This window comes from Zeus faber (assembly GCF_960531495.2).
Source record: "Zeus faber genome assembly, chromosome: 11".
In the NCBI taxonomy this organism is placed as follows: domain Eukaryota; kingdom Metazoa; phylum Chordata; class Actinopteri; order Zeiformes; family Zeidae; genus Zeus; species Zeus faber.
Window position 1 is genome coordinate 1734672 of NC_137205.1, and position 144179 is coordinate 1878850.

Here is a 144179-nt window from a genome sequence, read left to right on the forward strand (position 1 = left end):
AGATTGAAAGATTGAAAGAAAGATTGAAAGATTGAAAGATTGAAATAAAGATTGAAAGTTTGAAAGAATGGTTGAAAGAGAGATTTAAAGAAAGATTTAAAGAAAGATTGAAAGACTGAAAGAAAGAATGAAAGAGAGATTTAAAGAAAGATTGAAAGTAAGAAAGATTGAAAGAAAGAATGAAAGAAAGATTGAAAGATTGCAAGAAAGAATGAAAGAAATATTGAAAGATTGAAATATTGAAAGAAAGAATGAAAGAAAGATTGAAAGTAAGAAAGAAAGATTGAAAGAAAGATTGAAAGAAAGATTGAAAGAAAGATTGAAAGATTGAAATAAAGATTGAAAGTTTGAAAGAAAGATTGAAAGAAAGATTTAAAGAAAGAAAGAAAGATTGAAAGAAAGATTGAAAGAAAGATTGAAACAAAGAATGAAACAAAGATTGAAATAAAGAATGAAAGAAAGATTGAAAGAAAGATTGAAAGAAAGAAAGATTGAAAGATTGAATGATTGAAAGAAAGACTGAAAGAAAGAATGACGGACAGAAAGATTGAAAGAAAGAATGAAAGAAAGATTGAAAAAAAGATTGAAAGACTGAAAGAAAGAATGAAAGAAACATTGAAAGATTAAACAATTGAAAGAAAGATTGCAAGAAAGATGGAAAGAATGAAAGATTGAAATAATGATTGAAAGTTTGAAAGAATGATTGAAAGAAAGATTTAAACAAAGAAAGATTACATTTACATTTACATTTAGTCATTTAGCAGACGCTTTTATCCAAAGCGACTTACAAGGGAGAATAACATTCAGCTACATTGCGACAGAGATTAGTGTAACAACAACATTGGTGTAACAATAAATACTGCAAGGTGGTGCTCAGTAATTGTAGATTAGGACAGGAGGTACTCACTGAAGAGCTGGGTCTTCAGGTGCTTCTTAAAGACAGAGAGGGAGGTCCCCGCTCTGGTCATTTTTGGCAGCTCGTTCCACCAACGTGGAACTACAAATGAGAATAGCCTGGATTGCCGTGGCTGTATGGCCGGCAGAGCCAGGCGACACTCATTAGACGAGGGCAGCATCCGGGGGGCAACATGTGCTCTTACAAGAGCATTTAAGTAGGCGGGAGCATTCCCAACAATCACTCTGTAGGCCAGCATAAGAGACTTGAACTTGATGCGGGCGGCTACAGGTTACCAGTGGAGTTCGATGAGCAGCGGAGTGACATGTGCCCTCTTTGGCTGGTGCGAAGCGGCAGGACCGGGAGACGGGGGCAACATGGTCCGAGAATGTCAGTTGGTCATCAATAATGACACCAAGATTCCTTGCAGCCTTGGTAGGAACAAGAGATAGAGAGTCGATTTTAATATCAATGTTGTGATAAATACCTTGTTTGGCCGGGAAGACCAGCAGTTCCGTTTTCGCCAGATTTAGTTGAAGATGATAATCCTTCATCCATGTGGATATGTCAGCGAGACAATCCGAGATCCGCGTCGAGACAGTAGGGTCGTCGGGCGGGAAGGACAGATAGAGTTGAGTATCATCCGCATAGCAGTGATATGAAAAGCCTTGTGAGCGGATGATCGGGCCCAGTGAGGTGGTGTATATGGCAAAGAGGAGGGGTCCTAGCACCGAGCCTTGGGGCACCCCTGTGGTGAGGTTGTGAGGCACAGACAGCTGGCCTCGCCATGTCACACTGAACGAGCGCCCAGTAAGGTAAGATTCGAACCAGGAAAGTGCACTGCCCGTTATGCCCATGCTTGAGAGTATGGACAGGAGTATGCAATGATTGACAGTGTCAAAAGCAGCTGATAAGTCTAGCAGAATGAGGACCGAGGATTTGGCAGCAGCTCTAGCAGTTTTTAAGGCCTCTGTCACAGACAACAGGGCTGTTTAAGTGGAGTGACCACTTTTGAAGCCAGATTGAAGTGTATCAAGAAGGTTGTTCCTTGACAGGTACTCTGTAACCTGTCTAGAGACCGCCCTCTCTAAGGTTTTGGAAAGGAATGGGAGGAGAGAGACCGGCCGATAGTTTCCTACTTGATTGGGATCGAGTGAGGGTTTTTTGAGCAGTGGTGCGACCCGAGCCGCTTTGAAAGCGGAAGGGAAAGTGCCGGAAGTTAGGGAAGAATTGATCACATGTGTGATTGCCGGGGTGATAGTCGGTGATATGGCTTGAAGGAGGTTGGATGGGATCGGATCTAGCGGACAGGTAGTAGGACGGCTACATGTTAGTAGTTTAGATACCTCACTTTCAGCGAGGGGGGCGAAACCAGGGAACGATGAGCCTAGGGCTGGAGAAGACAGGTTGTGAGTAAGTTGTTTAGTGAATTGGCTGCTGATGGCTGCCACTTTGTTAGTAAAAAAGGAGGCAAGGCAGTCAGCAGTGAGGTTAGTAGCTGGGGGAGGTGGTGGAGGGTAAAGCAGAGACTTGAAGGTGGTGAATAACGTACGTGTGTCTGTGGCACCGTTGATCCTATCGTTGAAGAAGGCCTTCTTGGCAGCAGTGATGCCGGAAGAGAAGGAGGACAGCAGTGTCTGGTAGCTAGCAAGATCCTCAGTTGTTTTGGATTTGTGCCATTTCCTCTCGGCTGCTCTGAGGTCAGTGCGCGTTGTCCGGAGGGTGTCAGTCAGCCAAGGGTGCGACTGGGTTGAACGAGCAGGTCTGGTGGATAGTGGACACAGGATATCCAGACATGAGCTCAAGGTGGAGCAGAGGGAGTCAGTGGCATCATTAACCTGCAGAGAGGAGAAAGTGCCATGGGGTGGAAGAGAAGAGGAGAGCACAGAGGAGAAGTGGGTGGGAGACAAGTTGCGGAGATTGCTGCGGATAGTAACCATGGGTGGGGAGGTGGGGGGTTGTTTTGGTAGCTGGACATTGAAGTGGATGAAGAAGTGGTCAGAGAGATGAAGAGGAGTGACCCATAGGTTGTCGGTGGTACAGCTCCGAGCAAGAATGAGATCAAGCTCTTTGCCAGCCTTGTGAGTCGGTGGAGTCGGGATCTGTCTTAGGTCGAACGAGCGAACCAAAGACAGGAAGTCAGCCGAGCTCGCACTGTCCAAGTGAATGTTCATGTCTCCGAGGACGAGCATGGGACACTCGTGCTCAGGGATTGATGACAGCAGGGTGTCAAGCTCATGTAGGAAGTCACCTAGTTGTCCTGGTGGATGGTAGATGACGACCACATAGGCTTTCACCGGAGCAGTCACCAAGACGGCGTGATATTCAAAGGAGGCAAAGTTGTTTAAAGGCAGCAGTGGATTAAATTTCCATGTGTTGGAAATTAGCAGGCCAGTCCCACCACCACGGCCAGATGGTCTGGATGTGTGGGAGAATGAGTAGTTAGTGGAGAGTGTAGCCGGGGTTGCGCTATCTTCCGGTTTAATCCATGTCTCAGTGAGAGCAAGGAGCTCTAAGGAGAGTTGGTTGGCATGACCAGAAATGAAGTCTGCCTTGTTAACTGCAGATCGACAATTCCCCAAGCCAACAGAGAAGGAGGTCTTTGCAGAAGATGTTTGCTGCAGGGACCTGAGGTTACCCGGATTGCATCGGCGTATGGTATAACGACGCTTTCTGGGTGACCTTGAAGTTGTAGGGATGCGGTAGTAGCACACTTTGTATGGAGTGAGAGAAAGAAGGCAGGTTTGCCTTGTTCGGTGTCCTTGCTTCGGTTGACGTGCAGAGGTAGACGTGCGTCTTTACACAGAGCGTCTTCACACAAGAGCGACTACAAATGGGCCAACGCTTGAAGGGCAGGACCATAAATAGGTGATAGAATACAGCTGCTCGTGTGATTAGGGTTGCACCTGGCTAAGAGCACGCCCACATAAGAGAGGACTTACCTGAATAGGGGGTGTGTCTGGAACACAAGCTTGTTGGCAGATCAGCAAATAGCAGTGAAATGTACAGAGTCAATCCAGTAGTCCAAGTTGCAATACTACAATACGAGCAGTGATACACTACACAGCAACCTCAGCACTAGAGCTCGACTCAGAGTTAGCTCGACTCAGATTGAAAGTAAGAAAGATTGAAAGAAATATTGAACGAAAGATTGAAAGAAAGGATGAAAGAAAGATTGGAAGAAAGATTTAAACAAAGAAAGATTGAAAGTAAGAAAGATTGAAAGAAATATTGAACGAAAGATTGAAAGAAAGGATGAAAGAAAGATTGAAAGAAAGATTGAAAAAAAGAAAGATTGAAAGAAAGATTGAACGACTGAAGAAAAGAATGAAAGAAAGATTGAAAGAAAGATTGAAAGAAAGAAATATTGAAGGAAAGATTGAAAGATTGAATGATTGAAAGAAAGACTGAAAGAAAGATTGACCGACAGAAAGATTGAAAGAAAGAATGAAAGAAAGATTGAAAGAAAGAATGAAAGAAAGATTGAAAGATTAAACAATTGAAAGAAAGATTGCAAGAAAGATTGAAAAAAGAAAGATTGAAAGAAAGATGGAAAGAAAGAAAGATTGAAAGAAATAACAAAAGAAAGATTGAAAGAAAGAATGAAAGAAAGATTGGAAGACTGAAAGAAAGAATGAAAGGCAGATTGAAAGAAAGATTGAAAGTAAGAAAAATTGAAAGAAAGAATGAAAGAAAGATTGAAAGATTGCAAGAAAGAATGAAAGAAATATTGAAAGATTGAAATATTGAAAGAAAGAATGAAAGAAAGATTGAAAGATTGAAAGAAAGATTGAAAGATTGAAATAAAGATTGAAAGTTTGAAAGAAAGATTGAAAGAAAGATTTAAAGAAAGAAAGAAAGATTGAAAGAAAGATTGAAAGAAAGATTGAAAGAAAGAAAGATTGAATAATTGAAAGAAAGACTGAAAGAAAGAATGACGGACAGAAAGATTGAAAGAAAGAATGAAAGAAAGATTGAAAGAAAGATTTAAACAAAGAAAGATTGAAAGTAAGAAAGATTGAAAGAAATATTGAACGAAAGATTGAAAGAAAGGATGAAAGAAAGATTGAAAGAAAGATTGAAAAAAAGGAAGATTGAAAGAAAGATTGAATGACTGAAGAAAAGAATGAAAGAAAGATTGAAAGAAAGATTGAAAGAAAGAAATATTGAAGGAAAGATTGAAAGATTGAATGATTGAAAGAAAGACTGAAAGAAAGATTGACCGACAGAAAGATTGAAAGAAAGAATGAAAGAAAGATTGAAAGAAAGAATGAAAGAAAGATTGAAAGATTAAACAATTGAAAGAAAGATTGCAAGAAAGATTGAAAAAAGAAAGATTGAAAGAAAGAATAAAAGAAAGATTGAAAGAAAGATGGAAAGAAAGAAAGATTGAAAGAAATAACAAAAGAAAGATTGAAAGAAAGAATGAAAGAAAGATTGAAAGACTGAAAGAAAGAATGAAAGGCAGATTGAAAGAAAGATTGAAAGTAAGAAAAATTGAAAGAAAGAATGAAAGAAAGATTGAAAGATTGCAAGAAAGAATGAAAGAAATATTGAAAGATTGAAATATTGAAAGAAAGAATGAAAGAAAGATTGAAAGATTGCAAGAAAGAATGAAAGAAATATTGAAAGATTGAAATATTGAAAGAAAGAATGAAAGAAAGATTGAAAGATTGAAAGAAAGATTGAAATATTGAAATAAAGATTGAAAGTTTGAAAGAAAGATTGAAAGAAAGATTTAAAGAAAGAAAGAAAGATTGAAAGAAAGATTGAAAGAAAGATTGAAAGAAAGAAAGATTGAAAGATTGAATAATTGAAAGAAAGACTGAAAGAAAGAATGACGGACAGAAAGATTGAAAGAAAGAATGAAAGAAAGATTGAAAAAAGATTGAAAGACTGAAAGAAAGAATGAAAGAAACATTGAAAGATTAAACAATTGAAAGAAAGATTGCAAGAAAGATGGAAAGAATGAAAGATTGAAATAATGATTAAAAGTTTGAAAGAAAGTTTGAAAGAAAGATTTAAACAAAGAAAGATTGAAAGTAAGAAAGATTGAAAGAAATGTTGAACGAAAGATTGAAAGAAAGGATGAAAGAAAGATTGAAAGAAAGATTGAAAAAAAGAAAGATTGAAAGAATGATTGAACGACTGAAGGAAAGAATGAAAGAAAGATTGAAAGAAAGATTGAAAGAAATAAATATTGAAGGAAAGATTGAAAGATTGAATGACTGAAAGAAAGACTGAAAGAAAGATTGACCGACAGAAAGATTGAAAGAAAGAATGAAAGAAAGATTGAAAGAAAGAATGAAAGAAAGATTGAAAGTTTGAAAGAAAGATTGAAAGAAAGATTTAAAGAAAGATTGAAAGACTGAAAGAAAGAATGAAAGGCAGATTGAAAGAAAGATTGAAAGTAAGAAAGATTGAAAGAAAGAATGAAAGAAAGATTGAAAGATTGCAAGAAAGAATGAAAGAAATATTGAAAGATTGAAATATTGAAAGAAAGAATGAAAGAAAGATTGAAAGATTGAAAGAAAGATTGAAAGTTTGAAAGAAAGATTGAAAGAAAGATTTAAAGAAAGAAAGAAAGATTGAAAGAAAGATTGACAGACAGAAAGATTGAAAGAAAGAATGAAAGAAAGATTGAAAGAAAGAATGAAAGAAAGATTGAAAGTTTGAAAGAAAGTTTGAAAGAAAGATTTAAAGAAAGATTGAAAGACTGAAAGAAAGAATGAAAGGCAGATTGAAAGAAAGATTGAAAGTAAGAAAGATTGAAAGAAAGAATGAAAGAAAGATTGAAAGATTGCAAGAAAGAATGAAAGAAATATTGAAAGATTGAAATATTGAAAGAAAGAATGAAAGAAAGATTGAAAGATTGAAAGAAAGATTGAAAGAAAGATTGAAAGATTGAAATAAAGATTGAAAGTTTGAAAGAAAGATTGAAAGAAAGATTTAAAGAAAGAAAGAAAGATTGAAAGAAAGATTGATAGAAAGATTGAAAGAAAGAATGAAACAAAGATTGAAATAAAGAATGAAAGAAAGATTGAAAGAAAGATTGAAAGAAAGAAAGATTGAAAGATTGAATGATTGAAAGAAAGACTGAAAGAAAGAATGACGGACAGAAAGATTGAAAGAAAGAATGAAAGAAAGATTGAAAAAAAGATTGAAAGACTGAAAGAAAGAATGAAAGAAACATTGAAAGATTAAACAATTGAAAGAAAGATTGCAAGAAAGATGGAAAGTAAGATTGAAAGAAATAAAGATTGAAAGAAATAACAAAAGAAAGATTGAAAGAAAAAATGAAAGATAGAAAAATTGAAAGTAAGAAAGATTGAAAGAATGAAAGAAAGATTGATAGAAAGATTGAAAGATTGAAATAAAGATTGAAAGTTTGAAAGAAAGATTGAAAGAAAGAAAGAAAGATTGAAAGAAAGATTGAAAGAAAGAATGAAACAAAGATTGAAATAAAGAATGAAAGAAAGATTGAAAGAAAGATTGAAAGAAAGAATGACGGACAGAAAGATTGAAAGAAAGAATGAAAGAAAGATTGAAAGATTGAAACATTGAAAGAAAGAATGAAAAAGATTGAAAGATTGAAAGAAAGATTTAAAGAAAGATTGAAAGACTGAAAGAAACAAAGATTGAAATAAAGAATGAAAGAAATATTGAAAGAAAGATTGAAAGAAAGAAAGATTGAATGATTGAATGATTGAAAGAAAGACTGAAAGAAAGAATGACGGACAGAAAGATTGAAAGAAAGAATGAAAGAAAGATTGAGAAAAAGATTGAAAGACTGAAAGAAAGAATGAAAGAAACATTGAAAGATTAAACAATTGAAAGAAAGATTGCAAGAAAGATGGAAAGCAAGATTGAAAGAAATAAAGATTGAAAGAAATAACAAAAGAAAGATTGAAAGAAATAATGAAAGATAGAAAAATTGAAAGTAAGAAAGATTGAAAGAATGAATGAAAGAAAGATTGAAAGATTGAAAGATTGAAATATTGAAAGAAAGATTGAATGTTTGAAAAAAGATTGAAAGTATTAAAGATCGAAAGAAATATTCAAAGAAAGATTGAAAGATTGAAAGAAAGAATGAAAGAACGATGAAAGAAAGAATGAATGAATGAAAGAAAGAATGAAAGATTAAACAATTGAAAGAAAGATTGCAAGAAAGATTGAAAAAAGAAATATTGAAAGAAAGAATGAAAGAAAGATTGAAAGAAAGTTGGAAAGAAAGATTGAAAGAAAGAAAGATTGAAAGAAATAATGAAAGAAAGATAGAACGATTGGAAGAAATATTGAAAGATAGAAAAATTGAAAGTAAGAAAGATTGAAAGAAAGAATGATAAAAAGATTGAAAGATTGAAAGAAAGAATGAAAGAAAGATTGAAAGATTGAAATATTGAAAGATAGAATGAAAGAAAGATTGAAAGATTGAAAGAAAGATTGAAAGATTGAATGATTGAAAGAAAGATTGAATGTTTGAAAGAAAGATTGAAAGAAAGATTTAAAGAAAGAAAGATTGAAAGAAATATTGAAAGAAAGATTGAAAGAAAGATGGAAAGAAAGAAAGATTGAAAGAAATAACAAAAGAAAGATTGAAAGAAAGAATGAAAGAAAGATTGAAAGACTGAAAGAAAGAATGAAAGGCAGATTGAAAGAAAGATTGAAAGTAAGAAAAATTGAAAGAAAGAATGAAAGAAAGATTGAAAGATTGCAAGAAAGAATGAAAGAAAGATTGAAAGATTGCAAGAAAGAATGAAAGAAATATTGAAAGATTGAAAGAAAGAATGAAAGAAAGATTGAAAGATTGAAAGAAAGATTGAAATATTGAAATAAAGATTGAAAGTTTGAAAGAAAGATTGAAAGAAAGAAAGAAAGATTGAAAGAAAGATTGAAAGAAAGATTGAAAGAAAGAAAGATTGAAAGATTGAATAATTGAAAGAAAGACTGAAAGAAAGAATGACGGACAGAAAGATTGAAAGAAAGAATGAAAGAAAGATTGAAAAAAGATTGAAAGACTGATAGAAAGAATGAAAGAAACATTGAAAGATTAAACAATTGAAAGAAAGATTGCAAGAAAGATGGAAAGAATGAAAGATTGAAATAATGATTAAAAGTTTGAAAGAAAGTTTGAAAGAAAGATTTAAACAAAGAAAGATTGTAAGTAAGAAAGATTGAAAGAAATGTTGAACGAAAGATTGAAAGAAAGGATGAAAGAAAGATTGAAAGAAAGATTGAAAAAAAGAAAGATTGAAAGAATGATTGAACGACTGAAGGAAAGAATGAAAGAAAGATTGAAAGAAAGATTGAAAGAAATAAATATTGAAGGAAAGATTGAAAGATTGAATGACTGAAAGAAAGACTGAAAGAAAGATTGACAGACAGAAAGATTGAAAGAAAGAATGAAAGAAAGATTGAAAGAAAGAATGAAAGAAAGATTGAAAGTTTGAAAGAAAGATTGAAAGAAAGATTTAAAGAAAGATTGAAAGACTGAAAGAAAGAATGAAAGGCAGATTGAAAGAAAGATTGAAAGTAAGAAAGATTGAAAGAAAGAATGAAAGAAAGATTGATAGATTGCAAGAAAGAATGAAAGAAATATTGAAAGATTGAAATATTGAAAGAAAGAATGAAAGAAAGATTGAAAGATTGAAAGATAGATTGAAAGTTTGAAAGAAAGATTGAAAGAAAGAAAGAAAGATTGAAAGAAAGATTGACAGACAGAAAGATTGAAAGAAAGAATGAAAGAAAGATTGAAAGAAAGAATGAAAGAAAGATTGAAAGTTTGAAAGAAAGTTTGAAAGAAAGATTTAAAGAAAGATTGAAAGACTGAAAGAAAGAATGAAAGGCAGATTGAAAGAAAGATTGATTGAAAGTAAGAAAGATTGAAAGAAAGAATGAAAGAAAGATTGAAAGATTGCAAGAAAGAATGAAAGAAATATTGAAAGATTGAAATATTGAAAGAAAGAATGAAAGAAAGATTGAAAGATTGAAAGAAAGATTGAAAGAAAGATTGAAAGATTGAAATAAAGATTGAAAGTTTGAAAGAAAGATTGAAAGAAAGATTTAAAGAAAGAAAGAAAGATTGAAAGAAAGATTGATAGAAAGATTGAAAGAAAGAATGAAACAAAGATTGAAATAAAGAATGAAAGAAAGATTGAAAGAAAGATTGAAAGAAAGAAAGATTGAAAGATTGAATGATTGAAAGAAAGACTGAAAGAAAGAATGACGGACAGAAAGATTGAAAGAAAGAATGAAAGAAAGATTGAAAAAAAGATTGAAAGACTGAAAGAAAGAATGAAAGAAACATTGAAAGATTAAACAATTGAACGAAAGATTGCAAGAAAGATGGAAAGTAAGATTGAAAGAAATAAAGATTGAAAGAAATAACAAAAGAAAGATTGAAAGAAAAAATGAAAGATAGAAAAATTGAAAGTAAGAAATATTGAAAGAATGAAAGAAAGATTGATAGAAAGATTGAAAGATTGAAATAAAGATTGAAAGTTTGAAAGAAAGATTGAAAGAAAGATTGAAAGAAAGAAAGAAAGATTGAAAGAAAGATTGAAAGAAAGAATGAAACAAAGATTGAAATAAAGAATGAAAGAAAGATTGAAAGAAAGATTGAAAGAAAGAATGACGGACAGAAAGATTGAAAGAAAGAATGAAAGAAAGATTGAAAAAAAGATTGAAAGACTGAAAGAAAGAATGAAAGAAACATTGAAAGATTAAACAATTGAAAGAAAGATTGCAAGAAAGATGGAAAGCAAGATTGAAAGAAATAAAGATTGAAAGAAATAACAAAAGAAAGATTGAAAGAAATAATGAAAGATAGAAAAATTGAAAGTAAGAAAGATTGAAAGAATGAATGAAAGAAAGATTGAAAGATTGAAATATTGAAAGAAAGATTGAATGTTTGAAAAAAGATTGAAAGTATTAAAGATCGAAAGAAATATTCAAAGAAAGATTGAAAGATTGAAAGAAAGAATGAAAGAACGATTGAAAGAAAGAATGAATGAATGAATGAAAGAATGAAAGATTAAACAATTGAAAGAAAGATTGCAAGAAAGATTGAAAAAAGAAATATTGAAAGAAAGAATGAAAGAAAGATTGAAAGAAAGTTGGAAAGAAAGATTGAAAGAAAGAAAGATTGAAAGAAATAATGAAAGAAAGATAGAACGATTGGAAGAAATATTGAAAGATAGAAAAATTGAAAGTAAGAAAGATTGAAAGAAAGAATGATAAAAAGATTGAAAGATTGAAAGAAAGAATGAAAGAAAGATTGAAAGATTGAAATATTGAAAGATAGAATGAAAGAAAGATTGAAAGATTGAAAGAAAGATTGAAAGAAAGATTGAAAGATTGAAAGATTGAAAGAAAGATTGAATGTTTGAAAGAAAGATTTAAAGAAAGAAAGATTGAAAGAAAGATTGAAAGATTAAAAGATTGAAATAATGATTGAAAGTTTGAAAGAAAGATTGAAAGAACGATTTAAAGAAAGAAAGATTGAAAGAAATATTGAAAGAAAGATTGAAAGATTGAAAGAAAGATTGAAAGAAAGAATGAAAGAAAGATTGAAAGATAGATTGAAAAAAAGAAAGATTGAAAGAAAGATTGAAAGACTGAAGGAAAGAATAAAAGAAAGATTGAAAGAAAGATTGAAAGAAAGATTGAAAGAAAGAAAGATTGAAAGAAAGATTGAAAGATTGAAAGAAAGAATGAAAAATTGAAAGAAAGAATGAAAGAACGATTGAAAGAAAGAATGAAAGAATGAAAGAAAGATTGAAAGATTGAAAGAAATATTGAAAGAAAGAGAGAATGAAAGATTGAAAGATTGAAAGAAAGATTGAAAGTAATAAAGATTGAAAGTAAAAATGAAAGAAAAATTGAAAGATTGAAAGATTGAAAGAAAGATTGAAAGAAAGATTTAAAGAAAGATTGAAAGACTGAAGGAAAGAATGAATAAAAGAATTAAAGAAAGATTGAAAGATTTATTGATTGAAAGAAAGAATGAAAGAAAGATTGAAAGATCTAAAGAACGATTGAAAGAAAGATTGAAAGATTGAAAGATTGAAATAAAGATTGAAAGTTTGAAAGAAAGATTGAAAGAAAGATTTAAAGAAAGAAAGATTGAAAGAAATATTGAAAGAAAGATTGAAAGAAATAACAAAAGAAAGATTGAAAGAAAGAATGAAAGAAAGATTGAACGATTGGAAGAAATATTGAAAGAAAGATAGATTGAAAGTAAGATAGATTGAAAGAAAGAATGAAAGAAAAAATGAAAGATTTAAAGAAAGAATGAAAGAAAGATTGAAAGATTGAAACATTGAAAGAAAGAATGAAAAAGATTGAAAGATTGAAAGAAAGATTTAAAGAAAGATTGAAAGACTGAAAGAAACAAAGATTGAAATAAAGAATGAAAGAAATATTGAAAGAAAGATTGAAAGAAAGAAAGATTGAATGATTGAATGATTGAAAGAAAGGCTGAAAGAAAGAATGACGGACAGAAAGATTGAAAGAAAGAATGAAAGAAAGATTGAGAAAAAGATTGAAAGACTGAAAGAAAGAATGAAAGAAACATTGAAAGATTAAACAATTGAAAGAAAGATTGCAAGAAAAATGGAAAAAATGAAAGATTGAAATAATAATTGAAAGTTTGAAAGAAAGATTGAAAGAAAGATTTAAAGAAAGAAAGATTTAAAGAAATATTGAAAGAAAGATTGAAAGATTGAAAGAAAGATTGAAAGAAAGATTGAAAGAATGAAAGAAAGAATGAATAAAAGAATTAAAGAAAGATTGAAAGATTGATTGAAAGAAAGAATGAAAGAAAGATTGAAAGATCTAAAGAACGATTGAAAGAAAGATTGAAAGATTGAAAGATTGAAATAAAGATTGAAAGTTTGAAAGAAAGATTGAAAGAAAGATTTAAAGAAAGAAAGATTGAAAGAAATATTGAAAGAAAGATTGAAAGAAATAACAAAAGAAAGATTGAAAGAAAGAATGAAAGAAAGATTGAACGATTGGAAGAAATATTGAAAGAAAGATAGATTGAAAGTAAGATAGATTGAAAGAAAGAATGAAAGAAAGAATGAAAGATTTAAAGAAAGAATGAAAGAAAGATTGAAAGATTGAAACATTGAAAGAAAGAATGAAAAAGATTGAAAGATTGAAAGAAAGATTTAAAGAAAGATTGAAAGACTGAAAGAAACAAAGATTGAAATAAAGAATGAAAGAAATATTGAAAGAAAGATTGAAAGAAAGAAAGATTGAATGATTGAATGATTGAAAGAAAGACTGAAAGAAAGAATGACGGACAGAAAGATTGAAAGAAAGAATGAAAGAAAGATTGAGAAAAAGATTGAAAGACTGAAAGAAAGAATGAAAGAAACATTGAAAGATTAAACAATTGAAAGAAAGATTGCAAGAAAAATGGAAAGAATGAAAGATTGAAATAATAATTGAAAGTTTGAAAGAAAGATTGAAAGAAAGATCTAAAGAAAGAAAGATTGAAAGAAATATTGAAAGAAAGATTGAAAGAAATAACAAAAGAAAGATTGAAAGAAAGAATGAAAGAAAGATTGAACGATTGGAAGAAATATTGAAAGAAAGATAGATTGAAAGTAAGATAGATTGAAAGAAAGAATGAAAGAAAGATTGAAAGATTTAAAGAAAGAATGAAAGAAAGATTGAAAGATTGAAATATTGAAAAAAAGAATGAAAGAAAGATTGAAAGATTGAAAGAAAGATTGAAAGAAAGATTTAAAGAAAGATTGAAAGACTGAAAGAAACAAAGATTGAATTAAAGAATGAAAGAAAGATTGAAAGAAAGAAAGATTGAATGATTGAATGATTGAAAGAAAGACTGAAAGAAAGAATGACGGACAGAAAGATTGAAAGAAAGAATGAAAGAAAGATTGAAAAAAAGATTGAAAGACTGAAAGAAAGAATGAAAGAAACATTGAAAGATTAAACAATTGAAAGAAAGATTGCAAGAAAAATGGAAAGAATGAAAGATTGAAATAATGATTGAAAGTTTGAAAGAAAGTTTGAAAGAGAGATTTAAACAAAGAAAGATTGAAAGTAAGAAAGATAGAAAGAATGAATGAAAGAAATATTGAAATATTGAAAGAAAGATTGAATGTTTGAAAAAAGATTGAAAGTATTAAAGATCGAAAGAAATATTTAAAGAAAGATTGAAAGATTGAAAGAAAGAATGAAAGATTAAACAATTGAAAGAAAGATTGGAAGAAAGATTGAAAGAAAGTTGGAAAGAAAGATTGAAAGAAAGAAAGATTGAAACAAATAATGAAAGAAAGATTGAACGATTGGAAGAAATATTGAAAGATAGAAAAATTGAAAGTAAGAAAGAATGAAAGCAAGATTGAAAGATTGAAAGAAAGAAAGATTGAAAGATAGATTGAAAAAAAGATTGAAAGACTGAAAGAAAGAATGAAAGAAAGATTAAAAGATAGATGAAAGAAAGATTTATAGAAAGAAAGATTGAAAGAAATAACAAAAGAAAGATTGAAAGATTGGAAGAAATATTGAAAGATAGAAAAATTGAAAGTAAGAAAGATTGAAAGAAAGAATGAAAGAAAGATTGAAAGATTGAAAGAAAGAATGAAAGAAAGATTGAAAGATTGAAATATTGAAAGATAGAATGAGAGAAAGATTGAAAGATTGAAAGAAAGATTGAAAGAAAGATTGAAAGATTGAAAGAAAGATTGAATGTTTGAAAGAAAGATTGAAAGAAAGATTTAAAGAAAGAAAGATTGAAAGAAATATTGAAAGAAAGATTGAAAGATTGAAAGAAAGATTGAAAGATTGAAATAATGATTGAAAGTTTGAAAGAAAGATTTAAAGAAAGAAAGATTGAAAGTAAGAAAGATTGAAATAAATATTGAAAGAAAGATTGAAAGATTGAAAGAAAGATTGAAAGAAAGAATGAAAGAAAGATTGAAAGAAAGATTGAAAAAAAGAAAGATTGAAAGAAAGATTGAAAGACTGAAGGAAAGAATGAAAGAAAGATTGAAAGAAAGATTGAAAGAAAGATTGAAAGAAAGAAAGAATGAAAGAAAGATTGAAAGAAAGAATGAAAAATTGAAAGAAGGAATGAAAGAACGATTGAAAGAAAGAATGAAAGAAAGATTGAAAGATTGAAAGAAATATTGAAAGAAAGAGAGAATGAAAGTAAGAAAGATTGAAAGAAAGATTGAAAGTAATAAAGATTGAAAGAAAGAATGAAAGAAAAATTGAAAGATTGATAGATTGAAAGAAAGATTGAAAGAAAGATATAAAGAAAGATTGAAAGACTGAAAGAAAGAATGAATAAAAGAATTAAAGAAAGATTGAAAGATTGAAAGAAAGATTGAAAGAAAGAAAGATTATAGAAAGAATGAAAGAAAGATTGAAAAAAGAAAGAAAGATTGAAAGAAATATTGAAAGAATGAAAGAAAGATTGAAAAAAGATTGAAAAAAAGAAAAATTGAAAGAAAGATTGAAAGAAATATTGAAAGACTGAAGGAAAGAATGAATGAAAGATGGAAAGAAAGATTGAATGAAAGAAAGATTGAAAGTAAGAAAGATTGAAAGAAATATTGAAAGAAAGATTGAAAGATTGAAAGAAAGAATGAAAGAAAGATTGAAAGATTGAAAGATTGAAAGATTGAAAGAAAGAATGAAAGAAAGAGTGAAAGATTGAAAGAAAAATTGAAAGAAAGATTGAAAGATTGAAAGATTGAAAGAAAGATTGAAAGTTTGAAAGAAATATTGAAAGACTGAAAGAAAGATTGCAAGAAAGATTGAAAAAAGAAAGAAAGATTGAAAGATTCAATGAAAGAAAGATTGAAAGATTAAAAGAAAGAATGAAAGAAAGATTGAAAAATTGAAAGATTGAAAGAAAGACTAAAAGAAAGAAAGAACGATTGAAAGAAAGATTGAAAGAAAGATTGAAAGAAAGAAAGATTGTAAGAAAGAATGAAAGAAAGAAAGAAAGAAAGATTGAAAGAAAGATTGAAAGACTGAAAGAAAGAATGAAAGAAAGATTGAAAGTTTGAAAGAAAGAATGAAAGAATTAAAGAAAGATTGAAAGAAATATTGAAAGAAAGAATGAAAGAAAGATTGAAAGATTAAACAATTGAAAGAAAGATTGCAAGAAGGATTGAAAAAAGAAAGATTGAAAGAAATAATAAAAGAAAGATTGAACGATTGGAAGAAATATTGAAAGATAGAAAAATTGAAAGTAAGAAAGATTGAAAGAAATAATGAAAGAAAGATTGAAAGATTGAAAGAAAGAATGAAAGAAAGATTGAAAGATTGAAATATTGAAAGATAGAATGAAAGAAAGATTGAAAGATTGAAAGAAAGATTGAAAGATTGAAAGATTGAAAGAAAGATTGAATGTTTGAAAGAAAGATTGAAAGAAAGATTGAAAGAAAGAAAGATTGAAAGAAATAATGAAAGAAAGATTGAACGATTGGAAGAAATATTGAAAGATAAAAAAATTGAAAGTAAGAAAGATTGAAAGAAATAATGAAAGAAAGATTGAAAGATTGAAAGAAAGAATGAAAGAAAGATTGAAAGATTGAAATATTGAAAGATAGATTGAAAGAAAGATTGAAAGATTGAAAGAAAGATTGAAAGAAAGATTGAAAGATTGAAAGATTGAAAGAAAGATTGAATGTTTGAAAGAAAGATTGAATGTTTGAAAGAAAGATTGAAAGAAAGATTGAAAGAAAGAAAGATTGAAAGAAAGAATGAAAGAAAGATTGAAAGATAGATGGAAAGAAAGATTGAAAGAAAGAAACATTGAAAGAATAACAAAAGAAAGATTGAAAGATTGGAAGAAATATTGAAAGATAGAAAAATTGAAAGAAAGAAAGATTGAAAAAAAGAATTAAAGAAAGATTGAAAGATTGAAAGAAAGAATGAAAGAAAGATTGAAAGATTGAAATATTGAAAGAAAGATTGAAAGATTGAAATAAAGATTGAAAGTTTGAAAGAAAGATTGAAAGAAAGATTTAAAGAAAGAAAGATTGAAAGAAATATTGAAAGAAAGATTGAAAGATTGAAAGAAAGATTGAAAGAAAGAATGAAAGAAAGATTGAACGATTGAAATATTGAAATAAAGAATGAAAGTTTGAAAGAAAGATTGAAAGAAAGTTTTAAAGAAAGAAAGATTGAAAGTAAAAAAGATTGAAAGAAATATTGAAAGAAAGATTGAAAAATTGAAAGATTGAAAGAAAGACTAAAAGAAAGAAAGAACGATTGAAAGAAAGATTGAAAGAAAGAAAGATTGAAAGTCATATAAATTGAAAGAAAGAATGAAAGAAAGATTGAACGATTAAAAGAAAGATTGAAAGAAAGAAAGATTGAAAGAAAGAATGAAAGACAGATTGAAAGAAAGAATGAAAGAAAGATTGAAAGAAAGAATGAAAGAATGAAAAAAAGATTTAAAGATTGAAAGAAATATTGAAAGTAATAAAAATTTAAAGAAAGAATGAAAGAAAGATTGAAAGTAAGAAAGATTGAAAGAAAGATTGAAAGAACGATTGATAGAAAGATTGAAAGATTGAAAGATTGAAAGAAAGATTGAAAAAAAGAATAAAAGAAAGATTGAAATAATGAAAGAAAGATTGAAAGAAATAATGAAAGAAGGAATGAAAGAATGAAAGAAAGATTGAAAGAAATATTGAAAGTAAGAAAGATTGAAAAAAAGAATGAAAGAAAGATTGAAAGAAAGATTGAAAGAAGGAATGAAAGCATGAAAGAAAGATTGAAAGATTGAAAGAAATATTGAAAGAAAGAACGATTGAAAGATTGAAAGAAAGAATGAAAGATTGAAAGAAAGATTGAAAGATTGAAAGAAAGATTGAAAAAATGAAAGATTGAAAGAAAGAATAAAAGAAAGATTGAAAGATTGAAAGAAAGAATGAAAGAAAGATTAAAGGAAGGAATGAAAGAATGAAAGAAAGATTGAAAGATTGAAAGAAATATTGAAAGGAAGAAAGATTGAAAGTAAGAAAGATTGAAAGATTAAAAAAAAGAATAAAAGAAAGATTGAAAGATTGAAAAAAAGATTGAACGAAATAATGAAAGAAAGATTGAAAGAAATAATGAAAGAAGGAATGAAAGAATGAAAGAAAGATTGAAAGAAATATTGAACGTAAGAAAGATTGAAAAAAAGAATGAATAAAAGATTGAAAGAAAGATTGAAAAAAAGAAAGATTTAAAGAAATATTGAAAGAAAAATTTAAACAAAGATTGAAAGACTGAAAGAAAGATTGAATGAAAGAATGAAAGAAAGATTGAAAGAAAGATTGAAAGAAAGAACGATTGAAAGTCATAAATTGAAAGAAAGAATGAAAGAAGATTGAAAGATTAAATGATTGAAAGAAAGATTGAAAGAAATAATGAAAGAAAGATTGAAAGAAATAATGGAAGAAGTAATGAAAGAATGAAAGAAAGATTGAAAGAAAGATGGAAAAAAGAAAGATTGAAAGAAATATTGAAAGAAAAATTTAAAGAAAGATTGAAAGATTGAAAGAAAGATTGAAAAAAAGAATAAAAGAAAGATTGAAAGATTGAAAGAAAGATTGAAATAAATAATGAAAGAAAGATTAAAGGAAGGAATGAAAGAATGAAAGAAAGAAAGATTGAAAGATTGAAAAAAAGATTGAAAGAAATAATGAAAGAAAGATTGAAAGAAATAATGAAAGAAGGAATGAAAGAATGAAAGAAAGATTGAAAGAAATATTGAAAGTAAGAAAGATTGAAAAAAAGAATGAAAGAAAGATTGAAAGAAAGATTGAAAAAAAGAAAGATTTGAAGAAATATTGAAAGAAAAATTTAAACAAAGATTGAAAGAAAGAATGAAAGAAAGAATGAAAGAATGAAAAAAAGATTTAAAGAATGAAAGAAAGATTGAAAGAAAGATTGAAAGAAAGAAAGATTGAAAGTCATTTAAATAGAAAGAAAGAATGAAAGAAAGATTGAACGATTGAAAGAAAGATTGAAATAAAGAAAGATTGAAAGAAAGGATGAAAGACAGATTGAAAGAAAGAATGAAAGAAAGATTGAAAGAAAGAATGAAAGAATGAAAAAAAGATATAAAGATTGAAAGAAATATTGAAAGAAAGAAAGATTGAAAGTAATAAAAATTGAAAGAAAGACTGAAAGAAAGATTGAAAGTAAGAAAGATTGAAAGAAAGATTGAAAGAAAGATTGATAGAAAGATTGAAAGATTGAAAGATTGAAAGAAAGATTGAAAAAAAGAATAAAAGAAAGATTGAAAGATTGAAAAAAAGATTGAACGAAATAATGAAAGAAAGATTGAAAGAAATAATGAAAGATTGAAAGAAAGAATGAAAGAAAGATTGAAAGAAAGAAAGATTGAAAGACAGATTAAAAGAAAGAATGAAAGAAAGATTGAAAGAAAGAATGAAAGAATGAAAAAAAGATTTAAAGATTGAAAGAAGTATTGAAAGAAAGAAAGATTGAAAGTAATAAAAATTGAAAGAAAGACTGAAAGAAAGATTGAAAGTAAGAAAGATTGAAAAAAAGATTGAAAAGAAAGATTGATAGAAAGATTGAAAGATTGAAAGAAAGATTGAAAAAAACAATAAAAGAAAGATTGAAAGATTGAAAGAAAGATTGAAATAAATAATGAAAGAAAGATTAAAGGAAGGAATGAAAGAATGAAAGAAAGATTGAAAGATTGAAAGAAATATTGAAAGAAAGAAAAATTGAAAGTAAGAAAGATTGAAAGATTGAAATAAAGAATAAAAGAAAGATTGAAAGATTGAAAAAAAGATTGAAAGAAATAATGAAAGAAAGATTGAAAGAAATAATGAAAGAAGGAATGAAAGAATGAAAGAAAGATTGAAAGAAATATTGAAAGTAAGAAAGATTGAAAAAAAGAATGAAAGAAAGATTGAAAGAAAGATTGAAAAAAAGAAAGATTTAAAGAAATATTGAAAGAAAAATTTAAACAAAGATTGAAAGACTGAAAGAAAGATTGAAAGAAAGAATGAAAGAATGAAAGAAAGATTGAAAGAAAGATTGAAAGAAAGAAAGATTGAAAGTCATATAAATTGAAAGAAAGAATGAAAGAAAGATTGAACGATTGAAAGAAAGAAAGATTGAAAGAAAGAATGAAAGACAGATTGAAAGAAAGAATGAAAGAAAGATTGAAAGAAAGAATGAAAGAATGAAAAAAAGATTTAAAGATTGAAAGAAATATTGAAAGTAATAAAAATTTAAAGAAAGAATTAAAGAAAGATTGAAAGTAAGAATGAAAGAAAGATTAAAGGAAGGAATGAAAGAATGAAAGAAAGATTGAAAGATTGAAAGAAATATTGAAAGGAAGAAAGATTGAAAGTAAGAAAGATTGAAAGATTAAAAAAAAGAATAAAAGAAAGATTGAAAGATTGAAAAAAAGATTGAACGAAATAATGAAAGAAAGATTGAAAGAAATAATGAAAGAAGGAATGAAAGAATGAAAGAAAGATTGAAAGAAATATTGAACGTAAGAAAGATTGAAAAAAAGAATGAATAAAAGATTGAAAGAAAGATTGAAAAAAAGAAAGATTTAAAGAAATATTGAAAGAAAAATTTAAACAAAGATTGAAAGACTGAAAGAAAGATTGAAAGAAAGAATGAAAGAATGAAAGAAAGATTGAAAGAAAGAAAGATTGAAAGTCATATAAATTGAAAGAAAGAATGAAAGAAAGATTGAAAGATTAAATGATTGAAAGAAAGATTGAAAGAAAGATTGAAAAAAAGAAAGATTTGAAGAAATATTGAAAGAAAAATTTAAACAAAGATTGAAAGACTGAAAGAAAGATTGAAAGAAAGAATGAAAGAAAGATTGAAAGAAAGATTGAAAGAAAGAAAGATTGAAAGTCATATAAATTGAAAGAAAGAATGAAAGAAAGATTGAAAGAAAGAATGAAAGAAATATTGAAAGAAAGAATGAAAAAAAGATTTAAAGAATGAAAGAAAGATTGAAAGAAAGATTGAAAGAAAGAAAGATTGAAAGTCATTTAAATAGAAAGAAAGAATGAAAGAAAGATTGAACGATTGAAAGAAAGATTGAAATAAAGAAAGATTGAAAGAAAGAATGAAAAAAATATATAAAGATTGAAAGAAATATTGAAAGAAAGAAAGATTGAAAGTAATAAAAATTGAAAGAAAAACTGAAAGAAAGATTGAAAGAAAGAAAGATTGAAAGAAAGATTGAAAGAAAGATTGATAGAAAGATTGAAAGATTGAAAGATTGAAAGAAAGATTGAAAAAAAGAATAAAAGAAAGATTGAAAGAAAGATTGAAATAAATAATGAAAGAAAGATTAAAGGAAGGAATGAAAGAATGAAAGAAAGATTGAAAGATTGAATGAAATATTGAAAGAAAGAAAGATTGAAAGTAAGAAAGATTGAAAGATTAAAAAAAAGAATAAAAGAAAGATTGAAAGATTGAAAAAAATATTGAACGAAATAATGAAAGAAAGATTGAAAGAAATAATGAAAGATTGAAAGAAAGAATGAAAGAATGAAAGAAAGATTGAAAGAAAGAAAGATTGAAAGAAAGAATGAAAGACCGATTGAAAGAAAGAATGAAAGAAAGATTGAAAGAAAGAATGAAAGAATGAAAAAAAGATTTAAAGATTGAAAGAAGTATTGAAAGAAAGAAAGATTGAAAGTAATAAAAATTGAAAGAAAGACTGAAAGAAAGATTGAAAGTAAGAAAGATTGAAAAAAAGATTGAAAAGAAAGATTGATAGAAAGATTGAAAGAAAGATTGAAAAAAACAATAAAAGAAAGATTGAAAGATTGAGAGAAAGATTGAAATAAATAATGAAAGAAAGATTAAAGGAAGGAATGAAAGAATGAAAGAAAGATTGAAAGATTGAAAGAAATATTGAAAGAAAGAAAAATTGAAAGTAAGAAAGATTGAAATAAAGAATAAAAGAAAGATTGAAAGATTGAAAAAAAGATTGAAAGAAATAATGAAAGAAGGAATGAAAGAATGAAAGAAAGATTGAAAGAAATATTGAAAGTAAGAAAGATTGAAAAAAAGAATGAAAGAAAGATTGAAAGAAAGATTGAAAAAAAGAAAGATTTAAAGAAATATTGAAAGAAAAATTTAAACAAAGATTGAAAGACTGAAAGAAAGATTGAAAGAAAGAATGAAAGAATGAAAGAAAGATTGAAAGAAAGATTGAAAGAAAGAAAGATTGAAAGTCATATTAATTGAAAGAAAGAATGAAAGAAAGATTGAACGATTGAAAGAAAGATTGAAAGAAAGAAAGATTGAAAGAAAGAATGAAAGACAGATTGAAAGAAAGAATGAAAGAAAGATTGAAAGAAAGAATGAAAGAATGAAAAAAAGATTTAAAGATTGAAAGAAATATTGAAAGAAAGAAAGATTGAAAGTAATAAAAATTTAAAGAAAGAATGAAAGAAAGATTGAAAGTAAGAAAGATTGAGAGAAAGATTGAAAGAAAGATTGATAGAAAGATTGAAAGATTGAAAGAAAGATTGAAAAAAAGAATAAAAGAAAGATTGAAAGATTGAAAAAAAGATTGAAAGAAATAATGAAAGAAAGATTGAAAGAAATAATGAAAGAAGGAATGAAAGAATGAAAGAAAGATTGAAAGAAATATTGAAAGTAAGAAAGATTGAAAAAAAGAATGAAAGAAAGATTGAAAGAAAGATTGAAAAAAAGAAAGATTTAAAGAAATATTGAAAGAAAAATTTAAACAAAGATTGAAAGACTGAAAGAAAGATTGAAAGAAAGAATGAAAGAAAGATTGAAAGAAAGATTGAAAGAAAGAAAGATTGAAAGTCATATAAATTGAAAGAAAGAATGAAAGAAAGATTGAACGATTGAAAGAAAGATTGAAAGAAAGAAAGATTGAAAGAAAGAATGAAAGACAGATTGAAAGAAAGAATGAAAGAAAGATTGAAAGAAAGAATGAAAGAATGAAAAAAAGATTTAAAGATTGAAAGAAATATTGAAAGTAATAAAAATTTAAAGAAAGAATTAAAGAAAGATTGAAAGTAAGAAAGATTGAAAGAAAGATTGAAAGAAAGAATGAAAGAAAGATTAAAGGAAGGAATGAAAGAATGAAAGAAAGATTGAAAGATTGAAAGAAATATTGAAAGGAAGAAAGATTGAAAGTAAGAAAGATTGAAAGATTAAAAAAAAGAATAAAAGAAAGATTGAAAGATTGAAAAAAAGATTGAATGAAATAATGAAAGAAAGATTGAAAGAAATAATGAAAGAAGGAATGAAAGAATGAAAGAAAGATTGAAAGAAATATTGAACGTAAGAAAGATTGAAATAAAGAATGAATAAAAGATTGAAAGAAAGATTGAAAAAAAGAAAGATTTAAAGAAATATTGAAAGAAAAATTTAAACAAAGATTGAAAGACTGAAAGAAAGATTGAAAGAAAGAATGAAAGAATGAAAGAAAGAAAGATTGAAAGTCATATAAATTGAAAGAAAGAATGAAAGAAAGATTGAAAGATTAAATGATTGAAAGAAAGATTGAAAGAAATAATGAAAGAAAGATTGAAAGAAATAATGGAAGAAGGAATGAAAGAATGAAAGAAAGATTGAAAGAAATACTGAAAGTAAGAAAGATTGAAAAAAAGAATGAAAGAAAGATTGAAAGAAAGATGGAAAAAAAGAAAGATTGAAAGAAATATTGAAAGAAAAATTTAAAGAAAGATTGAAAGATTGAAAGATTGAAAGAAAGATTGAAAAAAAGAATAAAAGAAAGATTGAAAGATTGAAAGAAAGATTGAAATAAATAATGAAAGAAAGATAAAAGGAAGGAATGAAAGAATGAATGAAAGATTGAAAGATTGAAAGAAATATTGAAAGAAAGAAAGATTGAAAGTAAGAAAGATTGAAAGATTGAAAAAAAGATTGTTAGAAATAATGAAAGAAAGATTGAAAGAAATAATGAAAGAAGGAATGAAAGAATGAAAGAAAGATTGAAAGAAATATTGAAAGTAAGAAAGATTGAAAAAAAGAATGAAAGAAAGATTGAAAGAAAGATTGAAAGAAGGAATGAAAGAATGAAAGAAAGATTGAAAGATTGAAAGAAATATTGAAAGAAAGAACGATTGAAAGATTGAAAGAAAGAATGAAAGATTGAAAGAAAGATTGAAAGATTGAAAGATTGAAAGAAAGAATAAAAGAAAGATTGAAAGAACGATTGAAAGATTGAAAGAAAGAATGAAAGAAAGATTAAAGGAAGGAATGAAAGAATGAAAGAAAGATTGAAAGATTGAAAGAAATATTGAAAGGAAGAAAGATTGAAAGTAAGAAAGATTGAAAGATTAAAAAAAAGAATAAAAGAAAGATTGAAAGATTGAAAAAAAGATTGAACGAAATAATGAAAGAAAGATTGAAAGAAATAATGAAAGAAGGAATGAAAGAATGAAAGAAAGATTGAAAGAAATATTGAACGTAAGAAAGATTGAAAAAAAGAATGAATAAAAGATTGAAAGAAAGATTGAAAAAAAGAAAGATTTAAAGAAATATTGAAAGAAAAATTTAAACAAAGATTGAAAGACTGAAAGAAAGATTGAAAGAAAGAATGAAAGAATGAAAGAAAGATTGAAAGAAAGATTGAAAGAAAGAACGATTGAAAGTCATATAAATTGAAAGAAAGAATGAAAGAAAGATTGAAAGATTAAATGATTGAAAGAAAGATTGAAAGAAATAATGAAAGAAAGATTGAAAGAAATAATGGAAGAAGTAATGAAAGAATGAAAGAAAGATTGAAAGAAATACTGAAAGTAAGAAAGATTGAAAAAAAGAATGAAAGAAAGATTGAAAGAAAGATGGAAAAAAGAAAGATTGAAAGAAATATTGAAAGAAAAATTTAAAGAAAGATTGAAAGATTGAAAGAAAGGATGAAAAAAAGAATAAAAGAAAGATTGAAAGATTGAAAGAAAGATTGAAATAAATAATGAAAGAAAGATTAAAGGAAGGAATGAAAGAATGAAAGAAAGAAAGATTGAAAGATTGAAAAAAAGATTGAAAGAAATAATGAAAGAAAGATTGAAAGAAATAATGAAAGAAGGAAAGAAAGATTGAAAGAAATATTGAAAGTAAGAAAGATTGAAAAAAAGAATGAAAGAAAGATTGAAAGAAAGATTGAAAAAAAGAAAGATTTGAAGAAATATTGAAAGAAAAATTTAAACAAAGATTGAAAGACTGAAAGAAAGATTGAAAGAAAGAATGAAAGAAAGATTGAAAGAAAGATTGAAAGAAAGAAAGATTGAAAGTCATATAAATTGAAAGAAAGAATGAAAGAAAGATTGAAAGAAAGAATGAAAGAAATATTGAAAGAAAGAATGAAAAAAAGATTTAAAGAATGAAAGAAAGATTGAAAGAAAGATTGAAAGAAAGAAAGATTGAAAGTCATTTAAATAGAAAGAAAGAATGAAAGAAAGATTGAACGATTGAAAGAAAGATTGAAAGAAAGAATGAAAGAATGAAAAAAAGATATAAAGATTGAAAGAAATATTGAAAGAAAGAAAGATTGAAAGTAATAAAAATTGAAAGAAAAACTGAAAGAAAGATTGAAAGTAAGAAAGATTGAAAGAAAGATTGAAAGAAAGATTGATAGAAAGATTGAAAGATTGAAAGATTGAAAGAAAGATTGAAAAAAAGAATAAAAGAAAGATTGAAAGAAAGATTGAAATAAATAATGAAAGAAAGATTAAAGTAAGGAATGAAAGAATGAAAGAAAGATTGAAAGATTGAATGAAATATTGAAAGAAAGAAAGATTGAAAGTAAGAAAGATTGAAAGATTAAAAAAAAGAATAAAAGAAAGATTGAAAGATTGAAAAAAAGATTGAACGAAATAATGAAAGAAAGATTGAAAGAAATAATGAAAGATTGAAAGAAAGAATGAAAGAATGAAAGAAAGATTGAAAGAAAGAAAGATTGAAAGAAAGAATGAAAGACCGATTGAAAGAAAGAATGAAAGAAAGATTGAAAGAAAGAATGAAAGAATGAAAAAAAGATTTAAAGATTGAAAGAAGTATTGAAAGAAAGAAAGATTGAAAGTAATAAAAATTGAAAGAAAGACTGAAAGAAAGATTGAAAGTAAGAAAGATTGAAAAAAAGATTGAAAAGAAAGATTGATAGAAAGATTGAAAGATTGAAAGATTGAAAGAAAGATTGAAAAAAACAATAAAAGAAAGATTGAAAGATTGAAAGAAAGATTGAAATAAATAATGAAAGAAAGATTAAAGGAAGGAATGAAAGAATGAAAGAAAGATTGAAAGATTGAAAGAAATATTGAAAGAAAGAAAAATTGAAAGTAAGAAAGATTGAAAGATTGAAATAAAGAATAAAAGAAAGATTGAAAGATTGAAAAAAAGATTGAAAGAAATAATGAAAGAAAGATTGAAAGAAATAATGAAAGAAGGAATGAAAGAATGAAAGAAAGATTGAAAGAAATATTGAAAGTAAGAAAGATTGAAAAAAAGAATGAAAGAAAGATTGAAAGAAAGATTGAAAAAAAGAAAGATTTAAAGAAAAATTTAAACAAAGATTGAAAGACTGAAAGAAAGATTGAAAGAAAGAATGAAAGAATGAAAGAATGAAAGAAAGATTGAAAGAAAGATTGAAAGAAAGAAAGATTGAAAGTCATATAAATTTAAAGAAAGAATGAAAGAAAGATTGAACGATTGAAAGAAAGATTGAAAGAAAGAATGAAAGACAGATTGAAAGAAAGAATGAAAGAAAGATTGAAAGAAAGAATGAAAGAATGAAAAAAAGATTTAAAGATTGAAAGAAATATTGAAAGAAAGAAAGATTGAAAGTAATAAAAATTTAAAGAAAGAATGAAAGAAAGATTGAAAGAAAGATTGAAAGAAAGATTGATAGAAAGATTGAAAGAAAGATTGAAAAAAAGAATAAAAGAAAGATTGAAAGATTGAAAAAAAGATTGAAAGAAATAATGAAAGAAAGATTGAAAGAAATAATGAAAGAAGGAATGAAAGAATGAAAGAAAGATTGAAAGAAATATTGAAAGTAAGAAAGATTGAAAAAAAGAATGAAAGAAAGATTGAAAGAAAGATTGAAAAAAAGAAAGATTTAAAGAAAAATTGAAAGAAAAATTTAAACAAAGATTGAAAGACTGAAAGAAAGATTGAAAGAAAGAATGAAAGAATGAAAGAATGAAAGAAAGATTGAAAGAAAGATTGAAAGAAAGATTGAACGATTGAAAGAAAGAAAGATTGAAAGAAAGAATGAAAGACAGATTGAAAGAAAGAATGAAAGAAAGATTGAAAGAAAGAATGAAAGAATGAAAAAAAGATTTAAAGATTGAAAGAAATATTGAAAGTAATAAAAATTTAAAGAAAGAATGAAAGAAAGATTGAAAGTAAGAAAGATTGAAAGAAAGATTGAAAGAACGATTGATAGAAAGATTGAAAGATTGAAAGAAAGATTGAAAAAAAGAATAAAAGAAAGATTGAAAGAATGAAAGAAAGATTGAAATTAATAATGAAAGAAAGATTGAAAGAAGGAATGAAAGAATGAAAGAAAGATTGAAAGATTAAAAGAAATATTGAAAGAAAGAACGATTGAAAGATTGAAAGAAAGAATGAAAGATTGAAAGAAAGATTGAAAGATTGAAAGAAAGATTGAAAAAATGAAAGATTGAAAGAAAGAATAAAAACAAGATTGAAAGAACGATTGAAAGATTGAAAGAAAGAATGACAGAAAGATTAAAGAAAGGAATGAAAGAATGAAAGAAAGATTGAAAGATTGAAAGAAATTTTGAAAGGAAGAAAGATTGAAAGTAAGAAAGATTGAAAGATTAAAAAAAAGAATAAAAGAAAGATTGAAAGATTGAAAAAAAGATTGAACGAAATAATGAAAGAAAGATTGAAAGAAATAATGAAAGAAGGAATGAAAGAATGAAAGAAAGATTGAAAGAAATATTTAAAGTAAGAAAGATTGAAAAAAAGAATGAATAAAAGATTGAAAGAAAGATTGAAAAAAAGAAAGATTTAAAGAAATATTGAAAGAAAAATTTAAACAAAGATTGAAAGACTGAAAGAAAGATTGAAAGAAAGAATGAAAGAATGAAAGAAAGATTGAAAGAAAGATTGAAAGAAAGAAAGATTGAAAGTCATATAAATTGAAAGAAAGATTGAAAGATTAAATGATTGAAAGAAAGATTGAAAGAAATAATGAAAGAAAGATTGAAAGAAATAATGGAAGAAGGAATGAAAGATTGAAAGAAATACTGAAAGTAAGAAAGATTGAAAAAAAGAATGAAAGAAAGATTGAAAGAAAGATGGAAAAAAAGAAAGATTGAAAGAAAAATTTAAAGAAAGATTGAAAGATTGAAAGATTGAAAGAAAGATTGAAAAAAAGAATAAAAGAAAGATTGAAAGATTGAAAGAAAGATTGAAATAAATAATGAAAGAAAGATTAAAGGAAGGAATGAAAGAATGAATGAAAGATTGAAAGAAATATTGAAAGAAAGAAAGATTGAAAGTAAGAAAGATTGAAAGATTGAAAAAAAGATTGTTAGAAATAATGAAAGAAAGATTGAAAGAAATAATGAAAGAAGGAATGAAAGAATGAAAGAAAGATTGAAAGAAATATTGAAAGTAAGAAAGATTGAAAAAAAGAATGAAAGAAAGATTGAAAGAAAGATTGAAAGAATGAAAGAAAGATTGAAAGATTGAAAGAAATATTGAAAGAAAGAACGATTGAAAGATTGAAAGAAAGAATGAAAGATTGAAAGAAAGATTGAAAGAAAGATTGAAAAAATGAAAGATTGAAAGAAAGAATAAAAGAAAGATTGAAAGAACGATTGAAAGATTGAAAGAAAGAATGATAGAAAGATTAAAGGAAGGAATGAAAGAATGAAAGAAAGATTGAAAGATTGAAAGAAATATTGAAAGGAAGAAAGATTGAAAGTAAGAAAGATTGAAAGATTAAAAAAAAGAATAAAAGAAAGATTGAAAGATTGAAAAAAAGATTGAACGAAATAATGAAAGAAAGATTGAAAGAAATAATGAAAGAAGGAATGAAAGAATGTAAGAAAGATTGAAAGAAATATTGAAAGTAAGAAAGATTGAAAAAAAGAATGAATAAAAGATTGAAAGAAAGATTGAAAAAAAGAAAGATTTAAAGAAATATTGAAAGAAAAATTTAAACAAAGATTGAAAGACTGAAAGAAAGATTGAAAGAAAGAATGAAAGAATGAAAGAATGAAAGAAAGATTGAAAGAAAGATTGAAAGAAAGAAAGATTGAAAGTCATATAAATTGAAAGAAAGAATGAAAGAAAGATTGAAAGATTAAATGATTGAAAGAAAGATTGAAAGAAATAATGAAAGAAATAATGGAAGAAGGAATGAAAGAATGAAAGAAAGATTGAAAGAAATACTGAAAGTAAGAAAGATTGAAAAAAAGAATGAAAGAAAGATTGAAAGAAAGATGGAAAAAAAGAAAGATTGAAAGAAATATTGAAAGAAAAATTTAAAGAAAGATTGAAAGATTGAAAGAAAGATTGAAAAAAAGAATGAAAGAAAGATTAAAAGATTGAAAGAAAGATTGAAATAAATATTGAAAGAAAGATTAAAGGAAGGAATGAAAGAATGAAAGAAAGATTGAAAGAAAGAAAGATTGAAAGAAAGAATGAAAGACAGATTGAAAGAAAGAATGAAAGAATGAAAGAATGAAAGAAAGATTGAAAGAAAGATTGAAAGAAAGAAAGATTGAAAGTCATATAAATTTAAAGAAAGAATGAAAGAAAGATTGAACGATTGAAAGAAAGATTGAAAGAAAGAATGAAAGACAGATTGAAAGAAAGAATGAAAGAAAGATTGAAAGAAAGAATGAAAGAATGAAAAAAAGATTTAAAGATTGAAAGAAATATTGAAAGAAAGAAAGATTGAAAGTAATAAAAATTTAAAGAAAGAATGAAAGAAAGATTGAAAGAAAGATTGAAAGAAAGATTGATAGAAAGATTGAAAGAAAGATTGAAAAAAAGAATAAAAGAAAGATTGAAAGATTGAAAAAAAGATTGAAAGAAATAATGAAAGAAAGATTGAAAGAAATAATGAAAGAAGGAATGAAAGAATGAAAGAAAGATTGAAAGAAATATTGAAAGTAAGAAAGATTGAAAAAAAGAATGAAAGAAAGATTGAAAGAAAGATTGAAAAAAAGAAAGATTTAAAGAAAAATTGAAAGAAAAATTTAAACAAAGATTGAAAGACTGAAAGAAAGATTGAAAGAAAGAATGAAAGAATGAAAGAATGAAAGAAAGATTGAAAGAAAGATTGAAAGAAAGATTGAACGATTGAAAGAAAGAAAGATTGAAAGAAAGAATGAAAGACAGATTGAAAGAAAGAATGAAAGAAAGATTGAAAGAAAGAATGAAAGAATGAAAAAAAGATTTAAAGATTGAAAGAAATATTGAAAGTAATAAAAATTTAAAGAAAGAATGAAAGAAAGATTGAAAGTAAGAAAGATTGAAAGAAAGATTGAAAGAACGATTGATAGAAAGATTGAAAGATTGAAAGAAAGATTGAAAAAAAGAATAAAAGAAAGATTGAAAGAATGAAAGAAAGATTGAAATTAATAATGAAAGAAAGATTGAAAGAAGGAATGAAAGAATGAAAGAAAGATTGAAAGATTGAAAGAAATATTGAAAGAAAGAACGATTGAAAGATTGAAAGAAAGAATGAAAGATTGAAAGAAAGATTGAAAGATTGAAAGAAAGATTGAAAAAATGAAAGATTGAAAGAAAGAATAAAAACAAGATTGAAAGAACGATTGAAAGATTGAAAGAAAGAATGACAGAAAGATTAAAGAAAGGAATGAAAGAATGAAAGAAAGATTGAAAGATTGAAAGAAATTTTGAAAGGAAGAAAGATTGAAAGTAAGAAAGATTGAAAGATTAAAAAAAAGAATAAAAGAAAGATTGAAAGATTGAAAAAAAGATTGAACGAAATAATGAAAGAAAGATTGAAAGAAATAATGAAAGAAGGAATGAAAGAATGAAAGAAAGATTGAAAGAAATATTTAAAGTAAGAAAGATTGAAAAAAAGAATGAATAAAAGATTGAAAGAAAGATTGAAAAAAAGAAAGATTTAAAGAAATATTGAAAGAAAAATTTAAACAAAGATTGAAAGACTGAAAGAAAGATTGAAAGAAATAATGAAAGAATGAAAGAAAGATTGAAAGAAAGATTGAAAGAAAGAAAGATTGAAAGTCATATAAATTGAAAGAAAGATTGAAAGATTAAATGATTGAAAGAAAGATTGAAAGAAATAATGAAAGAAAGATTGAAAGAAATAATGGAAGAAGGAATGAAAGATTGAAAGAAATACTGAAAGTAAGAAAGATTGAAAAAAAGAATGAAAGAAAGATTGAAAGAAAGATGGAAAAAAAGAAAGATTGAAAGAAAAATTTAAAGAAAGATTGAAAGATTGAAAGATTGAAAGAAAGATTGAAAAAAAGAATAAAAGAAAGATTGAAAGATTGAAAGAAAGATTGAAATAAATAATGAAAGAAAGATTAAAGGAAGGAATGAAAGAATGAATGAAAGATTGAAAGAAATATTGAAAGAAAGAAAGATTGAAAGTAAGAAAGATTGAAAGATTGAAAAAAAGATTGTTAGAAATAATGAAAGAAAGATTGAAAGAAATAATGAAAGAAGGAATGAAAGAATGAAAGAAAGATTGAAAGAAATATTGAAAGTAAGAAAGATTGAAAAAAAGAATGAAAGAAAGATTGAAAGAAAGATTGAAAGAATGAAAGAAAGATTGAAAGATTGAAAGAAATATTGAAAGAAAGAACGATTGAAAGATTGAAAGAAAGAATGAAAGATTGAAAGAAAGATTGAAAGAAAGATTGAAAAAATGAAAGATTGAAAGAAAGAATAAAAGAAAGATTGAAAGAACGATTGAAAGAATGATAGAAAGATTAAAGGAAGGAATGAAAGAATGAAAGAAAGATTGAAAGATTGAAAGAAATATTGAAAGGAAGAAAGATTGAAAGTAAGAAAGATTGAAAGATTAAAAAAAAGAATAAAAGAAAGATTGAAAGATTGAAAAAAAGATTGAACGAAATAATGAAAGAAAGATTGAAAGAAATAATGAAAGAAGGAATGAAAGAATGTAAGAAAGATTGAAAGAAATATTGAAAGTAAGAAAGATTGAAAAAAAGAATGAATAAAAGATTGAAAGAAAGATTGAAAAAAAGAAAGATTTAAAGAAATATTGAAAGAAAAATTTAAACAAAGATTGAAAGACTGAAAGAAAGATTGAAAGAAAGAATGAAAGAATGAAAGAATGAAAGAAAGATTGAAAGAAAGATTGAAAGAAAGAAAGATTGAAAGTCATATAAATTGAAAGAAAGAATGAAAGAAAGATTGAAAGATTAAATGATTGAAAGAAAGATTGAAAGAAATAATGAAAGAAATAATGGAAGAAGGAATGAAAGAATGAAAGAAAGATTGAAAGAAATACTGAAAGTAAGAAAGATTGAAAAAAAGAATGAAAGAAAGATTGAAAGAAAGATGGAAAAAAAGAAAGATTGAAAGAAATATTGAAAGAAAAATTTAAAGAAAGATTGAAAGATTGAAAGAAAGATTGAAAAAAAGAATGAAAGAAAGATTAAAAGATTGAAAGAAAGATTGAAATAAATATTGAAAGAAAGATTAAAGGAAGGAATGAAAGAATGAAAGAAAGATTGAAAGAAAGAATGAAAGACAGATTGAAAGAAAGAATGAAAGAAAGATTGAAAGAAAGAATGAAAGAATGAAAAAAAGATTTAAAGATTGAAAGAAATATTGAACGAAAGAAAGATTGAAAGTAATAAAAATTTAAAGAAAGAATGAAAGAAAGATTGAAAGTAAGAAAGATTGAAAGAAAGATTGATAGAAAGATTGAAAGAAAGATTAAAAAAAAGAATAAAAGAAAGATTGAAAGAATGAAAGAAAGATTGAAAGAAAGAATGAAAGACAGATTGAAAGAAAGAATGAAAGAAAGATTGAAAGAAAGAATGAAAGAATGAAAAAAAGATTTAAAGATTGAAAGAAATATTGAAAGTAATAAAAATTTAAAGAAAGAATGAAAGAAAGATTGAAAGTAAGAAAGATTGAAAGAAAGATTGAAAGAACGATTGATAGAAAGATTGAAAGATTGAAAGAAAGATTGAAAAAAAGAATAAAAGAAAGATTGAAAGAATGAAAGAAAGATTGAAATTAATAATGAAAGAAAGATTGAAAGAAGGAATGAAAGAATGAAAGAAAGATTGAAAGATTGAAAGAAATATTGAAAGAAAGAACGATTGAAAGATTGAAAGAAAGAATGAAAGATTGAAAGAAAGATTGAAAGATTGAAAGAAAGATTGAAAAAATGAAAGATTGAAAGAAAGAATAAAAACAAGATTGAAAGAACGATTGAAAGATTGAAAGAAAGAATGACAGAAAGATTAAAGAAAGGAATGAAAGAATGAAAGAAAGATTGAAAGATTGAAAGAAATTTTGAAAGGAAGAAAGATTGAAAGTAAGAAAGATTGAAAGATTAAAAAAAAGAATAAAAGAAAGATTGAAAGATTGAAAAAAAGATTGAACGAAATAATGAAAGAAAGATTGAAAGAAATAATGAAAGAAGGAATGAAAGAATGAAAGAAAGATTGAAAGAAATATTTAAAGTAAGAAAGATTGAAAAAAAGAATGAATAAAAGATTGAAAGAAAGATTGAAAAAAAGAAAGATTTAAAGAAATATTGAAAGAAAAATTTAAACAAAGATTGAAAGACTGAAAGAAAGATTGAAAGAAAGAATGAAAGAATGAAAGAAAGATTGAAAGAAAGATTGAAAGAAAGAAAGATTGAAAGTCATATAAATTGAAAGAAAGATTGAAAGATTAAATGATTGAAAGAAAGATTGAAAGAAATAATGAAAGAAAGATTGAAAGAAATAATGGAAGAAGGAATGAAAGATTGAAAGAAATACTGAAAGTAAGAAAGATTGAAAAAAAGAATGAAAGAAAGATTGAAAGAAAGATGGAAAAAAAGAAAGATTGAAAGAAAAATTTAAAGAAAGATTGAAAGATTGAAAGATTGAAAGAAAGATTGAAAAAAAGAATAAAAGAAAGATTGAAAGATTGAAAGAAAGATTGAAATAAATAATGAAAGAAAGATTAAAGGAAGGAATGAAAGAATGAATGAAAGATTGAAAGAAATATTGAAAGAAAGAAAGATTGAAAGTAAGAAAGATTGAAAGATTGAAAAAAAGATTGTTAGAAATAATGAAAGAAAGATTGAAAGAAATAATGAAAGAAGGAATGAAAGAATGAAAGAAAGATTGAAAGAAATATTGAAAGTAAGAAAGATTGAAAAAAAGAATGAAAGAAAGATTGAAAGAAAGATTGAAAGAATGAAAGAAAGATTGAAAGATTGAAAGAAATATTGAAAGAAAGAACGATTGAAAGATTGAAAGAAAGAATGAAAGATTGAAAGAAAGATTGAAAGAAAGATTGAAAGAAAGAATAAAAGAAAGATTGAAAGAACGATTGAAAGATTGAAAGAAAGAATGATAGAAAGATTAAAGGAAGGAATGAAAGAATGAAAGAAAGATTGAAAGATTGAAAGAAATATTGAAAGGAAGAAAGATTGAAAGTAAGAAAGATTGAAAGATTAAAAAAAAGAATAAAAGAAAGATTGAAAGATTGAAAAAAAGATTGAACGAAATAATGAAAGAAAGATTGAAAGAAATAATGAAAGAAGGAATGAAAGAATGTAAGAAAGATTGAAAGAAATATTGAAAGTAAGAAAGATTGAAAAAAAGAATGAATAAAAGATTGAAAGAAAGATTGAAAAAAAGAAAGATTTAAAGAAATATTGAAAGAAAAATTTAAACAAAGATTGAAAGACTGAAAGAAAGATTGAAAGAAAGAATGAAAGAATGAAAGAATGAAAGAAAGATTGAAAGAAAGATTGAAAGAAAGAAAGATTGAAAGTCATATAAATTGAAAGAAAGAATGAAAGAAAGATTGAAAGATTAAATGATTGAAAGAAAGATTGAAAGAAATAATGAAAGAAATAATGGAAGAAGGAATGAAAGAATGAAAGAAAGATTGAAAGAAATACTGAAAGTAAGAAAGATTGAAAAAAAGAATGAAAGAAAGATTGAAAGAAAGATGGAAAAAAAGAAAGATTGAAAGAAATATTGAAAGAAAAATTTAAAGAAAGATTGAAAGATTGAAAGAAAGATTGAAAAAAAGAATGAAAGAAAGATTAAAAGATTGAAAGAAAGATTGAAATAAATATTGAAAGAAAGATTAAAGGAAGGAATGAAAGAATGAAAGAAAGATTGAAAGAAAGAAAGATTGAAAGAAAGAATGAAAGACAGATTGAAAGAAAGAATGAAAGAATGAAAGAATGAAAGAAAGATTGAAAGAAAGATTGAAAGAAAGAAAGATTGAAAGTCATATAAATTTAAAGAAAGAATGAAAGAAAGATTGAACGATTGAAAGAAAGATTGAAAGAAAGAATGAAAGACAGATTGAAAGAAAGAATGAAAGAAAGATTGAAAGAAAGAATGAAAGAATGAAAAAAAGATTTAAAGATTGAAAGAAATATTGAAAGAAAGAAAGATTGAAAGTAATAAAAATTTAAAGAAAGAATGAAAGAAAGATTGAAAGAAAGATTGAAAGAAAGATTGATAGAAAGATTGAAAGAAAGATTGAAAAAAAGAATAAAAGAAAGATTGAAAGATTGAAAAAAAGATTGAAAGAAATAATGAAAGAAAGATTGAAAGAAATATTGAAAGTAAGAAAGATTGAAAAAAAGAATGAAAGAAAGATTGAAAGAAAGATTGAAAAAAAGAAAGATTTAAAGAAAAATTGAAAGAAAAATTTAAACAAAGATTGAAAGACTGAAAGAAAGATTGAAAGAAAGAATGAAAGAATGAAAGAATGAAAGAAAGATTGAAAGAAAGATTGAAAGAAAGATTGAACGATTGAAAGAAAGAAAGATTGAAAGAAAGAATGAAAGACAGATTGAAAGAAAGAATGAAAGAAAGATTGAAAGAAAGAATGAAAGAATGAAAAAAAGATTTAAAGATTGAAAGAAATATTGAAAGTAATAAAAATTTAAAGAAAGAATGAAAGAAAGATTGAAAGTAAGAAAGATTGAAAGAAAGATTGAAAGAACGATTGATAGAAAGATTGAAAGATTGAAAGAAAGATTGAAAAAAAGAATAAAAGAAAGATTGAAAGAATGAAAGAAAGATTGAAATTAATAATGAAAGAAAGATTGAAAGAAGGAATGAAAGAATGAAAGAAAGATTGAAAGATTGAAAGAAATATTGAAAGAAAGAACGATTGAAAGATTGAAAGAAAGAATGAAAGATTGAAAGAAAGATTGAAAGATTGAAAGAAAGATTGAAAAAATGAAAGATTGAAAGAAAGAATAAAAACAAGATTGAAAGAACGATTGAAAGATTGAAAGAAAGAATGACAGAAAGATTAAAGAAAGGAATGAAAGAATGAAAGAAAGATTGAAAGATTGAAAGAAATTTTGAAAGGAAGAAAGATTGAAAGTAAGAAAGATTGAAAGATTAAAAAAAAGAATAAAAGAAAGATTGAAAGATTGAAAAAAAGATTGAACGAAATAATGAAAGAAAGATTGAAAGAAATAATGAAAGAAGGAATGAAAGAATGAAAGAAAGATTGAAAGAAATATTTAAAGTAAGAAAGATTGAAAAAAAGAATGAATAAAAGATTGAAAGAAAGATTGAAAAAAAGAAAGATTTAAAGAAATATTGAAAGAAAAATTTAAACAAAGATTGAAAGACTGAAAGAAAGATTGAAAGAAAGAATGAAAGAATGAAAGAAAGATTGAAAGAAAGATTGAAAGAAAGAAAGATTGAAAGTCATATAAATTGAAAGAAAGATTGAAAGATTAAATGATTGAAAGAAAGATTGAAAGAAATAATGAAAGAAAGATTGAAAGAAATAATGGAAGAAGGAATGAAAGATTGAAAGAAATACTGAAAGTAAGAAAGATTGAAAAAAAGAATGAAAGAAAGATTGAAAGAAAGATGGAAAAAAAGAAAGATTGAAAGAAAAATTTAAAGAAAGATTGAAAGATTGAAAGATTGAAAGAAAGATTGAAAAAAAGAATAAAAGAAAGATTGAAAGATTGAAAGAAAGATTGAAATAAATAATGAAAGAAAGATTAAAGGAAGGAATGAAAGAATGAATGAAAGATTGAAAGAAATATTGAAAGAAAGAAAGATTGAAAGTAAGAAAGATTGAAAGATTGAAAAAAAGATTGTTAGAAATAATGAAAGAAAGATTGAAAGAAATAATGAAAGAAGGAATGAAAGAATGAAAGAAAGATTGAAAGAAATATTGAAAGTAAGAAAGATTGAAAAAAAGAATGAAAGAAAGATTGAAAGAAAGATTGAAAGAATGAAAGAAAGATTGAAAGATTGAAAGAAATATTGAAAGAAAGAACGATTGAAAGATTGAAAGAAAGAATGAAAGATTGAAAGAAAGATTGAAAGAAAGATTGAAAAAATGAAAGATTGAAAGAAAGAATAAAAGAAAGATTGAAAGAACGATTGAAAGAATGATAGAAAGATTAAAGGAAGGAATGAAAGAATGAAAGAAAGATTGAAAGATTGAAAGAAATATTGAAAGGAAGAAAGATTGAAAGTAAGAAAGATTGAAAGATTAAAAAAAAGAATAAAAGAAAGATTGAAAGATTGAAAAAAAGATTGAACGAAATAATGAAAGAAAGATTGAAAGAAATAATGAAAGAAGGAATGAAAGAATGTAAGAAAGATTGAAAGAAATATTGAAAGTAAGAAAGATTGAAAAAAAGAATGAATAAAAGATTGAAAGAAAGATTGAAAAAAAGAAAGATTTAAAGAAATATTGAAAGAAAAATTTAAACAAAGATTGAAAGACTGAAAGAAAGATTGAAAGAAAGAATGAAAGAATGAAAGAATGAAAGAAAGATTGAAAGAAAGATTGAAAGAAAGAAAGATTGAAAGTCATATAAATTGAAAGAAAGAATGAAAGAAAGATTGAAAGATTAAATGATTGAAAGAAAGATTGAAAGAAATAATGAAAGAAATAATGGAAGAAGGAATGAAAGAATGAAAGAAAGATTGAAAGAAATACTGAAAGTAAGAAAGATTGAAAAAAAGAATGAAAGAAAGATTGAAAGAAAGATGGAAAAAAAGAAAGATTGAAAGAAATATTGAAAGAAAAATTTAAAGAAAGATTGAAAGATTGAAAGAAAGATTGAAAAAAAGAATGAAAGAAAGATTAAAAGATTGAAAGAAAGATTGAAATAAATATTGAAAGAAAGATTAAAGGAAGGAATGAAAGAATGAAAGAAAGATTGAAAGAAAGAAAGATTGAAAGAAAGAATGAAAGACAGATTGAAAGAAAGAATGAAAGAAAGATTGAAAGAAAGAATGAAAGAATGAAAAAAAGATTTAAAGATTGAAAGAAATATTGAACGAAAGAAAGATTGAAAGTAATAAAAATTTAAAGAAAGAATGAAAGAAAGATTGAAAGTAAGAAAGATTGAAAGAAAGATTGATAGAAAGATTGAAAGAAAGATTAAAAAAAAGAATAAAAGAAAGATTGAAAGAATGAAAGAAAGATTGAAATAAATAATGAAAGAAAGATTGAAAGAAGTAATGAAAGAATGAAAGAAAGATTGAAAGATTGAAAGAAATATTGAAAGAAAGAACGATTGAAAGATTGAAAGAAAGAATGAAAGATTGAAAGAAAGATTGAAAGATTGAGAGAAAGATTGAAAAAATGAAAGATTGAAAGAAAGAATAAAAGAAAGATTGAAAGAACGATTGAAAGATTGAAAGAAAGAATGAAAGATTGAAAGAAACATTGAAAGATTGAAAGAAAGAATGAAAGAGAGATTGAAAGATTGAATGAAAGATTGAAAGATCGATTGAAAGATTGAAAGATTGAAAGAAAGATTGAAAGAAAGATTGAAAGTTTGAAAGAAAGATTTAAAGAAAGATTGAAATATTGAAAGAAATATTGAAAGAAAGAAAGATTGAAAGTAATAAAAATTTAAAGAAAGAATGAAAGAAAGATTGAAAGTAAGAAAGATTGAAAGAAAGATTGAAAGAAAGATTGATAGAAAGATTGAAAGATTGAAAGAAAGATTGAAAGAAATAATGAAAGAAAGATTGAAAGAAATAATGAAAGAAGGAATGAAAGAATGAAAGAAAGATTGAAAGAAATATTGAAAGTAAGAAAGATTGAAAAAAAGAATGAAAGAAAGATTGAAAGAAAGATTGAAAAAAAGAAAGATTTAAAGAAATATTGAAAGAAAAATTTAAACAAAGATTGAAAGACTGAAAGAAAGATTGAAAGAAAGAATGAAAGAATGAAAGAAAGATTGAAAGAAAGAAAGATTGAAAGTCATATAAATTGAAAGAAAGAATGAAAGAAAGATTGAACGATTGAAAGAAAGATTGAAAGAAAGAATGAAAGACAGATTGAAAGAAAGAATGAAAGAAAGATTGAAAGAAAGAATGAAAGAATGAAAAAAAGATTTAAAGATTGAAAGAAATATTGAAAGTAATAAAAATTTAAAGAAAGAATGAAAGAAAGATTGAAAGTAAGAAAGATTGAAAGAAAGATTGATAGAAAGATTGAAAGATTGAAAGAAAGATTGAAAAAAAGAAGAAAAGAAAGATTGAAAGAATGAAAGAAAGATTGAAATAAATAATGAAAGAAAGATTGAAAGAAGGAATGAAAGAATGAAAGAAAGATTGAAAGATTGAAAGAAATATTGAAAGAAAGAACGATTGAAAGATTGAAAGAAAGAATGAAAGATTGAAAGAAAGATTGAAAGATTGAAAAAATGAAAGATTGAAAGAAAGAATGACAGAAAGATTAAAGGAAGGAATGAAAGAATGAAAGAAAGATTGAAAGATTGAAAGAAATATTGAAAGGAAGAAAGATTGAAAGATTAAAAAAAAGAATAAAAGAAAGATTGAAAGATTGAAAAAAAGATTGAACGAAATAATGAAAGAAAGATTGAAAGAAATAATGAAAGAAGGAATGAAAGAATGAAAGAAAGATTGAAAGAAATATTGAAAGTAAGAAAGATTGAAAAAAAGAATGAATAAAAGATTGAAAGAAAGATTGAAAAAAAGAAAGATTTAAAGAAATATTGAAAGAAAAATTTAAACAAAGATTGAAAAACTGAAAGAAAGATTGAAAGAAAGAATGAAAGAATGAAAGAAAGATTGAAAGAAAGATTGAAAGAAAGAAAGATTGAAAGTCATATAAATTGAAAGAAAGAATGAAAGAAAGATTGAAAGATTAAATGATTGAAAGAAATAATGAAAGAAAGATTGAAAGAAATAATGGAAGAAGGAATGAAAGAATGAAAGAAAGATTGAAAGAAATACTGAAAGTAAGAAAGATTGAAAAAAAGAATGAAAGAAAGATTGAAAGAAAGATGTAAAAAAAGAAAGATTGAAAGAAATATTGAAAGAAAAATTTAAAGAAAGATTGAAAGATTGAAAGAAAGATTGAAAAAACGAATAAAAGAAAGATTGAAAGATTGAAAGAAAGATTGAAATAAATAATGAAAGAAAGATTAAAGGAAGGAATGAAAGAATGAATGAAAGATTGAAAGATTGAAAGAAATATTGAAAGAAAGAAAGATTGAAAGTAAGAAAGATTGAAAGATTGAAAAAAAGATTGTTAGAAATAATGAAAGAAAGATTGAAAGAAATAATGAAAGAAGGAATGAAAGAATGAAAGAAAGATTGAAAGAAATATTGAAAGTAAGAAAGATTGAAAAAAAGAATGAAAGAAAGATTGAAAGAAAGATTGAAAGAAGGAATGAAAGAATGAAAGAAAGATTGAAAGATTGAAAGAAATATTGAAAGAAAGAACGATTGAAAGATTGAAAGAAAGAATGAAAGATTGAAAGAAAGATTGAAAGATTGAAAGAAAGATTGAAAAAATGAAAGATTGAAAGAATGAATAAAAGAAAGATTGAAAGAACGATTGAAAGATTGAAAGAAAGAATGAAAGAAAGATTAAAGGAAGGAATGAAAGAATGAAAGAAAGATTGAAAGATTGAAAGAAATATTGAAAGGAAGAAAGATTGAAAGTAAGAAAGATTGAAAGATTAAAAAAAAGAATAAAAGAAAGATTGAAAGATTGAAAAAAAGATTGAACGAAATAATGAAAGAAAGATTGAAAGAAATAATGAAAGAAGGAATGAAAGAATGTAAGAAAGATTGAAAGAAATATTGAAAGTAAGAAATATTGAAAAAAAGATTGAAAGAAAGATTGAAAAAAAGAAAGATTTAAAGAAATATTGAAAGAAAGATTTAAAGAAATATTGAAAGAAAAATTTAAACAAAGATTGAAAGACTGAAAGAAAGATTGAAAGAAAGAATGAAAGAATGAAAGAAAGATTGAAAGAAAGATTGAAAGAAAGAAAGATTGAAAGTCATATAAATTGAAAGAAAGATTGAAAGATTAAATGATTGAAAGAAAGATTGAAAGAAATAATGAAAGAAAGATTGAAAGAAATAATGGAAGAAGGAATGAAAGAATGAAAGAAAGATTGAAAGAAATACTGAAAGTAAGAAAGATTGAAAAAAAGAATGAAAGAAAGATTGAAAGAAAGATGGAAAAAAAGAAAGATTGAAAGAAATATTGAAAGAAAAATTTAAAGAAAGATTGAAAGATTGAAAGAAAGATTGAAAAAAAGAATGAAAGAAAGATTAAAAGATTGAAAGAAAGATTGAAATAAATAATGAAAGAAAGATTAAAGGAAGGAATGAAAGAATGAAAGAAAGATTGAACGATTGAAAGAAAGATTGAAAGAAAGAAAGATTGAAAGAAAGAATGAAAGACAGATTGAAAGAAAGAATGAAAGAAAGATTGAAAGAAAGAATGAAATAATGAAAAAAAGATTTAAAGATTGAAAGAAATATTGAAAGAAAGAAAGATTGAAAGTAATACAAATTTAAAGAAAGAATGAAAGAAAGATTGAAAGTAAGAAAGATTGAAAGAAAGATTGATAGAAAGATTGAAAGATTGAAAGATTGAAAGAAAGATTAAAAAAAAGAATAAAAGAAAGATTGAAAGAATGAAAGAAAGATTGAAATAAATAATGAAAGAAAGATTGAAAGAAGGAATGAAAGAAAGATTGAAAGATTGAAAGAAATATTGAAAGAAAGAACGATTGAAAGATTGAAAGAAAGAATGAAAGATTGAAAGAAAGATTGAAAGATTGAAAGAAAGATTGAAAAAATGAAAGATTGAAAGAAAGAATAAAAGAAAGATTGAAAGAACGATTGAAAGATTGAAAGAAAGAATGAAAGATTGAAAGAAACATTGAAAGAAAGATTGAAAGATTGAAAGAAAGAATGAAAGAGAGATTGAAAGATTGAATGAAAGATTGAAAGATCGATTGAAAGATTGAAAGATTGAAAGAAAGATTGAAAGTTTGAAAGAAAGATTTAAAGAAAGATTGAAATATTGAAAGAAATATTGAAAGAGAGAAAGATTAAAAGTAAGAAAGATTGAAAGAAAGAATGAAAGAAAGATTGAATGATTGAAAGATTGAAAGAAAGATTGAAAGAAAGAAAGAAAGATTGAAAGATTGAAAGAAATATTGAAAGAAAGAACGATTGAAAGATTGAAAGAAAGAATGAAAGATTGAAAGAAAGATTGAAAGATTGAAAGAAAGATTGAAAAAATGAAAGATTGAAAGAATGAATAAAAGAAAGATTGAAAGAACGATTGAAAGATTGAAAGAAAGAATGAAAGAAAGATTAAAGGAAGGAATGAAAGAATGAAAGAAAGATTGAAAGATTGAAAGAAATATTGAAAGGAAGAAAGATTGAAAGTAAGAAAGATTGAAAGATTAAAAAAAAGAATAAAAGAAAGATTGAAAGATTGAAAAAAAGATTGAACGAAATAATGAAAGAAAGATTGAAAGAAATAATGAAAGAAGGAATGAAAGAATGTAAGAAAGATTGAAAGAAATATTGAAAGTAAGAAATATTGAAAAAAAGATTGAAAGAAAGATTGAAAAAAAGAAAGATTTAAAGAAATATTGAAAGAAAGATTTAAAGAAATATTGAAAGAAAAATTTAAACAAAGATTGAAAGACTGAAAGAAAGATTGAAAGAAAGAATGAAAGAATGAAAGAAAGATTGAAAGAAAGATTGAAAGAAAGAAAGATTGAAAGTCATATAAATTGAAAGAAAGATTGAAAGATTAAATGATTGAAAGAAAGATTGAAAGAAATAATGAAAGAAAGATTGAAAGAAATAATGGAAGAAGGAATGAAAGAATGAAAGAAAGATTGAAAGAAATACTGAAAGTAAGAAAGATTGAAAAAAAGAATGAAAGAAAGATTGAAAGAAAGATGGAAAAAAAGAAAGATTGAAAGAAATATTGAAAGAAAAATTTAAAGAAAGATTGAAAGATTGAAAGAAAGATTGAAAAAAAGAATGAAAGAAAGATTAAAAGATTGAAAGAAAGATTGAAATAAATAATGAAAGAAAGATTAAAGGAAGGAATGAAAGAATGAAAGAAAGATTGAACGATTGAAAGAAAGATTGAAAGAAAGAAAGATTGAAAGAAAGAATGAAAGACAGATTGAAAGAAAGAATGAAAGAAAGATTGAAAGAAAGAATGAAATAATGAAAAAAAGATTTAAAGATTGAAAGAAATATTGAAAGAAAGAAAGATTGAAAGTAATACAAATTTAAAGAAAGAATGAAAGAAAGATTGAAAGTAAGAAAGATTGAAAGAAAGATTGATAGAAAGATTGAAAGATTGAAAGATTGAAAGAAAGATTAAAAAAAAGAATAAAAGAAAGATTGAAAGAATGAAAGAAAGATTGAAATAAATAATGAAAGAAAGATTGAAAGAAGGAATGAAAGAAAGATTGAAAGATTGAAAGAAATATTGAAAGAAAGAACGATTGAAAGATTGAAAGAAAGAATGAAAGATTGAAAGAAAGATTGAAAGATTGAAAGAAAGATTGAAAAAATGAAAGATTGAAAGAAAGAATAAAAGAAAGATTGAAAGAACGATTGAAAGATTGAAAGAAAGAATGAAAGATTGAAAGAAACATTGAAAGAAAGATTGAAAGATTGAAAGAAAGAATGAAAGAGAGATTGAAAGATTGAATGAAAGATTGAAAGATCGATTGAAAGATTGAAAGATTGAAAGAAAGATTGAAAGTTTGAAAGAAAGATTTAAAGAAAGATTGAAATATTGAAAGAAATATTGAAAGAGAGAAAGATTAAAAGTAAGAAAGATTGAAAGAAAGAATGAAAGAAAGATTGAATGATTGAAAGATTGAAAGAAAGATTGAAAGAAAGAAAGATTGAAAGAAAGAATGAAAGAATGAAAGAAAGAATGAAAGAAAGATTGAAAGAAATATTGAAAGAAAGAAAGATTGAAAGTAAGAAAGATTGAAAGAAAGAATGAAAGAAAGATTGAAAGATTGAAAGAAAGATTGAAAAAAGAAAGATTGAAAGAAAGATTGAAAGAAAGATTGAACGACTGAAAGAAAGAATGAAAGAAAGATTGAAAGATAGATTGAAAGAGAGATTGAAAGAAATATTGAAAGACTGAAAGAAAGAATGAAAGAAAGATTGAAAGAAAGATTGAAAGAAAGAAAGAAAAATTGAAAGAAAGATTGAAAGATTGAAAGAAAGATTGAAAGAACGATTGAAATAAAGGAGAACGAAAGAAAGGTTGATCCATTAACATCAGCACAACCCCATTGTGTTTATTGTTCTATGATAAGATTGAAAGAAAGATTGAAAATAAGATTGAAAGAAACAAAGATTGAAAGAAAGATTTTAAAAAAATGAGTACTAGTCACTTTTAAAAAATCATTTGTCCTATGGATTAAATGCCATACACACTTGCATCTCTCCCCTCCCACCCCACACACATTCACATGACCAATCCTCCCAACACCCACACACACATGCGTACATGCACACACACACACACACACACACACACACACACACTAGCACAGGAATAAATGTACCCGTACATGTTAGGCCCACGGCCTCCCAGCGCCACTAGAGGCCGCCCTTGCCCCATCTGCAGCTCCCTACTCAGACCCAATTGCACACACCTGGGATCAATTACCAGCACTGTATTTAGCCCCAGCTTTCTAGCCATTCCTTGCCAGACCGTCAACTAGCTTTCCCCGAGTTGCATCGCGATTGGCTCCCTTCCTAGTTCCTAGTTCCTAGTTCCTAGTTCCTAGTTCCTAGTTCCCAGTTCCCAGTTCCAAGTTCCTAGTTTATGTCTTGTTGTCTCGCCTTCCCTTCACCTGTCTGTCTCCGCTTGTCGACCAGGACTCTCCACCCAGCCTGGTTCCCCGTCTCTCCACCCGGATCCTGGACCCCATCTCCTGGTCATCATCGTCCCTGCCCTGCCCTGCTCCATCCCCTCCCGACCAGGTCCCCCCGGCCAGCTCCACCGTCCCGGTTAATAAACATCCCTTGCCTGCCTCCCGTGTCCCTGTGTCGTGCGTTTGGGTTCCTCCCTGTTCGGGTCGTGACAGTACGGTCTGGCCAGGAAAACATGGACCCAGCCGACACAGAAGGGCTCCGCCGCGCACTCCGGGACAGAGGAGTGTTGCTTGGGCAACATGACCGGGTCCTCTCTGCGGCCGTCAGCAGCCTGCAGGGCCCTCCGGCCCCCGTGGCCTCCCCTGCTCCTCCGACCTGCCCTCCTTCCCCCACCAGGGCTCCCAGCGCCTCTCTCGTTCCCCCTGAGCCCCACGTTCCGGCTCCAGCGCCTTACGACGGCGATTTCGGCACCTGCCGCGCCTTCCTTGTGCAGTGCGCGGTGGTTTTCCAACAGCGGCTGTCGTCGTACGCCTCCGATAGTGCCCACATCGCGTTCCTCATCTCCTGCCTGAGAGGGGCGGCTCTCAGCTGGGGTTCCGCGGTTTGGAGTCAGGGGGGTCCCGTGAGTCTCTCCTACGATCTGTTTACCCGCGAAATGAGGAGAGTCTTCGACCACCCAGTTTGCGGCAAGGAGGCCGCCAGAAGACTCCTCTCCCTCCGCCAGGGTTCCCGTAGCGTCGCCTCCCTCGTCGTCGAGTTCCGGACTCTAGCCGCGGAAAGCGGCTGGAATGACGGAGCCCTGCAGGACGTGTTCCAGCGTGCCCTGAACGACGAGTTGCGGGACGAGCTGGCACGGCGGGACGAGCCCACGGACCTGGACCAACTAGTGGAGACCTCAATCCGCCTGGACAACCGGCTACGGGAGCGCCAGCGCGAGAGGGAGGGGGCGAGCCTCCAGTCCGTGCCTCCCGCCTGGGCGGCCACGCCCCAGTCTCCAGCGCCCGCTACTCTTGGGCGCCGCACAAGTCCCCCGACTCTCTCCGATGCCGAGCCAATGCAGCTTGGTCGCTCCCGGATCTACCCAGAGGAGCGAGCACGCCGCCTAGAGACCGGTGCCTCTCTGTATTGCGGTCGGCTGGGACACCTCTGAGCCACCTGCCCGGTCCGGCCACGAGAGGGCGACTCCTCGGTAGGGCTACGCTCCGGCCGCTCCAGCACCGACCCTCTCTCCCGTCCGCTGCTCCCAGCTACCCTCTCTTGGGGAAATATAACACTCTCTTCCTCTGCTCTCATAGATTCCGGGGCAGATGCGAGTTTCCTCGACTAGGGACTAGCACGCCAGCTAGGGCTGACACCCGTTCCTCTCCCCGCACCGCTCGAGGTCAAGGAGCTGAATGGGTCGCATCTGACCCGGATTACCCACCAGACAGCTCCCCTCAAGCTGCTACTCTCCGGCAACCACCATGAGTCTTTAAGGTTCTTCCTTATTGATTCCCCACTGAATCCCGTTGTGCTGGGGTACCCCTGGCTCCAGACCGATAACCCTCAGATGGACTGGCGCTCGGGCAGCGTGAGCTCCTGGAGCACACACTGTCATGCCCACTGCCTCGGCTCAGCCCCAACCCCGCTGCGGGCTGCGCCGCTGGGCGCGCCGCCGGGGTCCCCAGGAGCCCTGACCTGCCCTCGGTCCCATCTCAATATCTGGACCTAGCCCCGGTCTTCAGCAAGCAGGAGGCGCTATCCTTACCACCTCATCGCCCCTATGACTGCGCAATCAACCTCCTGCCAGGCGCCCCCCTCCCCTGCAGTCGCCTGTATAACGTCTCCCGGCCTGAACAGGAGGCCATTGAGACTCACATCCGCGACTCTCTCGCTGCCAGGATTACTCGTCCCTCGTTTTCTCCGCTAGGCGCAGGGTTCTTCTTTGTTGCGGAGAAGGACAAGACCCTCCGTCCTTGCGTCGATTTCAGGGGACTGAACGATATCACGATCAAAGACAAGTACCCCTTGCCCCTGATGGATTCAGTCTTCGTCCCCATCCAGGGGGCCACCCACTTTTCCAAGCTGGACCTCCGCAACGCTTACCACCTGGTCCGCATCCGCAAAGGGGACGAGTGGAAGACTGCCTTTAACACCCCGCTCGGACACTTTGAGTACCTTGTTATGCCCTTTGGGCTGTCAAATGCCCCAGCGGTCTTCCAGGCCCTAATTAACGGGAGGTTAGCAACTAGCTTTCCCCGAGTTGCATCGCCGCGTCAGCCGCGTCAGCCGCGTCAGCCGCGTCAGCCGCGTCAGCGATTGGCTCCCTTCCTAGTTCCTAGTTCCCAGTTCCAAGTTCCAAGTTCCTAGTTTATGTCTTGTTGTCTCGCCTTCCCTTCACCTGTCTGTCTCCGCTGGTCGACCAGGACTCTCCACCCAGCCTGGTTCCCCGTCTCTCCACCCGGATCCTGGACCCCATCTCCTGGTCATCATCGTCCCTGTCCTGCCCTGCTCCATCCCCCCCCGACCAGGTCCCCCCGGCCAGCTCCACCGTCCCGGTTAATAAACATCACTTTATTATTTGCCTGCCTCCCGTGTCCCTGTGTCGTGCGTTTGGGTTCCTCCCTGTTCTGGTCGTGACAGTACATCCAGTATGTATACACACACAGTCATGTTAACCTATACACTGTGGTTTAAACAGGACTACGTACTACCCATATGCACTCACAGCACTGTGTATATCCTCTCCCACCACACACATTCACATAACAAACCGTCCCGGCACACACACACACACACACACAATGATGCAAGTCATATCAACACAGCTGAAGCCGCCTTGTGTTATGAATTCCTCTCATGCCGCAGCCTTCAGCTCTCCAGTAGCTCTCCAGCAGCTCCTCGTGTCCCAGCAGAGCTGCCGTGCAGTTGTTCTGCTGCTAAAGGCTGTCAACGTTCAGCGGGCGGACGCTCGTTTGCCCCCACCCTCCGAGCTCCCCTGCCATCCAGGGTCCTTCTGACCCCCCCCCCCCCCCTTTAGCAGGGAGCTTGCCATCCTGCTTCTGTGTGTGGCCAGAGTCCACCGCTGCACACATCCCCTGGCCGACACGGCCCGTTGTGTTGTTTTTTTTTTATAATAGGGGGGATAAACAAAGTGTGTGTGTGGCGGAACAATCTCACGGGTTACAGGGGCCAAGTTGGGTTCACCTGTCGACGATGACGAAGCCCGGCATTGACGTGCAAGCTTGGCGGCGGTAGTGGAGTCGGGTGGTGGGGGTAGGCAGACTCAGAGCTTTACAAGGAGCGGGGCCGGGAAATGTGGCGCACGGCTGAAGGCGACGTAGCTAAATCACCTCCACGGGGTGTTTACGGGGAAGGATCATTAGCGAGCTCGGCTACCTGCGTTACCCCTCGCTCTCCCTCCGTCAGCATTTCGGCAGGAGTCCAGGGAGTCTGATGCCCTCATTAATAAAGATTACTATCTTATCCTACAATGAATAGTAGTAATTTTAATAATTATGCCGAACAGCGATATACTTAATCTCATTAAATTAATGCCCAATCGTTCTTCTTTACAAAGAATAATCCACGTATTCATAATAATAAATAATAATTTGGTTATCAAAATGCGTCATTATAGACGTTTTTTTTAATATCTTAATGGTATATTTTGTACGATCACATTAGCATGATGTAATAATAATTTTGGGAATGCATTATTAAAATATATTAAAATAATTTATTTGGATGGAGTAATTTTTTGGAGAAGCTTCCGCATTGCGGGAGGAGAACGTCTGAGAGAAGCACACTATATTTACCCTATCTCCTCATGCCGTGACTGTGCCCAATATTGAAACAGCAGAAGAAGAACGGGGGCAATAAAATGGATATAGAGTAAGTGCACGAAAAAAAAATGTTTTAGAAAGTTAACTTTTCAATTGTTACACGTTTTTGCTGTTAAATGCTAGCAGGTTTTGTGTTATAACACGATATAACACGGAGAGATTATGCATGCAAAAGTTAATGACTTTGTTTTATTTTATAAAGCCGTTTTTAACATGCACAGTATCTAGCTTTAGTTAAATGTGTGTTGGAGTGGAGTGTTAACTAGCATTTAGATTTAGTTTACTGTGTGTTGGGGCAGGGAGACGGTACTGTGAGAGAGAGACGGTTTTCAAACAGACAGACGGACCCGCTAGCTAAGTTTCACTTGATCGGTTCTCCACCAAAGCGTGCTGAGAGAGTCCGGACTGTTTTTTGCCAGTTTAGACTTTATTTGAAGGTACAATGGTACCTCGACTTATGACTGCATCTACTTACTAATCCAAGATACGATAGTCGCGAAAATTAGCATCGTCTTACGACTGACTGCTCCAAGATACGACCGTGGAAATTTGTAGTTGGCGCGTCGGCGTCAGTCAGCGGGCGACCTACATCGTGTGTGCACGTTGTTCGTGGCTTATCGATTTTTTTTTCATATTTACTGTGTTTGTGCTGTGCATTTTGTTTTTTTGTTTTTTAACTTATGAAAGCAATATGTGCTCTCTGTCATTTGGGTGGGCCGGCTGTACAAGTGGTTGCCTGCTGAAATAGAATATTTTCTGCAATGATATCTGTTATCCTCGGGCAGTGCCTGACTTTAAGGATAAACCGTAAAAGATAACATTTATAAAGTCGCGATCATGTGGGACATCTGGAACAATCACAGCATCCCATTTTGCTGGTTCATACACATTGCTGTATGGAGGTGATTTAGCAGCATGAGAAATGTACCACTGAATTTTGGAGTCCTAAATAGTTGTAACTGGTTCTAATGTTGTGGCTGATCGGTGTGTATGTTGTTGTATGATGTTGTTGTGATTTTATTTTTTCCTATTGAAATAAAAAAAAATGAAAGTCAAACCTGATTTTAAATTTCACTCATCCTTTGGTCATGAAATGGAAAAATAATTTTTCAATTTTGATTTTTGTATCTCCAAAAAAGCAAAATTTGAAAACCACTCATACCCCATTTTTTCCATTTCTGATTCTGAATTGAGAATAGAGTAACCAAAAGATACAGCGATTGAAAGACCTGGTCTACACTCCTAATTGTATTTGTCCTTTTACATTTCTATTTCTATCTTAGAAATCTCTGAGAGAAGGAGGTGGTTACCTGAGGAGGTCCATGCGGTGGAAAAGAACCTGAAGGCTTTCATTGAAAGTGGTAAAGTGCCGGGAAGGACTGAGTGTGATGCATGTATTAGAGCTTCACCTGAAGCTCTAAACCAGCGAAGCTGGACTGCATTGAAGTACTATGTAAAAAATCGTATCACTGCCATCCAATGCGAAAGTGCGAGAAGAATTTATTAATAGAGTTGTTAAAGCATTTGCTCAAACATGTTGGTTCACGTTGCTCAAAAATGTTGGTTCATTTGATGCAACTTCATTTTTGATGATGTTTGTGTTGTTCGCTGGCATCCTGAGTACCCAGGTATACACTGGAGTTCAACTAGTTATTGATTTTATCAGGCGAAAACATTGATAATTAGTAGTTAGGTGCAGTCAAAGGCCGCAAGTCAATTCATCTGCTGATAACAACTGACTCTACGGTGGCCAACGGGAAAACTCTGCAACTAAAGAAAATACATGTAAATAGACAAAACGCAAGCAAATTTAGAAAATGTCATCATCAATTTGACAACACAGGCAACAACACAATGGAAAAGTTCACGAAGGAACAAACTTAAAATAAAAACATCAAGAAATGTTTGTGTATCATATCTGATATATTCCCCAAATGAAGTGTCCGTGGTGAATTGCTTTTAAGTTTGTTTCTGTGCAAATGTTTCCATTGTTTTGCATCTCTTGCCTGTGTTGTCAAATTGATGATGATGTTTTCTGAATTTGCTTGTGTTTTGTCTATTTGCAGTGAGTTTTCGTGCCGACCACCGTAGGGTAGGTTTTTATCAGCAGATTAATTGAAAATGGATAGTTAGGTGCAGGCAAAGGCCAAAGGTCAGGGTTTACCACCATACTACTCTTCCCCCGCGTGAATACATTGCACTTTTTCTTTGTTACAAAGCATATCAGGAGACTTACTAAGCCCTGTGTGAGCCCTTGTTTGTTTTCTTGTGCCATCTGCTCCTTTTTATTTTATAATAAATAATTGTAATTTTTTATCTACCTTTTGTACAGTGGGTGTAGGTTTATTCCCCGTTCGATTAAGTTTGGAAGAAAATATTATACTGTCAAAACCATCAAATTCAATAACAATTGATTCTGTGCTCTCTTTTAAAGTATATGTGGTATTTGTCATACTTATCTGGAAATCAATTGATGAACCGGTATTTAAGTCGAAAATGATCTGCATAATATGCTCAAATTTACTACATTTACTTACAGCGTGCTTAGGTAGAAAAATAATCTTTACTTTCCAATTTTTGATATGTTTAAGTGGTGTTGGCCTGAGGCCTGATTTCTTAAATTGGTTGTATATCCTTTCAAATTAATAATTATACTTTTGGAAGGTTTATATTTTTCAATCAGAATCTGACCTATTGATTAAAAAAAGTGTTCAGTGTCAAAGTTTGCATGTCAATAGACCATAACATGGTGGGTCCCCTGTGTAATCAAAAAGTCAGGTGGGGTTCCCATGAGGCTCAAAAATTCAGGTCTAAAATCTTTTTGAGGGTTATCATTTTTTAAAGTAGTTTTTGTATCATCAAAAAATGATCCGTGATTTATGTACTCAACACTAAACATTTTACGAGACACAAGGACGCGTTAGCATGGGCTATGCCACGTGAAAACCCCAGCATGCAATGGGGGGCGTACCTTCGTATTCCTGTCTATTATTTGTCCGCATTTTGTTAATTGTTTATATTCTTGTTATTTACATTTACATTTACATTTAGTCATTTAGCAGATGCTTTTATCCAAAGCGACTTACAAGGGAGAATAACATTCAAGCTACAGCTATTTCTCTACATTCTGCTGGTACTTGTAGAGTTAATTGACTAACCGATATGATGGTCTATAGACCAATCAATAGAAAAAATAGTTTCACCTTTACAGCCAGCAGTAAGGTTTTTGGATGCTTTAAATTGCAGTACACTTGTTCTAGAAAATGATCAGTTTCTAAGTTATGGAGCCATTTCAAAATGTTATTGTCGAATTAGTGTCTTGTGCTGTTCTTATTTATCTATTGTGCCTCAACACTTTTAGAAGCCTCGTGGAAAGTCAGTAGTATTTATTTTGGGTTTTTGTCTGTTAAGAAACAGGTGATCACCAGAAAGTGCGCCTGTAGCCAATTTCCACCGTGACTGGACGAAGCCACAAGCTGGTCATTACAGCAGAGTCTCCAGATAAGAAGGTATTTTTGTATGATTATTTATGAACAATACTTGAAGACAAAAGTTGTGATTTTCATGAAAAAAAAAGACTTTCTATGTTTCTAGTTTGTACTTCTTGTTGGTGACTCCCATCTACGGAGCATTGTGGATGGATTTGTGAAGATGCCAGGGGACCGAGGTACTGAATGCTTTTTTGTCTCGGAGACCTGACGCAGTTTGTGTTGTAGCCCCTAGCAGCGACTTGACGGCCAGCAGGACCATCGACGAGGCAGCAGTAGACTTTCGCAGCCTCCTGGTCAGTGTCTGCAGTCGCTGGCCAAAGTTACGCTTCATGTTTAGTACATTTTTGGTAGTATTGGTACTATTAATACTTTTGCTTTGTGAGCTCTGCAGAACATATTTTACATTTTGAAAACAAATGTACTGTAATAAACACCTTTTTTTTTTTGTGTGTTTGTATAGGTGTTTGTCCTGGACTTCCTTCCGCGTCTGACTATTTGCTCCGTGAGGAATACCATCCTGTGGCGGCATGCATGGGAAGCATATTTTAATTTTAGTACAGTTAAATGTATAACGGAGTATATATTTTTAGACAAACCAATTCAATAAATATTTCTAATGAACAAAGTTGACATCTATGTATGCATATTTCTATTCGTCCTAATCGTTGTTTTAAGGCATCAAGTACTTTTCTGCAGCCAACCACTTCCCATTGAACCACCCAGAGCTGTGAAGCAGAGATGGTGTAAGTACAATTGTACAATTTGTTGTCATGTCACGTGATGGCTATTTTATGAATAACTTTGCTATGTTGTGAAACCATGGCCCTGTGACATTGCTGTGAAATGCTGCTTATCGCCAACTGGAGACAACAGCGCCGCCAACAGCACGAAAGTCAAAGGTTTCTCCCGGCAGGTCACTTCCAACATTCTCTCCAAAAGTGGTTGTGAAGGGAGAGCTCATCGTGCCTCATCCTTCACCTAACCCTTTTGAGTGGAGACTGGTTGGAAGGGGCAGAAAGATAATCGGTTGCACACTGTTATTGTTGGGGTAAGACCCTCTGGAAACTGTGATAGTCTCTGATATTCACTCAAAGTGTACCGATTTTCATTAAACAATTTTAATATGTTTGTTATGTGTGTAGTTGGCCTTTTGTCAAGACATTGTCTTAAATCGACATTTTGCTCTATGATTTCACAGGTGGACACAACACCAGTAGCGTCGCCTGAATGATCCATCCCGTTATCAACTTGTTCCATCGCATCTTTCTAGCGCTGTCCAGTGTGGAGAATTTTATATTGTTTTTATATCAACAATTGTATATCAATTTTATATCAAGAAAATTTTGCTTTGCTTACATGGGAAAGCCACGGTGGGACATTGGCAGAAAGCTACTGCCTCCAAGAGGACACTGGGAACGGAGCAGGTTTGCTTTGTTCGTTGTTTTTCTTCTTTTTTCAATGACATTTTTGATAGTAGTACTTCATTTTAGTTTTATTTTGTCCATGCATTTCATTCTCTTGCTTTTTTTTAGGGGAAGGCAGCACCAACCGTTGTGGAGGTGTCTTCAAAGCCACACCTGCCAGTGATGTGCCAGTTCTTGTGAAGGAATAGCAGCGCTCTCAAACATTTGTCAAAGGTCAGAGTGATGCTGCTCCTTATTATCCTGATATGGAGAGTGCTACAGTGTTTTCTGATGTTGCAGCAGAGCTTGACGCTAGCAGTTCTGTCATGGGAACAATTGATGTCACTTCTATCAGCGGAACAGGTGATAGCTGAGAACATTTTTTAACAAAGAAAAACGTAGAACACTTTCAGTGCCGGGAAAGCATACGTTGAGTGTTTACACAAATGGTCCTTTTACGATCTAGAAAAACTGAGATAACGACTAAAACTTTTGTGACAGTGATATACAGGAATGTAAGATCTCCTGTGAAAGAGTCGGGCGTCACCAAACAAACATATGCCTCAGCATTCAGACATCACTTGGTGGTAGAATTATATCATTCATTAACATTGATCATCATTTTTCTCTCACACTCCCTTCTGTTGTTCCCAGTGGAATGATACAAAAGGAAAATGCAATAATGCTTAAGTATAATATAATTGAGGCAAAGGGATCAGAAAATGATGTATAAATTGAGTTCAATACATTTATACAGAGATATTGTTTTATCTGTGTCCTTTTGATGGAGGGGCCAAGGAAAATGATGACCATATAACAAGGTGGGAAGTGGCCAGGTGTAATCAAATGTGAAGCAGAAGTCCAGCGGTGGAGCTGTCTGTTGGGCGCCAATGTTGGTGTACAAAGCCCCTTCGATAACTGCTTCCAAAACACACATTTCTTCGGCTGTGGTAAGGGGAATGGCAGTAACCCAAGTAGCCCATGTAGGTATGGTTGAAGTGGTTCCATCGCAGTTGCAGGGTGAGCAGCGTTCAGCGTACACTCACGTTGTCTCCTCAACGAGTACCTAGAGGGGAGTAGGAACTTTCTTGCGATGAGATACGTGTATCCATATTGGTCGTTCTACCACCTTAACTGCTGCTGCAGTGGTCCCTAACCCTGCTGGAAAGGTCCTAGGAATCTGGCAGAGTTCCAGCTTTTCCTCTGTAAGTCGCGATCACCACCCATTCACCTGGTCAGCGGCCGTGTAGAGGTCCTTCAAGTGGGACGGGTAGGGCTGCTTTGACCTGGGCACATAGACTTAAACACTTGGGTGAGAGACACATTTTGACAACATTGTTTGGTATAGGTCCAAGATTGTTAAATGGGCGTTAAATAGTTGAATAGCAGACTACAGGCTCAGTACAAAAATGAATGTATGCACACTCGTGTAACAACAGAATAATATTATCACAATGTCTAATATGTAGGAGATAATAGGCGGCCATTTTGACACGCCCATGCATGGCACCACTAGAATATCAAATGACACACTGGGACTGACGAGTGTGCAAAGATTTGTGAATTTCCAAGTATCTTTTGGAACATTAAATTGTACGTGTTGCCACGCCCACACCGTGTGCCAAAATATATATGTATTTTAATAAGTTTTAGCTGTGAAGGTGTCTTGTAGACACTCGTCAAGTTTGAAGTCGATCCGATAAATCGCCAAGGAGGAGTTTCGCGAAAGTACAAAGCATAAATATGACTAAAAAGTCAGGAAAATTCAAAATGGCCGACTTCCTGTTGGGTTTCCGTCATGGCGGAAATATATATTTTTTCCAAGTCTAGAGAGGTTACAAATGTGTACCGAATTTTGGGAGTTTACGTGGAAAAAGGTGAATAGGTCAGAAAATTATTATTTTATTTTCTAGGGTGGCGTGGCAACACGTAAAATTTCATGTTCCAAAGATACTAATTCACGAAACTTTGCGCACTTGTTAGTCCCAGTGTGGCAATTGATATTGTATGAGTTGCCTGCATGGGCGTGGCAAAATGGCCCGACACACCCTGTTGAAAATTTCAAAACATCAAACCTATTCACTTTTTACCATGAAATTCACAAAATTCGGGACACTTTTGTAACTTCTTGGATTAAATGTGTAATTTTAGTCACTTTCCGTTCATTTTCTCGCTTTGTACTTTCGTAAACTCCTCCGAGGCCATTTATCTGGCTTCAAACTTGGCGAGTGTCTACAAGACACCTTCACGATTAAAAGATATTAAAAAAAATTATAATTGTCACACGATGTGGCCGTGGCAAAGCGTTGGATTTCGTGTTCCAAAAAAGCTGTGTTTTTGTAATATTTTATCCACTTTTTATGCTTTGTACTTTTGTGAACTTCTCCTGGGGGATTTTTTGGATTGAGACTCATTGGGGATTAAAAGTTATTAAAACATTTTTTTTTCGTCACGATGCAGGTGTGGCAACGCGTTGAATTTTATGTTAAAAAAAACAGTTTACGTGACTTTTGGGGCCTTGAGAAACTACAAAATTATTGCAAAACTTTGCACACTCTTCAGTCCCAGTGTGGCATTCAATATTCTATGGGTCCTATACATGGGCGTGTCAAAATGATCAACTAGATGCAGTTATCGTGGATGAGGATGTCGGGGTCCTGGTGCTGGGGAAAGGAGGCCCATACCTATAGCAACATAGGTGTCGCCACATTCCTTCTGTCTCAATGCCATGTACGCTTGTATTTCTGGTTTTCCCAACGCAGTCATGATGCATTTTTCACTAGAGTACAAATGCATGGTATACAACAACATCCACATACAATTAACAGAGCAGCAATGATAGCAACGTTGATTATGCATGATAAAATGAGGCCTTTTCATTTGGAAAACATAGAGTCCAACCAACCAGTGATGTGATAATCCATTCCTGCATTTTCTTTTAGTTCTACGCTCCGTGAGTGGAGTAGCAATTCCTTCTACTGGTTCCTGTGTTTATAAGCACATTACTCCATGCCCCACAATCAATATGGGTACCTTAAACCTCGTCCAGCCACCAGTCACTTGTTAGTCTAGGGTTGGTGGACCACGCATATTTCTCATTCCACTGGTACTGCTCCTACCCTGTGGAATCACACTTTATTATGGAACAGAAATCAACATTGAATGCCAGGATTTATCCTTCATAGGCATAAATGACAAGAACTGTTTCTTTCATTCGGCCCCACTCTTTGACCTGTCATATACTGGTCATACGATAATTGGGGTCCCACTTGGTAAGAATATGTATACTGTGTAGGGTCCAGGACTTCTCCTAGGGTAAACAAAAAAAATATTATTTTTTTTTTACATGGTTAATTACAGAATGCTTACGTCTTTCAGCTGGATCCTTGTTTCTGTGAGAGTTCTTGCGGGTGGGGTGACAGGGGCGCAGTGGGAGAGGTGGTGACAGGGAGCACCAGTTTTATTTTTGAGCTTTACTGCATGTGAGGTGGCCAACACTACCTCCCAAGGTCCAGTCCACCTTGGCTCAGGCCACTTCTGTTTGTGGACCTTGATGTGGACCCAGTCTCCGGGGCTGACCACCAGGGTGTGGGGCAGTCTGGGGCAGTGTTCTTGACCTGTGAATACAAAACTCGAGATACTGCGGTTAGTGCTTTGACATATTCAGGTAAACCTTCCTGGAAATCATCAAAAGCGGGTGATTTAGCTGGTAGGTTGTGAGGACCTGGCATGGGGCGGCCTGTTAATATCTCGTGTGGGCTAAGATGTGTTTGACTATGGGGAGAGGTCTCGCATGGACATTAATGCTAGGGGTAGGGCATCTACCCACGTTAGTTTAGTCGTTTTTGTGATGTTCTGTAGAGACATACTGAGTTGCTGTTTTGTCTCTATCAGCACCTTGGCCATTTTTTCTTTCAACGTCTGGTTTGCACTTTCAACTAGGCCTTTTGACTGGGGGTGATAGACTGAACCAGATCTATGGGAGATACCTAATGCCTGTTCTACCTGGCTACCTACCTTTTTTATCGCTGGTAAAATAAGATCCATTGTCCGAGCAGATAACTGTGGGGTAACCCCACCGAGGAATGCGTTTTTTCCATAACCATTTAATCACAGATACTGCATCCTCTCTTTTGCAAGGGACTGCTTCTACCCATTTGGAGAATCGATCTACCATCACGAGTAGGTATCTGTACCCTTGTACTCTGTTGTCCCTGCCCATGCCGGTGTAATCTATGCATATTTCTCTGAAGGGGTAGGGGGGCACTGAGAATGTTCCCAAAGGTCTTTGGTAGACTGTCTTCTTATTTAGCTCGTGACAGACGACGCATTCTGCAATATGGTTGGCCACCATTTCCTCCAGGTAGGGATGCCACCAGTCCTGTTTGAGCCTGTTGGTGGTTCTTTTGGGTCCTTCATGAGTCTGTCCATGTGCATCCTTGATGAGGTAGACCAGGAGTGCGGCTGGTGCTACTGGGCGCCCATCGTGGCTTCTCCATAGGCCGCTGGTGCATGTGGCTCCTTTCTTCTGCCACTGCGAGTGTTCGTTCCATTTCGCTTCTTTCTGCACTTCTTTCAGATGTTCCTCTGACAAATTGAGGGCGTTGTCTTCAGTAAATACAATCATCATTGCTGCGCTTTCTTTTAGGTTCCCTCCTGCTTCTTTTGCTGCTGTGTCGGCTGCGTTTGAATTTCCTTTGGAGTGTCCTTTGCATTTGATGATCTGGATTTTTCGGGGGAGATGTATAGCTTCCAGGAGGGCGAGTATGAGGTCTTTGTGTTTTACCGGGGCTCCTGCTGACGTTTGGAGTCCTCTTTTCATCCATATGGCTACATCCACGTGAGCTGCAGCGTGTGCGTATGCTGAGTCGGTGAATATGTTTGCATTTTTGTTTTTTGAGATTTTTAATGCTTTCACCGAGGCGTCGAGTTCTGCTTTTTGTGCTGATGCTGGTTGTTCTATCATCCCACTTCTTAGGGTGACGTGGTGTCCATTAATTTGTTGAATGGCTGCGTATGATGCTCTATTTCCCTCTTCTTCTTTGAAACAACAACCATCTATAAACAGGACAATTTCTGCATCGGGGTCAGATGTTCCATCCAAGTCTGTGCGGCCCTTTGCTTCCAGTTTCATGAGCTGTACGCAGTCATGGGTGCCATCTGCATACTGTAGTCCGCCGGCCAAGTTGATTCCATCGGCTGTGTACAAGACATTGTCTCTTTCCAGGGTGACATGCAAGCGCATCTTGTGTTTTGGTGTGGTAAAGGTGAAATCCGTTTGATCGAGGTAGGATTTGACTCCATGAGTGGTATGCACGATGGTGGGGTGGTAGAAAGTAATGTGGTCGGTTCTCGTAGGGCGTGTGCGATGGCAGCCGTGTGTCGTCCACATCCGGAGAGTCCATGTTCCACTGTGTCGAGTTTGCAACTGTGGTGAGCCAGGATCGCGCGCTCACCGTGTCGAGGCTGCCAGAGCACAGCTTGACAATTCCGTGCTTTTCAGTAACGTCCAAATGGAACGAGGAAGAGATGTCTGGGGTGCATAGGTGTTCGGCCTTCCCCATGAGTTGTTTCAATCTTATGAACGCTTCCTCCGCACTTGTGGTCCAGTTGAGTGGTGCCTTGACGTTCCGATGGCCAGCTTCCGCAATGGGTTCGCGTGGGGGAACAGTGTGGTCCACATAATCAGCTATGTGGTGTCTGCTATAGCCAGTGAGTCCCAGGAATGCTAGCATTTGCTGCACGGTGGTGGGTTTAGGGTACTGGAGCATTGCCTGTTGTCTTTCCGGGTTGATGTATCTCTTATCTCCCGTGATCCTTTTTCCCAGGAATACCACTTCTGTGCGGCAGACCTGTGCTTTTTCCTTCCTGATTTTGTAGCCACATTTTGCGATGCGCCGTAGCAGGGATTTGGTGGCCGTGAGGCAATTTTCTACTGTGGTGATGTCCATGAGGATGTCGTCGACATACTGGATGAGTAGGAGTTCCTTGAGATCTGCCTTCAGGCAGGCGTTGAATATGGTTGGCGTGCATGTGAATCCTCGTAGCATTCTTGTGTAGGTCTAAGAGCATTTTTTAAATGTGAATGCAAACATATCTTGACTTTCTTTGGCCAAGGGGAGGCAAAAAAATGCGTTGGCCAGGTCGATGACGGTGAAAAATTGATGACTCGGGGAGCCTGCATGCAGGGCGACATGGGGGTTGGGCACTTTTTCAGTAATGGGTTGGACCACCTGGTTTATACGTCGCAGATCGTGGACCAGGCGCCATGAGTGTCCTCTAGCCTTGGGTACTGGTAGAATTTGTGTGTTCCACGGTGAATCCGCTGGTCGTAGAACTCCTGCTTGTAAGAGGCCTTCAATGGTGGAGGCTATTCGAGCAGCTGCCTCGGGCTTGACCTTGTACTGACCTTGCCAAATGGGCACAGCGTGGGCTTTCACTTTGATGTGTATATTGTGGTGTGGTGTGCAGCCAACGTGATAGGGGCCGGTGGTCCAGAGGGTTGGCGGTAGTTGGGCGAACATTTCCGCTGCCAGGGGGTGTTCTTCGATGCTTCCTTGATAAGTTCTTTCCAGGACATTTCTTTCATATATGCCTTGTTCGTAGCTGTTGTGTCCTATTCTCCAAACCGATTTGTCTGGCGTGTGTTGCAACAGGGGGTTCGTTGTGGGGACCCAGGTGGGTTGGCGAGGGCTCTTTTGACCATGGGGCCCAATTGTTTGGCTGCATGGTTGGCTTCTACGGCTAGGGTCACATGTGGAACTGCGGTGTCGTGAAGTAGATACCAGGATTGTTGGTCTGGTGTCAGGCGGACCGCTGCTGCAACTCCTTCGTGGCCCAGATAGAAGTCTGTTGTCTGGAGTCGTTCTTGTCGTCCCTCCTTTTTCGCTTCCCAGCCTTCGTCATAGATGTCATCACGGTGGCGTGTGAAACAGAGAGTGCAGTGTGCGGGTCCAGCATCGACTTTTTCCAGAGTTGGTAGGTTTACAAAATGCCACCAGCCGGTGAGTGTGGGGTCGGGGGTGGTATCAGGAGTTCCACCTAAGACGAGTATACGTTCGAGGGGTATTAGCTCTTCTTTTGGCTCAGAGAAACTAACTTCCAGACCGTGGAGGTTACATATCACAGATGCCCCTGTTCTTCGGAGAAGGTCCCTTCCCATTAGGTTGGTGGGGCAGCTTGGTGAGTAGAGGTATTGGTGTCTGACTTTGTGAGGACCTATCTTGGTAGGGAGGGGTGCGGTGAAGGGTTGGACTTGTGTCGTCCCAGAGAATCCAACAGTCCGTAATTTCCGAGTGGATAGTTGTATGTAGTACGTAGTATGTTGGCGGCCAGGTTCTTCAAGCAAGACACGTGACAGTGACAGTGACAGTAATTCCTTGGATTGACAGTGATTCCTTGGATTGTACATGGCACTACTGGTTCGGCATTTATTTTTGTCTGTACCACCACTTCCATGTCCCCTGGGCGCCTCTATGCTCCATGCCATGGCGGGGTGTCCATGCGGGGTCCTCCCTTTCCTCTCGAGGAAGCTCCTCTTCCTCTCTGAGGGGGGCGGTAGGATCCTCTATATAATTGCTGGGGTTGTTGGTTCTGGGGGCATTCCCTTGCCCAGTGGTCACTTTGGCCACAGATGAAACATCCTGTAGTTTTCTCGGGTCCTCCCCATCCTCTAGAGGATTGGAATTGTCCTCTCCCTCTCAGTTGCTGCCATTGGGGGGGGCCTTGGGGGTATGAGGGTGCGGGGGCCCCGGGATACTGCCGCTGGGGATATTCATAGGGAGTCCAGGCCTGCTGCCATTGGGGTAGGTGCTGGGCTGGTGGGTAGGCGGGGGTTACAGTTAGGGGCTGTGGTCCTGTCCATTGTAGTGGCGCGGTTTGGGGCGGGGCCTGTGCTTCAGGGGTGGTGACTACTGCTTGCACAGTTGCTTTCTTCTTTTTGTCCGTATTGACTTCATCTTCCAGTTTTTTTACCTGCATTTTTAGTAGTCTGGTTTGTATGGAATCTTTCTCCAGGAATTCGTCTTCTTGCTTTTTGATGTGTCTTTCCAGGTGATGGATGAGATGGCTCTCCCACTGTCTCTCGGTCATGTCTGACAGTCAAACTGTGTCTGCGAGCTACAGCCTGACATCTCCTGGGAGGCCATTTTGGCATTTGGCATCTGCATGTACATGGGGAGACCCACTAGGCAGGGGTCATGACGTTCTACAGTGCTATCACTCCAGAGCTCCTTTGCTCATGTGAGATAGGCGTGTGGTTCTTCCCCATTTTTAAATCTCAGGCCTGCCAGGGCCACTGTGTTGCGTCTGGTCGGCCAGGTTTCTCTCATGGCTGTCCATATGTCATTCCGCATGTGGTCGAATGGGTGCTCGTGTGCCATGGTGAGGGTTCTAACTCCTCTTTCCAGGGAGGTCAGGGTGATGTTTCCTGCTGTGGCGCGGAGAATGGCTCGCACATCTCTTAGGGCTAGTGTGTCAGCCGCTGTGTGGTTTTCGAAGATTCGGATCCATGCTGCAGCTCCTTTGTCCAACGCTGATAGGTTGCCTTTGAGGGCCTGCATGTCGCGGTGGTACCAGGGAACAAATGTTTCTCTTTTGGCGGACTGCTTTTGTTCCTCCTCTCGTTGTCTAATTTTCGAGCGGGTAACTATCCCTATTGCTGACGATCTTCTGGCCTGGCTTTTGGATGATGCTATAAGGGTTCCTTTTCTTCTGTTGTCGTTTGTGTACTCTCCCCGGGAGCTGCCACTGTTTTTGAATGACCACTTTTTTGTCTTAGTCTCGTGGTCTGACATGGGTTCTTCTTCCCAGGAGCGGAGGGGGGTGGGGTGTCTTTGTTTTGTTTTCTTAAAGGTGTATTTGGGGACTACAGGGGTAGGTGAAGGTGTGGGCTGGCTTCGGGTCTTTTGTTTTTCTTTGGGTTGTTGTTTGGCTGTAGCGTCTGCAGGAGGTGCTATGAGATGAACATGGGTTGTGTTGGCATCCTCTGGTAGTGGGCCACATTGTCCAGTCAGTGTGACAGTTGCGTGGCTAACCCTTGTGGTACATTTCTTTTTCCTTTCTTGATGTCTTTTTGTGGTTTGTAGGACTGGCAAGTGCATTCGTCGTCCTCTGTATTAGAGGAGAGAAACTCTTTGTGTCTGTTTAATCGTTAGGGGGCGATGTCTGATCATTGTCCTTGTTCTCACTGTCAGATGGCTTTGGGGAGGGCTGTACTCGGAAATGGATTTGAGTTTTCGTGCCGACCACCGTAGGGTAGGTTTTTATCAGCAGATTAATTGAAAATGGATAGTTAGGTGCAGGCAAAGGCCAAAGGTCAGGGTTTACCACCATACTACTCTTCCCCCGCGTGAATACATTGCACTTTTTCTTTGTTACAAAGCATATCAGGAGACTTACTAAGCCCTGTGTGAGCCCTTGTTTGTTTTCTTGTGCCATCTGCTCCTTTTTATTTTATAATAAATAATTGTAATTTTTTATCTACCTTTTGTACAGTGGGTGTAGGTTTATTCCCCGTTCGATTAAGTTTGGAAGAAAATATTATACTGTCAAAACCATCAAATTCAATAACAATTGATTCTGTGCTCTCTTTTAAAGTATATGTGGTATTTGTCATACTTATCTGGAAATCAATTGATGAACCGGTATTTAAGTCGAAAATGATCTGCATAATATGCTCAAATTTACTACATTTACTTACAGCGTGCTTAGGTAGAAAAATAATCTTTACTTTCCAATTTTTGATATGTTTAAGTGGTGTTGGCCTGAGGCCTGATTTCTTAAATTGGTTGTATATCCTTTCAAATTAATAATTATACTTTTGGAAGGTTTATATTTTTCAATCAGAATCTGACCTATTGATTAAAAAAAGTGTTCAGTGTCAAAGTTTGCATGTCAATAGACCATAACATGGTGGGTCCCCTGTGTAATCAAAAAGTCAGGTGGGGTTCCCATGAGGCTCAAAAATTCAGGTCTAAAATCTTTTTGAGGGTTATCATTTTTTAAAGTAGTTTTTGTATCATCAAAAAATGATCCGTGATTTATGTACTCAACACTAAACATTTTACGAGACACAAGGACGCGTTAGCATGGGCTATGCCACGTGAAAACCCCAGCATGCAATGGGGGGCGTACCTTCGTATTCCTGTCTATTATTTGTCCGCATTTTGTTAATTGTTTATATTCTTGTTATTTACATTTACATTTACATTTAGTCATTTAGCAGATGCTTTTATCCAAAGCGACTTACAAGGGAGAATAACATTCAAGCTACAGCTATTTCTCTACATTCTGCTGGTACTTGTAGAGTTAATTGACTAACCGATATGATGGTCTATAGACCAATCAATAGAAAAAATAGTTTCACCTTTACAGCCAGCAGTAAGTTTTTTGGATGCTTTAAATTGCAGTACACTTGTTCTAGAAAATGATCAGTTTCTAAGTTATGGAGCCATTTCAAAATGTTATTGTCGAATTAGTGTCTTGTGCTGTTCTTATTTATCTATTGTGCCTCAACACTTTTAGAAGCCTCGTGGAAAGTCAGTAGTATTTATTTTGGGTTTTTGTCTGTTAAGAAACAGGTGATCACCAGAAAGTGCGCCTGTAGCCAATTTCCACCGTGACTGGACGAAGCCACAAGCTGGTCATTACAGCAGAGTCTCCAGATAAGAAGGTATTTTTGTTTGATTATTTATGAACAATACTTGAAGACAAAAGTTGTGATTTTCATGAAAAAAAAAGACTTTCTATGTTTCTAGTTTGTACTTCTTGTTGGTGACTCCCATCTACGGAGCATTGTGGATGGATTTGTGAAGATGCCAGGGGACCGAGGTACTGAATGCTTTTTTGTCTCGGAGACCTGACGCAGTTTGTGTTGTAGCCCCTAGCAGCGACTTGACGGCCAGCAGGACCATCGACGAGGCAGCAGTAGACTTTCGCAGCCTCCTGGTCAGTGTCTGCAGTAGCTGGCCAAAGTTACGCTTCATGTTTAGTACATTTTTGGTAGTATTGGTACTATTAATACTTTTGCTTTGTGAGCTCTGCAGAACATATTTTACATTTTGAAAACAAATGTACTGTAATAAACACCTTTTTTTTTTTGTGTGTTTGTATAGGTGTTTGTCCTGGACTTCCTTCCGCGTCTGACTATTTGCTCCGTGAGGAATACCATCCTGTGGCGGCATGCATGGGAAGCATATTTTAATTTTAGTACAGTTAAATGTATAACGGAGTATATATTTTTAGACAAACCAATTCAATAAATATTTCTAATGAACAAAGTTGACATCTATGTATGCATATTTCTATTCGTCCTAATCGTTGTTTTAAGGCATCAAGTACTTTTCTGCAGCCAACCACTTCCCATTGAACCACCCAGAGCTGTGAAGCAGAGATGGTGTAAGTACAATTGTACAATTTGTTGTCATGTCACGTGATGGCTATTTTATGAATAACTTTGCTATGTTGTGAAACCATGGCCCTGTGACATTGCTGTGAAATGCTGCTTATCGCCAACTGGAGACAACAGCGCCGCCAACAGCACGAAAGTCAAAGGTTTCTCCCGGCAGGTCACTTCCAACATTCTCTCCAAAAGTGGTTGTGAAGGGAGAGCTCATCGTGCCTCATCCTTCACCTAACCCTTTTGAGTGGAGACTGGTTGGAAGGGGCAGAAAGATAATCGGTTGCACACTGTTATTGTTGGGGTAAGACCCTCTGGAAACTGTGATAGTCTCTGATATTCACTCAAAGTGTACCGATTTTCATTAAACAATTTTAATATGTTTGTTATGTGTGTAGTTGGCCTTTTGTCAAGACATTGTCTTAAATCGACATTTTGCTCTATGATTTCACAGGTGGACACAACACCAGTAGCGTCGCCGGAATGATCCATCCCGTTATCAACTTGTTCCATCGCATCTTTCTAGCGCTGTCCAGTGTGGAGAATTTTATATTGTTTTTATATCAACAATTGTATATCAATTTTATATCAAGAAAATTTTGCTTTGCTTACATGGGAAAGCCACGGTGGGACATTGGCAGAAAGCTACTGCCTCCAAGAGGACACTGGGAACGGAGCAGGTTTGCTTTGTTCGTTGTTTTTCTTCTTTTTTCAATGACATTTTTGATAGTAGTACTTCATTTTAGTTTTATTTTGTCCATGCATTTCATTCTCTTGCTTTTTTTTAGGGGAAGGCAGCACCAACCGTTGTGGAGGTGTCTTCAAAGCCACACCTGCCAGTGATGTGCCAGTTCTTGTGAAGGAATAGCAGCGCTCTCAAACATTTGTCAAAGGTCAGAGTGATGCTGCTCCTTATTATCCTGATATGGAGAGTGCTACAGTGTTTTCTGATGTTGCAGCAGAGCTTGACGCTAGCAGTTCTGTCATGGGAACAATTGATGTCACTTCTATCAGCGGAACAGGTGATAGCTGAGAACATTTTTTAACAAAGAAAAACGTAGAACACTTTCAGTGCCGGGAAAGCATACGTTGAGTGTTTACACAAATGGTCCTTTTACGATCTAGAAAAACTGAGATAACGACTAAAACTTTCGTGACAGTGATATACAGGAATGTAAGATCTCCTGTGAAAGAGTCGGGCGTCACCAAACAAACATATGCCTCAGCATTCAGACATCACTTGGTGGTAGAATTATATCATTCATTAACATTGATCATCATTTTTCTCTCACACTCCCTTCTGTTGTTCCCAGTGGAATGATACAAAAGGAAAATGCAATAATGCTTAAGTATAATATAATTGAGGCAAAGGGATCAGAAAATGATGTATAAATTGAGTACAATACATTTATACAGAGATATTGTTTTATCTGTGTCCTTTTGATGGAGGGGCCAAGGAAAATGATGACCATATAACAAGGTGGGAAGTGGCCAGGTGTAATCAAATGTGAAGCAGAAGTCCAGCGGTGGAGCCGTCTGTGGGGCGCCAATGTTGGTGTAGAAAGCCCCTTCGATAACTGCTTCCAAAACACACATTTCTTCGGCTGTGGTAAGGGGAATGGCAGTAACCCAAGTAGCCTATGTAGGTATGGTTGAAGTGGTTCCATCGCAGTTGCAGGGTGAGCAGCGTTCAGCGTACACTCACGTTGTCTCCTCAACGAGTACCTAGAGGGGAGTAGGAACTTTCTTGCGATGAGATACGTGTATCCATATTGGTCGTTCTACCACCTTAACTGCTGCTGCAGTGGTCCCTAACCCTGCTGGAAAGGTCCTAGGAATCTGGCAGAGTTCCAGCTTTTCCTCTGTAAGTCGCGATCACCACCCATTCACCTGGTCAGCGGCCGTGTAGAGGTCCTTCAAGTGGGACGGGTAGGGCTGCTTTGACCTGGGCACATAGACTTAAACACTTGGGTGAGAGACACATTTTGACAACATTGTTTGGTATAGGTCCAAGATTGTTAAATGGGCGTTAAATAGTTGAATAGCAGACTACAGGCTCAGTACAAAAATGAATGTATGCACACTCGTGTAACAACAGAATAATATTATCACAATGTCTAATATGTAGGAGATAATAGGCGGCCATTTTGACACGCCCATGCATGGCACCACTAGAATATCAAATGACACACTGGGACTGACGAGTGTGCAAAGATTTGTGAATTTCCAAGTATCTTTTGGAACATGAAATTGTACGTGTTGCCACGCCCACACCGTGTGCCAAAATATATATGTATTTTAATAAGTTTTAGCTGTGAAGGTGTCTTGTAGACACTCGTCAAGTTTGAAGTCGATCCGATAAATCGCCAAGGAGGAGTTTCGCGAAAGTACAAAGCATAAATATGACTAAAAAGTCAGGAAAATTCAAAATGGCCGACTTCCTGTTGGGGTTTCCGTCATGGCGGAAATATATATTTTTTCCAAGTCTAGAGAGGTTACAAATGTGTACCGAATTTTGGGAGTTTACGTGGAAAAAGGTGAATAGGTCAGAAAATTATTATTTTATTTTCTAGGGTGGCGTGGCAACACGTAAAATTTCATGTTCCAAAGATACTAATTCACGAAACTTTGCGCACTTGTTAGTCCCAGTGTGGCAATTGATATTGTATGAGTTGCCTGCATGGGCGTGGCAAAATGGCCCGACACACCCTGTTGAAAATTTCAAAACATCAAACCTATTCACTTTTTACCATGAAATTCACAAAATTCGGGACACTTTTGTAACTTCTTGGATTAAATGTGTAATTTTAGTCACTTTCCGTTCATTTTCTCGCTTTGTACTTTCGTAAACTCCTCCGAGGCCATTTATCTGGCTTCAAACTTGGCGAGTGTCTACAAGACACCTTCACGATTAAAAGATATTAAAAAAAATAATAATTGTCACACGATGTGGCTGTGGCAAAGCGTTGGATTTCGTGTTCCAAAAAAAGCTGTGTTTTTGTAATATTTTATCCACTTTTTATGCTTTGTACTTTCGTGAACTTCTCCTGGGGGATTTTTTGGATTGAGACTCATTGGGGATTAAAAGTTATTGAAACATTTTTTTTTCGTCACGATGCGGGTGTGGCAACGCGTTGAATTTTATGTTCAAAAAAACAGTTTACGTGACTTTTGGGGCCTTGAGAAACTACAAAATTATTGCAAAACTTTGCACACTCTTCAGTCCCAGTGTGGCATTTAATATTCTATGGGTCCTATACATGGGCGTGTCAAAATGATCAACTAGATGCAGTTGTCGTGGATGAGGATGTCGGGGTCCTGGTGCTTGGGAAAGGAGGCCCATACCTATAGCAACATAGGTGTCGCCACATTCCTTCTGTCTCAATGCCATGTACGCTTGTATTTCTGGTTTTCCCAACGTAGTCATGATGCATTTTTCACTAGAGTACAAATGCATGGTATACAACAACATCCACATACAATTAACAGAGCAGCAATGATAGCAACGTTGATTATGCATGATAAAATGAGGCCTTTTCATTTGGAAAACATAGAGTCCAACCAACCAGTGATGTGATCATCCATTCCTGCATTTTCTTTTAGTTCTACGCTCCGTGAGTGGAGTAGCAATTCCTCCTACTGGTTCCTGTGTTTATAAGCACATTACTCCATGCCCCACAATCAATATGGGTACCTTAAACCTCGTCCAGCCACCAGTCACTTGTTAGTCTAGGGTTGGTGGACCACGCATATTTCTCATTCCACTGGTACTGCTCCTACCCTGTGGAATCACACTTTATTATGGAACAGAAATCAACATTGAATGCCAGGATTTGTCCTTCATAGGCATAAATGACAAGAACTGTTTCTTTCATTCGGCCCCACTCTTTGACCTTTGTCATATACTGGTCATACGATAATTGGGGTCCCACTTGGTAAGAATATGTATACTGTGTAGGGTCCAGGACTTCTCCTAGGGTAAACAAAAAAAATATTATTTTTTTTTTACATGGTTAATTACAGAATGCTTACGTCTTTCAGCTGGATCCTTGTTTCTGTGAGAGTTCTTGCGGGTGGGGTGACAGGGGCGCAGTGGGAGAGGTGGTGACAGGGAGCACCAGTTTTATTTTTGAGCTTTACTGCATGTGAGGTGGCCAACACTACCTCCCAAGGTCCAGTCCACCTTGGCTCAGGCCACTTCTGTTTGTGGACCTTGATGTGGACCCAGTCTCCGGGGCTGACCACCAGGGTGTGGGGCAGTCTGGGGCAGTGTTCTTGACCTGTGAATACAAAACTCGAGATACTGCGGTTAGTGCTTTGACATATTCAGGTAAACCTTCCTGGAAATCATCAAAAGCGGGTGATTTAGCTGGTAGGTTGTGAGGACCTGGCATGGGGCGGCCTGTTAATATCTCGTGTGGGCTAAGATGTGTTTGACTATGGGGAGAGGTCTCGCATGGACATTAATGCTAGGGGTAGGGCATCTACCCACGTTAGTTTAGTCGTTTTTGTGATGTTCTGTAGAGACATACTGAGTTGCTGTTTTGTCTCTATCAGCACCTTGGCCATTTTTTCTTTCAACGTCTGGTTTGCACTTTCAACTAGGCCTTTTGACTGGGGGTGATAGACTGAACCAGATCTATGGGAGATACCTAATGCCTGTTCTACCTGGCTGAGTTTTTTATCGCTGGTAAAATGAGATCCATTGTCCGAGCAGATAACTGTGGGGTAACCCCACCGAGGAATGCGTTTTTTCCATAACCATTTAATCACAGATACTGCATCCTCTCTTTTGCAAGGGACTGCTTCTACCCATTTGGAGAATCGATCTACCATCACGAGTAGGTATCTGTACCCTTGTACTCTGTTGTCCCTGCCCATGCCGGTGTAATCTATGCATATTTCTCTGAAGGGGTAGGGGGGCACTGAGAATGTTCCCAAAGGTCTTTGGTAGACTGTCTTCTTATTTAGCTCGTGACAGACGACGCATTCTGCAATATGGTTGGCCACCATTTCCTCCAGGTAGGGATGCCACCAGTCCTGTTTGAGCCTGTTGGTGGTTCTTTTGGGTCCTTCATGAGTCTGTCCATGTGCATCCTTGATGAGGTAGACCAGGAGTGCGGCTGGTGCTACTGGGCGCCCATCGTGGCTTCTCCATTGGCCGCTGGTGAATGTGGCTCCTTTCTTCTGCCACTGCGAGTGTTCGTTCCATTTCGCTTCTTTCTGCACTTCTTTCAGATGTTCCTCTGACAAATTGAGGGCGTTGTCTTCAGTAAATACAATCATCATTGCTGCGCTTTCTTTTAGGTTCCCTCCTGCTTCTTTTGCTGCTGTGTCGGCTGCGTTTAAATTTCCTTTGGAGTGTCCTTTGCATTTGATGATCTGGATTTTTCGGGGGAGATGTATAGCTTCCAGGAGGGCGAGTATGAGGTCTTTGTGTTTTACCGGGGCTCCTGCTGACGTTTGGAGTCCTCTTTTCATCCATATGGCTACATCCACGTGAGCTGCAGCGTGTGCGTATGCTGAGTCGGTGAATATGTTTGCATTTTTGTTTTTTGAGATTTTTAATGCTTTCACCGAGGCGTCGAGTTCTGCTTTTTGTGCTGATGCTGGTTGTTCTATCATCCCACTTCTTAGGGTGACGTGGTGTCCATTAATTTGTTGAATGGCTGCGTATGATGCTCTATTTCCCTCTTCTTCTTTGAAACAACAACCATCTATAAACAGGACAATTTCTGCATCGGGGTCAGATGTTCCATCCAAGTCTGTGCGGCCCTTTGCTTCCAGTTTCATGAGCTGTACGCAGTCATGGGTGCCATCTGCATACTGTAGTCCGCCGGCCAAGTTGATTCCATCGGCTGTGTACAAGACATTGTCTCTTTCCAGGGTGACATGCAAGCGCATCTTGTGTTTTGGTGTGGTAAAGGTGAAATCCGTTTGATCGAGGTAGGATTTGACTCCATGAGTGGTATGCACGATGGTGGGGTGGTAGAAAGTAATGTGGTCGGTTCTCGTAGGGCGTGTGCGATGGCAGCCGTGTGTCGTCCACATCCGGAGAGTCCATGTTCCACTGTGTCGAGTTTGCAACTGTGGTGAGCCAGGATCGCGCGCTCACCGTGTCGAGGCTGCCAGAGCACAGCTTGACAATTCCGTGCTTTTCAGTAACGTCCAAATGGAACGAGGAAGAGATGTCTGGGGTGCATAGGTGTTCGGCCTTCCCCATGAGTTGTTTCAATCTTATGAACGCTTCCTCCGCACTTGTGGTCCAGTTGAGTGGTGCCTTGACGTTCCGATGGCCAGCTTCCGCAATGGGTTCGCGTGGGGGAACAGTGTGGTCCACATAATCAGCTATGTGGTGTCTGCTATAGCCAGTGAGTCCCAGGAATGCTAGCATTTGCTGCACGGTGGTGGGTTTAGGGTACTGGAGCATTGCCTGTTGTCTTTCCGGGTTGATGTATCTCTTATCTCCCGTGATCCTTTTTCCCAGGAATACCACTTCTGTGCGGCAGACCTGTGCTTTTTCCTTCCTGATTTTGTAGCCACATTTTGCGATGCGCCGTAGCAGGGATTTGGTGGCCGTGAGGCAATTTTCTACTGTGGTGATGTCCATGAGGATGTCGTCGACATACTGGATGAGTAGGAGTTCCTTGAGATCTGCCTTCAGGCAGGCGTTGAATATGGTTGGCGTGCATGTGAATCCTCGTAGCATTCTTGTGTAGGTCTAAGAGCATTTTTTAAATGTGAATGCAAACATATCTTGACTTTCTTTGGCCAAGGGGAGGCAAAAAAATGCGTTGGCCAGGTCGATGACGGTGAAAAATTGATGACTCGGGGAGCCTGCATGCAGGGCGACATGGGGGTTGGGCACTTTTTCAGTAATGGGTTGGACCACCTGGTTGATACGTCGCAGATCGTGGACCAGGCGCCATGAGTGTCCTCCAGCCTTGGGTACTGGTAGAATTTGTGTGTTCCACGGTGAATCCGCTGGTCGTAGAACTCCTGCTTGTAAGAGGCCTTCAATGCTGGAGTCTATTCGAGCAGCTGCCTCGGGCTTGACCTTGTACTGACCTTGCCAAATGGGCACAGCGTGGGCTTTCACTTTGATGTGTATATTGTGGTGTGGTGTGCAGCCAACGTGATAGGGGCCGGTGGTCCAGAGGGTTGGCGGTAGTTGGGCGAACATTTCTGCTGCCAGGGGTTGTTCTTCGATGCTTCCTTGATAAGTTCTTTCCAGGACATTTCTTTCATATATGCCTTGTTCGTAGCTGTTGTGTCCTATTCTCCAAACCGATTTGTCTGGCGTGTGTTGCAACAGGGGGTTCGTTGTGGGGACCCAGGTGGGTTGGCGAGGGCTCTTTTGACCATGGGGCCCAATTGTTTGGCTGCATGGTTGGCTTCTACGGCTAGGGTCACATGTGGAACTGCGGTGTCGTGAAGTAGATACCAGGATTGTTGGTCTGGTGTCAGGCGGACCGCTGCTGCAACTCCTTCGTGGCCCAGATAGAAGTCTGTTGTCTGGAGTCGTTCTTGTCGTCCCTCCTTTTTCGCTTCCCAGCCTTCGTCATAGATGTCATCACGGTGGCGTGTGAAACAGAGAGTGCAGTGTACGGGTCCAGCATCGACTTTTTCCAGAGTTGGTAGGTTTACAAAATGCCACCAGCCGGTGAGTGTGGGGTCGGGGGTGGTATCAGGAGTTCCACCTAAGACGAGTATACGTTCGAGGGGTATTAGCTCTTCTTTTGGCTCAGAGAAACTAACTTCCAGACCGTGGAGGTTACATATCACAGATGCCCCTGTTCTTCGGAGAAGGTCCCTTCCCATTAGGTTGGTGGGGCAGCTTGGTGAGTAGAGGTATTGGTGTCTGACTTTGTGAGGACCTATCTTGGTAGGGAGGGGTGCGGTGAAGGGTTGGACTTGTGTCGTCCCAGAGAATCCAACAGTCCGTAATTTCCGAGTGGATAGTTGTATGTAGTACGTAGTATGTTGGCGGCCAGGTTCTTCAAGCAAGACACGTGACAGTGACAGTGACAGTAATTCCTTGGATTGACAGTGATTCCTTGGATTGTACATGGCACTACTGGTTCGGCATTTATTTTTGTCTGTACCACCACTTCCATGTCCCCTGGGCGCCTCTATGCTCCATGCCATGGCGGGGTGTCCATGCGGGGTCCTCCCTTTCCTCTCGAGGAAGCTCCTCTTCCTCTCTGAGGGGGGCGGTAGGATCCTCTATATAATTGCTGGGGTTGTTGGTTCTGGGGGCATTCCCTTGCCCAGTGGTCACTTTGGCCACAGATGAAACATCCTGTAGTTTTCTCGGGTCCTCCCCATCCTCTAGAGGATTGGAATTGTCCTCTCCCTCTCAGTTGCTGCCATTGGGGGGGGCCTTGGGGGTATGAGGGTGCGGGGGCCCCGGGATACTGCCGCTGGGGATATTCATAGGGAGTCCAGGCCTGCTGCCATTGGGGTAGGTGCTGGGCTGGTGGGTAGGCGGGGGTTACAGTTAGGGGCTGTGGTCCTGTCCATTGTAGTGGCGCGGTTTGGGGCGGGGCCTGTGCTTCAGGGGTGGTGACTACTGCTTGCACAGTTGCTTTCTTCTTTTTGTCCGTATTGACTTCATCTTCCAGTTTTTTTACCTGCATTTTAAGTAGTCTGGTTTGTATGGAATCTTTCTCCAGGAATTCGTCTTCTTGCTTTTTGATGTGTCTTTCCAGGTGATGGATGAGATGGCTCTCCCACTGTCTCTCGGTCATGTCTGACAGTCAAACTGTGTCTGCGAGCTACAGCCTGACATCTCCTGGGAGGCCATTTTGGCATTTGGCATCTGCATGTACATGGGGAGACCCACTAGGCAGGGGTCATGACGTTCTACAGTGCTATCACTCCAGAGCTCCTTTGCTCATGTGAGATAGGCGTGTGGTTCTTCCCCATTTTTAAATCTCAGGCCTGCCAGGGCCACTGTGTTGCGTCTGGTCGGCCAGGTTTCTCTCATGGCTGTCCATATGTCATTCCGCATGTGGTCGAATGGGTGCTCGTGTGCCATGGTGAGGGTTCTAACTTCTCTTTCCAGGGAGGTCAGGGTGATGTTTCCTGCTGTGGCGCGGAGAATGGCTCGCACATCTCTTAGGGCTAGTGTGTCAGCCGCTGTGTGGTTTTCGAAGATTCGGATCCATGCTGCAGCTCCTTTGTCCAACGCTGATAGGTTGCCTTTGAGGGCCTGCATGTCGCGGTGGTACCAGGGAACAAATGTTTCTCTTTTGGCGGACTGCTTTTGTTCCTCCTCTCGTTGTCTAATTTTCGAGCGGGTAACTATCCCTATTGCTGACGATCTTCTGGCCTGGCTTTTGGATGATGCTATAAGGGTTCCTTTTCTTCTGTTGTCGTTTGTGTACTCTCCCCGGGAGCTGCCACTGTTTTTGAATGACCACTTTTTTGTCTTAGTCTCGTGGTCTGACATGGGTTCTTCTTCCCAGGAGCGGAGGGGGGTGGGGTGTCTTTGTTTTGTTTTCTTAAAGGTGTATTTGGGGACTACAGGGGTAGGTGAAGGTGTGGGCTGGCTTCGGGTCTTTTGTTTTTCTTTGGGTTGTTGTTTGGCTGTAGCGTCTGCAGGAGGTGCTATGAGATGAACATGGGTTGTGTTGGCATCCTCTGGTAGTGGGCCACATTGTCCAGTCAGTGTGACAGTTGCGTGGCTAACCCTTGTGGTACATTTCTTTTTCCTTTCTTGATGTCTTTTTGTGGTTTGTAGGACTGGCAAGTGCATTCGTCGTCCTCTGTATTAGAGGAGAGAAACTCTTTGTGTCTGTTTGATCGTTAGGGGGCGATGTCTGATCATTGTCCTTGTTCTCACTGTCAGATGGCTTTGGGGAGGGCTGTACTCGGAAATGGATTTGATCGGGCCTTCCATTACTAATACGGGTGCTTGTATTTCTGGCGGGGGTGGGGTGGCTATTTTCTGGTTGCTCAGCACAGGGGGCGCTGTTGCTTCAGGTGTGTGCTCGGTCTTAGGGTTGTACAGAGAGGGGGGGTGCCGATGTGTTTCTTCATCGGCCAGCAGGGAGGGGTAGAGGGATGGGGTGGTGTGTGGTTGGAGTGGGGTGTGACCTTGGGGGATGGGTTCGGGGAGGGGTGGTAACTTGTCTTCTTGTGGGGGGTAGGGTTCCTTCTGGGCTTCTACCACTGCCTTGGTTGCGGCATTTCTGATTTTATTGCGACGTTCGACAATCATTTCCGCTCTAATCCATGCCGTCATTATGTGCTGAACCAGCGCCCATTGTGCACGCTGCTTGTTTAACTTGCGCTTTCAAGCCCCCATTAATCCAGGGTTGTTTTTTGCATCCACTCCTGCTTCAGCCAGCAGTCTTTTTTCTTCCTCTATCACCTTGGTGCGGTTTTCTGCTGTCGGGGTAGTGTCTTTCGACCACCACCCTGCTTTGATCCATTTTTGTTCATATTTATGGAATTTCCAAGTTTCTCAAGCATGGAACTTTGGCTCTGTTCTGTTCTTGAGCTCAGCTACAGCTTCAATACGAATCTCACTGGTGCCGGGTCTGGGGGATGGGGTCTTTTCCATTATGTTTTTGAATGGCAGGAGAACAAAAGACATGGGAAGAAGTGGGAGGGGGAAACCTCAAATGTTCGGATCTCAATGTGTTTCTGGTGCAGCTACGCCACTAGTGGTCTTTTAGGTTATTACAGGTCAACTTTTTTTTTTATTTGTATTTTTTTTTAATATATTGCCCTTTTATCTAGGGCAATTTGAGGAGGTTGTTCATACACATACACACACAAAACCTCTAGCACACATGCACAGACTCTATCAAACACACACTCTCTTAAACACAAAGACTGTCTCAAACACACACACGCCCGCGGTCTCTCTCACATTCACACACACGCATGGTACCTCTCTTTCCACACACACAAGGTACCTCGTTGCGCACACTCTCACTCACACAGCCGGCAATACAATTTTACGCTAAGTCACGTGAATTGGGCCTTTAACCCTTTAATATTTGGTTTCTCTAAGAACCGGGCCTTTAACCCCTAAATGCTTGGCTTCCTTTTTACTTTAAAAATGATTCCGGGCCTTTCACCCTTAAATGAAATTACCGACTATCGACTACCCTTCTGAAGGCTGAGTTTAACATTTTTCATCGCCAGACATCACTTAGTTTAGGCATTTCGGAGGACTTTTCAACAACCGGGCCTAAACGGGATTCGGAATTACTTCACGAGTTAAACATTGTTCATCACCAAAACGTCGCTCAGTTTAGGCATACTGGATGTATTCTCTACACACGGGCCCAAACGTTACGTGGAATTACTACGCAATTTAAACACACAGCCGCTTCGAAGGGGGGTTTCCTAACCCGTTCCCTTAACTTACCTTACTACCGTTCTCATCAAACAATCCAATTTCTCCTCTCCACAATATTTAACAATTATTATTGTTAAATAATGGGGATGGGGATGGGGATGGTAGCTCAGGGGATGGGGATGGGGATGGTAGCTCAGGCGGTAGAGCTGGTGGTCTAGTGATCTAAAGGTTGCTGGTTCAATCCCAGGCTCCTCCTGCTAGCATGCTGTAGTGTCCTTGAGCAAGACACTTAACCCCTAATTGCTCCTGATGGCTGCGTCCGTCGGTGTTTGAACAATTGTAAGTCGCTTTGGATAAAAGCGTCTGCTAAATGACTAATTTTTTTTTTTTTTTTTTAATTATTCATGCATCATTCAACAATACATCCCCAAAACCACAAAGTTGTTCGTCCAGCCTTAAACAGTACAACACTTCCACCTAAAATATTCCTATCTAATCTATGCAGACTTCATGAAATGGCTCTGCTCACCTTTTAGCGGGTACCCATGGAAGTATCGCAACCGTTCAGGCTTTCGGAACTCCTCTGCAGTCTTGTAATGGGATCACGTCGGGGTCACCAATTTGTTGTGTTCAAAATTTCCAAATCCGGAATGATGGGATGAAACTGGAACTTTGAGCTACGGAGAGTTTATAGGACGGTTTGAGAATCTACCAAAAAATAAAAAACGTTTTACGTCGACGTGGTTAGTCCTAAGCTGCGTGTCTCATCTAGCATACATTTCACCCAGGAGTCTGCAGAAACTTTGTTTCCTCATCACTTTGTTACAAACGACAGACCCCCCTTTGCGAGGCGGTCCCGCCTTTGTTATTTCCCATCTCCCGAGTATCTAGTTTCAGACTCCCCGCTGTGTGTGCGCCAGATTAACCGTTTCAGTGCCGGTTTCTAACTGGTTGCGTAGTTACACCCAGTGTCTTTAGACATGTTTTAATTTTGGCTCTGACTGATCAATAAAACTGTATTTCATAATTACCCACTATATGAATGATAGTAATGTACATGAATAAATTTATGTAATGTATACTGTAGTATACACACATATAGTTTTGCTATCGAGGATTAGTTCAATCTGTAATGTTATAGTTATAGTAGTATAGTTATATGTAGTACGTAATAGTTATAGTATATGTATATATATATATATATTTTTTTTTTTTCTCACAAAACCCAACAGGAAGTCGGCCATTTTTAATTTTCCTGACTTTTTAGTCATATTTATGTTTTGTACTTTAGCGAAACTCCTCCTTGGCGATTTATCGGATCGGCTTCAAACTTGACGAGTGTCTACAAGACACCTTCACAGCTTAACATTTTCAAAATATATATATTTTTTGGCACACGGTGTGGGCGTGGCAACACGTTCAATTTCATGTTCCAAAAGAGACTTGGAAATTCACGAAACTTTGTGCACTCGTCAGTCCCAGTGTGGCAATTGATATTCTATGGGTTCCGTGCTTGGGCATGGCAAAATGACCGGACACGCCCTGTTGAAAATTTCAAAACATCAAACCTATTCACTTTTTAACATGAAATCGGGTATATTAATGTAACATCACTAGACTCAAAAAAAATTATATTGCCGCCATGACCGACACCCAACCAACAGGAAGGTGGCCATATTGGATTTAATGTGCGCAAACTCCTAGGGGATTCATCAGATCGACTTCAAAGTTCGCGAGTGTCTACAAGACACTTTGGGGATTAAATTTATTAAAACATTGGGTTTTCGTCACACAATGTGGGCATGGCACTGTGTTGAATTGAAGTGTTAACCTGACTTTTGGGGCCTTAAGAAACTCGAAAAATCACAAAACTTTACACACTCAAGATCAAACCTATTCACTTTTTTAGTATCTCCTCCGAGATCTGCATAGAATTCCGGCAGGTTTTCCTCTTGTCTTTCTCCTCCGTCGGCGTATTGGTAAACACAGTGGCGGCAGGACAAAGAGATCTTAGTACGTACTCCGGTAAGTTGCGAAAAAGTCCGTATGAGGTGTCGAACAGACGTCCAGGAGTGCTTGTCGTTCATATTGTAATAGCGACAGTGCACTGCATGCAAAAATAAGAACAATACAAATAGTAATAAACACAAAACTAAGAGTTGAATGCAGAGCCGGTGTGTCCATACTACGGCGCACCCGGAAGTTAGTCCGGGTTAACTCATAAGTTAGCTAGCTTCCTCTGCTGAACCAATATTTTACTAAAATGACTTTTACAACTCTCTTTGCTCCAACTTCCATCCTTAACAAAGAATCCCAAATGCATCATTTGCTAACTTTCCCACTTTCATTGTCTTTCACATCAACTTCCATAATCATTTCAGCCTGTCAACTAACTTTACAGCTCTCTCGCCTTGTTATATTTTTTTCAAATAAATTTAAAGCCTTACAGTATCCTTTCCAGAAATCCTACCAGATATTTAGATTATAACGCTACTTTTAAACCAAGGACTCATGTGGGAAACTAGTTTGACATGTTGTGTACAACACACATACTATGCTTACTGTATCTCACATTTATACATTTGCTTGTTTTTAATCGCGATTTTCATCAGCCTTGTAGCTAAACATACCCCGAGACACTGATAAAATGTCTCCGAACTCATCTCATCCATACGTGCTCCAGAGTGATCCATCGGCCAGGCGGTCACACGCCTCAAACACCATTTCAATCACCCAAGGATTCATTCATTCAACGCTTTTGCTAGGATGGGTCAAGAATAATCTATAATAATCATGTATTTAATAATGTCGATTTTATTATTGGATAACATAAAGCAAATAAACAGACAAAAACCACGATTCTCTTGATCAATGCAAAATTGGCTACTTCATAAGTAAGGCATACATTTTTTATGTACAACACATCTCTGAGTACTTAAAAAAGCCCTCTATATAATACATTTCTCTTTATTCTTCTTCATAATATTGTTCTTATACTGTAGCTAACCAATAATAAATGAAATACTTTTTACCATTAATGCAACTTCTGGTGCTCCTTCGTTTTGCTGATGGCCTTCTAGTCTGGATCATACGTTGTGAGGTTAAGCTTAATGCAGGCGTTGAGGCTTCCATCAGTTAAACTTAAGCGTAGGATGGTCTTAATGTTTCTCAGATGCGAGAAAGACTGCTCACATGCATTTGTAAAGCCAAACATGGTCAATACAGCATTACTCACACGCTGCATTGTGTGCTGTGTGACGGGACGCTCGTTCCAAGTTTTAAGAATCAGCTGGTCTTCAGTTTCAAGTTCAAGTTCAAGTTCAAGAGATTATTTGTCACATACATATTGAAGTTTTTTCGACTTCTGTCCACTTTTGTTCAGCTGATTGGTCCGACTCGAGGCAGGGAGTTTTCTTAATGTTTGTCTGTCTTACAGAGGGGATCGGCGCATGGGCTCGTAAGCAGTCCAGCAGTGGAACGCCATTCCTCCTGCTCCCAAGAGGATCATTATTATCCACAATTATTATAATGATCCTCAGTGATACATATAATTGTGGCCTGCGTGCCGCAAGTTGAAATGAACAGTAAAACTTTCGCCATGTCGGCGCACCACAGCCATCTCCTTCCCTAAGCCCTTACCTGTGGGCAGAGACTTCCACAAGTTGCGCCTGAGCAGAGACCCGGTAGGGGCAGGGCGCCGAGTAAATGGCGCCCCGGAGTCTTTATGTTGTCCGCAGCCGGTGCTTGACTACTTTGTCCGCCACATTTATATTTTGAATTTTATTTTCAAGTTGTAATTTCTCTTACCTGTTTTACTTTAAAATGACACAGAATAATAATTTATTACTTGTTAATTGTGATGAAAAATTTTAGCTCAAAATTGTATGCGAGCCATATACCGTCATCAAAAGAGCCGTAATTGGCTCGCGAGCCATAGGTTCCCGACCCCTGCTCTAGATTGATTCAATCTTTAAGCTTACTCAGATCTTCCCTGATCGGAACAATATCTCAGTGAGTCGTCACCTTCACTTTTCGGGAATCTTGTGTTGCCTTTGCTGGACCTGTCCAGACGACTCCTTGTTGGATATCTTACGGCCGGTCTCTGACTGCCGCTGGGCACACAACCTGGACATGAAGAGAGTCTCATCATCGTCGCCAGATTGTTGGATAAATTATCCTAGGTGGTCGGTGAGGTTAATCTGCCCGCTACAGGAAAACAAAACTGAGAGTATTAAAGATATTTATTCTGCAAAATAAAGAGAAAGATACCGTCATGCTTCAAAGCAGTGTTCTGATCAGTCTACCCCTATTACTGACGAAGAGGGCTTTATACCAAAGAGAGGTTGTGTGTCAGGTGTCATTTACAACTCTGATCCTCAGTCATATCCCTGGGTGTTCCCCCAAACAGTGATTTAACAGTCAAACTTCGGTCACAGACACAATCCTACTGTACCATAAAACAAACACACAACGCTCTTTTAAGTCCCTCTTGTCCTTATCCTTATCTCCACACAAGGTTAAGTAAAGGATGGAATGTGGTCTGGTTTTTCCAATACTACAACTGAAATGTTTTAGACAGTTTTTACACACAGACACACACAGACAATTTTTTTGTCTCTTTATATTAACTCTGAGTGACTCATAAAAACCCATAGACAATGAGTTTTATAACTAAGTAACATACAAAAGGCTGTTGTCCTGTATAAAACATGTAAAACCTCATTCAAATAGTTGATCATGTGCATTTTTCTCTCACAGCCTACATACGTGCAACTGCGGCTCTAGCGCATGCCACTGTGATTGCACTGACGTTTCACCTTCTGGACTTGATAGACCTGCTGGCTAATTTAAGGGTCTTATTGGCCCGACTTAATGGCCTTGTTGGCCGACTTGAAGGACCTGCTGGATGCGTTGCCAAGCCCGCTTTGCGCACTCAAAGTTGTACTGCCACTGCGGTCCAGGCCTTTTGCCTGTTCCTCCAAGCCTGGCTGTCTGTTTGGGCCCACGAGTTCTGTGGAGCCTCAGCCTTCCGAGGGGTCTGAGGGTTCCGTGGGCCCTGGGTGTTCTGACATCATTGCTCTCAGCAATGCCTTGAGGTGAGGCCAATCTTTTTACTCTTAAGCCCTCACCACATGTAGCTGTACTTGGCTATACAGCGAGCTAAACACTCTTGCAATAAGTACCCAGAGACAGGAGCGCACTTTTGGTATCGTTAATGAAAGCGGTGTAAAACTGTGGAACAGTAGAGAAATATGCAGATAAACGATCAATCTCTATGCAGATGTAGATAACGTGTTAATACGTTGTCATAGCTCCCACATTGTATACATACAACAATAACATGAATTATCTCACAAATTGTGCTTTCTCAAGGGCAGTGAAGAGGCTGATGGAAGAGATGTTAATCCGGGTCTGGGACATGATCAGATTGGCTGAGTGTGCCTTGATCTGTTTATGCCTGTTCTGATTTTACTATTATATTATTATACTATCATCCAAATGTTATGATGTTGCAATACTGACTGCGCGGGGGGCGCACCGGGAGGCAGAACAACCGTGTTTTGGTTGCATCTAAATTTTTTAGTATGGCTTTTAAGTTGGTTTTTAACTGTATTTCTGTGTTTGTATTGGAACTGATTTTTTTAATCTGGCTTTTAAATCAGTTTTGAAACTGTATTTCTGTATCAGGATTGGGTCTGAATTTTTGGGACACATCATCAGTAGTGGACCCCAGGACCATGGGGTGTTTGACCATTATCACTAGACACCCTCGCCTGAGGAAGGCCCTCCCGTGGTTGATCAAGCCTCGGAGTGTGTCCCATAGCCAATTGGAGTTCAATTTGGGTTATGCTCGATTGTGGGTAGGCAAAGAGTTTTGCTAAGCATTAATTTAGAATGATTTATGTTAAGAGTTTTGCTAAACATTAATTTTGAATGACCAATTTACTAATGCTTCATGCAATTATGCCATGTCAAGGTTGGTATGGTAAATTATAAAAAAAAAATAAAAGGTTACGTTTAATAGGTAAGTATTTAGAGGTGTCTTGTGTTCCTACTTTGTGTCAGGGTCTTCTGTAGGTTCAGAATGAAGTTAGCTCCTCGGCACATCTGAATTTATGGGGCATAGCTCCACCCATTTTTTGGAATAAACTCCTTTTATTTTCTTTGTTTTCTTCCAATAAAAATCCTAATTGGTTTTAACCAATTGGGGATGGGGGGATGGGTTTTAACCAACTTCATCTTTCATTTTCATAAACGTCCTTTACTTACTCAACTTACTACGCCGGATCGAGCTGTACACTCTACCTTCATCCACTCCCTCATTTTCATGAGGGAAAGGAGGATAGAAGAGAGAAGATAGAAGATAACGTATTGTCAGACGATTTAAAATGCTGAAAAGGCGGTTAGGTTAAAAGCTTGTATGTGCGTCCCACACTGTGTTGGTGTGGGGCGTGGTTGTGTGTTTGGGCGCCGCGCCCCTGCATCGATCTGGTCGCGATTCGCCTATCTCTCCCAGTGCCAAAACTTATATTCACAAATACACCACACAATAGGCCTAGGGCTTGCGGGATGGGTGGGGTGCAAGCTATATAGGTGGGGATGCAGCGGGCAGCTGCCATCTTGCCTGTCACGCTCCTGCCCCAGCGTGCTTCTCGTCCGTTACGAAATGTTAATCCGACTCATATTGGCTTAGAATGCATACACTCGCACACGAATCCTACTCCAAGCAACACTCCACCAGACCAGGGTCTGCGGGGCAGGAGGGGTGTGAGTGATTCAGGGTCGACTTGCCTGAAGGACTTGCATCCCCAACCCCGCAATTTTGACTGCAATAGGCAACAGTACACATTTAGCACTGGGGTTTTCCGGGATGGACAGACAGGCGGTCCTATCACACACACACACACATGCACACACCACCACACCTTCTTTGAATGCACCCCAGCAGCCTTCTGGTTGCATTACTCTCCTTTTCTCCCTCATTTACTGCCATAACTATGACAGGAAGAGGCCAGGTGACCATTTGTCATTCCAGTTTTCCTGGACCTAATCAACTGTTTTTCATTACATGTTGTCGTCCAATGTTAATTTTTTTGTGTAAATGTTTTCAGGTTCTATGTTTAATTGTCTCACCGGCCATGATTCTCTCCCTCTTGGGGTAGTGATCAGTTGTTTATAGACCCAAACATGATAAATAGTTTTCCAAAGAGGGGGGTTGGTGGTGGTTCTCTTTGACCAAAAACTGTGCTCTTGTCATCCTACAGGTCATCCACTGGACAGAATTATTGCAGCAGTTCTTGATGATTTAAGAATTAATAAAGTGTTGCATTGCAGGTGGAGAACTTGAGCTACACTTGCGGACTAACTCTGTCCTAGATGCAATGGCATGCAAATACTCTTTGTTGTATGCCCAGCATGCTGACAGGATGGGTTGAAAATAAATAAATAAAAAATAAAATCTCCACGAATTACTCTGTGTGGCAGGATCAGACAAAAGGTCAAACATGTATTTGTCGAGTTAAAAAACGCATTTTCAGCCCATTTAAACGTCGAAAAGGCGGATCGGTTAAACGCTACAGTCATTACTCTGTGTGACAGTGTCAGGCAGTTTAAATACTATGATGAACTAGTATGTGCTGCTAAAGTGTTGTTTGTCAAACAGTTGTAGGTCCTTCTAACATTTATTTTTCGAGTAATGATTATTTTTATCAACGTCTGCACATGTGGGAAAAAACGCATTTTCAGCCGATTTAAACGCCGAAAAGGCGGATCGGTTAAACGCTACAGTCATTACTCTGTGCGACAGTGTCAGACAGTTTAAATACTATGATGAACTAGTATGTGCTGCTAAAGTGTTGTCTGTCAACGAGTTTTAGGCTCATATAAAATGTATTTTTCGAGTTATGAGTATTTTCAGAATTTTGGACGGTTTGCTGCCTTGCTGAATTAGAGAAACACCGAACCAATGTCTCTTTATAGGTGAATGATTCAGAATGCTGCAGTACACCATATAATTTTAATTAATATGAGGAACAATTATGTGCTTAAGTCTTTCTCAAAGACAGTTTAAATACAATGATAAACTAGTATGTGCTGCTAAAGTGTTGTTTGTCAACCAGTTTTAGGCCCATATAAAATGTATTTCTCGAGTTATGATCATTTTCATCAAAGTGTACACATGTGGGAAAAAACGCATTTTCACCCGATTTAAACGTCGATTTGGCGGAACGGTTAAACGCTTCAGTCATTACTCTATGTGACAGTGTCAGACAGTTTAAATACAATGATAAACTAGTATGTGCTGCTAAAGTGTTGTTTGTCAACCAGTTTTAGGCCCATATAAAATGTATTTTTCGAGTTATGATCATTTTCAGAACTTTGGATCGTTTGCTGTCTAGCTGAATTAGAGAAACACCGAACCATTGTCTCTTTGTAGGCGCATGATTTAGAATGCTGCAGTACACCATATAACTTTAATGAATATGAGGAACTATTATGTGCTTCTTATGTCTTTCTCAAAGACAGTTTAAATACAATGATAAACTAGTATGTGCTGCTAAAGTCTTGTTTGTCAACCAGTTTTAGGCCCATATAAAATGTATTTTTCGAGTTCTGATAATTTTCATCAAAGTCTACACATGTGGGAAAAAACGCATTTTCAGTCGATTTAAACGTCGAAAAGGCGAATCGGTTAAACGCTTAAGTCATTACTCCATGTGACAGTGTCAGACAGTTTAAATACAATGATGAACTAGTATGTGCTGCTAAAGTGTTGTTTGTCAACCAGTTTTAGGCCCATATAAAATGTATTTTTCGAGTTATGATCATTTTCAGAAATTTGGACGATTTGCTGTCTAGCTGAATTTGAGAAACACTGAACCATTGCCTCTTTGTAGGTGCATGATTTAGAATGCTGCAGTACACCATATAACTTTAATTAATATGAGGAACAATTATGTGCTTCTTATGTCTTTCGCAAAGACAGTTTAAATACAATGATAAACTAGCATGTGCTGCTAAAGTGTTGTTTGTCAACCAGTTTTAGGCCCATATAAAATGTATTTTTCGAGTTTTGATAATTTTCATCAAAGTCTACACATGTGGGAAAAAACGCATTTTCAGCCGATTTAAACGTCGAAAAGGCGGATCGGTTAAACGCTTCAGCCATTACTCTGTGACAGTGTCAGACAGTTTAAATACAATGATAAACTAGTATGTGCTACTAAAGTCTTGTTTGTCAACCAGTTTTAGGCCCATATAAAATTTATTTTTCGAGTTCTGATAATTTTCATCAAAGTCTACACGTGGGAAAAAACGCATTTTCAGCCGATTTTAACGTCGATTTGGCGGAACGGTTAAACGCTTCAGTCATTACTCTATGTGACAGTGTCAGACAGTTTAAATACAATGATAAACTAGTATGTGCTGCTAAAGTCTTGTTTGTCAACCAGTTTTAGGCCCATATAAAATGTATTTTTCGAGTTCTGATAATTTTCATCAAAGTCTACACATGTGGGAAAAAACGCATTTTCAGTCGATTGAAACGTCGAAAAGGCGAATCGGTTAAACGCTTCAGTCATTACTCCATGTGACAGTGTCAGACAGTTTAAATACAATGATGAACTAGTATGTGCTGCTAAAGTGTTGTTTGACAACCAGTTTTAGGTCCATATAAAATGTATTTTTCGAGTTCTGATAATTTTCATCAAAGTCTACACATGTGGGAAAAAATGCATTTTAAGCCGATTTTAACGTCGATTTGGTGGAACGGTTAAACGCTTCAGTCATTACTCTATGTGACAGTGTCAGACAGTTTAAATACAATGATCAACTAGTATGTGCTGCTAAAGTGTTGTTTGTCAAACAGTTTTAGACCCATATAAAATGTATTTTTCGAGTTCTGATAATTTTCATCAAAGTCTACACGTGGGAAAAAACGCATTTTCAGCCGATTTTAACGTCGATTTGGCGGAACGGTTAAACGCTTCAGTCATTACTCTATGTGACAGTGTCAGACAGTTTAAATACAATGATAAACTAGTATGTGCTGCTAAAGTGTTGTTTGTCAAACAGTTTTAGGTCCATATAAAATGTATTTTTCGAGTTATGATCATTTTCAGAACTTTGGACGATTTGCTGTCTAGCTGAATTAGAGAAACACCGAACAATTGTCTCTTTGTAGGTGCATGATTTTGAATGCTGCAGTACACCATATAACTTTAATTAATATGAGGAACAATTATGTGCTTCTTAAGTCTTTCTCAAAGACAGTTTAAATACAATGATAAACTAGTATGTGCAGCTAAAGTCTTGTTTGTCAACCAGTTTTAGGCCCATATAAAGTGTATTTTTCGAGTTATGATAATTTTCATCAAAGGCTACACGTGGGAAAAAACGCATTTTCAGTCGATTTAAACGTCGATTTGGCGGAACGGTTAAACGCTTCAGTCATTACTCTATGTGACAGTGTCAGTCAGTTTAAATACAATGATGAACTAGTATGTGCTGCTAAAGTCTTGTTTGTCAACCAGTTTTAGGCCCAAATAAAATGTATTTTTCGAGTTCTGATAATTTTCATCAAAGTCTACACGTGAGAAAAAACGCATTTTCAGCCGATTGAAACGTCGAAAAGGCGAATCGGTTGAACGCTTCAGTCATTACTCTATGTGACAGTGTCAGAAAGTGTAAATACAATGATAAACTAGTATGTGCTGCTAATGTGTTGTTTGCCAACCAGTTTTAGGCCCATATAAAATGTATTTTTCGAGTTATGATCATTTTCCGAACTTTGGACCGTTTGCTGTCTAGCTGGATTAGAGAAACACCGAAACATTGTCTCTTTGTAGGCGCATGATTCAGAATACTGCAGTACAGCATAGAAATTTAATTAATATGATGAACTATTATGTGCTTCTTAAGTGTTTCTCACAGAGTTCTAGGCCCATCTAACATGTATTTGTGGAGTTATGATCATTTTCAGAACTTTGGACGATTTGCTGTCGAGCTGAATTAGAGAAACACCGAACCATTGTCTCTTTGTAGGTGAATGATTCAGAATGCTGCAGTACACCATATAACTTTAATTGATATGAGGAACAATTATTTTGCTTCTTAAGTCTTTCTCAAAGACAGTTTAAATACAATGATGAACTAGTATGTGCTGCTTATGTCTTGTTTGTCAACCAGTTTTAGGCCCATATAAAATGTATTTTTCGAGTTCTGATAATTTTCATCAAAGTCTACACATGTGGGAAAAAATGCATTTTCAGCCGATTTTAACGTCGATTTGGTGGAACGGTTAAACGCTTCAGTCATTACTCTATGTGACAGTGTCAGACAGTTTAAATACAATGATAAACTAGTATGTGCTGCTAAAGTGTTGTTTGTCAGCCAGTTTTAGGACCTTATAAAATGTATTTTTCGAGTTATGATCATTTTCAGAACTTTGGACGATTTGCTGTCTAGCTGAATTAGAGAAACACCGAACAATTGTTTCTTTGTAGGTGCATGATTCAGTATACTGCAGTACAGCATAGAAATTTAATTAATATGATGAACTATTATGTGCTTCTTAAGTGTTTCTCACAGAGTTCTAGGCCCATCTAACATGTGTTTGTGGAGTTATGATCATTTTCAGAACTTTGGACGATTTGCTGTCGAGCTGAATTAGAGAAACACCGAACCATTGTCTCTTTGTAGGTGAATGATTCAGAATGCTGCAGTACACCATATAACTTTAATTAATATGAGGAACAATTATTTTGCTTCTTAAGTCTTTCTCAAAGACAGTTTAAATACAATGATAAACTAGTATGTGCAGCTAAAGTCTTGTTTGTCAACCAGTTTTAGGCCCAGATAAAATGTATTTTTCGAGTTCTGATAATTTTCATCAATGTCTACACGTGGGAAAAAACGCATTTTCAGTCGATTTAAACGTCGATTTGGCGGAACGGTTAAACGCTTCAGTCATTACTCTATGTGACAGTGTCAGTCAGTTTAAATACAATGATAAACTAGTATGTGCTGCTAAAGTCTTGTTTGTCAACCAGTTTTAGGCCCAAATAAAATGTATTTTTCGAGTTCTGATAATTTTCATCAAAGTCTACACGTGAGAAAAAACGCATTTTCAGCCGATTTTAACGTCGAAAAGGCGAGTCGGTTGAACGCTTCAGTCATTACTCTATGTGACAGTGTCAGAAAGTGTAAATACAATGATAAACTAGTATGTGCTGCTAATGTGTTGTTTGCCAACCAGTTTTAGGCCCATATAAAATGTATTTTTCGAGTTATGATCATTTTCCGAACTTTGGACCGTTTGCTGTCTAGCTGAATTAGAGAAACACCGAACCATTGTCTCTTTGTAGGCGCATGATTTAGAATGCTGCAGTACACCATATAACTTTAATGAATATGAGGAACTTTTATGTGCTTCTTAAGTCTTTCTCAAAGACAGTTTAAATACAATGATAAACTAGTATGTGCTGCTAAAGTCTTGTTTGTCAACCAGTTTTAGGCCCATATAAAATGTATTTTTCGAGTTCTGATCATTTTCATCAAAGTCTACACATGTGGGAAAAAACGCATTTTCAGTCGATTTAAACGTCGAAAAGGCGAATCGGTTAAACGCTTCAGTCATTACTCCATGTGACAGTGTCAGACAGTTTAAATACAATGATGAACTAGTATGTGCTGCTAAAGTGTTGTTTGCCAACCAGTTTTAGGCCCATATAAAATGTATTTTTCGAGTTATGATCATTTTCCGAACTTTGGACCGTTTGCTGTCGAGCTGAATTAGAGAAACACCGAACCATTGTCTCTTTGTAGGTGAATGATTCAGAATGCTGCAGTACACCATATAACTTTAATTAATATGAGGAACAATTATTTTGCTTCTTAAGTCTTTCTCAAAGACAGTTTAAATACAATGATAAACTAGTATGTGCAGCTAACGTCTTGTTTGTCAACCAGTTTTAGGCCCATATAAAATGTATTTTTCGAGTTCTGATAATTTTCATCAATGTCTACACGTGGGAAAAAACGCATTTTCAGTCGATTTAAACGTCGATTTGGCGGAACGGTTAAACGCTTCAGTCATTACTCTATGTGACAGTGTCAGTCAGTTTAAATACAATGATAAACTAGTATGTGCTGCTAAAGTCTTGTTTGTCAACCAGTTTTAGGCCCATATAAAATGTATTTTTCGAGTTCTGATCATTTTCAGAACTTTGGACGATTTGCTGTCGAGCTGAATTAGAGAAACACCGAACCATTGTCTCTTTGTAGGTGAATGATTCAGAATGCTGCAGTACACCATATAACTTTAATTAATATGAGGAACAATTATTTTGCTTCTTAAGTCTTTCTCAAAGACAGTTTAAATACAATGATGAACTAGTATGTGCTGCTTATGTCTTGTCTGTCAACCAGTTTTAGGCCCATATAAAATGTATTTTTCGAGTTCTGATAATTTTCATCAAAGTCTACACATGTGGGAAAAAATGCATTTTCAGCCGATTTTAACGTCGATTTGGTGGAACGCTTAAACGCTTCATTCATTACTCCATGTGACAGTGTCAGACAGTTTAAATACAATGATAAACTAGTATGTGCTGCTAAAGTGTTGTTTGTCAGCCAGTTTTAGGCCCTTATAAAATGTATTTTTCGAGTTATGATCATTTTCAGAACTTTGGACGATTTGTTGTCGAGCTGAATTAGAGAGACACCGAACCATTGTCTCTTTGTAGGTGAATGATTCAGGATGCTGCCGTACACCATATAACTTTAATTAATATGAGGAACAATTATTTTGCTTCTTAAGTCTTTCTCAAAGACAGTTTAAATACAATGATGAACTAGTATGTGCTGCTAATGTCTTGTTTGTCAACCAGTTTTAGGCCCATATAAAATGTATTTTTCGAGTTCTGATAATTTTCATCAAAGTCTACACGTGGGAAAAAACGCATTTTCGGCCGATTTTAACGTCGATTTGGCGGAATGGTTAAACGCTTCAGTCATTACTCTATGTGACAGTGTCAGACAGTTTAAATACAATGATAAACTAGTATGTGCTGCTAAAGTGTTGTTTGTCAACCAGTTTTAGGCCAATATAAAATGTATTTTTCGAGTTATGATCATTTTCAGAACTTTGGACGATTTGCTGTCTACCTGAATTAGAGAAACACCGAACAATTGTTTCTTTGTAGGTGCATGATTCAGTATACTGCAGTACAGCATAGAAATTTAATTAATATGATGAACTATTATGTGCTTCTTAAGTGTTTCTCACAGAGTTCTAGGCCCATCTAACATGTATTTGTGGAGTTATGATCATTTTCAGAACTTTGGACGATTTGCTGTCGAGCTGAATTAGAGAAACACCGAACCATTGTCTCTTTGTAGGTGAATGATTCAGAATGCTGCAGTACACCATATAACTTTAATTAATATGAGGAACAATTATTTTGCTTCTTAAGTCTTTCTCAAAGACAGTTTAAATACAATGATAAACTAGTATGTGCTGCTAAAGTGTTGTTTGTCAACCAGTTTTAGGCCCATATAAAATGTTTTTCTCGAGTTCTGATAATTTTCATCAAAGTCTACACATGTGGGAAAAAATGCATTTTCAGCCGATTTTAACGTTGATTTGGTGGAACGGTTAAACGCTTCAGTCATTACTCTATGTGACAGTGTCAGACAGTTTAAATACAATGATAAACTAGTATGTGCTGCTAAAATGTTGTTTGTCAAACAGTTTTAGGCCCATATAAAATGTATTTTTCGAGTTATGATCATTTTCAGAACTTTGGACGATTTGCTGTCTAGCTGAATTAGAGAAACACCGAAACATTGTCTCTTTGTAGGTGCATGATTTTGAATGCTGCAGTACACCATATAACTTTAATTAATATGAGGAACAATTATGTGCTTCTTAAGTCTTTCTCAAAGACAGTTTAAATACAATGATAAACTAGTATGTGCTGCTAAAGTCTTGTTTGTCAACCAGTTTTAGGCCCATATAAAATGTATTTTTCGAGTTCTGATAATTTTCATCAATGTCTACACATGTGGGAAAAAATGCATTTTCAGCCGATTTTAACGTCGATTTGGTGGAACGGTTAAACGCTTCAGTCATTACTCTATGTGACAGTGTCAGACAGTTTAAATACAATGATAAACTAGTATGTGCTGCTAAAGTGTTGTTTTTCAGCCAGTTTTAGGACCTTATAAAATGTATTTTTCGAGTTATGATCATTTTCAGAACTTTGGACGATTTGCTGTCTAGCTGAATTAGAGAAACACCGAACAATTGTTTCTTTGTAGGTGCATGATTCAGTATACTGCAGTACAGCATAGAAATTTAATTAATATGATGAACTATTATGTGCTTCTTAAGTGTTTCTCACAGAGTTCTAGGCCCATCTAACATGTATTTGTGGAGTTATGATCATTTTCAGAACTTTGGACGATTTGCTGTCGAGCTGAATTAGAGAAACACCGAACCATTGTCTCTTTGTAGGTGAATGATTCAGAATGCTGCAGTACACCATATAACTTTAATTAATATGAGGAACAATTATTTTGCTTCTTAAGTCTTTCTCAAAGACAGTTTAAATACAATGATAAACTAGTATGTGCAGCTAAAGTCTTGTTTGTCAACCAGTTTTAGGCCCATATAAAATGTATTTTTCGAGTTCTGATAATTTTCATCAATGTCTACACGTGGGAAAAAACGCATTTTCAGTCGATTTAAACGTCGATTTGGCAGAACGGTTAAACGCTTCAGTCATTACTCTATGTGACAGTGTCAGTCAGTTTAAATACAATGATAAACTAGTATGTGCTGCTAAAGTCTTGTTTGTCAACCAGTTTTAGGCCCATATAAAATGTATTTTTCGAGTTCTGATCATTTTCATCAAAGTCTACACGTGGGAAAAAACGCATTTTCGGCCGATTTTAACGTCGAAAAGGCGAATCGGTTAAACGCTTCAGTCATTACTCTATGTGACAGTGTCAGACAGTTTAAATACAATGATAAACTAGTATGTGCTGCTAAAGTGTTCTTTGTCAAACAGTTTTAGGCCCATATAAAATGTATTTTTCGAGTTATGATCATTTTCAGAACTTTGGACGATTTGCTGTGTGTTATTTGTCAACCAGTTTTAGGCCCATATAAAATGTATTTTTCGAGTTATGATCATTTTCAGAACTTTGGACGATTTGCTGTCTACCTGAATTAGAGAAACACCGAACAATTGTCTCTTTGTAGGTGCATGATTCAGTATACTGCAATACAGCATAGAAATTTAATTAATATGATGAACTATTATGTGCTTCTTAAGTGTTTCTCACAGAGTTCTAGTCCCATCTAACATGTATTTGTGGAGTTATGATCATTTTCAGAACTTTGGACGATTTGCTGTCGAGCTGAATTAGAGAAACACCGAACCATTGTCTCTTTGTAGGTGAATGATTCAGAATGCTGCAGTACACCATATAACTTTAATTAATATGAGGAACAATTATTTTGCTTCTTAAGTCTTTCTCAAAGACAGTTTAAATACAATGATAAACTAGTATGTGCTGCTAAAGTCTTGTTTGTCAACCAGTTTTAGGCCCATATAAAATGTATTTCTCGAGTTCTGATAATTTTCATCAAAGTCTACACATGTGGGAAAAAATGCATTTTCAGCCGATTTTAACGTCGATTTGGTGGAACGGTTAAACGCTTCAGTCATTACTCTATGTGACAGTGTCAGACAGTTTAAATACAATGGTCAACTAGTATGTGCTGCTAAAGTGTTGTTTGTCAAACAGTTTTAGGCCCATATAAAATGTATTTTTCGAGTTCTGATAATTTTCATCAAAGTCTACACGTGGGAAAAAACGCATTTTCAGCCGATTTTAACGTCGATTTGGCGGAACGGTTAAACGCTTCAGTCATTACTCTATGTGACAGTGTCAGACAGTTTTAATACAATGATAAACTAGTATGTGCTGCTAAAGTGTTGTTTGTCAAACAGTTTTAGGCCCATATAAAATGTATTTTTCGAGTTATGATCATTTTCAGAACTTTGGACGATTTGCTGTCTAGCTGAATTAGAGAAACACCGAACAATTGTCTCTTTGTAGGTGCATGATTTTGAATGCTGCAGTACACCATATAACTTTAATTAATATGAGGAACAATTATGTGCTTCTTAAGTCTTTCTCAAAGACAGTTTAAATACAATGATAAACTAGTATGTGCTGCTAAAGTCTTGTTTGTCAACCAGTTTTAGGCCCATATAAAATGTATTTTTCGAGTTCTGATAATTTTCATCAATGTCTACACGTGGGAAAAAACGCATTTTCAGTCGATTTAAACGTCGATTTGGCGGAACGGTTAAACGCTTCAGTCATTACTCTATGTGACAGTGTCAGTCAGTTTAAATACAATGATGAACTAGTATGTGCTGCTAACGTCTTGTTTGTCAACCAGTTTTAGGCCCATATAAAATGTATTTTTCGAGTTCAGATAATTTTCATCAAAGTCTACACATGTGGGAAAAAACGCATTTTCAGTCGATTTAAACGTCGATTTGGCGGAACAGTTAAACACTTCAGTCATTACTCTATGTGACAGTGTCAGACAGTTTAAATACAATGATAAACTAGTATGTGCTGCTAAAGTCTTGTTTGTCAACCAGTTATAGGCCCATATAAAAAGTATTTTTCGAGTTCTGATTACTTTCATCAAAGTCTACACGTGAGAAAAAACGCATTTTCAGCCGATTTAAACGTCGAAAAGGCGAATCGGTTAAACGCTTCAGTCATTACTCTATGTGACAGTGTCAGAAAGTGTGAATACAATGATAAACTAGTATGTGCTGCTAATGTGTTGTTTGTCAACCAGTTTTAGGCCCATATAAAATGTATTTTTCGAGTTATGATCATTTTCCGAACTTTGGACCGTTTGCTGTCTAGCTGAATTAGAGAAACACCGAACCATTGTCTCTTTGTAGGCGCATGATTTAGAATGCTGCAGTACACCATATAACTTTAATGAATATGAGGAACTATTATGTGCTTCTTAAGTCTTTCTCAAAGACAGTTTAAATACAATGATAAACTAGTATGTGCTGCTAAAGTCTTGTTTGTCAACCAGTTTTAGGCCCATATAAAATGTATTTTTCGAGTTCTGATAATTTTCATCAAAGGCTACACATGTGGGAAAAAACGCATTTTCAGTCGATTTAAACGTCGAAAAGGCGAATCGGTTAAACGCTTCAGTCATTACTCCATGTGACAGTGTCAGACAGTTTAAATACAATGATGAACTAGTATGTGCTGCTAAAGTGTTGTTTGTCAACCAGTTTTAGGCCCATATAAAATGTATTTTTCGAGTTCTGATCATTTTCAGAAATTTGGACGATTTGCTGTCTAGCTGAATTAGAGAAACACCGAACAATTGTCTCTTTGTAGGTGCATGATTTTGAATGTTGCAGTACACCATATAACTTTAATTAATATGAGGAACTATTATGTGCTTCTTAAGTCTTTCTCAAAGACAGTTTAAATACAATGATAAACTAGTATGTGCTGCTAAAGTCTTGTTTGTCAACCAGTTTCAGGCCCATATAAAATGTATTTTTCGAGTTCTGATAATTTTCATCAATGTCTACACGTGGGAAAAAACGCATTTTCAGTCGATTTAAACGTCGATTTGGCGGAACGGTTAAACGCTTCAGTCATTACTCTATGTGACAGTGTCAGACAGTTTAAATACAATGATGAACTAGTATGTGCTGCTAAAGTCTTGTTTGTCAACCAGTTTTAGGCCCATATAAAATGTATTTTTCGAGTTCAGATAATTTTCATCAAAGTCTACACGTGGGAAAAAACGCATTTTCAGTCGATTTAAACGTCGATTTGGCGGAACGGTTAAACACTTCAGTCATTACTCTATGTGACAGTGTCAGTCAGTTTAAATACAATGATGAACTAGTATGTGCTGCTAACGTCTTGTTTGTCAACCAGTTTTAGGCCCATATAAAATGTATTTTTCGAGTTCAGATAATTTTCATCAAAGTCTACACATGTGGGAAAAAACGCATTTTCAGTCGATTTAAACGTCGATTTGGCGGAACAGTTAAACACTTCAGTCATTACTCTATGTGACAGTGTCAGACAGTTTAAATACAATGATAAACTAGTATGTGCTGCTAAAGTCTTGTTTGTCAACCAGTTATAGGCCCATATAAAATGTATTTTTCGAGTTCTGATAACTTTCATCAAAGTCTACACGTGAGAAAAAACGCATTTTCAGCCGATTTAAACGTCGAAAAGGCGAATCGGTTGAACGCTTCAGTCATTACTCTATGTGACAGTGTCAGAAAGTGTGAATACAATGATAAACTAGTATGTGCTGCTAATGTGTTGTTTGTCAACCAGTTTTAGGCCCATATAAAATGTATTTTTCGAGTTATGATCATTTTCCGAACTTTGGACCGTTTGCTGTCTAGCTGAATTAGAGAAACACCGAACCATTGTCTCTTTGTAGGCGCATGATTTAGAATGCTGCAGTACACCATATAACTTTAATGAATATGAGGAACTATTATGTGCTTCTTAAGTCTTTCTCAAAGACAGTTTAAATACAATGATAAACTAGTATGTGCTGCTAAAGTCTTGTTTGTCAACCAGTTTTAGGCCCATATAAAATGTATTTTTCGAGTTCTGATAATTTTCATCAAAGGCTACACATGTGGGAAAAAACGCATTTTCAGTCGATTTAAACGTCGAAAAGGCGAATCGGTTAAACGCTTCAGTCATTACTCCATGTGACAGTGTCAGACAGTTTAAATACAATGATGAACTAGTATGTGCTGCTAAAGTGTTGTTTGTCAACCAGTTTTAGGCCCATATAAAATGTATTTTTCGAGTTCTGATCATTTTCAGAAATTTGGACGATTTGCTGTCTAGCTGAATTAGAGAAACACCGAACAATTGTCTCTTTGTAGGTGCATGAATTTGAATGCTGCAGTACACCATATAACTTTAATTAATATGAGGAACTATTATGTGCTTCTTAAGTCTTTCTCAAAGACAGTTTAAATACAATGATAAACTAGTATGTGCTGCTAAAGTCTTGTTTGTCAACCAGTTTCAGGCCCATATAAAATGTATTTTTCGAGTTCTGATAATTTTCATCAATGTCTACACGTGGGAAAAAACGCATTTTCAGTCGATTTAAACGTCGATTTGGCGGAACGGTTAAACGCTTCAGTCATTACTCTATGTGACAGTGTCAGACAGTTTAAATACAATGATGAACTAGTATGTGCTGCTAAAGTCTTGTTTGTCAACCAGTTTTAGGCCCATATAAAATGTATTTTTCGAGTTCAGATAATTTTCATCAAAGTCTACACGTGGGAAAAAACGCATTTTCAGTCGATTTAAACGTCGATTTGGCGGAACGGTGAAACACTTCAGTCATTACTTTAATGACTAAACTGTCTGACACTGTCACATAGAGATGTGACAGTGTCAGACAGTTTAAATACAATGATAAACTAGTATGTGCTGCTAAAGTCTTGTTTGTCAACCAGTTTTAGGCCCAAATAAAATGTATTTTTCGAGTTCTGATAATTTTCATCAAAGTCTACACGTGAGAAAAAACGCATTTTCAGCCGATTTAAACTTCGAAAAGGCGAATCGGTTGAACGCTTCAGTCATTACTCTATGTGACAGTGTCAGACAGTTTAAATACAATGAATAACTAGTATGTGCTGCTAAAGTGTTGTATGTCAAACAGTTTTAGGCCCATTTAAAATGTATTTGTTGAGTTATGATCATTTTCATCATAGTGTGCACATGTGGGAAAAAACGCATTTTCAGCCGATTTAAACGTCGAAAAGGCGTATTGGTTAAACACTTCAGTCAGTACTCTGTGTGACAGTGTCAGACAGTTTAAATACAATGGTGAACTAGTATATGCTGCTAAAGTGTTGTTTGTCAAACAGTTTTAGGCCCATACAACATGTATTTGTCGAGGTATGAGCATTTTCAGAACATTGGACGGTTTGCTGTCTAGCTGATTTAGAGAAACACCGAACCATTGTCTCTTCAGAGGTGAATGATTCAGAATGCTGCAGTACAGCATTGAAATTTAATTAATATGATGAACTATTATGTCCTTCTTAAGTGTTTCTCACAGAATTCTAGGCCCATCTAACATGTATTTGTGGAGTTATGATCATTTTCATCATAGTGTGCACATGTGGGAAAAAATGCATTTTCAGCCGATTTAAACGTCGAAAAGGAGAATTGGTCAAAAGCTTTAGTCATTACTTTGAGTGACAGAGTCAGACAGTTTAAATACAATGGTGAACTAGTATATGCTGCTAAAGTGTTGTTTGTCAAACAGTTTTAGGCCCATGTAAAATGTATTTGTCGAGTTATGATCATTTTCATCATAGTGTGCACATGTGGGAAAAAATGCATTTTCAGCCGATTTAAACGTCGAAAAGGAGAATTGGTCAAAAGCTTTAGTCATTACTTTGAGTGACAGAGTCAGACAGTTTAAATACAATGAATAACTAGTATGTGCTGCTAAAGTGTTGTATGTCAAACAGTTTTAGGCCCATTTAAAATGTATTTGTTGAGTTATGATCATTTTCATCATAGTGTGCACATGTGGGAAAATACGCATTTTCAGCCGATTTAAACGTCGAAAAGGCGAATTGGTTAAACGCTTCAGTCATTACTCTGTGTGACAGTGACAGACAGTTTAAATACAATGATGAACTAGTATATGCTGCTAAAGTGTTGTTTGTCAAACAGTTTTAGGCCCATAGAAAATGTATTTGTCGAGTTATGATCATTTTCATCATAGTGTGCACATGTGGGAAAAAACGCATTTTCAGCCGATTTAAACGTCGAAACGGCGAATTGGTTAAACGCTTCAGTCATTACTCTGTGTGACAGTGTCAGACAGTTTAAATACAATGAATAACTAGTATGTGCGGCTAAAGTGTTGTTTGTCAACCAGTGCGCATGCGCGACTGGCATCCGACAGCACCAGGAAGTGGAACACCGCGGGTGGAACACGGAAGGGAGTTTTTTCCGGACTCCAGAACGTCTTTACGGAATCTTTTTCATTTTTATGTGACTGATCCTCCAGCAGTGGTTGTTTTCAGTGCGTGGGGGGTCCCCCCCCCCACACACCCCAACCACCCTTTTTCTTGGGGTGTGCGATGACCGATCACATTGAAACAAACTCTGCGACCGGGAAAATGGATCACGTACGGCTGAATGAAGAAGCAAACGCACCAAAAGGTGGCGGCGAAGCAGACAGAAGCTATGGAAAAGAGCTTACAGTCTGTGTGGACCTGCAAGGGGAGGAAAGTATTACAAGATTCAAGATTCAAGATTCAAGATTTTTTATTTGTCACATACATATACATACTTCCATACATATATGCAGTGAAATGTAATGCATGTGATAGCACACAATAAGTCCTAGGAAAAAGTACAAAAATAAAATAAAATAAAAAGTAGAAAATTCCTTTCTAATAGACCGACTAACTGACTCCTAAAACGTAATACAGTAAGTGGAATACTTATAGAATAAGATAAAAAATATATAGAATAAAATACAATAAAAAATAAATTGAAATAAAATGGAATAGGTTGAAGGAATATGGGTATGTATATACAGATATGTGCATTTAAAGTGGCATGTGAATTAAAGTGGCATGTGAATGTGAATAGTGTGAGGTAGTGTTTGGGATAATACAGCACAGTATACAACAGTACGGCGCAGCAATACGGCATCACGAACAACCCTGAACAGTGATACAGTATGCGGTACAGTATGCTTCATACAGTACAGTAGGTAGTGGAGCCTAGTGCATGGCTCAGTTAGGACCCCTGGTGAGGTCAGCGTTGACAGTTCTGATGGCTTGAGGGAAGAAACTCCGTCTGAGTCTCTCTGTTCTCGCTGCGTGACTGCGGAGGCGCTTGCCTGACCGCAGCAGCTGAAACAGTCCGTTGTTGGGGTGATGAGGATCCTTCATGATCCTACGGGCTCTGCTACTACACCTCCTGGTGTATAACTCCTGCAAGGGGGGGAGGGTAGTTCCAGTGGTACGTTCAGCTGAACGCACCACCCTCTGCAGGGCCCGCCTGTCCTGGGCAGTACAGTTCCCAAACCAGGCAGTGATGTTGCCTGTCAGGATGCTCTCCACTGCTCCAGAGTAGGACTTGAGGATCCTCACCGAGACCCGGAATTTCCTCAGCTGCCTGAGGTGGTAGAGACGCTGCCTCGCCTTTCTCACCAGAGTGTCTGTATGAACAGTCCATGTTAAGTCCTCTGTGATGTGGACTCCCAGATATCTGAAGCTGCTCACCCTATCGACAGAAGTCCCATTAATCCACAAGGGCGCGTGCGTCCTCGATTGTGATCCACGCCTAAAGTCCACAATCAGCTCCTTGGTTTTGCTGACGTTCAGGTGGAGGCTGTTGTCCTGGCACCAGAGTGACAGGTCAGCCACCTCCTCGCGGTAGGCCTTCTCATCGCAGTCGGTGATCAGGCCCACGACCACGGTGTCGTCAGCAAACTTGATGATGGTGTTGGAGCTGGACCTGGCCACACAGTCATGTGTGTACAGGGAGTACAGTAGGGGGCTGAGGACGCAGCCCTGGGGGGATCCTGTATTCAGGGTGAGGGAGCTTGACATGTACTTCCCCACCTTGACCACCTGGGGGCGGCCTGTGAGGAAGTCCAGGATCCAGGTGCACAGCGGAGCATTCAATCCTAGCTCCAACAACTTGACAGCCAGTCTGGTGGGGACTATGGTGTTGAAAGCTGAACTATAATCAATGAACAGCATTCTCACATAGGCCCCCTTCTGGCCATCCAGGTGCGTGAGCGTGGTGTGCAGTACCTGGGAGACCGCGTCATCCGTGGATCTGTTCTGCCGGTACGCGAACTGCAACGGGTCCAAGGTGCGGGGGAGGGAGGCGCAGATGTAATCCTTAATCAGCCTCTCGAAACACTTCATGACCACCGAGGTGAGGGCCACCGGACGGTAGTCATTCAGGCAGGTTGGAGAGGCGATCTTCGGGACAGGAACGACGGTGGACCTCTTGAAACAGGACGGGACCACTGATTCAGCCAGGGAGATGTTGAATATTGTGGTGACCACCGGAGCTAGCTGGTTAGCACAGGTCTTCAGTACTCGTCCAGATATGCCATCTGGACCCGCAGCTTTCCTGGTGTTGACACGCATCAGAGCCCTCCTGACCTCGTGCACGGACACTGAGAGTGCGCGCTCGTCCCCAGCGGTGTAACTCCAATTAGCCGGCGAGCTAGCGGTGCTGCTGCCAGACTCGAACCGCGCATAAAAGGAGTTCAGTTGGTTGGCCAGGGAGGCGTCCACACTCGTGGCTGGGGAGGAGCTGCTCTTGTAGTTTGTTATTGTTCGCAGCCCCTCCCACAAGCGTCTTGTGTCCCCCCGCTCCATCTGCAGCTCCACGGTGTCTCTGTACGTCCGTTTGGCGTCCCTCACCGCCCTCCGCAGATTGTACGACGCCGCTTTGTAATTGTCCATGTTGCCAGATACAAGTCCGTCGTTGTAAGCGGCCGTGCGCGCATTCAGAGCGCAGCGGATGGATTTATCAACCCATGGTTTCTGGTTTGGAAATATCCGAACTTTCACCGTGGGAACGATTTCATCCGCGAGCGTAGCCACAAAACTCACTACAACCTCCGTAAACTCGCTGACGTCACTTGAGCTCGCTTGGAACACGTCCCAGTCTACGTCAGTAAGAGCGTCCTGAAGCGCAGCCTCTGATTGGTCCGTCCACCGCTTCACTTCCCTCGTCATCACCAGATCCCGCGCGATCAGAGGCCTGTAAACAGGAAGCAGCGAGATCGCGGCGTGATCTGATTTCCCGAAAGCAGGAAGCGACACGGGCTTGTATCCGTTCTTGTAAGGAGTGTAACAATGGTCCAGAGTTCTGTCTCCCCTGGTGGCACACGTGATGTGTTGGTGGAAATTCGGCAGAACTTTTTTCAGGTTGGCCCTGTTAAAGTCCCCAGTCACCACCACAGCCGCGTCGGGATGTCTGTTCTGAAATCCGCACAACACATCGTGCAGAACCGACAGAGCTGCGTCGGTGTCCGCTTGCGGTGGGATATAAACGGCTGTAATGATGACCGTGCTGAATTCCCGGGGGAGATAAAATGGACGGCATAGTATGGTCAGCTGTTCCAGGTTCGGCGAGCAGGAGTGGGAGAGGAATTTGGTGTTGTTGGCGTTACACCAGCGGTTGTTTACCATTAGGCAGACGCCTCCACCTTTGGATTTCCCCGACTCTCCCGTTCTGTCGCCGCGGAACACGGAGAAGGCCTCGGCTGGACGTATGGCTTCATCCGGCACCAGTGGGGTCAGCCATGTTTCCGTCAGGCAGAGGACGCAACAGTTCCTCGTGTCACGCTGGAATTGAATCCTCGCTCGAAGTTCATCCATCTTGTTCTCCAGGGACTGGACGTTAGCAAGAAGGATGCTTGGCAGAGGTGGACGGTAAGGTTGCGTCCTCATTCTGACCCGAATGCCGCCTCGTTTACCTCGGTGCTTCCTCCGTGGGCCGGCTCGTGGAACAGCGACTCCATTTTTGTTGTTGTTGCGAGTGTTCCCGCGTAGGATTTCCGCCGGCCACTCTGCTCCCACGGATAAAAAGTCCCAAAGTTGTTCGTTTAGGGAAATTTTTATATCCATGAGTGCATCGCGGCCGTATGAGTTAATTGTTGATGTTTTTCTGGCGAACATCGTGATAAAAAAAGGAAAAAAATACTAAAGAGTAAGAAAGTAACCGGAGCGCCGGCGCAGGCGACCGCTAGGGGCGGCGCCACTATCGCCACACATCGCCATACGACGACGGAATTGATGAAGAACGTGCGAGAGCTCTGCGGCGGTTTACTAGCTTGCCGCACCACCGGAGATCGACGATACGAACTTACAATGAGTCACCAAAGAGGGAAAGATCGCCTGCTGGAGGGATTCAAGATTGGAGAGGTAAGAATAATAGCCAGAGAATTGAGGAATGACGAGATGGTCGTTTCCTTCCTCAACCTCCCGGCTTATATTACTGACGACGAAATACTGGGGAAGCTACATGGTTGGGGCGTGTCGGCCACCTCGCCGATTAAGCGCAGAATGTGGCCAGGAACCCGTATTGCGGACGGTACACGGTTTATGAGAGTAAAATTCAATAAATTAGTTCAGAGTCTTCCATACTCTGCAAAGTTTCACACTGCCATAGGGCCAGAGTACTTCCGCGTCATTCACGATAGACAATCAAAGGTCTGCCGCCTCTGTATACAGCCTGGACATATCCTACGGGAATGTCCGGAGTTCTTCTGTCGCAAATGTGGATTGCAAGGACACTTTGCGAGAGAGTGCAAAAGTGCCAAGAAATGTGACCTGTGTCATAACACTTGGAATGAATGTGACTGCAATAAGAGCGAGGAGGACGGCGGCGCTCCGCTGGTCACGACGGCCGCTTCAACCGATAGGCAAGGCGAACTGCATAGCGAGGATGAAAATAAAATGGAGACTGAGACAGGGCAGGCGGATGTGAGGGATGAAACTCAACCTGCAGTGGCGGGTAGTATGAACCAAGCAAGCAAGGTGAGGCTAGATCTGAGCTCCGGCTCTGACGAGGAGAGCGGAGCGAGACGAGGAGCGAGGCTGAAGGCGGAGGTGGGAGGGGAGGTGCTAGCCTTGGGAGTGGGCCCCACCCCCGCTCCTACCCCGCTGCTGCTGAAGCAAATCAGAGATCCTGCATCTGAGATGGGAATGATGAATAGGTCATCATCTCAGTCCCAGCCCCTCCAGCGACTGCCTCTTGATAACCCGATCTCAAGTGCAAGTGAGGCCGAATCCGAGATAGACTTGTCTCATATGAACAGAATTGGGAAAAGGCTAAGTGAAAAGCAGATGAGAAGGAGAAGCAAGAGAAACAAAGACAGAGTTAATAACTAAATGTCGAAAATCATACTCTCTTCTCAGTGTGACTCTAATGATTAGCTTCACTTCTCTAAATGCTAACGGCCTACGCACAAAATCGAAAATAGATTCTGTACTGCAAACTTTGAACTCAGATGTAGTCTGCCTGCAAGAAACTTGGTGGGACCAGGAGCATCACGACTATGTGGCGAACCAGAGAAACAAGCAGGTATTTTCAAACCACGGGTCAGCAAGATCATGCGGGGTAGCAATCATATCTAAGATTGCTTCAGGCATGAGTGCTGAAGAGATATACAAAGACGATCAAGGCAGAGTATTAATTGTAGATTTTTCACTTAATAAACAACGATATAGAATAATTAACATATATGCACCAAACAATGAAAATCATAGAAAGCAGTTTTTCATTAAATTAAAGAAATGGTACGGAAACAATGTAATAATAACTGGAGACTTTAATGTGGCTCTAACAAAAATGGACGTGTCAGTAAACAATACCTTCAAGAGTGACGCCAGTCGAACAACCCTAATGAATTTGATAAATCACCATAACCTAGTAGAAATGTGGAGAATCTCAAACCCTTTGAAGCGGGACTTCTCGAGAAGGCAGATTGTAAAGGGGGTCCTCAAACAGTCCAGAATCGATCTCTGTCTGGCTTCCTCCAGCATTATCAGGGACATTAACAAAATTAAATATGAGTTCAATAGCTGGAGCGATCACGCATCTTTATACTGGCAATTAGGGGACGATGGAAGGCCCAGAGGTGGGGGCATCTGGTGCTTCAATGCCAGTCTCCTTGAGGACCAAACCTTCAAAAAAAAGATAAGGAATCTACTGAGCAATATAACAGATGAATTAGCTGTAGAAGAAAACTATATTAAATCATGGGACGATGTAAAAAGACGAATTAAGAGAGCCTGTATAAATTATAGTAAAGAGAAAGGATGGCGGGAAGGAATGGAGGAGAGAACATTAAGGCACCTCCTCGCAAAAGAAATTACATTACTTGACCATAACCCTGACAGAAGTTGTGCAAAATTTGAAGAATATGAAGCTAAACTTCACTCTTTTGAAAAGAAAAGATGCATAGGAGCAGCTGTTAGAAGTAGATTTAAAAATATCACAGATGGGGAGAAATGTACAGCTTTTTTCCTTGGCCTAGAAAAACAAAAACAAAACAAAGCCAGAATGGGTCAGATTGAAAATAGTAAGGGGGAAATAATAGCTGAGCAGGAAGACATACTGGACGAAATACATAGGTATTACGAGAACCTCTTTACTAGTAACAGCTCCAATCCAAAACAGACTAAAGAAATACTGGAATGTATTGATAGGGAAATCAATCACATCGACAAAGAAGAGTGCGACACGGTAATCACATTAGCGGAAGTAGAACTGGCAATAGATGGACAAAATAAGAACAAAAGCCCAGGCCCAGACGGAATCTCGACAGAGTTCTACCAGTGCTTCAAAGCCCAGCTGGCCCCCTTGCTGCTAAAACTTTACACTAGTATTAGAGTAAACCAGACAACTCCGGACTCCCTCACAAAAGGTATCATCACAATTGTATTTAAGAATAAAGGATGCCGGAACCAACTGAAAAACTATAGGCCAATTAGCCTACTCAATTCAGATTATAAGATTCTGGCAAAAATTCTGGCTAATAGACTTAAAGCAGTAATAGGCTCAATCATCAGCAATACGCAAACTTACAGTATCCCAGGCAGAGATATTACAGACTCCATCAATACAATTAGGGATACAGTAAAAACAATGACTATGCAGAGGGGCCTGCTGCTTGGAGTAGACCTAGAAAAAGCTTTTGACAGGGTTGAGCATCCGTTCCTCTGGTCCGTAATGGAAAAGTTCGGCTTCGGAGCAAAGTTCATCGATTGGATCAAGGTTTTATATCGAAGTGCGAGTAGCAGGGTGAAATGCAACGGACTTCTCACCAGGGACATTCGGATCGAGAGGTCGGTGAGACAGGGATGCCCCCTCTCAGCTCTGCTATACACCCTGGTCGCAGAACCCCTCGCACTCCTAATACTGAAAGACAAAAATATAAAAGGTATCTTAACGCCAAATGGCAGCAAAACCAAAATAGTCCAATATGCAGACGACATTAATATCATGGTCTCGGATGGTGACAGCATAGACCATGTCTTCAAACACCTAGGGGCCTATGAGAAAGCCTCTGGCGCAAGAATCAATAAAGAAAAATCTGCAATAATGTTCTGCGGTAAGAATCAAAAAACGATAAACAAATGGGGCCTTAAAGAGACCACAGGGTGCAGAGAAATCTGGGGTGTGTACATTGGGAAAGACGAGAGTGAAGCAAGAGATAAAACATGGAAGAGTGTGATAATTAAAATACAGTGTACCTTGAACCTGTGGAGGGCGAGGGGGCTTAGTCTAAAAGGAAAGGTAATAGTATCTAATGCCCTAGTGCTGTCAAAAATAAATCATGCTTTGGGAACCTGTGAGCTGCCCGATTGGGCACTAAATTCATTGAACGGTGAGATCTCCTCCTTTCTTTGGAAGGGTAAGGGAAATATGTTCGCCCACAGGACGTTAATTGCTAATAAACGGGAGGGGGGATTAGGGCTGATTGACATTGGTGCCAAAAGAGACGCACTGAGGGTTAAATTGATAGGGAAATTCTTGGATTCGACCAGGCAGTATCCCTGGGAGGACGCACTCGCAGGCTACCTGGCGGAGTTTGGGGAGAGGAGCAAATACAATCTCTGTACCCACTACCCCAGAAAAACTTACAGTGGCCTGCCGGGCTTCTACCAGGAGGTGCTGGAGGCATGGGGAAGGATACTCCCCCACCTCAGACCCGAGTGCAGTAAAAAAGAGCATGTGCTGCAGTTACCTTTCCTCTCGAATCCATGCTTCACCTATAATGGGAGAAACCTCGTCAGCAGTCACTTAACGGCAGCAGGCCTAACAAGAGTGGGACAGGTGACCGACCACAAAGGGAACTTTGATATAGGGAATGTACTATGGGAATTAGACAGATGGAAGGTGCAATACAGGGAAAAACTGATTGTCTCTTTCGGGGAAAAATTTGATCAAAGCCTACTACCTGAGTGGCGAGGCATGCTCAAAGAGAAAGGAACCAAGGTGCAGGATGATGCCCTGAACTTCCTCCTGTGCCTTAGAGGAAAATTCCCCACCATCCAATCAGTGAAAACCAGAGACTGGTATAGATTACTCATTTCAAAGATTGTGACAATTCCAGCTTCAGAAAAGGCCTGGTCAAGGATATTTCCTGGCTATTCAATTAGAAATATATGGAACAACATGGAAATCCCTTTTGCCACATCAGCCATCTTCCACCTGGATTTCAAGATAAGGCACAGGAGGATTTTTACTGGCATCATCCTGCATCAATAACACAAAGACTTGCACAAAAGGGAGTGTGTGGTCTGCATGGAAGAAGCAGAAGACATTGAGCACCTGTTCCTTAGGTGCACGGCCCTCACAAACTATAGGGAGAGGGTCAAGAGCCTACTGGTGGAACATTGTGGCCTTAGGAGACTAACAGGGCTTACATGGGACTGGGCCTACATGTTTGGCCCCCCCCCCAAAACAATGAGCCCAACGGAAAACTTACTGATAAACACTGTGCTGGCATTTGCCAGGCGCGCAACATGGACAAGAAGGAACTTGGCACTATATGAGGGTAGAGACGTAAGCATACAAAGCCTCTTTGGAAACTCACTAAAGGCCCACCTATTGTTGCTAAATGGAGGAAACAAAGACCTTTTTGTAATCCAATTTATGCAACAAACTACCCTACTCCAGGAAACTGAATGCCACTCTCTCTCCTTCGCATTCTGATAGGATAGAGAAGGGAGAAAAAGGGAAAACATGTATTTCCCAAGTGTTTAAAAATGTTTTCTTGGCATAATTGTTACTGTTGATGATTCTGTATTTTTATATTAAAAAAAAAAATGTATTTGTTGAGTTATGATCATTTTCATCATAGTGTGCACATGAGGGAAAAAACGCATTTTCAGGCGATTTAAACGTCGAAAAGGCGAATTGGTTAAACGCTTCAGTCATTACTCTGTGTGACAGTATCAGACAGTTTAAATACAATGATGAACTAGTATGTGCTGCTAAAGTGTTGTTTATCAAACAGTTTTAGTCCCATAGAAAATGTATTTGTCGAGTTATGATCATTTTCATCATAGTGTGCACATGTGGGAAAAAACGCATTTTCAGCCGATTTAAACGTCGAAAAGGCGTATTGGTTAAACACTTCAGTCATTACTCTGTGTGACAGTGTCAGACAGTTTAAATACAATGATTAACTAGTATGTGCTGCTAAAGTGTTGTTTGTCAACCAGTTTTAGGCCCATATAAAATGTATTTGTCGAGGTATGAGCATTTTCATAACATTGGACGGTTTGCTGTCTAGCTGAATTAGAGAAACACCGAACCATTGTCTCTTCAGAGGTGAATGATTCAGAATGCTGCAGTACAGCATAGAAATTTAATTAATATGATGAACTATTATGTGCTTCTTAAGTGTTTCTCTCAGATTTCTATGCCCATCTAACATGTATTTCTGGAGTTATGATCATTTTCAGAACTTGTGACGGTTTGCTGTCTAACTGAATTAGAGAAACACCGAACCATTGTCTCTTCAGAGGTGAATGATTCAGAATGCTGCAGTACAGCATAGAAATTTAATTAATATGATGAACTATTATGTGCTTCTTAAGTGTTTCTCTCAGATTTCTATGCCCATCTAACATGTATTTCTGGAGTTATGATCATTTTCAGAACTTGTGACGGTTTGCTGTCTAACTGAATTAGAGAAACACCGAACCATTGTCTCTTCAGAGGTGAATGATTCAGAATGCTGCAGTACAGCATAGAAATTTAATTAATATGATGAACTATTATGTGCTTCTTAAGTGTTTCTCACTGATTTCTATGCCCATCTAACATGTATTTGTGGAGTTAGGATCATTTTCATCATAGTGTGCACATGTGGGAAAAAACGCATTTTCAGCCGATTTAAACGTCGAAAAGGGGAATTGGTTAAACGCTTCAGTCATTACTCTGTGTGACAGTGTCAGACAGTTTAAATGCAATGGTGAACTAGTATATACTGCTAAAGTGTTGTTTGTCAACCAGTTTTAGGCCCATCTAACATGTATTTGTCGAGTTATGATCATTTTCATCATTATGTGTACGTGTGGGAAAAAACGCATTTTCAGCCGATTTAAACGTCGAAAAGGGGAATTGCTTGAACGCTTCAGTCAGTACTCTGTGTGACAGTGTCAGACAGTTTAAATACAATTGTGAACTAGTATATGCTGCTGAAGCGTTGTTTGTCAAACAGTTTTAGGCCCATACAACATGTATTTGTCGAGGTATGAGCATTTTCAGAACATTGGACGGTTTGCTGTCTAGCTGAATTAGAGAAACACCGAACCATTGTCTCTTCAGAGGTGAATGATTCAGAATGCTGCAGTACAGCATTGAAATTGTATTAATATGATGAACTATTATGTGCTTCCTAAGTGTTTCTCTCAGATTTCAATGCCCATCTAACATGTATTTGTGGAGTTATGATCATTTTCAGAACTTGTGACGGTTTGCTAGAGAAACACCGAACCATTGTCTCTTCAGAGGTGAATGATTCAGAATGCTGCAGTACAGCATAGAAAATTTAATTAATATGATGAACTATTATGTGCTTCTTAAGTGTTTCTCACAGATTTCTAGGCCCATCTAACATGTATTTGTGGAGTTATGATCATTCTCATCATTGTGTGCACATGTGGGAAAAAACGCATTTTCAGGCGATTTAAACGTCGAAAAGGGGAATTGGTTAAACGCTTCAGTCATTACTCTGTGTGACAGTGTCAGACAGTTTAAATACAATGGTGAACTAGTATATGCTGCTAAAGTGTTGTTTGTCAAACAGTTTTGGGCCCATGTAAAATGTATTTGTCGAGTTATGATTATTTTCATCATTGTGTGCACATGTGGGAAAAAACGCATTTTCAGCCGATTTAAACGTCGAAAAGGGGAATTGGTTAAACGCTTCAGTCATAACTCTATGTGACAGTGTCAGACAGTTTAAATACAATGGTGAACTAGTATATGCTGCTAAAGCGTTGTTTGTCAAACAGTTTTAGGCCCATACAACATGTATTTATCGAGGTATGAGCATTTTCAGAACATTGGACGGTTTGCTGTCTAGCTGAATTAGAGAAACACCGAACCATTGTCTCTTCAGAGGTGAATGATTCAGAATGCTGCAGTACAGCATAGAAATTTTATTAATATGATGAACTATTATGTGCTTCCTAAGTTTTTCTCTCAGATTTCTATGCCCATCTAACATGTATTTCTGGAGTTATGATCATTTTCAGAACTTGTGACGGTTTGCTGTCTAACTGAATTAGAGAAACACCGAACCATTGTCTCTTCAGAGGTGAATGATTCAGAATGCTGCAGTACAGCATAGAAATTTAATTAATATGATGAACTATTATGTGCTTCTTAAGTGTTTCTCACAGATTTCTAGGCCCATCTAACATGTATTTGTGGAGTTATGATCATTCTCATCATTGTGTGCACATGTGGGAAAAAACGCATTTTCAGGCGATTTAAACGTCGAAAAGGGGAATCGGTTAAACGCTTCAGTCATTACTCTGTGTGACAGTGTCAGACAGTTTAAAGACAATGGTGAACTAGTATATGCTGCTAAAGTGTTGTTTGTCAAACAGTTTTAGGCCCATGTAAAATGTATTTGTCGAGTTATGATCATTTTCATCATTGTGTGCACATGTGGGAAAAAACGCATTTTCAGCCGATTTAAACGTCGAAAGGGGGAATTGGTTAAACGCTTCAGTCATTACTCTGTGTGACAGTGTCAGACAGTTTAAATACAATGGTGAACTAGTATATGCTGCTAAAGTGTTGTTTGTCAACCAGTTTTAGGCCCATCTAACATGTATTTGTCGAGTTATGATCATTTTCATCATTATGTGTACATGTGGGAAAAAACGCATTTTCAGCCGATTTAAACGTCGAAAAGGGGAATTGCTTAAACGCTTCAGTCATTACTCTGCGTGACAGTGTCAGACAGTTTAAATACAATGGTGAACTAGTATATGCTGCTAAAGCGTTGTTTGTCAAACAGTTTTAGGCCCATACAACATGTATTTGTCGAGGTATGAGCATTTTCAGAACATTGGACGGTTTGCAGTCTAGCTGAATTAGAGAAACACCGAACCATTGTCTCTTCAGAGGGGAATGATTCAGAATGCTGCAGTACAGCATAGAAATTTAATTAATATGATGAACTATTATGTGCTTCCTAAGTTTTTCTCTCAGATTTCTATGCCCATCTAACATGTATTTCTGGAGTTATGATCACTTTCAGAACTTGTGACGGTTTGCTGTCTAACTGAATTAGAGAAACACCGAACCATTGTCTCTTCAGAGGTGAATGATTCAGAATGCTGCAGTACAGCATAGAAATTTAATTAATATGATGAACTATTATGTGCTTCTTAAGTGTTTCTCACAGATTTCTAGGCCCATCTAACATGTATTTGTGGAGTTATGATCATTTTCATCATTGTGTGCACATGTGGGAAAAAACGCATTTTCAGCCGATTTAAACGTCGAAAAGGGGAATTGGTTAAACGCTTCAGTCATTACTCTGTGTGACAGTGTCAGACAGTTTAAATACAATGGTGAACTAGTATATGCTGCTAAAGTGTTGTTTGTCAACCAGTTTTAGGCCCATCTAACATGTATTTGTCGAGTTATGATCATTTTCATCATTATGTGTACATGTGGGAAAAAATGCATTATCAGCCGATTTAAACATCGAAAAGGGGAATTGGTTAAACGCTTCAGTCATAACTCTGTGTGACAGTGTCAGACAGTTTAAATACAATGGTGAACTAGTATATGCTGCTAAAGCGTTGTTTGTCAACCAGTTTTAGGCCCATACAACATGTATTTGTCGAGGTATGAGCATTTTCAGAACATTGGACGGTTTGCTGTCTAACTGAATTAGAGAAACACCGAACCATTGTCTCTTCAGAGGTGAATGATTCAGAATGCTGCAGTACAGCATAGAACTTTTATTAATATGATGAACTATTATGTGCTTCTTAAGTGTTTCTCACAGATTTCTAGGCCCATCTAACATGTATTTGTGGAGTTATGATCATTTTCATCATTGTGTGCACATGTGGGAAAAAACGCATTTTCAGCCGATTTAAACGTCGAAAAGGGGAATTGGTTAAACGCTTCAGTCATTACTCTGTGTGACAGTGTCAGACAGTTTAAATACAATGGTGAACTAGTATATGCTGCTAAAGTGTTGTTTGTCAACCAGTTTTAGGCCCATCTAACATGTATTTGTCGAGTTATGATCATTTTCATCATTATGTGTACATGTGGGAAAAAACGCATTTTCAGCCGATTTAAACGTCGAAAAGGGGAATTGCTTAAACGCTTCAGTCATTACTCTGTGTGACAGTGTCAGACAGTTTAAATACAATGGTGAACGAGTATATGCTGCTAAAGTGTTGTTTGTCAAACAGTTTTGGGCCCATGTAAAATGTATTTGTCGAGTTATGATTATTTTCATCATTGTGTGCACATGTGGGAAAAAACGCATTTTCAGCCGATTTAAACGTCGAAAAGGGGAATTGGTTAAACGCTTCAGTCATTACTCTGTGTGACAGTGTCAGACAGTTTAAAGACAATGGTGAACTAGTATATGCTGCTAAAGTGTTGTTTGTCAACAAGTTTTAGGCCCATCTAACATGTATTTATTGAGTTATGATCATTTTCATCATTATGTGTACATGTGGGAAAAAACGCATTTTCAGCCGATTTAAACGTCGAAAAGGGGAATTGGTTAAACGCTTCAGTCATAACTCTATGTGACAGTGTCAGACAGTTTAAATACAATGGTGAACTAGTATATGCTGCTAAAGCGTTGTTTGTCAAACAGTTTTAGGCCCATACAACATGTATTTATCGAGGTATGAGCATTTTCAGAACATTGGACGGTTTGCTGTCTAGCTGAATCAGAGAAACACCGAACCATTGTCTCTTCAGAGGTGAATGATTCAGAATGCTGCAGTACAGCATAGAAATTTTATTAATATGATGAACTATTATGTGCTTCCTAAGTTTTTCTCTCAGATTTCTATGCCCATCTAACATGTATTTCTGGAGTTATGATCATTTTCAGAACTTGTGAAGGTTTGCTGTCTAACTGAATTAGAGAAACACCGAGCCATTGTCTCTTCAGAGGTGAATGATTCAGAATGCTGCAGTACAGCATAGAAATTTAATTAATATGATTAACTATTATGTGCTTCTTAAGTGTTTCTCACAGATTTCTAGGCCCATCTAACATGTATTTGTGGAGTTATGATCATTCTCATCATTGTGTGCACATGTGGGAAAAAACGCATTTTCAGGCGATTTAAACGTCGAAAAGGGGAATCGGTTAAACGCTTCAGTCATTACTCTGTGTGACAGTGTCAGACAGTTTAAAGACAATGGTTAACTAGTATATGCTGCTAAAGTGTTGTTTGTCAAACAGTTTTAGGCCCATGTAAAATGTATTTGTCGAGTTATGATCATTTTCATCATTGTGTGCACATGTGGGAAAAAACGCATTTTCAGCCGATTTAAACGTCGAAAAGGGGAATTGGTTAAACGCTTCAGTCATTACTCTGTGTGACAGTGTCAGACAGTTTAAATACATTGGTGAACTAGTATATGCTGCTAAAGTGTTGTTTGTCAACCAGTTTTAGGCCCATCTAACATGTATTTGTCGAGTTATGATCATTTTCATCATTATGTGTACATGTGGGAAAAAACGCATTTTCAGCCGATTTAAACGTCGAAAAGGGGAATTGCTTAAACGCTTCAGTCATTTCTCTGTGTGACAGTGTCAGACAGTTTAAATACAATGGTGAACTAGTATATGCTGCTAAAGCGTTGTTTGTCAAACAGTTTTAGGCCCATACAACATGTATTTGACGAGGTATGAGCATTTTCAGAACATTGGACGGTTTGCTGTCTAGCTGAATTAGAGAAACACCGAACCATTGTCTCTTCAGAGGTGAATGATTCAGAATGCTGCAGTACAGCATAGAAATTTTATTAATATGATGAACTATTATGTGCTTCTTAAGTGTTTCTCACAGATTTCTAGGCCCATCTAACATGTATTTGTGGAGTTATGATCATTTTCATCATTGTGTGCACATGTGGGAAAAAACGCATTTTCAGCCGATTTAAACGTCGAAAAGGGGAATTGGTTAAACGCTTCAGTCATTACTCTGTGTGACAGTGTCAGACAGTTTAAATACAATGGTGAACTAGTATATGCTGCTAAAGTGTTGTTTGTCAACCAGTTTTAGGCCCATCTAACATGTATTTGTCGAGTTATGATCATTTTCATCATTATGTGTACATGTGGGAAAAAATGCATTTTCAGCCGATTTAAACATCGAAAAGGGGAATTGGTTAAACGCTTCAGTCATAACTCTGTGTGACAGTGTCAGACAGTTTAAATACAATGGTGAACTAGTATATGCTGCTAAAGTGTTGTTTGTCAACCAGTTTTAGGCCCATCTAACATGTATTTGTGGAGTTAGGATCATTTTCATCATAGTGTGCACATGTGGGAAAAAACGCATTTTCAGCCGATTTAAACGTCGAAAAGGGGAATTGGTTAAACGCTTCAGTCATTACTCTGTGTGACAGTGTCAGACAGTTTAAATACAATGGTGAACTAGTATATGCTGCTAAAGCGTTGTTTGTCAACCAGTTTTAGGCCCATACAACATGTATTTGTCGAGGTATGAGCATTTTCAGAACATTGGACGGTTTGCTGTCTAACTGAATTAGAGAAACACCGAACCATTGTTTCTTCAGAGGTGAATGATTCAGAATGCTGCAGTACAGCATAGAAATTTTATTAATATGATGAACTATTATGTGCTTCCTAAGTTTTTCTCTCAGATTTCTATGCCCATCTAACATGTATTTGTCGAGGTATGAGCATTTTCAGAACATTGGACGGTTTGCTGTCTAGCTGAATTAGAGAAACACCGAACCATTGTCTCTTCAGAGGTGAATGATTCAGAATGCTGCAGTACAGCATAGAAATGTTATTAATATGATGAACTATTATGTGCTTCCTAAGTTTTTCTCTAAGATTTCTATGCCCATCTAACATGTATTTGTGGAGTTAGGATCATTTTCATCATAGTGTGCACATGTGGGAAAAAACGCATTTTCAGCCGATTTAAACGTCGAAAAGGGGAATTGGTTAAACGCTTCAGTCATTACTCTGTGTGACAGTGTCAGACAGTTTAAATACAATGGTGAACTAGTATATCCTGCTAAAGTGTTGTTTGTCAAACAGTTTTAGGCCCATGTAAAATGTATTTGTCGAGTTATGATCATTTTCATCATTGTGTGCACATGTGGGAAAAAACGCATTTTCAGCCGATTTAAACGTCGAAAAGGGGAATTGGTTAAACGCTTCAGTCATTACTCTGTGTGACAGTGTCAGACAGTTTAAATACAATGGTGAACGAGTATATGCTGCTAAAGTGTTGTTTGTCAAACAGTTTTGGGCCCATGTAAAATGTATTTGTCGAGTTATGATTATTTTCATCATTGTGTGCACATGTGGGAAAAAACGCATTTTCAGCCGATTTAAACGTCGAAAAGGGGAATTGGTTAAACGCTTCAGTCATTACTCTGTGTGACAGTGTCAGACAGTTTAAAGACAATGGTGAACTAGTATATGCTGCTAAAGTGTTGTTTGTCAACAAGTTTTAGGCCCATCCAACATGTATTTATTGAGTTATGATCATTTTCATCATTATGTGTACATGTGGGAAAAAACGCATTTTCAGCCGATTTAAACGTCGAAAAGGGGAATTGGTTAAACGCTTCAGTCATAACTCTATGTGACAGTGTCAGACAGTTTAAATACAATGGTGAACTAGTATATGCTGCTAAAGTGTTGTTTGTCAACCAGTTTTAGGCCCATCTAACATGTATTTGTCGAGTTATGATCATTTTCATCATTATGTGTACATGTGGGAAAAAATGCATTTTCAGCCGATTTAAACATCGAAAAGGGGAATTGGTTAAACGCTTCAGTCATAACTCTGTGTGACAGTGTCAGACAGTTTAAATACAATGGTGAACTAGTATATGCTGCTAAAGCGTTGTTTGTCAACCAGTTTTAGGCCCATACAACATGTATTTGTCGAGGTATGAGCATTTTCAGAACATTGGACGGTTTGCTGTCTAACTGAATTAGAGAAACACCGAACCATTGTTTCTTCAGAGGTGAATGATTCAGAATGCTGCAGTACAGCATAGAAATTTTATTAATATGATGAACTATTATGTGCTTCCTAAGTTTTTCTCTCAGATTTCTATGCCCATCTAACATGTATTTCTGGAGTTATGATCATTTTCAGAACTTGTGACGGTTTGCTGTCCAACTGAATTAGAGAAACACCGAACCATTGTCTCTTCAGCGGTGAATGATTCAGAATGCTGCAGTACAGCATAGAAATTTTATTAATATGATGAACTATTATGTGCTTCTTAAGTGTTTCTCACAGATTTCTAGGCCCATCTAACATGTATTTGTGGAGTTATGATCATTTTCATCATTGTGTGCACATGTGGGAAAAAACGCATTTTCAGCCGATTTAAACGTCGAAAAGGGGAATTGGTTAAACGCTTCAGTCATTACTCTGTGTGACAGTGTCAGACAGTTTAAATACAATGGTGAACTAGTATATGCTGCTAAAGTGTTGTTTGTCAACCAGTTTTAGGCCCATCTAACATGTATTTGTCGAGTTATGATCATTTTCATCATTATGTGTACATGTGGGAAAAAACGCATTTTCAGCCGATTTAAACGTCGAAAAGGGGAATTGCTTAAACGCTTCAGTCATTACTCTGCGTGACAGTGTCAGACAGTTTAAATACAATGGTTGAACTAGTATATGCTGCTAAAGCGTTGTTTGTCAAACAGTTTTAGGCCCATACAACATGTATTTGTCGAGGTATGAGCATTTTCAGAACATTGGACGGTTTGCTGTCTAGCTGAATTAGAGAAACACCGAACCATTGTCTCTTCAGAGGTGAATGATTCAGAATGCTGCAGTACAGCATAGAAATGTTATTAATATGATGAACTATTATGTGCTTCCTAAGTTTTTCTCTAAGATTTCTATGCCCATCTAACATGTATTTGTGGAGTTAGGATCATTTTCATCATAGTGTGCACATGTGGGAAAAAACGCATTTTCAGCCGATTTAAACGTCGAAAAGGGGAATTGGTTAAACGCTTCAGTCATTACTCTGTGTGACAGTGTCAGACAGTTTAAATACAATGGTGAACTAGTATATCCTGCTAAAGTGTTGTTTGTCAAACAGTTTTAGGCCCATGTAAAATGTATTTGTCGAGTTATGATCATTTTCATCATTGTGTGCACATGTGGGAAAAAACGCATTTTCAGCCGATTTAAACGTCGAAAAGGGGAATTGGTTAAACGCTTCAGTCATTACTCTGTGTGACAGTGTCAGACAGTTTAAATACAATGGTGAACGAGTATATGCTGCTAAAGTGTTGTTTGTCAAACAGTTTTGGGCCCATGTAAAATGTATTTGTCGAGTTATGATTATTTTCATCATTGTGTGCACATGTGGGAAAAAACGCATTTTCAGCCGATTTAAACGTCGAAAAGGGGAATTGGTTAAACGCTTCAGTCATTACTCTGTGTGACAGTGTCAGACAGTTTAAAGACAATGGTGAACTAGTATATGCTGCTAAAGTGTTGTTTGTCAACAAGTTTTAGGCCCATCTAACATGTATTTATTGAGTTATGATCATTTTCATCATTATGTGTACATGTGGGAAAAAACGCATTTTCAGCCGATTTAAACGTCGAAAAGGGGAATTGGTTAAACGCTTCAGTCATAACTCTATGTGACAGTGTCAGACAGTTTAAATACAATGGTGAACTAGTATATGCTGCTAAAGCGTTGTTTGTCAAACAGTTTTAGGCCCATACAACATGTATTTATCGAGGTATGAGCATTTTCAGAACATTGGACGGTTTGCTGTCTAGCTGAATCAGAGAAACACCGAACCATTGTCTCTTCAGAGGTGAATGATTCAGAATGCTGCAGTACAGCATAGAAATTTTATTAATATGATGAACTATGATGTGCTTCCTAAGTTTTTCTCTCAGATTTCTATGCCCATCTAACATGTATTTCTGGAGTTATGATCATTTTCAGAACTTGTGACGGTTTGCTGTCTAACTGAATTAGAGAAACACCGAACCATTGTCTCTTCAGAGGTGAATGATTCAGAATGCTGCAGTACAGCATAGAAATTTAATTAATATGATGAACTATTATGTGCTTCTTAAGTGTTTCTCACAGATTTCTCGGCCCATCTAACATGTATTTGTCGAGTTATGATCATTTTCATCATTGTGTGCACATGTGGGAAAAAACGCATTTTCAGCCGATTTAAACGTCGAAAAGGGGAATTGGTTAAACGCTTCAGTCATTACTCTGTGTGACAGTGTCAGACAGTTTAAATACAATGGTGAACTAGTATATGCTGCTAAAGTGTTGTTTGTCAACCAGTTTTAGGCCCATCTAACATGTATTTGTCGAGTTATGATCATTTTCATCATTATGTGTACATGTGGGAAAAAACGCATTTTCAGCCGATTTAAACGTCGAAAAGGGGAATTGCTTAAACGCTTCAGTCATTACTCTGCGTGACAGTGTCAGACAGTTTAAATACAATGGTGAACTAGTATATGCTGCTAAAGCGTTGTTTGTCAAACAGTTTTAGGCCCATACAACATGTATTTGTCGAGGTATGAGCATTTTCAGAACATTGGACGGTTTGCAGTCTAGCTGAATTAGAGAAACACCGAACCATTGTCTCTTCAGAGGTGAATGATTCAGAATGCTGCAGTACAGCATAGAAATTTTATTAATATGATGAACTATTATGTGCTTCCTAAGTTTTTCTCTAAGATTTCTATGCCCATCTAACATGTATTTGTGGAGTTAGGATCATTTTCATCATAGTGTGCACATGTGGGAAAAAACGCATTTTCAGCCGATTTAAACGTCGAAAAGGGGAATTGGTTAAACGCTTCAGTCATTACTCTGTGTGACAGTGTCAGACAGTTTAAATACAATGGTGAACTAGTATATGCTGCTAAAGCGTTGTTTGTCAACCAGTTTTAGGCCCATACAACATGTATTTGTCGAGGTATGAGCATTTTCAGAACATTGGACGGTTTGCTGTCTAACTGAATTAGAGAAACACCGAACCATTGTCTCTTCAGAGGTGAATGATTCAGAATGCTGCAGTACAGCATAGAAATTTTATTAATATGATGAACTATTATGTGCTTCCTAAGTTTTTCTCTCAGATTTCTATGCCCATCTAACATGTATTTCTGGAGTTATGATCATTTTCAGAACTTGTGACGGTTTGCTGTCCAACTGAATTAGAGAAACACCGAACCATTGTCTCTTCAGCGGTGAATGATTCAGAATGCTGCAGTACAGCATAGAAATTTTATTAATATGATGAACTATTATGTGCTTCTTAAGTGTTTCTCACAGATTTCTAGGCCCATCTAACATGTATTTGTGGAGTTATGATCATTTTCATCATTGTGTGCACATGTGGGAAAAAACGCATTTTCAGCCGATTTAAACGTCGAAAAGGGGAATTGGTTAAACGCTTCAGTCATTACTCTGTGTGACAGTGTCAGACAGTTTAAATACAATGGTGAACTAGTATATGCTGCTAAAGTGTTGTTTGTCAACCAGTGCGCATGCGCGACTGGCATCCGACAGCACCAGGAAGTGGAACACCGCGGGTGGAACACGGAAGGGAGTTTTTTCCGGACTCCAGAACGTCTTTACGGAATCTTTTTCATTTTTATGTGACTGATCCTCCAGCAGTGGTTGTTTTCAGTGCGTGGGGGGTCCCCCCCCCCACTCACCCCAACCACCCTTTTTCTTCGGGTGTGCGATGACCGATCACATTGAAACAAACTCTGCGACCGGGAAAATGGATCACGTACGGCTGAATGAAGAAGCAAACGCACCAAAAGGTGGCGGCGAAGCAGACAGAAGCTATGGAAAAGAGCTTACAGTCTGTGTGGAACTGCAAGGGGAGGAAAGTATTACGACGACGGAATTGATGAAGAACGTGCGAGAGCTCTGCGGCGGTTTACTAGCTTGCCGCACCACCGGAGATCGACGATACGAACTTACAATGAGTGACCAAAGAGGGAAAGATCGCCTGCTGGAGGGATTCAAGATTGGAGAGGTAAGAATAATAGCCAGAGAATTGAGGAATGACGAGATGGTCGTTTCCTTCCTCAACCTCCCGGCTTATATTACTGACGACGAAATACTGGGGAAGCTACATGGTTGGGGCGTGTCGGCCACCTCGCCGATTAAGCGCAGAATGTGGCCAGGAACCCGTATTGCGGACGGTACACGGTTTATGAGAGTAAAATTCAATAAATTAGTTCAGAGTCTTCCATACTCTGCAAAGTTTCACACTGCCATAGGGCCAGAGTACTTCCGCGTCATTCACGATAGACAATCAAAGGTCTGCCGCCTCTGTATACAGCCTGGACATATCCTACGGGAATGTCCGGAGTTCTTCTGTCGCAAATGTGGATTGCAAGGACACTTTGCGAGAGAGTGCCAAAGTGCCAAGAAATGTGACCTGTGTCATAACACTTGGAATGAATGTGACTGCAATAAGAGCGAGGAGGACGGCGGCGCTCCGCTGGTGACGACGGCCGCTTCAACCGATAGGCAAGGCGAACTGCAAAGCGAGGATGAAAATAAAATGGAGACTGAGACGGGGCAGGCGGATGTGAGGGATGAAACTCAACCTGCAGTGGCGGGTAGTATGAACCAAGCAAGCGAGGTGAGGCTAGATCTGAGCCCCGGCTCTGACGAGGAGAGCGGAGCGAGACGAGGAGCGAGGCTGAAGGCGGAGGTGGGAGGGGAGGTGCTAGCCTTGGGAGTGGGCCCCACCCCCGCTCCTACCCCGCTGCTGCTGAAGCAAATCAGAGATCCTGCATCTGAGATGGGAATGATGAATAGGTCATCATCTCAGTCCCAGCCCCTCCAGCGACTGCCTCTTGATAACCTGATCTCAAGTGCAAGTGAGGCCGAATCCGAGATAGACTTGTCTCATATGAACAGAATTGGGAAAAGGCTAAGTGAAAAGCAGATGAGAAGGAGAAGCAAGAGAAACAAAGACAGACTTAATAACTAAATGTCGAAAATCATACTCTCTTCTCAGTGTGACTCTTATGATTAGCTTCACTTCTCTAAATGCTAACGGCCTGCGCTCAAAATCGAAAATAGATTCTGTACTGCAAACTTTGAACTCGGATGTAGTCTGCCTGCAAGAAACTTGGTGGGACCAGGAGCATCACGACTATGTGGCGAACCAGAGAAACAAGCAGGTATTTTCAAACCACGGGTCAGCAAGATCATGCGGGGTGGCAATCATATCTAAGATTGCTTTAGGCATGAGTGCTGAAGAGATATACAAAGACGATCAAGGCAGAGTATTAATTGTAGATTTTTCACTTAATAAACAACGATATAGAATAATTAACATATATGCACCAAACAATGAAAATCATAGAAACCAGTTTTTTATTGAATTAAAGAAATGGTACGGAAACAATGTAATAATAACTGGAGACTTTAATGTGGCTCTAACAAAAATGGACGTGTCAGTAAACAATACCTTCAAGAGTGACGCCAGTCGAACAACCCTAATGAATTTGATAAATCACCATAACCTAGTAGAAATGTGGAGAATCTCAAACCCTTTGAAGCGGGACTTCTCGAGAAGGCAGATTGTAAAGGGGGTCCTCAAACAGTCCAGAATCGATCTCTGTCTGGCTTCCTCCAGCATTATCAGAGACATTAACAAAATTAAATATGAGTTCAATAGCTGGAGCGATCACGCATCTTTATATTGGCAATTAGGGGACGATGGAAGGCCCAGAGGTGGGGGCATCTGGTGCTTCAATGCCAGTCTCCTTGAGGACCAAACCTTCAAAAAAAAGATAAGGAATCTACTGAGCAATATAACAGATGAATTAGCTGTAGAAGGAAACTACATTAAATCATGGGACGATGTAAAAAGACGAATTAAGAGAGCCTGTATAAATTATAGTAAAGAGAAAGGATGGCGGGAAGGAATGGAGGAGAGAACATTAAGGGACCTCCTCGCAAAAGAAATTACATTACTTGACCATGACCCTGACAGAAGTTGTGCAAAATTTGAAGAATATGAAGCTAAACTTCACTCTTTTGAAAAGAAAAGATGCATAGGAGCAGCTGTTAGAAGTAGATTTAAAAATATCACAGATGGGGAGAAATGTACAGCTTTTTTCCTTGGCCTAGAAAAAAAAAACCAAAACAAAGCCAGAATGGGTCCGATTGAAAATAGTAAGGGGGAAATAATAGTTGAGCAGGAAGACATACTGGACGAAATACATAGGTATTACGAGAACCTCTTTACTAGTAACAGCTCCAATCCAAAACAAACTAAAGAAATACTGGAATGTATTGATAGGGAAATAAATCACATCGACAAAGAAGAGTGCGACACGGTAATCACATTAGCGGAAGTAGAACTGGCAATAGATGGACTAAATAAGAACAAAAGCCCAGGCCCAGACGGAATCTCGACAGAGTTCTACCAGTGCTTCAAAGCCCAGCTGGCCCCCTTGCTGCTAAAACTTTACGCTAGTATTAGAGTAAACCAGACAACTCCGGACTCCCTCACAAAAGGTATCATCACAATTGTATTTAAGAATAAAGGATGCCGGAACCAACTGAAAAACTATAGGCCAATTAGCCTACTCAATTCAGATTATAAGATTCTGGCAAAAATTCTGGCTAATAGACTTAAAGCAGTAATAGGCTCAATCATCAGCAATACGCAAACTTACAGTATCCCAGGCAGAGATATTACAGACTCCATCAATACAATTAGGGATACAGTAAAAACAATGACTATGCAGAGGGGCCTGCTGCTTGGAGTAGACCTAGAAAAAGCTTTCGACAGGGTTGAGCATCCGTTCCTCTGGTCCGTAATGGAAAAGTTCGGCTTCGGAGCAAAGTTCATCGATTGGATCAAGGTGTTATATCGAAGTGCGAGTAGCAGGGTGAAATGCAACGGACTTCTCACCAGGGACATTCGGATCGAGAGGTCTGTGAGACAGGGATGCCCCCTTTCAGCTCTGCTATACACCCTGGTCGCAGAACCCCTCGCACTCCTAATACTGAAAGACAAAAATATAAAAGGTATCTTAACGCCAAATGGCAACAAAACTAAAATAGTCCAATATGCAGACGACATTAATATCATGGTCTCGGATGGTGACAGCATAGACCATGTCTTCAAACACCTAGGGGCCTATGAGAAAGCCTCTGGCGCAAGAATCAATAAAGAAAAATCTGCAATAATGTTCTGCGGTAAGAATCAAAAAACGATAAACAAATGGGGCCTTAAAGAGACCACAGGGTGCAGAGAAATCTTGGGTGTGTACATTGGGAAAGACGAGAGTGAAGCAAGAGATAAAACATGGAAGAGTGTGATAATTAAAATACAGTGTACCTTGAACCTGTGGAGGGCGAGGGGGCTTAGTCTAAAAGGAAAGGTAATAGTATCTAATGCCTTAGTGCTGTCAAAAATTAATCATGCTTTGGGAACCTGTGAGCTGCCCGATTGGGCACTAAATTCATTGAACGGTGAGATATCCTCCTTTCTTTGGAAGGGTAAGGGAAATATGATCGCCCACAGGACGTTAATTGCTAATAAACGGGAGGGGGGATTAGGGCTGATTGACATTGGTGCCAAAAGAGACGCACTGAGGGTTAAATTGATAGGGAAATTCTTGGATTCGACCAGGCAGTATCCCTGGGAGGACGCACTCGCAGGCTACCTGGCGGAGTTTGGGGAGAGGAGCAAATACAATCTCTGTACCCACTACCCCAGAAAAACCTACAGTGGCCTGCCGGGCTTCTACCAGGAGGTGCTGGAGGCATGGGGAAGGATACTCCCCCACCTCAGACCCGAGTGCAGTAAAAAAGAGCATGTGCTGCAGTTACCTTTCCTCTCGAATCCATGCTTCACCTATAATGGGAGAAACCTCGTCAGCAGTCACTTGACGGCAGCAGGCCTAACAAGAGTGGGACAGGTGACCGACCACAAAGGGAACTTTGATACAGGGAATGTACTTTGGGAATTAGACAGATGGAAGGTGCAATACAGGGAAAAACTGATTGTCTCTTTCGGGGAAAAATTTGATCAAAGCCTACGACCTGAGTGGCGAGGCATGCTCAAAGAGAAAGGACCCAAGGTGCAGGATGATGCCCTGAACTTCCTCCTGTGCCTTAGAGGAAAATTCCCCACCATCCAATCAGTGAAAACCAGAGACTGGTATAGATTACTCATTTCAAAGATTGTGACAATTCCAGCTTCAGAAAAGGCCTGGTCAAGGATATTTCCTGGCTATTCAATTAGAAATATATGGAACAACATGGAAATCCCTTTTGCCACATCAGCCATCTTCCACCTGGATTTCAAGATAAGGCACAGGAGGATTTTTACTGGCATCATCCTGCATCAAATACACAAAGACTTGCACAAGAGGGAGTGTGCGGTCTGCATGGAAGAAGCAGAAGACATTGAGCACCTGTTCCTTAGGTGCACGGCCCTCACGAACTATAGGGAGAGGGTCAAGAGCCTACTGGTGGAACATTGTGGCCTTAGGAGACTAACAGGGCTTACATGGGACTGGGCCTACATGTTTGCCCCCCCCCCCAAAACAAAGAGTCCAACGGAAAACTTACTGATAAACACTGTGCTGGCATTTGCCAGGCGCGCAACATGGACAAGAAGGAACTTGGCACTATATGAGGGTAGAGACGTAAGCATACAAAGCCTCTTTGGAAACTCACTAAAAGCCCACCTATCGTTGGTATATGGAGGAAACAAAGACCTTTTTGTAAGCCAATTCATGCAACAAACTACCCTACTCCAGGAAACTGAATGCCACTCTCTCTCCTTCGCATTCTGATAGGATAGAGAATGGGAGAAAAAGGGAAAACATGTATTTCCCAAGTGTTTAAAAATGTTTTCTTGGCATAATTGTTACTGTTGATGATTCTGTATTTTTATATTAAAAAAAAACAAAAAAAAAAAAAAACATGTATTTGTCGAGTTATGATCATTTTCATCATTATGTGTACATGTGGGAAAAAACGCATTTTCAGCCGATTTAAACGTCGAAAAGGGGAATTGCTTAAACGCTTCAGTCATTACTCTGCGTGACAGTGTCAGACAGTTTAAATACAATGGTGAACTAGTATATGCTGCTAAAGCGTTGTTTGTCAAACAGTTTTAGGCCCATACAACATGTATTTGTCGAGGTATGAGCATTTTCAGAACATTGGACGGTTTGCTGTCTAGCTGAATTAGAGAAACACCGAACCATTGTCTCTTCAGAGGTGAATGATTCAGAATGCTGCAGTACAGCATAGAAATGTTATTAATATGATGAACTATTATGTGCTTCCTAAGTTTTTCTCTAAGATTTCTATGCCCATCTAACATGTATTTGTGGAGTTAGGATCATTTTCATCATAGTGTGCACATGTGGGAAAAAACGCATTTTCAGCCGATTTAAACGTCGAAAAGGGGAATTGGTTAAACGCTTCAGTCATTACTCTGTGTGACAGTGTCAGACAGTTTAAATACAATGGTGAACTAGTATATCCTGCTAAAGTGTTGTTTGTCAAACAGTTTTAGGCCCATGTAAAATGTATTTGTCGAGTTATGATCATTTTCATCATTGTGTGCACATGTGGAAAAAAACGCATTTTCAGCCGATTTAAACGTCGAAAAGGGGAATTGCTTGAACGCTTCAGTCATTACTCTGTGTGACAGTGTCAGACAGTTTAAATACAATGGTGAACTAGTATATGCTGCTGAAGCGTTGTTTGTCAAACAGTTTTAGGCCCATACAACATGTATTTGTCGAGGTATGAGCATTTTCAGAACATTGGACGGTTTGCTGTCCAGCTGAATTAGAGAAACACCGAACCATTGTCTCTTCAGAGGGGAATGATTCAGAATGCTGCAGTACAGCATAGAAAATTTATTAATATGATGAACTATTATGTGCTTCTTAAGTGTTTCTCTCAGATTTCTATGCCCATCTAACATGTATTTCTGGAGTTATGATCATTTTCAGAACTTGTGACGGTTTGCTGTCTAACTGAATTAGAGAAACACCGAACCATTGTCTCTTCAGAGGTGAATGATTCAGAATGCTGCAGTACAGCATAGAAATTTAATTAATATGATGAACTATTATGTGCTTCTTAAGTGTTTCTCACAGATTTCTAGGCCCATCTAACATGTATTTGTGGAGTTATGATCATTTTCATCATTGTGTGCACATGTGGGAAAAAACGCATTTTCAGCCGATTTAAACGTCGAAAAGGGGAATTGGTTAAACGCTTCAGTCATTACTCTGTGTGACAGTGTCAGACAGTTTAAATACAATGGTGAACTAGTATATGCTGCTAAAGTGTTGTTTGTCAAACAGTTTTAGGCCCATCTAACATGTATTTGTCGAGTTATGATCATTTTCATCATTATGTGTACGTGTGGGAAAAAACGCATTTTCAGCCGATTTAAACGTCGAAAAGGGGAATTGCTTAAACGCTTCAGTCATTACTCTGTATGACAGTGTCAGACAGTTTAAATACAATGGTGAACTAGTATATGCTGCTAAAGCGTTGTTTGTCAAACAGTTTTAGGCCCATACAACATGTATTTATCGAGGTATGAGCATTTTCAGAACATTGGACGGTTTGCTGTCTAGCTGAATTAGAGAAACACCGAACCATTGTCTCTTCAGAGGTGAATGATTCAGAATGCTGCAGTACAGCATAGACATTTTATTAATATGATGAACTATTATGTGCTTCCTAAGTTTTTCTCTCAGATTTCTATGCCCATCTAACATGTATTTCTGGAGTTATGATCATTTTCAGAACTTGTGACGGTTTGCTGTCTAACTGAATTAGAGAAACACCGAACCATTGTCTCTTCAGAGGTGAATGATTCAGAATGCTGCAGTACAGCATAGAAATTTAATTAATATGATGAACTATTATGTGCTTCTTAAGTGTTTCTCACAGATTTCTAGGCCCATCTAACATGTATTTGTGGAGTCATGATCATTTTCATCATTATGTGTACATGTGGGAAAAAACGCATTTTCAGCCGATTTAAACGTCGAAAAGGGGAATTGCTTGAACGCTTCAGTCATTACTCTGTGTGACAGTGTCAGACAGTTTAAATACAATGGTGAACTAGTATATGCTGCTGAAGCGTTGTTTGTCAAACAGTTTTAGGCCCATACAACATGTATTTATCGAGGTATGAGCATTTTCAGAACATTGGACGGTTTGCTGTCTAGCTGAATTAGAGAAACACCGAACCATTGTCTCTTCAGAGGTGAATGATTCAGAATGCTGCAGTACAGCATAGAAAATTTATTAATATGATGAACTATTATGTGCTTCCTAAGTTTTTCTCTCAGATTTCTATGCCCATCTAACATGTATTTGTGGAGTTAGGATCATTTTCATCATAGTGTGCACATGTGGGAAAAAACGCATTTTCAGCCGATTTAAACGTCGAAAAGGGGAATTGGTTAAACGCTTCAGTCATTACTCTGTGTGACAGTGTCAGACAGTTTAAATACAATGGTGAACTAGTATATGCTGCTAAAGTGTTGTTTGTCAACCAGTTTTAGGCCCATCTAACATGTATTTGTCGAGTTATGATCATTTTCATCATTATGTGTACGTGTGGGAAAAAACGCATTTTCAGCCGATTTAAACGTCGAAAAGGGGAATTGGTTAAACGCTTCAGTCATTACTCTGTGTGACAGTGTCAGACAGTTTAAATACAATGGTGAACTAGTATATGCTGCTAAAGTATTGTTTGTCAACCAGTTTTAGGCCCATCTAACATGTATTTGTCGAGTTATGATCATTTTCATCATTATGTGTACGTGTGGGAAAAAACGCATTTTCAGCCGATTTAAACGTCGAAAAGGGGAATTGCTTAAACGCTTCAGTCATTACTCTGTGTGACAGTGTCAGACAGTTTAAATACAATGGTGAACTAGTATATGCTGCAAAAGTGTTGTTTGTCAAACAGTTTTGGGCCCATACAACATGTATTTGACGAGGTATGAGCATTTTCAGAACATTGGACGGTTTGCTGTCTAGCTGAATTAGAGAAACACCGAACTATTGTCTCTTCAGAGGTGAATGATTCAGAATGCTGCAGTACAGCATAGAAAATTTATTAATATGATGAACTATTATGTGCTTCCTAAGTTTTTCTCTCAGATTTCTATGCCCATCTAACATGTATTTGTCGAGGTATGAGCATTTTCAGAACATTGGACGGTTTGCTGTCTAGCTGAATTAGAGTAACACCGAACCATTGTCTCTTCAGAGGGGAATGATTCAGAATGCTGCAGTACAGCATAGAAAATGTATTAATATGATGAACTATTATGTGCTTCCTAAGTTTTTCTCTCAGATTTCTATGCCCATCTAACATGTATTTGTGGAGTTAGGATCATTTTCATCATAGTGTGCACATGTGGGAAAAAAGGCATTTTCAGCCGATTTAAACGTCGAAAAGGGGAATTGGTTAAACGCTTCAGTCATTACTCTGTGTGACAGTGTCAGACAGTTTAAATACAATGGTGAACTAGTATATGCTGCTAAAGTGTTGTTTGTCAACCAGTTTTAGGCCCATCTAACATGTATTTGTCGAGTTATGATCATTTTCATCATTATGTGTACGTGTGGGAAAAAACGCATTTTCAGCCGATTTAAACGTCGAAAAGGGGAATTGGTTAAACGCTTCAGTCATTACTCTGTGTGACAGTGTCAGACAGTTTAAATACAATGGTGAAGTATATGCTGCTAAAGTGTTGTTTGTCAAACAGTTTTAGTCCCATACAACATGTATTTGTCGAGTCGAAAAACTTCAAAATATACAACGCCGAAAAATATCACAAATACTTCAAAATTTACAACCCAGATAAATATCCCAAAAACGACTTACGGAAAATGTCGAAAAACGTCAAAATACACAACGCCAAAAAATGTCCCAAAAACGTCAAAATATACAACCCAGGTAATATCCCAAAAACGATATAAAACTATGTCGAAAAACGTCAAAATATACAACGCCAAAAAATATCCCAAAAACTACATAATACTATGTCGAAAAACATCAAAATATACCACGTCGAAAAATATCACAATAACGTAAAAATATACAACCCAGATAAATATCCCAAAAAACGACATAATATACGATGTCGAAAAAAGTCAACATATACAACACCAAAAAATGTCCCAAAAACGTCAAAATATACAACCCAGAAAAAAATCCCAAAAACGATATATTACTATGTCGAAAAACGTCAAAATATACAACGCCAAAAAATATCCCAGATAATACATTATACTATGTCGAAAAAAGTCAAAATATACAACGCCAAATATGTCCCAAAAACGTCAAAATATACAACCCAGAGAAATATCCCAAAAACGACATAATACTATGTCAAAAAACGTCCAAATATACAACACGAAAAAATTTCCCAAAAACGACATAATACTATGTTGAAAAACGTCAAAATATACCACGTCGAAAAATATCACAATAACGTAAAAATATACAACCCAGATAAATATTCCAAAAACGACATACTTGTTACGTCGAAAAAAGTCAAAATATACAATGCCAAAATATGTCCAAAGACGTCAAAATATACAACCCAGATAAATATCCCAAGAACGACATACTTGTTACGTCGAAAAAAGGCAAAATATACAACACCAAAAAATATCCCAAAAACTACATAATACTATGTCGAAAAACGTCAAAATATACAACGCCAAAATATGTCCCAAAAACGTCAAAATATACAACCCAGATAAATATCCCAAAAACAATATATTACTATGTCGAAAAACGTCAAAAAATACAACGCCAAAAAATATCCCAAAAACTACATAATACTATGTCGAAGAACGTCAAAATATACAACGCCGAAAAATATCACAAATACTTCAAAATTTACAACCCAGATAAATATTCCAAAAATGACATGATACTATCCCGAAAAACGTCAAAATATACAACGCCGAAAAATATCCCAAAAACGACATACTATACTATGTCAAAAAAAGTCAAAATATACAACACCAAAAAATATCCCAAAAACTACATAATACTATGTCGAAAAACATCAAAATATACAACACCAAAAAATATCCCAAAAACTACATAATACTATGTCGAAAAACATCAAAATATACCACGTCGAAAAATATCACAATAACGTAAAAATATACAACCCAGATAAATATCCCAAAAAACGACATAATATACTATGTCGAAAAAAGTCAAAATATACAGCGCCAAAAAATGTCCCAAAAACGTCAAAATATACAACCCAGATAAAAATCCCAAAAACGATATATTACTATGTCGAAAAACGTCAAAATATACAACGCCAAAAATTATCCCAAAAACTACATAATACTATGTCGAAAAACGTCAAAATATACCACGTCGAAAAATATCACAAAAACTTCAAAATATACAACCCAGATAAATATTCCAAAAATGACTTACTAAACTATGTCGAAAAAAGCCAAAATATACAACGCCAAAATATGTCCCAAAAACGTCAAACTTTACAACCCAGATAAATATCCCAAAAATGACATAATACTATGCCGAAAAACGTCAAAATATACAACGCCAAAAAATATCCCAAAAACGACATAATACTATATCGAAAAACGTCAAAATATACAACGCCAAAATATGTCCCAAAAACGTCAAACTTTACAACCCAGATAAATATCCCAAAAATGACATAATACTATGCCGAAAAACGTCAAAATATACAACGCCGAAAAATATCCCAAAAACGACATACTATATTTGTCAAAAAAAGTCAAAATATACAGCGCCAAAAAATGTCCCAAAAACGTCAAAATATACAACCCAGATAAAAATCCCAAAAACGATTTATTACCATGTCGAAAAACGTCAAAATATACAACGCCAAAAAATATCCCAAAAACTGCATAATACTATGTCGAAAAACGTCAAAATATACCACGTCGAAAAATATCACAATAACGTAAAAATATACAACCCAGATAAATATTCCAAAAATGACATACTAAACTATGTCGAAAAAAGCCAAAATATACAGCGCCAAAATATGTCCAAAAACGTCAAAATATACAACCCAGATAAATATCCCAAAAAAGGACATAATATACTATGTCGAAAAAAGTCAACATACACAACACCAAAAAATATCCCAAAAACTACATAATACTATGTCAAAAAACGTAAAAAAATATACCATGCCGAAAAATATCACAAATACTTCAAAATATACAACCCAGAGAAATATCCCAAAAACGACATAATACTATGTCAAAAAACGTCCAAATATACAACACGAAAAAATTTCCCAAAAACGACATAATACTATGTTGAAAAACGTCAAAATATACCACGTCGAAAAATATCACAATAACGTAAAAATATACAACCCAGATAAATATTCCAAAAACGACATACTTGTTACGTCGAAAAAAGTCAAAATATACAATGCCAAAATATGTCCAAAGACGTCAAAATATACAACCCAGATAAATATCCCAAGAACGACATACTTGTTACGTCGAAAAAAGGCAAAATATACAACACCAAAAAATATCCCAAAAACTACATAATACTATGTCGAAAAACGTCAAAATATACAACGCCAAAATATGTCCCAAAAACGTCAAAATATACAACCCAGATAAATATCCCAAAAACAATATATTACTATGTCGAAAAACGTCAAAAAATACAACGCCAAAAAATATCCCAAAAACTACATAATACTATGTCGAAGAACGTCAAAATATACAACGCCGAAAAATATCACAAATACTTCAAAATTTACAACCCAGATAAATATTCCAAAAATGACATGATACTATCCCGAAAAACGTCAAAATATACAACGCCGAAAAATATCCCAAAAACGACATACTATACTATGTCAAAAAAAGTCAAAATATACAACACCAAAAAATATCCCAAAAACTACATAATACTATGTCGAAAAACATCAAAATATACAACACCAAAAAATATCCCAAAAACTACATAATACTATGTCGAAAAACATCAAAATATACCACGTCGAAAAATATCACAATAACGTAAAAATATACAACCCAGATAAATATCCCAAAAAACGACATAATATACTATGTCGAAAAAAGTCAAAATATACAGCGCCAAAAAATGTCCCAAAAACGTCAAAATATACAACCCAGATAAAAATCCCAAAAACGATATATTACTATGTCGAAAAACGTCAAAATATACAACGCCAAAAATTATCCCAAAAACTACATAATACTATGTCGAAAAACGTCAAAATATACCACGTCGAAAAATATCACAAAAACTTCAAAATATACAACCCAGATAAATATTCCAAAAATGACTTACTAAACTATGTCGAAAAAAGCCAAAATATACAACGCCAAAATATGTCCCAAAAACGTCAAACTTTACAACCCAGATAAATATCCCAAAAATGACATAATACTATGCCGAAAAACGTCAAAATATACAACGCCAAAAAATATCCCAAAAACGACATAATACTATATCGAAAAACGTCAAAATATACAACGCCAAAATATGTCCCAAAAACGTCAAACTTTACAACCCAGATAAATATCCCAAAAATGACATAATACTATGCCGAAAAACGTCAAAATATACAACGCCGAAAAATATCCCAAAAACGACATACTATATTTGTCAAAAAAAGTCAAAATATACAGCGCCAAAAAATGTCCCAAAAACGTCAAAATATACAACCCAGATAAAAATCCCAAAAACGATTTATTACCATGTCGAAAAACGTCAAAATATACAACGCCAAAAAATATCCCAAAAACTGCATAATACTATGTCGAAAAACGTCAAAATATACCACGTCGAAAAATATCACAATAACGTAAAAATATACAACCCAGATAAATATTCCAAAAATGACATACTAAACTATGTCGAAAAAAGCCAAAATATACAGCGCCAAAATATGTCCAAAAACGTCAAAATATACAACCCAGATAAATATCCCAAAAAAGGACATAATATACTATGTCGAAAAAAGTCAACATACACAACACCAAAAAATATCCCAAAAACTACATAATACTATGTCAAAAAACGTAAAAAAATATACCATGCCGAAAAATATCACAAATACTTCAAAATATACAACTCAGATAAATAAGCCAAAAACGACATCCAAAAAAAGTCGAAAAACGTCTATATATACAACGCCAAAAAATATCCCAAAAATGACATAATACCATGTCGAAAAACGTCAAAATATAAAACGCCGAAAAATATCCCAAAAACTACATATTATACTATGTCGAAAAAAGTCAAAATATACAACTCCAAAAAATATCCCAAAAACTAGAGAATACTATGTCGAAAAATGTCAAAATATACAACGCCGAAAAATGTCACAAATACTTCAAAGTATACAACCCAGATAAATATTCCAAAAACGACATACTTGTTACGTCGAAAAAAGTCAAAATATACAACGCCAAAATATGTCCAAAGACGTCAAAATATACAACCCAGATAAAAATCCCAAGAACGACATACTTGTTACGTCGAAAAAAGTCAAAATATACAACACCAAAAAATATCCCAAAAACTACATAATACTATGTCAAAAAACGTCAAAATATACAACGCCAAAATATGTCCCTAAAACGTCAAAATATACAACCCTGAGAAATATCCCAAAAACAATTTATTACTATGTCGAAAAACGTCAAAAAATACAACGCCAAAAAATATCCCAAAAACTACATAATAATAGGTCGAAGAACGTCAAAATATACAACACCAAAAAACATCCCAAAAACTACATAATTCCTATCTGTCACTGTCACACAGAGTAATGACTGTAGCTTTTAACCAATTCGCCTTTTTTCGACGTTTAAATCGGCTGAAAATGCATTTTTTCCCACATGTGCACACTATGATGAAAATGATCATAACTCCACAAATACATGTTAGATGGGCATAGAAATCTGTGAGAAACATTTAAGAAGCACATAATAGTTCATCATATTAATTTAATTTCTATGCTGTACTGCAGCATTCTGAATCATTCACCTCTGAAGAGACAATGGTTCAGTGTTTCTCTAATTCAGCTAGACAGCAAACCGTCCAAAGTTCTGAAAATTATCATAACTCGAAAAATTCATGTTAGATGGGCTTAAAACTCTGTGAGAAACACTTATGGACCACATAATAGTTCATCATATTAATCAAATTTCTATGCTGTACTGCAGCATTCTGAACCATTCACCTTTGATGAGACAATGGTTCAGTGTTTCAGATTCAGCTAGACAGCAAACCGTCCAAAGTTCTGACGTGATCAAAACTCCACAAATACATGTTAGATGGGCCTAGAGGTCTGTGAGAAACACTTAAGAAGCACATAATAGTTCCTCATATTAGATTTCAATGGTGTACGGCAGCATTCTGAATCATTCACCTATAAAGAGACAAAGGTTCGGTGTTTCTCTAATTCAGCTAGACCGCAAATCGTCCAAAGTTCTGAAAATGATCATAACTCGAAAAATACATTTTATATGGGCCTAAAACTGTTTGACCAACAACACTTTAGCAGCATATACTAGTTCATCATTGTATTTAAACTGTCTGTCACTGTCACACAGAGTAATGACTGTAGCTTATAACCAATTCGCCTTTTCGACGTTTAAATCGGCTGAAAATGCGTTTTTTCCCACATGTGCACACTATGATGAAAATGATCATAACTCGACAAATACATTTTATTTGGGCCTAAAACTGTTTGACAAACAACACTTTAGCAGCATATACTAGTTCACTATTGTATTTAAACTGTCTGGCACTGTCACACAGAGTAATGACTGAAGTGTTTAACCAATTCGCCTTTTCGACGTTTAAATCGGCTGAAAATGTGTATTTTCCCACATGTGCACACTATGATCAAAATGATCAAACCCTGACAAATACATTTTAAATGGGCCTAAAACTGTTTGACATACAACACTTTAGCAGCACATACTAGTTATTCATTGTATTTAAACTGTCTGACACTGTCACACAGAGTAATGACTGAAGCTTTAAACCAAATCGCCTTTTCGACGTTTAAATCGGCTGAAAACGCATTTTTTCCCACATGTGCACACTATGATGAAAATGATCATAACTCAACAAATACATATTAGATGGGCCTAGAACTCTGTGAGAAACACTTAAGAAGGACATAATAGTTCATCATATTAATTACATTTCTATGCTGTACTGCAGCATTCTGAATCATTCACCGCTGAAGAGACAATGGTTCGGTGTTTCTCTAATTCAGCTAGACAGCAAACCGTTCAAAGTTCTGAAAATGCTCATAACTCAACAAATACATGTTGTATGGGACTAAAACTGTTTGACAAACAACACTTTAGCAGCACATACTAGTTCATCATAGTATTTAAACTGAAGTATTTTAATGACTGAAGCATTTAACCAATTCGCCTTTTCGATGTTTCAATCGGCTGAAAATGCGTTTTTTCCCACATGTGGACACTATGATGAAAATGATCATAACTCGACAAATACATTTTAAATGGGCCTAAAACTGTTTGACAAACAACACTTTAGCAGCACATACTAGTTCATCATTGCATTTAAACTGTCTGACACTGTCACACAGAGTAATGACTGAAGCTTTTAACCAATTCGCCATTTCGACGTTTAAATATGCTGAAAATGCGGTTTTTCCCACATGTGCACACTATGATGAAAATGATCAGAACTCCAGAAATACATGTTAGATGGGCCTAAAACTGTGAGAAACACTTAAGAAGCACAAAATAGTTCATCATATAAATTACATTTCTATGCTGTACTGCAGCATTCTGAATCATTCACCGCTGAAGAGACAATGGTTCGGTGTTTCTCTAATTCAGCTAGACAGCAAACCGTCAAAAGTTCTGAAAATGATCATAACTCCACAAATACATGTTAGATGGGCATAGTAATCCGTGAGAAACACTTAAGAAGCACATAATAGTTCATCATTTTAATTAAATTTCTATGCTGTACTGCAGCATTCTGAATCATTCACTTATGAAGAGACAATGGTTTGGTGTTTCTCTAACACAGCTAGACAGCAAACCGTTCAAAGTTCTGAAAATGCTCATAACTCGACAAATACATGTTGTATGGGACTAAAACTGTTTGACAAGCAACACTTTAGCAGCACAGACTAGTTCATCATATTAATTAAATTTCTATGCTGTACTGCAGCATTCTGAATCATTCACCTCTGAAGAGACAATGGTTCGGTGTTTCTCTAATTCAGCTAGATACCAAACCGTCCAAAGTTCTGAAAATGATCATAACTCGAAAAATACATGTTGTATGGGACTAAAACTGTTTGACAAGCAACACTTTAGCAGCACAGACTAGTTCATCATATTAATTAAATTTCTATGCTGTACTGCAGCATTCTGAATCATTCACCTCTGAAGAGACAATGGTTCGGTGTTTCTCTAATTCAGCTAGATACCAAACCGTCCAAAGTTCTGAAAATGATCATAACTCGAAAAATACATGTTAGATGGGCCTAAAACTCTGTGAGAAACACTTATGGGGCTCATAATAGTTCATCATATTAATCAAATTTCTATGCTGTACTGTAGCATTGTGAATCATTCACTTATGAAGAGACAATGGTTCGGTGTTTCTCTAATTCAGCTAGACAGCAAACTGTCCAAAGTTCTGAAAATGATCATAACTCCACAAATACATGTTAGATGGGTCTAGAACTCTGTGAGAAAAACTGAAGAAGCACATAAAAGTTCATCAAATTAATTAAATTCATATGCTGTACTGCAGCATTCTGAACCATTCACCTTTGATGAGACAATGGTTCAGTGTTTCAGATTCAGCTAGACAGCAAACCGTCCAAAGTTCTGACGTGATCAAAACTCCACAAATACATGTTAGATGGGCCTAGAGGTCTGTGAGAAACACTTAAGAAGCACATAATAGTTCCTCATATTAGATTTCAATGGTGTACGGCAGCATTCTGAATCATTCACCTATAAAGAGACAAAGGTTCGGTGTTTCTCTAATTCAGCTAGACCGCAAATCGTCCAAAGTTCTGAAAATGATCATAACTCGAAAAATACATTTTATATGGGCCTAAAACTGTTTGACCAACAACACTTTAGCAGCATATACTAGTTCATCATTGTATTTAAACTGTCTGACACTGTCACCGAGAGTAATGACTGAAGCTTTTAACCAATTCGCCTTTTCGACGTTTAAATCGGCTGAAAATGCATTTTTCCCCACATGTGCACACTATGATGAAAATTATCATAACTCCACAAAAACATGTTAGATGGGTCTAGAAGTCTGTGAGAAACACTTAAGAAGCACATAATAGTTCATCATATTAATTAAATTTCTATGCTGTACTGCAGCATTCTGAATCATTCACCTCTGAAGAGACAATGGGTCGGTGTTTCTCTAATTCAGTTAGACAGCAAACCGTCCAAAGTTCTGAAAATTATCATAACTCGAAAAATTCATGTTAGATGGGCTTAAAACTCTGTGAGAAACACTTATGGACCACATAATAGTTCATCATATTAATCAAATTTCTATGCTGTACTGCAGCATTCTGAACCATTCACCTTTGATGAGACAATGGTTCAGTGTTTCTCTAATTCAGCTAGAAAGCAAACCGTTCAAAGTTCTGAAACTGCTCATAACTCGACAAATAGATGTTGTATGGGACTAAAACTGTTTGACAAACAACACTTTAGCAGCACAGACTAGTTCATCATATTAATTACATTTCTATGCTGTACTGCAGCATTCTGAATCATTCACCTCTGAAGAGACAATGGTTCGGTGTTTCTCTAATTCAGCTAGACAGCAAACCGTCCACAGTTCTGAAAATGATCATAACTCCACAGATACATGTTAGATGGTTCTAGAACTCTGTGAGAAAAAACTTTAGAAGCACATAATAGTTCATCAAATTAATCAAATTTCTATGCTGTACTGCACCATTCTGAATCATTCACCGCTGAAGAGACAATGGTTCGGTGTTTCTCTAATTCAGCTAGACAGCAAACCATCAAAAGTTCTGAAAATGATCGTAACTCCACAAATACATGTTATATGGGACTAAAACTGTTTGACAAACAACACTTTAGCAGCACAGACTAGTTAGTCATAGTATTCAAACTGTCTGACACTGTCACACAGAGTAATGACTGAAGCGTTTAACCTATTCGCCTTTTCGACGTTTAAATCGTTTGAAAATTTGTTTTTTCCCACATGTGCACACTATGATGAAGATGATCATAACTCGACAAATACATGTTGTATGGGACTAAAACTGTTTGACAAGCAACACTTTAGCATCACATACTTGTTCCTCATAGTATTTAAACTGTCTGACACTGTCACACAGAGTAATGACTGTCTGAAAATGATCATAACTCGAAAAATACATGTTAGATGGGCCTAAAACTGTGAGAAACACTTATGGAGCACATAATAGTTCATCATATTAATCATCATATTATGTACTGCAGCATTCTGAACCATTCACCTTTGATGAGACAATGGTTCGGTATTGAAAGAAAGATTGAATGATTGAAAGAAATGTAGATTGAAATAAAGAATGAAAGAAAGATTTGAAGTAAGAATGAAATATTGAAAGAAAGATTTTAGGAAAGGTTGAAAGACTGAAAGAAAGAATGAAAGATTGAAAGAAAGATTGAAAGATTGAAAGAAATATTGAAAGAAAGAGAATTTGAAAGTAAAAAAGATTGAAAGAAAGATTGAAAGTAATAAAGATTGAAAGAAAGAATAAAAGAAAAATTGAAAGATTGAAAGATTGAAAGATTGAAAGATTGAAAGAAAGATTGAAAGAAAGATTTAACGAAAATTGAAAGACTGAAAGTAAGAATGAAAGAAAGATTGAAAGTTTGAAAGAAAGAATGAAAGAATTAAAGAAAGATTGAAAGAAATATTGAAAGAAAGAATAAAAGATTGAAAGAAAGAATGAAAGAATGAAAGAAATACTGAAAGAAAGAAAGATTGAAAGTAAGAACGATTGAAAGAAAGATTTATAGAAAGATTGAAAGACTGAAAGAAAGAATGAAAGATTGAAAGAAATATTGAAAGAAAGAGAGATTGAAAGATTAAAAGATTGAAAGAAAGATTGAAAGTAATAAAGATTGAAAGAAAGAATGGAGGAATAATTGAAAGATTGAAAGAAAAAATGAAAGAATTAAAGAAAGATTGTAAGAAATATTGAAAGAAAGATTGAAAGAAAGAATGAAAGAAAGATTGTAAGAAAGAATGAAAGTAAGAAAGAAATATTGAAAGATTGAAAGAAATATTGAAAGAAAGAAAGATTGAAAGTAAGAACGATTGAAAGAAAGATTGAAAGAAAGACTGAAAGCTTGAAAGAAAGAATGAAAGAAAGATTTTAAGAAAGGTTGAAAGACTGAAAGAAAGAATGAAAGATTGAAAGAAAGAATGAAAGAACGATTGAAAGAAAAAATGAAAGAATGATAGAAAGATTGAAAGATTGAAAGAAAGATTGAATGTTTGAAAGAAAGATTGAAAGTATTAAAGATCGAAAGAAATATTTAAAGAAAGATTGAAAGATTGAAAGAAAGAATGAAATAACGATTGAAAGAAAGAATGAAAGAATGAAAGAAATATTGAAAGATTGAAAGAAATATTGAAAGAAAAAGAGATTGAAAGATTAAAAGATTGAAAGAAAGATTGAAAGTGATGAAGTTTGAAAGAAAGAATGAAGGAAAAACTGAAAGATTGAAATACTGAAAGAATGAATGAAAGATTGATTGAAAGATTGAATGAAAAAATGAAAAACTTAAAGAAAGATTGAAAGAAATATTGAAAGATAGATTGAAAGATTGAAAGAAAGAAAGATTGAAAGAAAGAATGAAAGAAAGATTGTAAGAAAGAATGAAAGTAAGAAAGAAAGATTGAAATATTGAAAGAAATTTTGAAAGAAAGAAAGATTGAAACTAAGAACGATTGAAAGAAAGATTGAAAGAAAGATTGAAAGCTTGAAAGAAAGATTGAAAGAAAGATTTTAAGAAAGGTTGAAAGACTGAAAAAAAGAATGAAAGATTGAAAGAAAGAATGAAAGAATGAAAGAAAGATTGAAAGATTGAAAGAAATATTGAAAGAAAGAGAGAATGAAAATAAGAAAGATTGAAAGAAAGATTGAAAGTAATAAAGATTGAAAGAAATAACAAAAGAAAGATTGAAAGAAAGAATGAAAGAAAGATTGAACGATTGGAAGAAATTTTGAAAGATAGAAAAATTTAAAGTAAGAAAGATTGAAAGAAAGAATCAAAGAAAGATTGAAAGATTGAAAGATTGAAAGAAAGATTGAATGTTTGAAAGAAAGATTGAAAGTATTAAAGATCAAAAGAAATATTTAAAGAAAGATTGAAAGATTGAAAGAAAGAATGAAATAACGATTGAAAGAAAGAATGAAAGAATGATAGAAAGATTGAAAGATTGAAAGAAAGATTGAATGTTTGAAAGAAAGATTGAAAGTATTAAAGATCGAAAGAAATATTTAAAGAAAGATTGAAAGATTGAAAGAAAGAATGAAATAACGATTGCAAGAAAGAATGAAAGAAAAATTGAAAGATTGAAAGAAATATTGAAAGAAAGAGAGATTGAAAGATTACAAGATTGAAAGAAAGATTGAAAGTGATGAAGTTTGAAAGAAAGAATGAAGGAAAAACTGAAAGATTGAAAGACTGAAAGAATGAATGAAAGAAAGATTGAAAGATTGAATGAAAAAATGAAAAACTTAAAGAAAGATTGAAAGAAATATTGAAAGATAGATTGAAAGATTGAAAGAAAGAAAGATTGAAAGAAAGAATGAAAGAAAGATTGTAAGAAAGAATGAAAGTAAGAAAGAAAGATTGAAAGATTGAAAGAAATATTGAAAGAAAGAAAGATCGAAACTAAGAACGATTGAAAGAAAGATTGAAAGAAAGATTGAAAGCTTGAAAGAAAGATTGAAAGAAAGATTTTAAGAAAGGTTGAAAGACTGAAAGAAAGAATGAAAGATTGAAAGAAAGAATGAAAGAACGATTGAAAGAAAGAATGAAAGAATGAAAGAAAGATTGAAAGATTGAAAGAAATATTGAAAGAAAGAGAGAATGAAAATAAGAAAGATTGAAAGAGAGATTGAAAGTAATAAAGATTGAAAGAAAAAATGAACGAAAAATTGAAAGATTGATAGATTGAAAGAAAGATTGAAAGAAAGATTTAAAGAAAGATTGAAAGACTGAAAGAAAGAATGAATAAAATAATTAAAGAAAGATTGAAGGTTTGAAAGATTGAAAGAAAGATTGAAAGAAAGAATGAAAAAAAGATTGAAAAAAAGAAAAATTGAAAGAAAGATTGAAAGAAATATTGAAAGACTGAAGGAAAGAATGAAAGAAAGATGGAAAGAAAGATTGAAAGAAAGAAAGATTGAAAGAAATATTGAAAGAAAGATTGAAAGAAAGATTGAAAGATTGAAAGATTGAAAGATTGAAAGAAAGAATGAAAGAAAGACTGAAAGATTGAAAGAAAAATTGAAAGAAAGATTGAAAGATTGAAAGATTGAAAGAAAAATTGAAAGTTTGAAAGAAATATTGAAAAACTGAAAGAAAGATTGCAAGAAAGATTGAAAAAAAAGAAAGATTTAAAGATAGAATAAAAGAAAGATTGAAAGAAATATTGAAAGACAGAAAGATTGAAAGAAACAATGAAAGAAATATTGAAAGATTAAAAGAAAGAATGAAAGAAAGATTGAAAAATTGAAAGATTGAAAGAAAGACTAAAAGAAAGAAAGAACGATTGAAAGAAAGATTGAAAGAAAGATTGAAAGAAAGAAAGATTGTAAGAGAGAATGAAACAAAGATTGAAATAAAGAATGAAAGAAAGATTGAAAGAAAAAATGAAAGAAAGATGGAAAGAAAGTTTGAAAGAAAGAAAGATTGAAAGAAATAACAAAAGAAAGATTGAAAGAAATAATGAAAGAAAGATTGAACGATTGGAAGAAATATTGAAAGATAGAAAAATTGAAAGTAAGAAAGATTGAATGTTTGAAAAAAGAATGAAAGAAAGTTTGAAAGATTGAAAGATTGAAAGAAAGAATGAAAGAAAGATTGAAATATTGAAAGAAAGAATGAAAGAAAGATTGAAAGTTTGAAAGAAAGAATGAAAGAATGAAAGAAAGATTGAAAGAAATATTGAAAGAAAGAATGAAAGATTAAAAGAAAGAATGAAAGAATGAAAGAAATACTGAAAGAAAGAAAGATTGAAAGTAAGAACGATTGAAAGAAAGATTTATAGAAAGAATGAAAGAATGAAAGAAAGATTGAAAGATTGAAAGAAATATTGAAAGAAAGAGAGAATGAAAATAAGAAAGATTGAAAGAAAGATTGAAAGTAATAAAGATTGAAAGAAAGAATGGAGGAATAATTGAAAGATTGAATGAAAAAATGAAAGAATGAAAGAAAGATTGTAAGAAAGAATGAAAGTATGAAAGAAATATTGAAAGATTGAAAGAAATATTGAAAGAAAGAAAGATTGAAAGTAAGAACGATTGAAAGAAAGATTGAAAGAAAGACTGAAAGCTTGAAAGAAAGAATGAAAGAAAGATTTTAAGAAAGGTTGAAAGACTGAAAGAAAGAATGAAAGATTGAAAGAAAGAATGAAAGAACGATTGAAAGAAAAAATGAAAGAATGATAGAAAGATTGAAAGATTGAAAGAAAGATTGAATGTTTGAAAGAAAGATTGAAAGTATTAAAGATCGAAAGAAATATTTAAAGAAAGATTGAAAGATTGAAAGAAAGAATGAAATAACGATTGAAAGAAAGAATGAAAGAATGAAGGAAAAACTGAAAGATTGAAATACTGAAAGAATGAATGAAAGATTGATTGAAAGATTGAATGAAAAAATGAAAAACTTAAAGAAAGATTGAAAGAAATATTGAAAGATAGATTGAAAGATTGAAAGAAAGAAAGATTGAAAGAAAGAATGAAAGTAAGAAAGAAAGATTGAAATATTGAAAGAAATATTGAAAGAAAGAAAGATTGAAACTAAGAACGATTGAAAGAAAGATTGAAAGAAAGATTGAAAGCTTGAAAGAAAGATTGAAAGAAAGATTTTAAGAAAGGTTGAAAGACTGAAAAAAAGAATGAAAGATTGAAAGAAAGAATGAAAGAATGAAAGAAAGATTGAAAGATTGAAAGAAATATTGAAAGAAAGAGAGAATGAAAATAAGAAAGATTGAAAGAAAGATTGAAAGTAATAAAGATTGAAAGAAATAACAAAAGAAAGATTGAAAGAAAGAATGAAAGAAAGATTGAACGATTGGAAGAAATTTTGAAAGATAGAAAAATTTAAAGTAAGAAAGATTGAAAGAAAGAATGAAAGAAAGATTGAAAGATTGAAAGGAAGATTGAATGTTTGAAAGAAAGATTGAAAGTATTAAAGATCGAAAGAAATATTTAAAGAAAGATTGAAAGATTGAAAGAAAAAATGAAAAACTTAAAGAAAGATTGAAAGAAATATTGAAAGACAGATTGAAAGATTGAAAGAAAGAAAGATTGAAAGAAAGAATGAAAGAAAGATTGTAAGAAAGAATGAAATATTGAAAGAAAGAATGAAAGAAAGACTGAAAAAAACAAAGAAAGATTGAAAGAAATAAAGATTTAAAGAAAAAAAGATTTAAAGAAAGATTGAAAGACTAAAAGTAAGAATGAAAAAAAGATTGAAAGAAAGATTGAAAAAAGAAAGAAAGATTGAAAGAAAGATTGAAAGAAAGAATGAAAGTTTGAAAGAAAGATTGAAAGAAAGATTGAAAGAAAGATTGAAAGACTGAAAGAAAAAATGAAAGAAAGATTAAAAGAGAGATTGAAAGATTGAAAGAAGGAATGAAAGAAAGATTGAATGATTGAA